The sequence below is a fragment of the Coregonus clupeaformis genome, chromosome 1, assembly GCF_020615455.1.
Source record: "Coregonus clupeaformis isolate EN_2021a chromosome 1, ASM2061545v1, whole genome shotgun sequence".
Taxonomy (NCBI): Eukaryota; Metazoa; Chordata; class Actinopteri; order Salmoniformes; family Salmonidae; genus Coregonus; species Coregonus clupeaformis.
Window position 1 is genome coordinate 67,741,987 of NC_059192.1, and position 144,179 is coordinate 67,886,165.

Below are 144,179 nucleotides of genomic sequence, written 5' to 3' on the forward strand. Positions count from 1 at the left end.
TTTAGAAAGCAAATGGCTGTTGCTTAAAAGAGAAGACAAAGAAAAGACTCTAATGTGTCTCTAGTTATCAAAATTCTCATCTCCCAATTGAGCGAACAGTAGCCTATCTTATTGGCACCAGCGAAGCGCATTGGCCATATCCGTGGTGAGTGTGAGCATATTCACTGTCTTTATCATTGGATCAGTACTGTGGTCCTCTGTAGCTCAGCTGGTAGAGCACGGCGCTTGTAACGCCAAGGTAGTGGGTTCGATCCCCGGGACCACCCATACACAAAAAAAAATGTATGCACGCATGACTGTAAGTCGCTTTGGATAAAAGCGTCTGCTAAATGGCATATTATTATTACTGGAAAAAAATTGGGTGGGACAATAATTTCCTCCTCCAGGCTAGATTGACATCATATTGTACAATTTGTGTCTCCCCTTTTCGTAGGCCTAGATTAGATGGTTGAATTGAAGGTCATTTGTACTAATCTGTTATTTCAGTGTCAGCAGAGTAGGCTACTAATTTCTGTCGTATAAAAAAATATGTTGCTTATGTCTTCAGTCATATAAAGCATAGTAGAATTGCATGAAATGTGTGTATAAAAGGCCACATGTTTTCCAAATAGCATTTTAGAATTTTTAAATTGTGTAGAAATGCAGTAAATGAGCTTGAACATTTAAAGAAATTCCTTCGACCCCATCCCACACCATACTTTGCCATACCCTAGGTTTAGCTGAACTGACACCACTCCCTGGAAATACGATGACATTGCTAAAGTAGGCAAATATTAGTAGGAAACAAATACTAAAGTTCCTCAAATATAGCTATCAACTAAAGTCTGGTGATCTCCCCTCAATCTTAGCTAGCTAGCTAATGTTATACTGCATCTAAAGTCAATTTGGCTACATCAAAATGATGACAAAAGGTTTTTCCTATAAATTATTTTCCAAGGCACTGTAATGCAAATCTTTATCAGCACTCATTGACAATGCATTGAGTAGAATGCTCAGTCGGGCATCAATCCTAAAACGAATGTTCAAAACAATATTGTGACTAAACATGCAACCCATGATTACCGAGATGCTTTAAGTGAAGTGTTACCCATACGTTCTCAGTGCTAGTCATTGCTGTGTGGTGTAGTAGGCTGTGAATGTGGGTGTAGGTCAGGAATATTCTCTCCCTGTTTAAGTGATTCTCATTAATATCAAATTCTATTTTTTTATGTTGTTTGCTCTACAGGAAGATATACAGTAGGTTCCCCCCCGTTGTGTAAGTCCGGCCCAACATGGTTCAAGGCTGGAGTGATAACAATGAATGTAAATTGTACCAATTATTGAGTGACGGAGATGCATGTTTTTGCAAAAACCTCCAGATTCGGGTCCTTTTTTAATAAGATGCTCATTGACTTCCCCTCCCCAGCAACAACCACTGCCCCTAACATCAACACAGGAAATGCATCCCCCAGCTCCCTCTCTCTTTTGGTCTTCTTTTCTTTTTTTCTCCCCATTTTTCTTCATGTTTTTGCTGTCAATCTCAAGAAACTTTATTAATGCACTTAAAGTGAACAAGGTTATGTAGTGTGAAACGTGAAAATATAACTTTACGCACCACAACCAGGATAATGAAACGTATTGTTTACATTTGTAGTACCAAACAAACAAACTGTATCAATTTGATAAAAGCGTGAATAATTTTTTTATGGTACTTTTGACCCCTTTTTCGTGATAGCCAATTGGTAGTGACAGTCTTGTCCCATCGCTTCCCTATGGACTCTGTAGAGGCGAAGGTCAAGAGCCATGCGTCGTCCGAAACAAAACCCTGCCAAGCCGCACTGCTCGCTTAACCCGGAAGCCAGCCACACCAATGTGTTGGACAAAACACCGTCCAGCTGGCGACCAAAGTCAGCTTGCAGGCGCACGGCCAGCCACAAGGAGTCATTACAACGCGATGGGAAAGGAAATCCCGGCCGGCCAAACCCTCCCCTAACAGGGACGACGCTGGGCCAATTGTGCACCGTCTAATGGGTCTCCTGGTCACGGCCAGCTGTGACACAGCCTGGGATCGAACCCGGGGCTGTAGTGACATCTCAAGCACTGCGATGCAGTGCCTTAGACCGCTGCGCCACTCGGGAGAAGAATAATCATTCTATGAAACTAATGAAGATAACATTCTATGAATCAGTAATACATTGTTAGCACTAATTGGTTGAAACTGTGATGTGAAATAATCGTTTTCAAACAATTAACTGTTTATATAATACCTTTCTATTTCTAAACTACCTATTAACCTTAAGTACAGTGCATTCAGAAAGTATTCAGACCCTTTGACTTTTTCCACGTTTTTACGTTACAGCCTTATTCTAAAATTGACAAAGCAAAAACAGGTTATTAGACATTTTTGCAAATTTATAAAAAAACGAAAACAGAAATACCTTAGTATTCAGACCCTTTGCTATGAGACTCAAAATTGAGCTCAAGTGAATCCTGTTATCATTGATCATCCTTCACTTGTTTCTACAACTTGATTGGAATCCATCTGTGGTAAGTTCAATTGATTGGACATGATTTGGAAAGGCAAACACCTGTCTATATAAGGACCACAGTTGACAGTGCATGTCAGAGCAAAAACCAAGCCATGAGGTCGAAGGAATTGTCCATAGAGCTCTGAGACCGGATTGTGTCGAGGCACAGATCTGGGGAAGTGTACCAAAACATTTCTGCAGCATTGAAGGTCCCGAAGAACACAGTGGCCTCCATCATTGTTAAATGGAAGAAGTTTGGAAACACCAAGATTCATCCTAGAGCTGGCTGCCTGGCCAAACTGAGCAATCGGGGGAGAAGGGCCTTGGTCAGGGAGGTGACCAAGAACCCGATGGTCACTCTGACAGAGCTCCAGAGATCCTCTGTGGAGATGGGAGAACATTCTAGAAGGACAACCATCTCTCCAGCACTCCACCAATCAGGCCTTTATGGTAGAGAGGCCAGATGGAAGCCACTCCTCAGTAAAAGGCACATGACAGCCTGCTTGGAGTTTTCCGAAAGGCACCTAAAGGACCCTCAGACCATGAGAAACACGATTCTCTGGTCTGATAAAACCAAGATTGAACTCTTTGGCCTGAATGCCAAGCGTCACGTCTGGAGGAAACCTGGCACCATCCCTACGGTGAAGCATGTTGGTGGCAGTATCACGCTGTGGGGATGTTTTTCAGTGGCAGGGACTGGGAGACTAGTCAGGATCAAGGGAAAGATGAATGGAGCAAAGTACAGAGAGAGATCCTTGATGAAGACCTGCTCCAAAGCGCTCAGGACCTCAGACTGGGGCAACGACTTTAAGCACACAGCCAAGACAATACAGGAGTGGCTTCAGGACAAGTCTCTGAATGTGCTTGAGTGGCCCAGCCAGAGCCCGGACTTGAACCAGATCGAACATCTCTGGAGAGACCTGAAAATAGCTGTGCAGTGACGCTACCCATCCAACCTGACAGAGCTTGAGAGGATCTGCAGAGAAGAATGGGAGAAACTCCCCAAATACAGGTGTGCCAAGCTTGTAGCGTCATACCTAAGAAGACTCAAGGCTGTAATCACTACCAAAGGTGTTTCAACAAAGTACTGAGTAAAGGGTCTGAATACTTATGTAAATGTGATATTTGCGTTTTTTATTTTTAATACATTTGCAAAACTTTCTAAAAACCTGTTTTTGCTTTGTCATGATGGGGTATTGTGTGCAGATTGATGAGGGTAAAAAACGATTTGTGTGGAATAAGTCAAGGGATCTGAATACTTTCCGAATGCACTGTATACTTAGAATGAATGAAGCCATGTTTAACATCAGTTCTATGGCTGTAAAGTACACAACCAAAATAAGCTACCATACATTATATTCTTTAACTGATGTTGTCTGTTAAATATAATAGTTGTATATTGTTAAATCAACCTAAATGTGAAAATAATTATTTATCATAAATGCAAGAATATAAAGATGTTTAGCTTTTTTTTGGGTAGTTCGTTTATTTTGTTGAAATAGTTACATTTATATTCAGGTTTGGTATGTTTCAATAAACTAAACTAACTTATTACATTTACTGTAAGCTATTTTAAGCTCTAAGCTATTGCAAATTCATCCCCTATCTTTGTGCTACTTGGAAACCAATGATCATGTTCATAATTCCCTACAAAAATGAATGAATCCAATCTTCCAACTGGCAAGATATCTAGCAAGCTATCTAGTTACTGTGTCTATTAATTGTGAAGAACAGTAAAACAAGCATTTACTATGTAGCACAATGTTTGTGCCATACAACTACCAGACGGGTTCATAAGAAATGTTCAAATTAAATGAAAGCTGCAAGATTGCTGATTTAAAGCTGCAATATGTAACTTTTTGGGCAACCTGACCAAATTCACATAGAAATGTAAGTTATAGATCTGTCATTCTCATTGAAAGCAAGTGTAAGAAGCGGTAGATCTGTTCTATGTGCGCTATTTCTATGCGTCCCGTTCTTAAGTGTCATTTTTTGCATCTTTTACTATCAGTTTTGTACACCAGCTTCAAACAGCTGAAATTACAATATTTTTGGTTGTGGAAAATATATTTCATAGTGGTTTAGATGATACAATGATTATCTACAGTATACATGCTTGTTTTGTCACATAAACTGAAATTAGGCAAACTATTAGAAGTTTAGCGAATGCTGGAGCGATTTCTGCATAGTGCGGCTTTAAAAAACAATTCTAATGGGTTATTTCACTGTACAGTCAATTATGGTTGCATTACAAATACAGAAAATATACAACAACTTAATATTTTTACAGCTGAATTAAGATGTTATTGCTGTAAAATGACATTTGGGATTCAACCTCCCCTGGGATTTGAATTTACAACGTTCTGGGTGCCAGTGACCTGAAGTTTTCTGCTTTTTGGCAATGACAAAGATTGGCCACATTGGGAAGAATACATTTCTGCACTTTGCTAAAGGTTTCCCAGACTGTTATAAATTAAATTATTATAAACTATAATTATTATCTATTACAGTAAATTACTGGCTACTGAGAAGCAGTAAAAATACAGTAAATATACAATTTAGTGTAAGTTTACAGTCAAAGTAGGGTGTTATTGCCCTAAAATGACTATGGTATGCTGCTGTATTCTGATTACAGTAAACTATTGTAAATAATGATATTTACTGTATTTTTACTGCAACCTCTTGGTTGCCAGCAACCTGAATTTCCTGCTACGCCACCAGGTCTCTGGGCATGACATTGGGGGTGGGCAAAGTCAGATTATCTGACGACACCAACATAAAAATAGCAGGGCTCCGGGACACTTGATCTAAAGTGTGAATATATGCTCTGGGGATTTGAACTTGCAACCTCTTGGTCAGAGATGTGTTGATGTTTCTGCATTGCCACCAGGTACATATTTATTACCAAGAACATAATCCATACACTTTCAAAAATAAGGGTACGGTTAGGGTCCAGTGTTGTTCCCTGGGGTACATGAAGGCCAAAGATACACATAAGGTACCTTCAGAGGTACTCATATGATCTCACATGGTACTGTTTTGTACCTTTTAGGGGTAATCTAGTGTAATGGTTAAATAAAATCCCTATATTTTGAATACAAGGTACAATCAATCATCTCTGTGCTTTGAAATGTAGGTGGGGGTAATGTACTGGCAGGGGGCCCACCATTAGCATATTTGGGGCGTGGTCTAAAATATTTATTTGTGCCAACCGTTGGTTAGTGGAAGTGTTGTACCAGTTTAAGTGGTCTATGGTTACGTTAATGGAGGTTGAGCACCTCTTTTGTCCACTACCAATTCTGCAGTCTTTGTAAGAGCATTTGACAATAGAGAGCTACGCTGTAAAGCGGTTACTGAGCATTTTACAGTAACTTATTGGCAGCTAGTTGCCAGGAAGTTCATTTTTTATAATAACTTACTGGGTCGAGCAATATGCTTTCCTGCATTTTGACCTCTTTTGATTTGAAATAATCTTTCCATACATGTTTGCCCATGGTAGAAGTGGTCAGAAAGTGACTTTTTGGACCTGAATGCTAAAACATTCAGGAGATAAAGGTGTTCAAAGTTGACCCATTTTGCATACCCCACTCTACCATGAGACATCCATATATTCATCACTGAAAAAGATAAGCGGTTGAGTTGGATAGCATTACAAAGCTTACAAACTGTTTAATTATTTCCCCCCCAAAATATCATTTTTTTTTTAACCTTAAACGTCAATTATATAATACAAATTTCACATACAGTATGTTGTGGCTTAGACCCCATTGTACATCATCTGAGTTGTTTGTGTTGTTCCCGCCTTTAGTTGAGACACAGCATACTCTTGAATACAGGGTGGGTGTCATGGTTTGTCTGATAACTTTACTAAAATGTGAATACAATTAAAATTGTATCTTTCAAATGGTACCACAAAGATGGTTTTAGGTCCACCCATCAGAGAATGTTGACTTGAATGGGAATATCCATTGTTCTAAATTCTGTGGTCAATCTTCCATAGGAAACCTATTGAAATCACAGAAATATAGATAATAGAATAGCCATTCCCATTCAAGTTAACATTCAACAGGGGGTGGACCGGTGGCCATCTTTGTGGTAATAATGTGAAGTTAAAATGTTAATTCAATTAAAATGTCAATGGTGTACCAGCTAAAATGCAGTGGTCTAAAGGCATAGGCCCATTCTATGAATACTATTTATATGATTGAAATGAAACCTACACTGTATTCAACAGTATGCTGTCTCTCAACCGATGGTGGGCACAACTTAAACACCTCAGATGATGATTGATGTACAATAGGTTCTAAGCTGCAAATTACGTGAGAAAAACATTTTAGTTTAAGGATCTAAAAAAAAATAGTTGACATAAAAAATTACATCATTTTAATTAAAAACACTTGTTTTATAACCCTGTTTGTATGCTTCCAAATTATATCAAACTCAACCGTTTATATTTTTCAGTGATGAAGATAAGGATGTCTCATTGTAGGGTGGGGTATGAAAAATGTGGCAACTTTAAGCATCTCCAGAATGTTTTTAGATTCAGGTCCAAAATGTAGTTTCTGACCACTTCTACGATGGGCAAACATGTATGGAACGATTTGTTCAAATCAAAAGGGGTGCAGTCAAATAGTGACTGAATTCATATGGGTCGACCCTACTGTCAGCTGGTTGAAAGTAATTTATTATTAAATTCACAGTAACTTAGTGTGGCCAATCTCTGTCATGCCTACTGACCTGATGCTGTAGCAGTAAGGTCAGGTCGCTGCCAACCAAGAGACTGGGAGTTCAAATCCCCGGTGAGACTGAGTCCCAAGCGTGCTCACAGCAGATAATGTTTTTTTTCTCAGTAAGATACCCATAAAGTATGTTGTCATCAGAAAGATTTTGTGAACCTACAGTAACCTAAAAACACACACTGCAAACTTCAGCTAACTTTAGCCACTGTTAGCTAACAATCAATGGAAGTGATAGGGGCAATCGTGCAAATGATTTACAATGTCCAAATCACTTCAAATGGCCTAAACTAAACAAATATAGAACAATGTTATTTAACAGTATGTTGCCATATGGAAACACTGTGCGACAACGGTAATACTCTGCAACTACTAATATCATGAAAAATTGGGTTTTGTAAAACAAATGAGGTGTTTGAAATATAATTGTATTATTTTATTCCTTCACACTTTCTGAAAATATGTTTTCTTGAAATAATTATTCATTCCAGCCCTATTATATATTTAGGTAATGGATATTATAAATATTATAATATTACACATATAGAAAATAATTGTATTAACCATGCATATGTAAATAAAGTTGTATGTTATCTTGGCCATATGTTATCTTTTTTTTTGTGAAGGAGAAATGTAAAGATTATTGTTTTATGAGAATAATTTGTGGAGCAAATGAATAACTAGGTCTTAACTAGTTATGTGCATGGGAAAGGGAGCCACACAGAGGAGGTGCATTGTCATTTTTGGCCGATAAAATTTTTGAATTGCACGATTGAATCTATCACTACCATTGTTTTTTTGCTAGCAGTGGCTCAAGTTAGCTGAAGTAGTAGATTTAAAGAAAACCGAACCATGGATTACAGTTTCTCCTGACCCATAGACTACTTTTTCGGTGACATGAAGTTGTAAAATCCTGAACTTCCCCTTTAATATTTGTACGCATTCAGTGAGCAAGTCCAATTGTTTGTTGTTATTCAGGCAAGGCAGCTTCTCCATCATCCCCTGGTTCATCTTTTGATGCATCCTCCATCATCTGCTTGTACTGGCTGTTGAAAAACCCAGCCTGAGAGAAAGAGACAGGTGTAGAGAGAGATGTAGACAAAACCAATATTCAATTGCGATATTTAACAGTTTGCTGAGTTTGTTGGCAAATGTATTACATAGTAAGGGTATAAGAATGTGTACTATATATTTGATTCCTGTATCGGGCCGGGTAACCACGATTCCCTGCAGTTGACCCAAAAAAAATCAGCTGGCAGTGAAATTAAAACATTCCTTGAACCCGTGGGTCGACTCTCAATACAACAAGATGCTTGTTAGAAACGTTGTAAATCATGCTACTACATTAAATTTTTTTACAAAACCAAGCATCTTGTTGTATTGTGTTGCACATTTCATTCTGTGAGTGGTGAGGCAGACAGACCAAGCCACGCAGTGAGACAATGTGGAGTAGGGAACTGTCCTATATTGGTGCTGAAACATTCTAATTTGTACACGTGCAGAGGCTTTCGCAACTGAAACTTTCATTCACCATACGCTAGCCATCTTTCTTTAAGTTTCAATTAAATTATTTGATCATCAAAACAATATTGCATGCAAAGGTTTTGCGTTGTTATAGACTGAATAACTTTATTTTCCCCACAAGTGAACGGCTTTTTAGAATTGTTCAGAAAATAAATAAATAAATAACATAAATATAGTAGGTTAGTAGACCTAGCTACTAGGCTGAACTTGGTAACACAACTAACAGAGGACAGGACGACGATAACGCAACATAAAAACAAAAACAGTGACGCTCTTCGTGTTGCTGGCTGGCCGGTGTCTCTGATATTTGATGAGGAGGAGATATGCTGGATAGAGCAGCTAAGCCTTTCACTATATAAGAGGCTATTTTTCAAAGCGATTTGAGTTATCAATGTGCCACATTGTGAAAATAAAAATATATCATTCATGGCATGGTTTCCTTTATCCAACTGTTAATTAGACATGCAGACAAATTAGGAAAATAAATAGGCCTACTGTCTGGACTCCAAAAAAATATTAAATAAATTGATGCAATTTGGCGGGTTCACAGATCAGCTCTCGGGAACGATTTAATGCAGGTGGGTCGGTTCGTGGAGAACAATCTGTTCTGGTGTCGGGTGGGTATTGCAATTGATGTGGCAAGCGTGGGGCGGGTGCGGCTCCAAAGAACTGACTTGTGCAGGACTCTACTATATACTGTGCCTTCAGAAAGTATTCACACCCATTGACTTTTTCCACATTTTGTTGTGTTACAGCCTGAATAAAACATGTATTACATTGTCACTGGCCTACACACAATACCCCATAATGTAAAAGTGGAATTATGTTTTTCAATTTTTTAAACAAATTAATAAAAAATGAAAAGCTGAAATGTCTTGAGTCAATACGTATTCAACCCCTTTGTTATGGCAAGCTAAATACGTTCAGGAGTAAAAATGTGCTTCACAAGTCACATAATAAGTTGCATGGACTCACTCTGTGTGCAATACCATTGTTTAACATGATTTTTGAGGTAGTCTTGACTACCTCATCTCTGTACCCCACATATACAATTATCTGTAAGGTCCCTCAGTCAAACATTGAATTTCAAGCACAGATTCAACCACAAAGACAAGGGAGGTGTTCCAATGCCTCACAAAGAAGGGCACCTATTGGTAGATGGGTGAACATAAAAAAGCAGACATTGAATATCCCTTTGAGCATGGTGAAGTTATTAATTACACTTTGGATGGTGTATCAATGCACCCAGGAATGAAGAAGACCACTCAGGGATTTCACCATGAGGCCAATGGTGACTTTAAAACAGTTACAGAGTTTAATGGCTGTGATAGGAGAAAACTGAGGATGGGTCAACAACATTGTAGTTACTCCACAATACTAGCCTAAATGACAGAGTGAAAAGAAGAAAGCCTGTACATGCATTTGGCAAAGCAATTAACTTGTTGTCCTGAATACAAAGTGTTATGTTTAGGGCAAATCCAATACAACACATTACTGAGTACCACTCCAGATATTTTCATGCATAGTGGTGGCTGCATCATGTTATGGGTATGCTTGTAATCATTAAGGACTGGGGATTTTTTCAGGATAAAAAATAAACGGAATGGAGCTAAGCACAGGCAAAGTCCTAGAGGAAATCTGGTTCAGGCTGCTTTCCACCAGACACTGGGAGATAATTTCACCTTTCAGCAGGACAATAACCTAAAACACAAGGCCAAATCTACACGAGTTGCTTAGTAAGAAGACAGTAAATGTTCCTGAGTGGCCGAGTTTCAGTTTTGACTTAAATCTACTTGTAAATCTATGGCAAGACCTATAAATGGTTGTCTAGCAATGATCAACAACCAATTTGACAGAGCTTGAAAAATAATAATGGGCAAAGGTTGCACAATCCAGGTGTGGAAAACTCTTAGAGACGTACCCAGAAAGACACAGCTGTAATCGCTGCCAAAGGTGCTTCTACAAAGTATTGAAAGTAGTGAATACTTAAGTAAATTATATATTTCTGTATTTCATTTTCATTACATTTGCAAAAAAATCTAAAAACATGTTTGCACTTATGGGGTATTGTGTGTAGATGGGTGAGATTTTTATTTATTTAATCCATTTTGAATTCAGGCTGTAACACAACAAAATGTGGAATAAGTCAAGGGGTATGAATACTTTCTGAAGGCACTGTATGCTGTACATGGTACATTACATGGATATGAAAACTACCCTGGTTTTAGAACTACTTAATAAAAAATGGTGCTGTTAATTAAAACCTTTGAGTATAGATATTCAACATAAGTAAGTGAAATTGATTATACCAAATATGTAATTAATATTACCTTATAAAGCCCAGCTGTGATCAAAGCTAACAGCAGCAGACCTCCCACAACACCCCCAATGATCCCCTTTGTGAAGTCAACCTCAGAATACACCTCCACCTGAGTTTCAATCTGCGGATGACAAATGCATGCAATTTCAACTGAAGCTAAATTAAGTTATCAATCTTACTGGGCATAAGGGTTGGAGTCAATTCGAATAGAAGGCAGTCATTTCAGGAAGTAAACTGAAATTCCAATTCAATAAATAAAACATTTTAATACAATTTTTCATTAATTTGCAATAAGCTGAAAAGGAGAAGCTATTTATGCCAAACGTTTTTCCATGTTTGGATTTTAAATTCAATTGACTGATTTCAATTCGAATTGACCCCAACCCTGATGGGAGGTATGGGGAGATAACATCTAAAAGGCTACCTTTTGTACAGGTGGGTTATTTTTGGAGTCCGAAGAATAATAGATGTATTGGTTTCTGTCGTAATCTAGAGTGGCACTGCTGACCAAGATGAACTGGGCAGACTCAAGACCAATCTGAGAGCAGAGAGAAAGAGTGAGGAAGATTAGTAGAGAGATATGTACTGTAAATTAGCACTGTTAGCAGTGTGTGTGTGTGTGTGTGTGTGGGGGGGTAAAATACTGTATACAATTATCCATACCCCCATCCTTTCATTTATTACCTGTTCTATCCATCCAGAGCTGAGGTTACCAGTGATGTTGTAAGAGTTACGATACAAATTTCTGATGAAGCTCTTGCACATGAACACCCCACAATTTGCGACAGAGCAGTCCTGTGGGATGGGGAAGATAAATTGATTGTGATCACTTTTGAACTAATAACAATCTAACACATTAATATAATAGAATACATTATTTACTGTTAACCCATGAATAAGCATTACAACTATTTATATATGCATTATAGTTCTTAAGCATTTATAACATCCATTGTCATTTATAAAGCATTCATACTCATTTATGAACATAATGGGATATTCATGAAAGTTATAAAGTGTAAACCAAATTATACATTTTAAAAGCCACAAAAACATAATTATAAGGAGGTGTGAATACCTTTTCTTACGTTTGCCTTTATACAGAATCAGGCAACTACCTAAATGTAATTCTGTTTACATTTAACAGCATTTCTAGACACAGCGAATCTGTAACAACACCCGTAACAACACTTGGCTTCAACATGTAAAGAATTCTAGAATACATATTTTCACATTAGATTATGTGTTGAGACATGTAATTAAATAAACAATCTATTAGCAGAAAACCTGTCATTACTACTGTTCGTGACACTCAAGGCAAGTTGGTGTAACTGCAATACCAGGAAGTTGTTGAGAAATATTATTTCAAAGGAAATAGAAGTGGATGGCATTATAAAACAGAAATGGGCTAGCAGTATTCACCACAACAGGATTTTTCTGCAGCTTGTCCACAAACTCTGTGGCAGTGGGTTCCTCATCCTTGACTCTTTGACAACCTTGAATCTGTAACACAAAAGTTTCCTGTCAATTCCGAACAACACAAAACTAAAATAAAACCTGCAATATCCACTTTATTTCTTCGGATTGAACATGTTGCTTACTTTACTTTATATTTGTGCTATTTGTGCATTTATCATTTCTAATGTATGTATACACTGAACAAAAATATAAACACAACATGTGAAGTGTGCTCATGTTTCATGAGCTGAAATAAAAGATCCCAGAAATGTTACATATGCAAAAAAAGCAAAAAGTGTGCTCTTCATGGATGAATCCCGGTTTCAACTGTAGCGGGCAGATGGCAGACAGCATGTATTGCGTCGTGTGGGCGAGCGGTTTGCTGATGTCAATGTTGTGAACAGAGTGCCCGATGGTGGCAGTGGGGTTAAGGTATGGGCAGGCATAAGCTACAGACAACGAACACAACTGCATTTTATCGATGTCAATTTTAATGCAGATATACTGTGACGAGATCCTAAGACCCATTGTCGTGCCATTCATCCGTCGCCATTACCTCATGTTTTAGTATGATAATGCACGGCCCCATGTTGCAAGAATCTGTACACAATTCCTGGAAGCTGAATATTTCCCAGTTCTTCCATGGCTGCATCCTCACCAGAAATGTCACTCATTGAGCATGTTAGGGATGCTCTGGATCGACGTGTACGACAGAGTGTTCCAGTTCCCGCCAATATCCAGCAACTTCGCACAGCCATTGAAGAGGAGTGGGACAACATTCCACAGGCAACAATCAACAGCCTGATCACCTCTATGTGAAGGAGATCTGTCGCTCTGCATGAGGCTAATGGTGGTCATACCAGATACTGACTGGTTTTCTGATCCACGCACCTACATTAAAAAATATATATCTGTGACCAACAGATGCATATCTGTATTCCCATTCATGTGAAATCCATAGATTAGGGCCTAATGAATTGATTTCAATTGACTGATTTCCTTATATGAGCTGTAAATCCGTAAAATCTTAGAAATTGTTGCATATTGCGTTTATATTTTTGTTCAATGTATATTTTAATTCTGCGTCATTAAGACACAGGATGCCCAACTTCCATCAACACGTCTCTTTCGCCACTAGGGGCGATAAAGTCCTAGATTCACTGTTCCTCTACTCACAAGCAAGCATACAAGGCCCTCCCTCATTCCCCATTCGGCAAATCAGATCATGACTCCGTACTCCTGCTTCCTGTTTACAAACAGAAGCTCAAACAGGAAGTACTTGTGACTCACTCCGTTGAGCAATGGTCATCAGAATCAGAGATTATGCTACAGAACTGCTTTGTTAGCACTGATTGGAAAATGTTCAGAGACTCCGCTGATAACGTCGACGAGCTAACCACCTCCGTCACCGGCTTCATTGGGAAATACATCAGCGAAGTTCTCCCAACAGTGAAGGTTCGCTGCATCCCCAATCAAAAGCCCTGGATTAACACAGAGGTTTTTCGCTAAAATAAAGGACAGAGCTACCGCACACAGGGCTATCACAGACAAACCTGAGGCTACGCCTGAGGACAGGAACAAGTAAAATATGTCCCACTACGACCTCCGCAGAGTCATCAAACGAGCAAAATGACAATATAGGAAAAAGGTGGAATCATATTACACAGGCTCAGATGCCCAACACATGTGGCAGCTGCTACAGTCCATTATGGAATACAAAGACCCAGCCGTGATCTGCCCAACGAAGCCTCTCTACCAGACGAACTCAATGCATTTTATGCACGTTTCGACAGTAACAACACCATGCCGTGCATGAGGGCCCCCACCAACCAAGAGGACTGGGTGATCTGGTACTCTAAGGCCGCCGTGAGTAAGGTATTTAATCAGGTCATGACTCACAAGGCTGGATGGTATTCCAGGGCACCTTTGTAGAGCATGTGCAGAACAGCTGGCAGGCATATTCATGGTCATCTTCAAACTATCCAGTTTGTAATCGCCACACGTCTTAAGCTGATGTGATGAGGTGTGAAAGAAGGTGCGCAGGAGGTAAAATACCAAAGTCCAGAGTTTAAGCCATTTGCATAAATCAAACGCCCCAAGCTTCAAACGACACTGTACAAGGGAAAACATCCACCTTGGCAAATAACACAGTGAAATGTAGCTCAACCGAGCTACACGCTCTCACAACAAAACAATCACTCACAAAGACAAGGGGAAAAGAGGGAACACTTATACACATACTAATTAGGGGAATGAGCACCAGGTGTGTATGATTGACAAGACATGACAAGTGGAGTGATGAGAATGGGATCGGCAGTAGCTAGTACTCCGGTGACGACGAACGCCGAAGCCTGCCCGAACCAGCAGGGGGGGCAGCCTCGGTGGAAGTCGTGACAGTTGACCACCATCATTGCTGCTCCCAAGAACTCTAAGGCTTCATGTCACAATGACTATCGCCCTGTAGCACTTACATCTGTAATCATGAAGTATTTTGAGAGACTGGTTATGGCACATATAAACTCCATCAGCCCAGACACCCTAGAGCACGCCCCCATCTACATCGACGGGGCTGCAGTAAAGCTGGTCGAGAGCTACAAGTTCCTCGGCGTCCAAATCACAATGGGACCGATCCCGAGTTAGGAATTTATGCCTTTCCTATGCAATTCTCAGTATTTGGTATTCAGACTTACAGTTGAAGTCGGAAGTTTACATACACCTTAGCCAAATACATTTAAACTCAGTTTTTCACAATTCCCGACATTTAATCCTAGTAAAAATTCCCTGTCTTAGGTCAGTTAGGATCACCACTTTATTTTAAGAATGTGAAATGTCAGAATAATAGTAGAGAGAATGATTTATTTCAGATGTTATTTCTTTCATCACATTCCCAGTGGGTCAGAAGTTTACATACACTCAATTAGTATTTCGTAGCATTGCTTTTAAATTGTTTAACTTGGGTCAAACGTTTCGGGGAGCCTTCCACAAGCTTCCCACAATAAGTTGGGTGAATTTTGGCTCATCCTCCTGACAGAGCTGATGTAACTGAGTCAGGTTTGTAGGCCTCCTTGCTCGCACACGCATTTTCAGTTCTGCCGACAGATTTTCTATAGGATTGAGGTCAGGGCTTTGTGATGGCCACTCCAATACCTTGACTTTGTTTTCCTTAAGACATTTTGCCACAACATTGGAAGTATGCTTGGGGTCAGTGTCCATTTGGAAGACCCATTTGCGACCAAGCTTTAACTTCCTGACTGATGTCTTGAGATGTTGCTTCAATATATCCACATCATTTTCCTTCCTCATGATGCCATCTATTTTGTGAGGTGCACCAGTCCCTCCTGCAGCAAAGCACCCCCACAGCGTGATGCTACCACCCCCATGCTTCACGATTAGGATGGTTCTTCGGCATGCAAGCGACCCCCTTTATCCTCAAAACATAACGATGGTCATTATTGCCAAACAGTTCTATTTTTGTTTCATCAGACCAGAGGACATTTCTCCAAAAAGTATGGTCTTTGTCCCCATGTGCAGTTGCAAACCGTAGTCTGGTTTTTTTATGGCGGTTTTGGATTAGTGGCTTCTTCCTTGCTGAGCGGCCATTCAGGTTATGTCGATATAGGACTCGTTTTACTGTGGATATAGATACTTTTGTACCTATTTCCTCCAGCATCTTCACAAGGTCCTTTGCTGTTGTTCTGGGATTTATTTGTATTTTTCACACCAAAGTACGTTCATCTCTAGGAGACAGAACACTTCTCCTTCCTGAGCAGTATGACGGCTGCATGGTCCCATGGTGTTTATACTTGCATACTATTGTTTGTACAGATGAACGTGGTACCTTCAGGTGTTTGGAAATTGCTCCCAAGGATGAACCAGACTTGTGGAGGTCTGCAATTTTTTTCCGAGGTCTTGGCTGATTTATTTTGATTTTCCCATGATGTCAAGCAAAGACGCACTGAGTTTGAAGGTAGGCCTTGAAATACATCCACAGGTACACCTCCAATTGACTCAAATTATGTCAATTAGCCTATCAGAAGCTTCTAAAGCCATGACATCCTTTTCTGGAATTTTCCAAGCTGTTTAAAGGCACAGTCAACTTAGTGTATGTAAACTTCTGACCCACTGGAATTGTGATACAGTGAATTATAAGTGAAATAATCTGTCTATAAACAATTGTTGGAAAAATTACTTGTGTCATGCAGACAGTAGATGTCCTAACAGACATGCCAAAAGTATAGTTTGTTAACAAGAAATTTGTGGAGTGGTTGAAAAACTGGTTTTAATGACTCCAACCTAAGTGTATGTAAACTTCCGACTTCAACTGTACCTTATTTAGTCGCGTAATGCGCTCTGCAGGTGTGGCTACCTTGCTCGCTCTGAATAAATGTCATTAAATGGCTGAAAACCCTCCCACTTGCTGGCCAACAGATTTTCTCGTGGTGTTTTCATTCAATTGGGTTTTCAGTACATTTATCTTAAGCCATTCCTTTAAATACGGTGACTTTATTTAGAATTGTATCGACAGACTCAATAGAATACAGAGAGAACTGGTTCAGAATATAGGGATCAATGAATGGAAGCCATCTATGCATATTCACCTCCATTTCAGCACCAACTGGTGGATTTAAAAATACTCTAATCTAGTAGATTATTAAGGCACATTTTATGGTTAGGAAAGTATGTACGAATAATTTAAAAAAAAAATGGTTTGGAGAGCCTTTACACACGTAATACTGTATATTGATGAATAAAAAATACAATGATTTGATTCGTCCTGCAAGTTGTCATATTCACGTTCAATCCATGAAATATTGGAAGGTGGAAAAAAGTGTACAATAGGGGTTGAACAAGGATTTAAAAAATCTACCCTAATTCTCACTAATCATGGAACTGTATGACAACGGTCCAGTTGTCGTGAACCGTGCGCCAGGCTCCAGGTTTAACCTGGTACGCTGAACTCGGGTCGGAATATAGGCCTAAGGACTTAAAATGGTCCACGCTCACAGTCGTGAGAATGGGGCGACAGCACATCTTCCCCCTCAGGAGGTTGAAAAGGTTTCGCATGGGCCCTCAAATCCTCAAAAGGTTCTACAGCTGCAACATTGAGAGCATCTTGACTGTCTGCATCACTGCTTGGTATTGCAACAGCACCGCCACAGATCGCATGTCGCTACAGAGGGTGACTCCAGCCACCCAAGCCATAGACTGTTCTCTCTGCCTCCGCATGGCAAACGGTACCGGTACATCAAGTCTGACACCAACAGGCTCCTTTAAGCCATAAGACTGCTTAAAAGTTGACAAAATGGCTACATGGGCTATCTGAGTTGACCCTTGTATTTTATTTTTTATTTTTGTAAGCTCACAGGACTCTACACATTCACGCACACACACACACACACACACACACACACACACACACACACACACACACACACACACACACACACACACACACACACACACACATACACACACACACACACACACACACTCTACACACATGCACACAAACTCACATACAATCGTCATATATGCTGCTGCTACTCTGTTTATCACATATCCTGACGCCTAGTCACCTTACCCCTATACATATCTAGCTCTATCACTCCAGTATCCCTGCATATTGTAAATACAGTAGCTTCTTACTTTCTCGTGTTCTTCTTATTTCTATTTCTTGTGTGTTTTTGTTTTAACTTATGTTATTTTTTGTACTACATTGATATTGATTACTGCATTGTTGGTTTTAGAGCTTGCAAGAAAGGCATTTCACTGTACCTGTGACATTAAAACTTGAAACTTGATATCCTGTCCTTGAAGTTTAGTTCCAAAACACTATACTACCAAATGTTCACATTTGCATCAGAAATGATTGCTTGTTCTTTATTAAAAATGTAATTATTAAATACATTTGATGTGTAAAACCTAGCAATACTACTTTTTTCGCTGAAAGTGAGGCGGATATATAGCATTTTGCAACAAAACATGATTATTTGTCTCTCTGAAATGAAACTATCTGGTGATAGATTTCAAACAAATACATGTCTATCATTTAATAACCCCATGCCATGATTAGGTTGGGGGAAAAAAGACCAATCTCTTTCATAAATTCTTTAAACAATAAAAGCTAATTCACCAACATTTCTGAAAATGAATGTATAGTGTTTTGTAATGAAACTCTTCATATATTTATCCATCTATCCCAGGCATTTTCAAAGTTTGAGACAGTGAATATCAAGACAACCTAGAGCCAGTTAGCACACTGGGCAGCTAAACCAAATATATATATTTTTCTAACTAAGCTACAAAAACTATTGCTTGCGCAATGTAATTTGCTAAATGAAGGACTGCAAATGTCTCATCAATATCACTGTTCACAGCTTACTCCCATTTTATCAGGGTGTAGTTTGCTTAATATTGGGAGATTAGACTAAGTTTACAATACCAGAAAGCTTCAATTATCCTCTTTTCGATCAGTAGCATAGGGTGGAAGGTGTTGTGATTCAAAAAATAGTTTCCACTTTTCTCACCTGTATACCGTTTGGATCAGCCCAGATGTCTTTGTCACCAAGCTTCATTGGCACCTTGATTATCACAGTAAGATTGAAGCTTCTTTCATAATTTTCAACCTGAGAAAGAAGGGGGTATTTTTAACTTAAGCTACACAATTCAGACATATGAAGTCAATGACACATAAATAATGTATATTATCCTTACCTCAAAGGATTGTTTCACATGTTTCTCCAAATCATTTTTCCCGGCAGTGAAATTAATGTACCTGGTTGAATCCTCATTTCTAAATAAATGGGGGGAGATTTAGTGGAGACAAATATTCTGAATAGCTGGGCTAGGTTAACCCTGAGTCATATATGAGCCATATACAGTGCATTCGGAAAGTATTCAGAACCCGTCCCTTTTTCCATATTTTGTTACGTTACAGCCTTTGACTCATCAATCTAGACACAATACTCCATAAAGACAAAGCAAAAACAGGTTTTTAGAACATTTTGCATAAGTATTGCTATGAGACTCGAAATTGAGCTCAGGAGCATCCTGTTTCCATTGATCATCCAAGAGATGTTTCCACAACTTGATTGGAGTCCACCTGTGGTTAATTCAATTGATTGGGAATGATTTGGAAAGGCACACACCTGTCTATATAAGGTCGCACAGTTGACAGTGCATGTCTGAGCAAAAACCAACCAATGAGGTCGAAGGAATTGTCTGTAGAGCTCCGAGACAGGATTGTGTCGAGGCACAGATCTGGGGAAGGGTACCATAAAATCGCTGCAGCATTGAAGGTCCCCAAGAACATAGTGGCCTCCATTATTCTTAAATGGAAGAAGTTTGGAAACACCAAGATTCATCCTATAGCTGGCCGCCCGGCCAAACTGAGCAATCGTGGGAGAAGGGCCTTGGTCAGGGAGGTGATCAAGACCCCAATGGTCACTGAAAGAGCTCCAGAGTTCCTCTGTGGAGATGGGAGAACCTTCCAGAAGGACAACCATCTCTGCAGCACTCCACCAATCAGGCCTTTATGGTAGAGTGGCCAGACGGAAGCCACTCCTCAGTAAAAGGCACATGACAGCCCACCTGGAGTTTGCCAAAAGGCACCTAAAGGACTCTCAGAAAAACAAGATTCTCTGGTCTGATTAGGACTGTTGCGATGACCGTATTACCGCCACACCGGCAGTCACAAATCATGAAGGCAGTCAAATTCCACCGTTTAGTCACGGTAATTAGGCTTCTCCAAGCTCTGATGCTGCTGATGGTCATTAGTAGCCTACCAAACTTGCTAACTGCCTGGTACTCAGCACTCTATTGTCCCTCTAATCACTCTGACATCAAAGCAAATGTAATCGGAAATCTAATTAAACACTTCATGAGAGCCCATGAGCTCAAGTTGTGCAATATTTACTGTATATAGGCTATGCAATTGCGCGAGAAAACAGAATGATGGCCTCTATTAAAAAGAGGAGGATCCCATCAGCTTTCTATAGGCTAGGCCTACTATATTTATTTCTTAACGTTCCTAATATTAAGCACATTGCTTATCGTTACAACAGGAGTATAGCCTACCTGCCTGGCATGAAAATGAACCACGGGAAAAGCGTCCTCCATTCGCTATTTCAGTGCATAGATGACATTTATTTTTTCATGATAATGGTCCATTCTAAATAAAAAAACGTCACAGATGTATTATTTAGTATATGTAAAGACAAGATTAAATCAAGAATAGTCTGATGGGTGACTATATTAGCCTACCATTTGTGAATGATATACACTGCTCAAAAAAATAAAGGGAACACTTAAACAACACATCCTAGAGCTGAATGAATGAAATAATCTTATTAAATACTTTTTTCTTTACATAGTTGAATGTGCTGACAACAAAATCACACAAAAATTATCAATGGAAATCAAATTTATCAACCCATGGAGGTCTGGATTTGGAGTCACCCTCAAAATTAAAGTGGAAAACCACACTACAGGCTGATCCAACTTTGATGTAATGTCCTTAAAACAAGTCAAAATGAGGCTCAGTAGTGTGTGTGGCCTCCACGTGCCTGTATGACCTCCCTACAACGCCTGGGCATGCTCCTGATGAGGTGGCGGATGGTCTCCTGAGGGATCTCCCCCCAGACCTGGACTAAAGCATCCACCAACTCCTGGACAGTCTGTGGTGCAACGTGGCGTTGGTGGATGGAGCGAGACATGATGTCCCAGATGTGCTCAATTGGATTCAGGTCTGGGGAACGGGCGGGCCAGTCCATAGCATCAATGCCTTCCTCTTGCAGGAACTGCTGACACACTCCAGCCACATGAGGTCTAGCATTGTCTTGCATTAGGAGGAACCCAGGGCCAACCGCACTAGCAAATGGTCTCACAAGGGGTCTGAGGATCTCATCTCGGTACCTAATGGCAGTCAGGCTACCTCTGGCGAGCACATGGAGGGCTGTGCGGCCCCCCAAATAAATGCCACCCCACACCATGACTGACCCACCGCCAAACCGGTCATGCTGGAGGATGTTGCAGGCAGCAGAACGTTCTCCACGGCGTCTCCAGACTCTGTCACGTCTGTCACATGTGCTCAGTGTGAACCTGCTTTCATCTGTGAAGAGCACAGGGCGCCAGTGGCGAATTTGCCAATCTTGGTGTTCTCTGGCAAATGCCAAACGTTCTGCACGGTGTTGGGCTGTAAGCACAACCCCCACCTGTGGACGTCGGGTCCTCATACCACCCTCATGGAGTCTGTTTCTGACCGTTTGAGCAGACACATGCACATTTGTGGCCTGCTGGAGGTCATTTTGCAGGGCTCTGGCAGTGCTCCCCCTGCTCCTCCTTGCACAAAGGCGGAGGTAGCGGTCCTGCTGCTGGGTTGTTGCCCTCCTACGGCCTCCTCCACGTCTCCTGATGTACTGGCCTGTCTCCTGGTAGTGCCTCCATGCTCTGGACACTACGCTGACAGACACAGCAAACCTTCTTGCCACAGCTCGCATTGATGTGCCATCCTGGATGAGCTGCACTACCTGAGCCACTTGTGTGGGTTGTAGACTCCGTCTCATGCTACCACTAGAGTGAAAGCACCGCCAGCATTCAAAAGTGACCAAAACATCAGCCAGGAAGCATAGGAACTGAGAAGTGGTCTGTGGTCACCACCTGTAGAACCACTTCTTTATTGGGGGTGTCTTGCTAATTGCCTATATTTTCCACCTGTTGTCTATTCCATTTGCACAACAGCATGTGACATTTATTGTCAATCAGTGTTGCTTCCTAAGTGGACAGTTTGATTTCACAGAAGTGTGATTGACTTGGAGTTACATTGTGTTGTTTAAGTGTTCCCTTTATTTTTTTGAGCAGTGTATTATCACTGGGCACCGGTGGGACTGGGCACTGGTGGAGCGGACTGCTCTGGCTCCGGAGTGGAGCCGCTGACCGGAGCTGGACTAGACACCGGTGGAGTGGACTGCTCTGGCTCCGGAGTGGAGCAGCTGACCGGAGCTGGATCAGGCACTGGTGGAGCGGATTGCTACAGAGCCAGAGCAGTCCGCTCCACCGGTGCCCAGTCCAGCTCCGGTCAGCGACTCCATTCCGGAGTCAGAGCAGTCTTCTCCACCGGTGCCCAGTCCAGCTCAGGTCAGCGGCTCCATTCCGGAGACAGAATAGTCCGCTCCACCGGTGCCCAGTCCAGCTCCGGTCAGCGGCTCCATTCCGGAGCCAGAGCAGTCCGCTCCACCAGTGCCCAGTCCCGCTCCAGTCAGCGGCTCCACTCCAGAGCCAGAGAAGTCCGCTCCACCGGTTCCCAGTCCAGCTCCGGTCAGCGGCTCCACTCCGGAGCCAGAGTAGTCCGCTCCACCGGTGCCCAGTCCAGCTCCGGTCAGCGGCTCCACTCCGGAGCCAGAGAAGTCCGCTCCACCGGTGCCCAGTCCAGCTCCGGTCAGCGGCTCCACTCTGGAGCCAGAGTAGTCCACTCCACCGTGGTCCAGTTCAGCTCCGGTCAGCGGCTCCACTCCGGAGCCAGATTAGTCCTCTCCACCGGGGTCCAGTTCAGCTCCGGTCAGCGGCTCTACTCCAGGCCCAGACGTCAGCCCTTCTCCAGGGTCGGGGCCTCCCACACCAGGGTCCAGACAGGGCTTGTTGCATCGTGGGAGGATTGCCGATCCAGGCCCAGACGTCAGCCCCTCTCCAGGTTCGGGGTCTCCCACACCCGGGTCCAGACAGGACTTGGTGCATTGTGGGAGGAAGGAGAGGGGAAGCATCGCGCCGAGGTCCAGACCAGACCAGGGGCGCAACGGGGAGGCAGAGAGGGAGAGGTCGTCACGCCCGGAGCCGGATCCGCCTCCGAGGACGAAGGCCCACCCGGACCCTCCCCTAATGAGTCAGGTTGGTCCGGCCGGGGGGAGGGTACTGTCATGCCCTGATCGAGAGAACTCTCGTTGGTTGGGTAAGGGTGTGAGTTTTCTGTTGAGATCTATGTTAGTGTATTTCTAGGTGATAGAATTAGGTTGTGTTTCTATGTTTGGCCGGGTGTGATTCCCAATCAGAGACAGCTGTCCCTCGTTGTCTCTGATTGGGGCTCATACTTAGGTAGCCTGGTTGCCTACCTTAGTTGTGGGATCTTGTTCCGTTTAGGCTTGTATGTGTATAGCCGGAGGACTTCACGTTACGTTGTTTCTTGTTTTGTTGTATATTTATTTAATTAATAAACATGTACACTTTTCACGCTGCACCTTGGTCTGACCCGTCTCTCAACGATCGTGACACCATAAAAATGCACCTTTATAATAAAAGCCTTACATGCATAATCGCATTTGTGGTCACTTTTGATAATGTTAGTGTTTTCCCGCTAATGGAACATTCGAGCTTGTAGCCTTCTGCCATGTGCGCATCGCTGTGCTTATAATGTGAAAAAATAGCCTAATAGTTTATCAACATTTTAAGCTAAACGGTTCTGATATGTTGCGTCAGCCACATTGTGTAAAAAAGGTTTTTTGATGCTAGTGGTTGTATTAATTTGGGATCTATTGCATCCCACAACTGTCCCAGACTATGTTTGGAATATTTATTTACTGCACAGAATAGAATGTCAACTTTTGTTCTATGGGGGATAGTAGATTGACATAGGCTAGTGCTTTTGCTGTTCGTTAGGCCTACTCATCTTGTTCGCTGACGAAAAGTAAATGTGGATAGTTCTTCCAATATCTTCAATATGCACCTCGGAATTGGATAAGGACGTGCACAGTTGCGTCCCCGATGTGTCTGTCTTCACTTGCAGCCTGTGAGAAAGACCCGATCACATGATGGAGAGCCATGTGAGTGAGACGTGCTTCGGAGCACGCAGCACTCAGGGAGAAGGGCACAACGCAGCACTCCGGGCCAAGGGCTCAACTGGCCGTAAAAAGGCATGGATTTTCTTAGGGTACATTATGGCCCCAAAAAGGGGGTGCCACTGGGAAATTCGAGGCATTATCAAGTGCTTGTTAAATTGTGAATGAGAGACTGATGAAGTGTACACAGCCTTTGCAAAAAGAAAGAAGGAGCTCATGCCTTTTCAAGCGACTTTTTTCAAATCATCATTAGAGTTGTATCATGCAGCCTTACAATGTATAAAAAATCAAAACAGAAATCCCAACGTTTGTAGAACAACTAAAGTTACATGAATAACTCTAAATTAAGCATATAGGAGTACCTATTTCTTTGTTAACCTCTTCATCACGAGGTTCCACATATCCGGGGTACTCCTCCCGCAATCGCAAACAATGACGTAGTACGGTTTTTAAACATGTGTGAATACCTGAATGTTATACACTACTGGAACGAGAAGCGTCTCAACTGTGAAACTAGCTAAACTGTTGTTGCCCAAATGAAATAATATTCAGACTCCAAGCAAATATATAAGCATATAGCAAAACCAGTACTGTATTTTGAAACCGTGCATGCCCGTGTATTCGTAGACAGATAACGTATCTTACCTTTGTTGTTTTGTTACCAAAAGTAGTGTCTGATCGAATAAAACCACTTGAAAAGATACTCTAGTGTCGCTCTCTCATTCCGAGTCGATTTCAATGAGTTTCCATTGTTTTACATGGCCAACAATGTGTTTGAAGATGAAGTCAGTAGTTTGTTTCAATCACAACAGGCACTGTTTTGTTGCCATCTTCTGGATATATGATGCAATCCCAGTGGCTGTGGCCCATTTAATTCTACTGATCCAGAGTTTTCGATAGAGGGGTCACATGTCAAAATCGACCAACCGGTTGTTGAAATATCCAAGTGCGCACCTCATTGTATCATATTAGTTGACTTGCTGCATTACGGACGGTTACGCAGAGCTCACAACAGCACTTGAATTTCGGAGGTAAAACGCAAAGTTTATAAAAATATGTCAGGCTCTAGTATCAAATATACAGTTACAGAGGCGTTATTAATTGTAACAGATGAAAGTTGGACTCCATGTATCCCCATTGACTCTGAATCGGACGATGAGGACCTGCTTAGACCGGACGAAAGAGTCCGGACGAACCATGTGCTCTACTGTACATGAACGACGAGAACAAAGGTTATTGTGTCCAGGGCCCTACTCAAGCATCAGAAGAGTATGTAATCCCATTGTTATTTATTACTTCTAATACTACTACTACTAATTTATTGTATGAGTACAAAACATACATTCTAAAATATATATTTTAGTAACTGAAGCTCAACGTAAGTTAGCGCTAGCTTAGCTTAGAGGCCCACACGCAACTTTACTTACAATAGAATGATATGTGTATTATTTCTTGTCACTGAATTATCACTTTAGTCAACATTCTCATAGTTCTAACTATTTATTTTATATATCTGACTGTTTTGAGTCAGATTTGTCAATGAATTAATACAAGTGTGTTTTAGTCATGATTTTATTTTCTCTTTTGTCTTGTTTGCACAGTGAGGATTATAGGGGTGATGAGCCACAGCCAGAGCATCTGCCTCCTCAGCCACAGCTTCCCCTTCCTCAGGCAGATCCTCCTCTTCCTCAGCCTAGCCGCTTGTCTAGACAACGCACTTCTGCTCCCCTCCCTCGGCCACGGTCTTCATCGGACACTGAGTCCCCTGTAAAGAGCCCTCAACCCAAAAGAAAAGGGAAAGTCAGCGCATCCAACTAAGCGTGGTGGAGGTAGGCCTGCCACTCCAAGAGTCGGGGAGGAAGAAGAGGAAGAAGAAGATAGGTGGCATAATAGAGAAGAGAATGATGAACGACCAGACCCAATCCGGTTTATGCCCACCAGAGTCCCAGGCCCCACAATCGACACCACTGTGTCATGGTCTCCCCTTTCACTCTTTAAACTGTTTTTTAGCACTTTGGTTGTCCGCACAATAATTTGCAACACTAATGCAAATGCTGCCAAAAGACTGCAGTCCGGACTGAAATTCGCTTGGATACCAATAACGATGAGAGATTTTTACATTTTCCTGGCAATTCTGCTATACTCAGGGCTTGTCTCTGTACACGAGAGGGGCACCTACTGGAGGAAGGAATGGCCATATAATTTCCGCTTCCCTGGAGACACTATGACACGAGACCGTTTTGAAGCAATCATGTGGTCACTGCACTTGAGCAAACCAGAAGACGATGAAGCCAACAACACTAAAAAAGGCACTGCAGAATATGATAGACTTTTCAAGATCAAGCCCCTGTACACTGAGCTTAACAATGCCTGCAAATCACATTTCCAGCCATACCAAAACATCTCCATAGACGAAAGGATGGTGGCATCCAAGGCGAGAATAAGTATGCGGCAATATATGAAAGCAAAGCCCACTAAGTGGGGGTATAAATTATTTGTACTGGCTGACTCTCATACTGCTTATACGTGGAATTATTTTGTTTATGAAGGCAAGAGTGTGTTCACACCAGGCCAGGGACTAAGCTACACTTCAGTTATGGACTTGATGCCATTCCCTCTACTTGGTGGGGGCTATACACTTTTGGTAGACAATTTATATTCTAGCCCTGCCCTTTTTGAGGAACTACGTAGAAGAAACACTGGTGCCTGTGGGACAATAAGAACGAACAGGATTGGTTTCCCACAAAAAAAGCAGAAAGGGGAGATTTGCGGTGGATATGCAAAGGAAATGTATTATTTGTAAAATGGATGGACACACGTGAGGTAACCATGTGCTCTACTGTACATGAAACATTTAGTGGACAAACTGTCAAAAGGAAGGTAAAAGAGGGTGGTGTATGGCAGACTAAAACTGTGCCCATCCCAGATGCGGTAGCCGACTACAACCGGAGCATGGGTGGAGTGGATTTATCCGACGCATTCATTGGATACTACAGTGTTCACCACAAGACGACGAAATGGTATAAGACTTTTCTTTTTCATTTTGTTGATATTGCTGTTGTAAATAGTTTCCTACTTCACAAAGAACTCCATAAGAACAACCCCACTAAGCCGTACACACAGAAGAAGTTCAGGGAAAAGCTACTCACAGAAATGGTGAGCTTTGCTAAACAGTCTGAACCACAACCTCCACCATGACCACCACCAACATCCTGCATGCCAGAATACTATGGTGATGATGCCAGCAAAGACAGGAAGAACTGTAGGAAATGTCTGGATGTTGGCATCCCCAAAGTGAAAACACCTGTGTACTGCAGGAAGTGCCAAGTCCCTTTGTGCCTTACATCAAAGCGTAACTGTTTCAAGGATTGGCACGACAGCAAGTTTTAGGGTAAAAAGGGTCTACATTTTGTGTGACAACCCACCCAAGGACTCCATATCATTGTTTATAGTTTTGGGATGTGTGGACTTTTTGTTTTTTAATTTGTTGTTTATAGTTTCTAATAAATCTGCTCAGTTTGGAGTCAAACCTTTCCATGAATGGTTTATTTTAATGGGAACACGTATAGAGGTCTGGGAAAACATTGGAAACAACTTCAAAACAGTTGTATGTTGATGGAATGTACACATATAGTGATATGTTATTGAAATTAAATGACTTTTGCTGTCTGGTACCTGATAAAAGTCAAATGGCACTGATGGTGCCCAAATCTACCCAAGAATCTCCATTTGGTAATCCGCCTAAACATACTTCAACTAAAACCCTTACAACTTTGGTTTACCTTACTTTATTGGCATCAAATTTCACATAAGTACTCATCAGATATCGGGCTATAGTCCCATAGTGTTTAGGGCTGCAGATGCATAAGTCCAATAAAGCATTCCCTATAAAACCTGAAGTTACTTTCAGGCGGAATCAAAACCTCCCAATTTATGCTGTGTTCTAGCTTCATGTACTCTGACACAGTAATACCCACATTAATTATTTCACTTCAAGATACATCTCACATGTGTTACCTTTGTTTTGCTACCAAGATTATGTTTATAGCCCTTGTTTTGGAGATATACTCTATTCAATTTGGGCATGGATTTTCGAGGCAGGCACTTTAGCCAGGTGCCTAGTGATGAAGAGGTTAACCGCTCAACACAGGATTGCTGCATGTGCGCAATCCCTCAAATTGTTTGGAGAAAATATCCTTTTTATTTTATTCAGCTTTGTTCAATTGTATTATTTACACTACAAAATAATGTAAAATAATGCCACGGAATTCTAAGCAAATCTTGTCTGCTGAATGAACTAGTGAAGCCCACAGCCATTTGGAATAGCAAGATCAGGACCTAACATAATGACAACTCAAGAGTAGACCTGTCTAAAATAAATAATGGATTTATTGTGAAGGTGTAGGCTATATTACATGGATTTATTAGACTTTTTCAAATGTAGACGTTCCAAAGGTCTGCATCAGTGGCTTGTAGGCTATGTGTCAGGAGATGCTAAATGTGTTTATGTTAATTCACTCTCAATTACCGTGAGACTGACAGTTATTTGCTTGACAATCACCCGCTGAAGACATTTCGGGACCGCCATAGCCTAAGGTCTGATGAAACCAAGATTGAACTCTTTGGCCTGAATGACAAGCATCACGTCTGGAGGAAACCTGGCACCATCCCTACGGTGAAGCATGGTGGTGGCAACATCATGCTGTGGGGATGTTTTTCAATGGCAGGGACTGGGAGACTAGTCAGGATAGAGGGAAAGATGAATGGAGCAAAGTACAGAGAGATCCTTGATGAAAACCTGCTCCAGAGCGCTCAAGACCTCAGACTGGGGAGAAGGTTCACCTTCCAACAGGACAACGACCCTAAGCACACAGCCAAGACAACGCAGGAGTGGCTTCGGGACAAGTTTCTGAATGTCCTTAAGTGGCCCAGCCAGAGCCCGGACTTGAACCCGATCGAACATCTCTGGAGAGACCTGAAAATAGCTGTGCAGCGACGCTCCCCATCCAACCTGACAGAGCATGAAAGGATCTGCAGAGAATAATGGGAGAAACTTCCCAAATACATGTGAATACTTATGTAAATGTAATATTTACGTTTTTTAAAAATACATTTGCAAAGAAGTCTAAAAAACCTGTTTTTGCTTCGTCATTATGGGGTATTGTGTGTAGATTGATATACAATACAAGTCAAAAGTTTGGACACACCTACACGTTCAAGAGGTTTTCTTTATTTTTACTATTCTTTACATTGTAGAATAATAGTGAAGACATCAAAACTATGAAATAACACATATGGAATCATGTAGTAACCAAAAAAGTGTTAAACAAATCTAAATACAGTGAGGGAAAAAAGTATTTGATCCCCTGCTGATTTTGTACGTTTGCCCCCTGACAAAGACATGATCAGTCTATAATTTTAATGGTAGGTTTATTTGAACAGTGAGAGACAGAATAACAACAAAAAAATCCAGAAAAACGCATGTCAAAAATGTTATAAATTGATTTGCATTTTAATGAGGGAAATAAGTATTTGACCCCTCTGCAAAAACATGACTTAGTACTTGGTGGCAAAACCTTTGTTGGCAATCACAGAGGTCAGACGTTTCTTGTAGTTGGCCACCAGGTTTGCGCACATCTCAGGAGGGATTTTGTTCCACTCCTCTTTGCAGATCTTCTCCAAGTCATTAAGGTTTCGAGGCTGACGTTTGGCAACTCGAACCTTCAGCTCCCTCCACAGATTTTCTATGGGATTAAGGTCTGGAGACTGGCTAGGCCACTCCAGGACCTTAATGTACTTATTCTTGAGCCACTCCTTTGTTGCCTTGGCCGTGTGTTTTGGGTCATTGTCATGCTGGAATACCCATCCACGACCCATTTTCAATGCCCTGGCTGAGGGAAGGAGGTTCTCACCCAAGATTTGACGGTACATGGCCCCGTCCATCGTCCCTTTGATGCAGTGAAGTTGTCCTGTCCCCTTAGCAGAAAAACACCCCCAAGCAAAATGTTTCCACCTCCATGTTTGACGGTAGGGATGGTGTTCTTGGGGTCATAGGCAGCATTCCTCCTCCTCCAAACACGGTGAGTTGAGTTGTTGGCAAAGAGCTCGATTTTGGTCTCATCTGACCACAACACTTTCACCCAGTTCTCCTCTGAATCATTCAGATGTTCATTGGCAAACTTCAGACGGGCCTGTATATGTGTTTTCTTGAGCAGGGGGACCTTGCGGGCAGTGCAGGATTTCAGTCCTTCACGGCGTAGTGTGTTACCAAATGTTTTTTGGTGACTATGGTCCCAGCTGCCTTGAGATCATTGACAAGATCCTCCTGTGTAGTTCTGGGCTGATTCCTCACCGTTCTTATGATCATTGCAACTCCACGAGGTGAGAACTTGCATGGAGCCCCAGGGCGAGGGAGATTGACAGTTCTTTTGTGTTTCTTCCATTTGCGAATAATCGCACCAACTGTTGTCACCTTCTCACCAAGCTGCTTGGCGATGGTCTTGTAGCCCATTCCAGCCTTGTGTAGGTCTACAATCTTGTCCCTGACATCCTTGGAGAGCTCTTTGGTCTTGGCCATGGTGGAGAGTTTGGAATCTGATTGATTGATTGCTTCTGTGGACAGGTGTCTTTTATACAGGTAACAAGCTGAGATTAGGAGCACTCCCTTTAAGAGTGTGCTCCTAATCTCAGCTCGTTACCTGTATAAAAGACACCTGGGAGCCAGAAATCTTTATGATTGAGAGGGGATCAAATACTTATTTCCCTCATTCAAATGCAAATCAATTTATAACATTTTTGACATGCGTTTTTCTCGATTTTTTTGTTGTTATTCTGTCTCTCACTGTTAAAATAAACCTTCCATTAAAATTATAGACTGATAATTTATTTGTCAGTGGGCAAACATACAAAATCAGCAGGGGATCAAATACTTTTTTCCCTCACTGTATATTTTATATTTGAGATTGAAATTCCACAAATTAACTTTTAAGAAGGCACACCTGTTAATTGAAATGCATTCCAGGTGACTACCTCATGAAGCTTGTTGAGAGAATGCCAAGAGTGTGCAAAGTTGTCATCAAGGCCAAAGGGTGGCTATTTGAAGAATCTCAAATATAAAATATATTTAGATTTGTTTAACACTTTTTTGGTTACTACATGATTCCATATGTGTTATTTCATAGTTTTGATGTCTTCACTATTATTCTACAATGTAAAAAATAGTACAAATGAAGAAAAACCCTTGAAAGAGTAGGTGTGTTCAAACTTTTGACTGGTAGTGCATATATACACTGCTCAAAAATATAAAGGGAACACTTAAACAACACAATGTAACTCCAAGTCAATCACACTTCTGTGAAATCAAACTGTCCACTTAGGAAGCAACACTGATTGACAATCAATGTCACATGCTGTTGTGCAAATGGAATAGACAGCAGGTGGAAATTATAGGCAATTAGCAAGACAACCCCAATAAAGGACTGGTTTTGCAGGTGGTGACCACAGACCACTTCTCAGTTCCTATGCTTCCTGGTTGATGTTTTGGTCACTTTTGAATGCTGGCGGTGCTTTCACTCTAGTGGTAGCATGAGACGGAGTCTACAACCCACACAAGTGGCTCAGGTAGTGCAGCTCATCCAGGATGGCACATCAATGCGAGCTGTGGCAAGAAGGTTTGCTGTGTCTGTCAGCGTAGTGTCCAGAGCATGGAGGCGCTACCAGGAGACAGGCCAGTACATCAGGAGACGTGGAGGAGGCCGTAGGAGGACAACAACCCAGCAGCAGGACTGCTACCTCTGCCTTTGTGCAAGGAGGAGCAGGCGGAGCACTGCCAGAGCCCTGCAAAATGACCTCCAGCAGGCCACAAATGTGCATGTGTCTGCTCAAACGGTCAGAAACAGACTCCATGAGGGTGGTATGAGGGCCCGACGTCCACAGGTGGGGGTTGTGCTTACAGCCCATCACCGTGCAGGACGTTTGGCATTTGCCAGAGAACACCAAGATTGGCAAATTCGCCACTGGCGCCCTGTGCTCTTCACAGATGAAAGCAGGTTCACACTGAGCACGTGACAGACATGACAGAGTCTGGAGACGCCGTGGAGAACGTTCTGCTGCTAATGCAAGACAATGCTAGACCTCATTTGGCTGGAGTGTGTCAGCAGTTCCTACAAGAGGAAGGCATTGATGCTATGGACCGCCCGTTCCAAAGACCTGAATCCAATTGAGCACATCTGGGACATCATGTCTCGCTCCATCCACCAACGCCACGTTGCACCACAGACTGTCCAGGAGTTGGCGGATGCTTTAGTCCAGGTCTGGGAGGAGATCCCTCAGGAGACCATCCGCCACCTCATCAGGAGCATGCCCAGGCGTTGTAGGGAGGTCATACAGGCACGTGGAGGCCACACACACTACTGAGCCTCATTTTGACTTGTTTTAAGGACATTACATCAAAGTTGGATCAGCCTGTAGTGTGGTTTTCCACTTTAATTTTGAGGGTGACTCCAAATCCAGACCTCCATGGGTTGATAAATTTGATTTCCATTGATAATTTTTGTGTGATTTTGTTGTCAGCACATTCAACTATGTAAAGAAAAAAGTATTTAATAAGATTATTTCATTCATTCAGATCTAGGATGTGTTATTTTAGTGTTCCCTTTATTTTTTTGAAGAGTGTATATATTTGTAATCAATTTTAGAATAAGGCTTTAACGTAACAAAATGTGAAAAAAGTCAAGGGGTCTGAATACTTTCCGAATGCACTGTACACTTTAAAATGACTAAACCCAAATTGAAACTGTGTAGAAATGCATTTATACCTGTGGAGGCTGCTGAGGGGAGGACGGCTCATAATATTGGCTGGAATGGAGTGAATGGAATAGCATCAAACACATAGAAACCATGGGTTTGATACCATTCCACTCATTCTGCTCCAGTCATTACCACGAGCCCGTCCTCCCCAATTAATGTGCCACCAACCTCCTTTGATTTATACAGTTTATTGACTGTGTCCATCTCACTAATAATCCTTGAAATTATAGCTAGACAGTCAGGGCGTATTGAAAATTCCAAAAAACGATGGATAGAAGACTATCTTTTACAAATTTTGACAGTGAGGAAATATAACACATTTTCAGTGCGGTCCTCCAGACCTCATGCAGCTCCCAGAGTTTGACAAACTTGAGTTAGCGCATTGATGTATGTGATCCAACTGCTAAATTTTGTGTTTTATAAAAATGTACATACATAATGTCTGAGGGACATAAAAGGCACTCTATTTGTGGAACGAGAACGACCTACATATAGGAAAATATGGAAGTATGAAAAATATATAGCACATACCTTTTAATCACAACAAAAATGCTGTATTTCACACCAATCTCTTTCATTTTGAAAAGTTCACTGTCTGGTGAGTGTACATTTCCACTAAACAGGATAAGACGGGGTTATGTAGTTACAACAAATATTGCTAGAAAAAACATCATAACACATGATAACTTTATCTGAGTGTGTACCGCACATACCTTGAGGCATTTGCAGTGAAGGCCATCATTTGGCCATATTGAGTGTTTCTATCTATCCCATAGGAAATTACTAAGAGAGCCTGAGATGAAGGGAAGGAGAATACAATGTTTATTTAAAAGATTACTTTAGACTCCTGTGGAAGCCCAGCAAACAATGGATGTTTTGGTGACCACTAGGGAGCTTTACAAATAGGTTCCTATTTGGTTCTGAAAGGACGTTATCCTTGGGGCATTAAATGATCGCAAGGAGATGTTTCAGGCAGGTCCTGCAAACAATAGTTAGTTGTTAGGAAGTCCCCATAATGTCACAAAATGGAGAAAAGGATGTTGTGTCATGGTCCTGTGGAGGTTTTGTCTAGTTCCCAGTTTGTTCTGGGGACGTCCCCAAGGACGATTTTAGGACGTTCTTAAAACGTTCTGTCATGGTCCCATGGATATTTTTGTCTAATACATGGTTTGTTCCGGGGACTTCCCCAAGGATGGTTAAAGGACGCTCTTAGAATGTACTGTCATGGTTCCCTGGAGGTTTTTGTCTAGTTCCCGGCTTATTCTGGGAACTAGAACAAGCCTAAAGACGTTTTTAGTACAATCCCAATACATACGTTGTGTGATTGTCACAAGGTAACATTCTCTAGGATACTTTTGTCTAGTTCCCTCTGGGATGTCATTGAGGACCATGTCAGTACTCCTTTTAGGACGTTCTCAGGATGTTTATTTTACTAGTCATTAGGACATTGTTTGATGGTCCCAAAGGAATGTTCTCTGGGGGACCTTTGTCTAGTTCCCTGTAAGGTACCAGTACGTCACTGAGGACTATATCAGGATTTTATTTTTTACATTCTCAGGACATACATTTTACTAGTCATTAGGACTTTGTGTGATGGTCCCAAGGGAACGTTCTCTGGGGGACCTTTGTCTAGTTCCCTGTAAGTTACCAGGACATTGTTGAGGACAATGTAAGAATATCTTCAAGACATTCTCAGGACATTTGTTTTATAAGTAAAGTAATGAAATGGGAGAGGTGTTTTGAGCTAAGTGGGACTCTGTTCAGATAAAATAATGTAAAAAATGTTTTATCAATGACAATAAGATTACATGACCACTTTTACAGTACTTACATTTCAATATGACCCCATCTGGGATTTGAACTCACAACCTCTGGATTTTGAATATACTGATCTTTCTGCTGCCCCACAAGGTCTGTAGCATTCTCAGAAGTTCCCTAACATTTATTACCTATATCACATCTCTGCACTTAGCAAAAGAGTGCCATTGGCACTGGTATTTCAGTTATCAGTTAATCTGACTATTCTCTCATCGATTTGATTGACCTATTTTTGCAATTTGTGGCTTTTCTGTATAGTTGTCTAATGTTAGTGGGGCATATTACTCTGTTTTAATATAACTCCTGAACCACTATGATAAATCAAATAGTTTTTCTTGAGTGTATTTTTAACAAAGCTTAGATTTACTTTGAAGTGCAAACTGTAGTGATACAGGTGAAATCAGGCATTGACACAGACATGGTGGCGTAGCAGGACAATCAGAATGCCGTGAACCAAGAGGTTGTGAGTTAAAATCCCAGGTGAGGACATGTTGAATAATACTTACTGTATAAATGAACATGCACAATGTATTCATGTATGTCAAAGTGTGTCAAATATGTTGAAAACACTGTATGTTAAAAGCACTGTTTGTGTGTAGGTGTCCCTAAACTTACCAACAGACAAAGAGCTGTGAATAGATCAGTAGTTCACCTATCAGGGCCTTGATGGCCTCGGCAACAGTAACAAGGGGTGATGTGTAATGAAACGAGTGTGTGAATCCCCAGGTAGGTGGGTATAAAGTTTCTTTTTTGGGGACTATCATGCGACGTCCTGATGACTGATAACACTGAATGTCCTGAGAACATTCTTAAAACATCCTGACCTGATCTTCAATGACATCCCAGGAACATGGAGGGAACTAGATAAAAGTCTCCTAGAGAACATTCCTTTGTGACCATCACACAACGTCCTTATGACAGGAACAAATTATGTCTTGAGAATGTCCTAAAAACTTATTTAGGGACATCCTCGGAACAAGCCGGGAACTAGACAATAACCTCCAGGGGACCATCACAGATCGTTCAAAGAACGTCCTATAAATGTCCTTGGGAATGTCCCCGGAACAAGCCGGGAACTAGACAAAACCTCCACAGGACCATGACACAACTTCCTGACATCTTTAGGCAACCATTTCCTGACTTTCCGTGGACATCCTAATGACACATTTATGTTTGCAGGGAGACAGATAGCTTATACAGTTCAATAGGATTTTTTATTTAATAATTAATAGGGATGTTATTACAATACAGTCTCGTATTACTGTTATTGTAATGATGAACATATGTTGTAAGTGAGACAGACCTTAGAATTGCTTTTGAAGATTGGCTTGTCAATGGTGCAGTCACTTTGTCCCCACTTTACATTGTCCACACTGTCTGATGAGTTACACTCCACTCTTCCCTGGAGAGCAATGATAGGACACTGACAATTTACCTCAACTTCAGGCAGTCGTTAACTGAAATTACCAATGAAAGGCTGGAAATGTACATACTGGACCTACAGAAATGACTGAACTATCACTTAAATAATCTAAATCCTTCCTGCCCCTCAAACACTGAGTCTATAGCTACTCACTCCCTCTCCTTCCTTGTATGTACTCTTACCTGGAGTATGGTGAACCTCCTGAATGAAAGTCCTGCAGGGTATGTGAGAATGACGTGGCTGTTGTAAGAGTTCTCTCCCCTGCTCTCGACTGACACTGTCACATTTAGCACATCATCTATGCCAACCCTCACCTCTGAACACCTGAGAGAAGTGAGAAAGAGAGAGCGAAAGTAATACAACAAATATTCTCATTGTCATTACCATCATGCTTGTTTTCCTCAACCTTTAACTACCATTGACATTATCATCCTATCCATCTTCATCATCATTTTCATCTTCATCAATTTTACTCGTCAGCTGCTGTAACGCTCTAATCAACATTCTAATCCTCCTGCTTAAATAGTTTTTTGATGTGGGCCCCGTGTAGCTCAGTTGGTAGAGCATGGCGCTTGCAACGCCAGGGTTGTGGGTTAGATTCCCACGGGGGGCCAGTATGAAAAAAATAATGTATGCACTCACTAACTGTAAAGTCGCTCTGGATAAGAGCGTCTGCTAAATGACTAAAATGTAAATGTCATCTTACCTAGTAGAAAAACAGAAAGGTTCTGAGCCAGTGCTAGTGATCTTACCTGGTGAAATTAAAATCCACTTTGAGGTTGTCAATGCAGTTGTTATCAGCACCACAGTTGATCTCAAAACCAATCTGTGGGATTAAGAAAGGTGTTCACTTTATATGTTTCCTTCTTAATAATGACTAGAATATAAATGTATCTTGACCCCCCCCTCCACACACACTCAAAGGCCTTTTTTAGGGGATTTCAAACTAATATTGACACAGTTTTTATTGTCAAAAGTTAAGAGAAGAAACATACGGGATGATACGTTGTAGTCGGAGACTGCGGGGAAAGGCTAGAGCTGAGGCCACCAGAAGATGTCGTTGGCAACCCTTCAAATGTGAAGTCAAGTTCATTGGACAGTTCATTGAGGGCGTCCTCTGGGCAAGCCTATAAAAAGTATAATCTTCAGAGACATTTTTCATCATTCAAACTCCTCTAAAAAGTGGTTTACTGTGATATTGTTAACTTTGAAATGTAAAGGCTGTATGGCTGTATCCTTTAGAGTGTATAGTAAAAACAGAGGGGAGAAACCAATGAGCATACACTTCTGACGTTGTCGACATATGACAGCCATAAAGCCCAGACTAAAGGCTGATACAATTTGATGTGTTCTCCACATAATAGGTGCAGTAAGTCATTCCAAAGTTTCAGCTGCTATTCTCTCATTGGACCCCGAAAAATACTTTTTACTGCTTAGAGCATTAAAACTCCGCCTGAAAAACGCACATCATTCACCTTTTATGGTGACAATAACACCCTTGTTTGCTGTATACTTTGGAAGAATTGGAATTAGGACAAGGTAGTTGGTGAACAAGGAAATACACTGGGGGAAAAAAGTATTTAGTCAGCCACCAATTGTGCAAGTTCTCCCACTTAAAAAGATGAGAGAGGCCTGTAATTGTCATCATAGGTACACGTCAACTAGGACAGACAAAATGAGGAAAAATCCAGAAAATCACATTGTAGGATTTTTTATGAATTTATTTGCAAATTATGGTGGAAAATAAGTATTTGGTCAATAACAAAAGTTTCTCAATACTTTGTTATATACCCTTTGTTGGCACTGACACAGGTCAAACGTTTTCTGTAAGTCTTCACAAGGTTTTCACACACTGTTGCTGGTATTTTGGCCCATTCCTCCATGCAGATCTCCTCTAGAGCAGTGATGTTTTGGGGCTGTCGCTGGGCAACACAGACTTTCAACTACCTCCAAAGATTTTCTATGGGGTTGAGATCTGGAGACTGGCTAGGCCACTCCAGGACCTTGAAATGCTTCTTACGAAGCCACTCCTTCGTTGCCAGGGCAGTGTGTTTGGGATCATTGTCATGCTGAAAGACCCAGCCACGTTTCATCTTCAATGCCCTTGCTGATGGAGGTTTTCACTCAAAATCTCACGATACATGGCCCCATTCATTCTTTCCTTTACACGGATCAGTCGTCCTGGTCCCTTTGCAGAAAAACAGCCCCAAAGCATGATGTTTCCACCCCCATGCTTCACAGTAGGTATGGTGTTCTTTGGATGCAACTCAGCATTCTTTGTCCTCCAAACACGACGAGTTGAGTTTTTACCAAAAAGTTCTATTTTGGTTTCATCTGACCATATGACATTCTCCCAATCCTCTTCTGGATCATCCAAATGCACTCTAGCAAACTTCAGACGGGCCTGGACATGTACTGACTTAAGCAGGGGGACACGTCTGGCACTGCAGGATTTGAGTCCCTGGCGGCGTAGTGTGTTACTGATGGTAGGCTTTGTTACTTTGGTCCCAGCTCTCTGCACGTCATTCACTAGGTCCCCCCGTGTGGTTCTGGGATTTTTGCTCACCGTTCTTGTGATCATTTTGACCCCACAGGGTGAGATCTTGCGTGGAGCCCCAGATCGAGGGAGATTATCAGTGGTCTTGTATGTCTTCCATTTCCTAATAATTGCTCCCACAGTTGATTTCTTCAAACCAAGCTGCTTACCTATTGCAGATTCAGTCTTCCCAGCCTGGTGCAGGTCTACAATTTTGTTTCTGGTGTCCTTTGACAGCTCTTTGGTCTTGGCCATAGTGGAGTTTGGAGTGTGACTGTTTGAGGTTGTGGACAGGTGTCTTTTATACTGATAACAAGTTCAAACAGGTGCCATTAATACAGGTAACGAGTGGAGGACAGAGGAGTGTCAGGGCGTGCTGTAGGTGCAATGGTGGAATCAAACGCAGGACTCAGAACGATATTCCAAAGGCTTGTATTACTGCCCAAACTAAGGCAAAAGGACAACTTTGCCCGAAGGCGAAAAATACGCACGAAGGCGAAAAGTAACAGCGCACAAACAGGTGCGACAATGGTAACTGCGCACAAACAGGTGCGAAAATGCTCCAGCGTAGTGGAGAGAAGCTCAACCGAGCAATACACACAACTGACGGAAAATAATTACACACAACACTAGACAAACACAACGAGAAACTTATAGGACACTAATTACGCCAAAACAGAAACAGGTGTGGAAACAAACAGACAAAAGCAAACGAACATGAAACATACAGCGGTGGCAGCTAGAATTCCGGAGACGACGAACGCCGAAACCTGCCCGAACAAGGGAGAGAGGCAGCCTCGGCCGAAACCGTGACAAGGAGCCTCTTAAAGAAGAAGTTACAGGTCTGTGAGAGCCAGAAATCTTGCTTGTTTGTAGGTGACCAAATACTTATTTTCCACCATAATTTGCAAATAAATTCATTAGAAATCCTACAATGTGATTTTCTGGAGAAAAACAATTCTCAATTTGTCTGTCATAGTTGACGTGTACCTATGATGAAAATTACAGGCCTCTCTCATCTTTTTAAGTGGGAGATCTTGCACAATTGGTGGCTGACCATATACTTTTTTTAACGTTTACAGTAACATTTGCTGTGTCTGACAGTTTCTGGAATAAAAAAAACTATTGCAAACATATCATTTGAATTCAATAATGTTTTGCATTAACTTTTTCCCCAACCGAAATATGCTGCACTGCCCGTGAATTTTGAAACATTGTCTAGTTTACTCAAACATTTTGTTTAACTACAGTGGTAGCCTACACACTTCAAAAAAAATGTATACTGTATATTATAAACCGTGCTCCCTTTCGGATGCATTGAACAAAATACTTGAAATTATAGCCTATCTAATAGTCCCAATTAAATTTGTTGTAGGCTAAAGCTTCTTCGGGCATATGAACCCATCATGGACAGAAAAGGTGGCCAGGAATTTATTCTGCAGTGGTTATAAAACTATGTATTATGTATATAAATTAAATATTGTTTACTTGAGACGTTTTAAATTACAGTAGGCTATTCAGACATATACACAGTAGCCTAAAAAACGTAAATGGAAAAAGTGAACCGTCTGTTCTACCGTTAAACTGTGCTCTGGATAGTTTATCTATTTACTACTGTAAAGTGGGTCCAATTAAATAAGAGATCGGGCGTTGTAGGCCTATAGGTACTTCGCGAGTATGAAACCATTTTGCCTACTCTTAATTCTTCAAAGTTCAAATCGGAGGTGCGTACACTGTATATTTGTCCTGTTTCACTACATGTACAAGTGTGAGGTAGAAATTCATTTTTTTTGCATATCCCAACTCCCCCTGAGATTGGGATCACGGGCAGGGATCAGACATTATTGATAGCAATCCTGAAGTAATTAGGGTTAAGTACCTTGCTCAAGGGCAGATCAATAGATTTTTCACCTTGTCGGCTCTTCGAACTAGCAACCTTTTGGTTACTGGCGGAACGCTCTAACCACTATGCTACCTGCTGCCCAATATGCCTAATATGTTGGCATGCATAACCTTTTTTAACAAATTCTGATATTTTAAATAATGTGATCGGCATATTGCACTGAATCATACAGTTGTACTAAGCGGAATTGCAGTGGTGTAAAGATAAAAAATAAACGGAATGGAGCTAAGCACAGGCAAAATCCTAGAGGAAACCTGGTTCAGGCTGCTTTCCACCAGACACTGACCTCAGCAGGACAATAACCTAAAACACAAATCTACACGAGTTGGTTGCTATGAATGTTCCTGAGTGGCTGAGTTACAGTTTTGACTAACACTACCATTCAAAAGTTTGGACACACCTACTTATTCAAGGGTTTTTCTTATTTATTTTTATTTTTATTTACATTGTAGAATAATAGTGAAGACATCAAAACTATGAAATAACACATATGGAATCATATAGTAACCAAAAAAGTGTTAAACAAATCAAAATATATTTTATATTTGAGAATCTTCAAATAGCCACCATTTGCACACTCTTGGCATTCTCTCAACCAGTTTCATGAGGTAGTCACCTGGAATGCATTTCGATTAACAGGTGTGTCTTGTTAAAAGTTTATTTGTGGAATGTATTTCCTTCTTAATGTGTTTGAGCCAATCTGTTGTGTTGTGACAAGGTAGGGGGGGTATACAGAAGATAGCCCGATTTGGTAAAAGTCCATATCATGGCAAGAACAGTTCAAATAAGCAAAGAGAAGCAACAGGCCATCATTACTTTAAGACATGAAGGTCAGTCAATTTGGAACATTTCAAGAACTTTGAAAGTTTCTTCAAGTGCAGTCGTAAAAACCATCAAGCGCTATGATGAAACTGGCTCACATGAGGACCGCCACAGGAATGAAAGACCCAGAGTTACCTCTGCTGCAGAGGATAAATTCATTAGAGTTACCAGCCTCAGAAATTGCAGCCCAAATAAATGCTTCACAGAGTTCAAGTCACAGACACATCTCAACATCAACTGTTCAGAGGGGACTGTGTGAATCAGGCCTTCATGGTTGAATTGCTGCAAAGAAAGCACTACTAAAGGACACAAATAATGAGAAGAGACCTGCTTGGGCCAAGAAACACGAGCAATGGACATTAGACCAGTGGAAATGTGTCCTTTGGTCTGGAGTCTAAATTGAAGATTTTTGGTTCCAATCGCTGTGTCTTTGTGAGACGCGGTGTGGGTGAATGGATTATCTCCGCAAGTGTAGTTCCCACCGTAAAGCATGGAGGAGGAGGAGGTGTTATGGTGTGGGGGTGCTTTGCTGGTGACACTGTCTGTGATTTATTTAGAATTCAAGGCACACTTAACCAGCATGGCTACCACAGCATTCTGCAATGATACGCCATCCCATCTGGTTTGGGCTTAGTGGGACTATCATTTGTTTTTCGACAGGACAATGACCCAACACCTCCAGGCAGTGTAAGGGCTATTTTACCAAGAAGGAGAGTGATGGAGTGCTGCATCAGATGACCTGGCCTCCACAATCCCCTAACCTCAACCCAATTGAGGTGGTTTGGGATGAGTCGGACAACAGAGTGAAGGAAAAGCAGCCAACAAGTGCTCAGCATATGTGGGAACTCCTTCAAGACTGTTGGAAAAGCATTCCAGGTGATGCTGGTAGAGAGAATCCCAAGTGTATGCAAAGCTGTCATAAAGGGAAAGGGTGGCTATTTTATGAATCTCTAATATACACGTTTTGGTTACTATATAATTCCATATGTGTTTTTTCATAGTTTTGATGTCTTCACTATTATTCTACAATGTAGAAAATAGTAAAAAATAAAGAAAAACCCTTGAAAGAGTAGGTGTGTCCAAACTTTTGACTGGTACTGTAAATCTACTTGACAATCTATGTTAAGACCTGAAAATGGATGTCTAGCAATGATCAACAACCAATTTGACAGAGCTTGAAGAAATTTAAAAATAATAATGGGCAAATGTTGTCCAACACCTGGAGAGGAGAGGACCTGATCTGTCGGGACCAGCTGGGCGACCGGATCCAGCCACCCACACCCCAGCACCCAGAGGGATCCATATATCCCTACCACGGGATTTCGACGGGACAGCTGCTCTCTGCCAGGGATTCCTCCTCCAACTGGAGCTATACTATTCCAAAATCAGCCCAGCCCCATCGGAGCGGGAGAAGGTGTCCGCCCTCGTCTGAGGGAGGGGACCAGGACCGCACAGGACTTCGCCCTGGAGTTCCGGACTCTAGCAGCTGGGTCCGGGTGGAACGAACGGGACCTCATCGACCACTTCCGGTGCCATCTACGGGAGGACATCCGAAGGGAGCTAGCCTGCCGGGACACCATTTTGTCTTTCACTCAACTGGTGGACATGGCCATTCGGGTTGGACAACCTGCTGGCGGCCAGAGGACATCAAGGAGGGGGCCTGCCCGTTCCACCCCCCAACCCGGATCACGAGCTGATGGAGCAGCGATCCGGGAGAGCGGAGGACGACAGCGCCAGTGTCACTCTGGTGGCACGAGAAAATATTCCACTGCACGCTGTCGTCAGCGTTCTTTTGGGTCTGGAGGCGACAGGCAGGGCACTCTCGCGTCACCCCAGGTATCGAACACCCACACTCATTCAGAGCCCTCTGATGCGCACTGTACCCTACCCATCTACTTTCCTGATTACACTGTAGGTCCCCAGTGTAAGGCGCTGGTCGATTCAGGCGCAGCTGGGAACTTTATGGACAGGTCATCTTCACATAGTCTAGGCATTACATTGGTTCCCCTATCCATTCCACTCCCCATCAGAGCACTTGACAGTCAACCATAAGGGTATGGGTTCGTTAGGGAGGTTACAGTACCAGTCAGTATGGTTACGCACAAGACTCATCAAGAGCAAGTCACTTTTGTTATTATTGAGTCTCCTGAATTCCCTGTTGTGTTAGGGCTTCCCTGGTTAGCTCTCCACAACCCCACCTATTCATGGCTGCAGAGTGTTCTCACGGGGTGGTCGAGAGATTGTCAGGGTAGGTGTCTAGGTGTTTCCGTTGGTGCAACCACGGTGGAAAGACAGTCGGTCCAGACGGTACATCCACCGTGCGCATTCCCCCCGAATACCTCGATTTGGCGCATACGTTTTCTAAAATGCAAGCGACCAAATTACCACCTCATCGGGCAGGGGATTGCGCGATAAACCTCCGGGTAGACGCTGTGCCTCCCAGGAGTCATGTCTATCCCCTGTCGCAGGCTGAAACGGAGGCTATGGAGACATACAGTTGAAGTCGGAAGTTTACATACACTTAGGTTGGAGTCATTAAAACTTGTTTTTCAACCACTCCACAAATTCCTTGTTAACAAACTATAGTTTTGGCAAGTCGGTTAGGACATCTACTTTGTGCATGACACAAGTAATTTTTCCAACAATTGTTTATAGACAGATTATTTCACTTATATTTCACTGTATCACAATTCCAGTGGGTCAGAAGTTTACATACACTAAGTTGACTATGCCTTTAAACAGCTTGGAAAATTCCAGAAAATGATGTCATGGCTTTAGAAGCTTCTGATAGGCTAATTGACATAATTTGAGTCAATTGGCGGTGTACCTGTGGGTGTATTTCAAGGCCTACCTTCAAACAGTGCCTCTTTGCTTGACATCATGTGAAAATCAAAAGAAATCAGCCAAGACCTCAGAAAAATAATTGTAGACCTCCACAAGTCTGGTTCATCCTTGGGAGCAATTTCTAAACGCCTAAAGGTACCACGTTCATCTGTACGAACAATAGTTCGCAAGTATAAACACCATTGGACCACGCAGTCGTCATACTGCTCAGGAAGGAGATACGTTCTAAATCAATCCCAGAACAACAGCAAAGGACCCTGTGAAGATGTTGGAGGAAACAGGTACAAAAGTATCTATATCCACAGTAAAACGAGTCCTTTATCGACATAACCTGAAAGGCCGCTCAGCAAGGAAGTAGCCACTGCTCCAAAACCGCCATAAAAAAGCCAGACTACGGTTTGCAACTGCACATTGGGACAAAGATCGTACTCTTTGGAGACATGTCCTCTGTAGCTCAGTTGGTAGAGCATGGTGCTTGCAACGCCAGGGTTGTGGGTTCGTTTCCCACGGGGGCCCAGTATGAAAATGTACGCACTCACTAACTATAAGTCGCTCTGGGTAAGAGCCTCTGCTAAATGACTAAAATGTAAATGGTCTGATGAAACAAAAATAGAACTTTTTGGCCATAATGACCATCGTTATGTTTGGAGGAAAAAGGGGGTTGCTTGCAAGCCGAAGAACACCATCCAAACCGTGAAGCACGGGGGTGGCAGCATCATGCTGTGGGGGTGCTTTGCTGAAGGAGGGACTGGTGCACTTCACAAAATCGATGGCATCATGAGGAAGGAAAATTATGTGGATATATTGAAGCAACATCTCAAGACATCAGTCAGGAAGTTAAAGCTTGGTCGCAAATGGGTCTTCCAAATAGACAATGACCCCAAGCATACTTCCAAAGTTGTGGCAAAATGGCTTAAGGACAACAAAGTCAAGGTATTGGAGTTGCCATCACAAAGACCTGACCTCAATCCTATAGAACATTTGTGGGCAGAACTGAAAAAGCGTGTGCGAGCAAGGAGGCCTACAAACCTGACTCAGTTACACCAGCTCTGTCAGGAGGAATGGGCCAAATTTCACCCAACTTATTGTGGGAAGCTTGTGGAAGGCTACCCGAAACGTTTGACCCAAGTTAAACAATTTAAAGGAAATGCTACCAAATAGTAATTGAGTGTATGTAAACTTCTGACCCACTGGGAATGTGATGAAATAAATAAAAGCTGAAATAAATCATTCTCTCTACTATTATTCTGACATTTCACATTCTTAAAATAAAGTGGTGATCCTAACTGACCTAAGACCAGCGCTTTATTGGCTTTGCCAACTACTATCGGAGGTTTACCCGGGGCTTTGGCAAGGTCGCAGCTCAAATCACATCTCTGTTGAAGGGTGGGCCGTCCCGGCTCTGCTGGTCTGTTGAGGCTAACAGGGCCTTCAGCAACCTGAGGGGTCTGTTCACCTCAGACCCGGTACTGGCCCACCCCGATCCATCACTACCGTTCGTAGTGGAGGTGGATGCGTCCGAGGTAGAGACAGGCGCGGTCCTATCTCAACGCTCGGGCACGCTACCCAAGCTCCGCCCCTGTGCCTTCTTCTCCATGAAGCTCAGCCCGGCGGAGCAGAACTACGACGTTGGTGATCGGGAGCTGTTGGCTGTTTTCCGAGCCCTGACCGAGTGGAGGCACTGGCTCGAGGGGTGAAACACCCTTTCCTCATCTGGATGGACCACCGTAACCTGGAGTACATCCGGCCAGGTGGGCCCTATTCTTCACCCGGTTTGATTTTACACTATCATACATCCCGGGTATAAAGAACGTGAAGGCAGACATATTGTCACGGCTGTACGACACAGAGGAGATGCCCAGAGACAACACCCCCATACTCCCGGCCTCCTGCATTGTGGCGCCGGTAGTATGGGTGATGGACGCGGATATAGAGCAGGTGTTACGCACAGAAACATCTCCACCACAGTGTCCAGCTGGGCTGCAGTACGTGCCTGCTCTTGTCTGTGACCGTCTGATCTATTGGGCATACACGTCCCCCTCCTCTGGTCACCCAGATATCGGTCATACAGTGCGCTGCCTGACCGGAAAGCACGGGTGTTGGCCTACCTTGGCTAAGGACATGAGGGTTTATGTCTCCTCCTGCTCGGAGTAAGGCACCTAGGCACCTCGCAGCGGGTAAGTTACAACCCTTACCAGTTCCACAACGGCCATGCTCCCACTTGAGTATTGATTTCCTTACTGATCTTCCCCTCTCTCAAGGTAACACCACCATCCTGGTCGTTGTGGACCGCTTTTCCAATGCCTGCCGCCTTCTTCCTCTGCCCGGTCTCCCCACGGCCCTGCAGACTGCGGAGGCCCTGTTTACACACATCTTCCGGCACTACGGGGTACCAGAGGACATAGTGTCTGACCGGGGTCCCCAGTTCACATCCAAGGTCTGGAAGGCATTCATGGAACGTCTGGGGGTCTCGGTCAGCCTGACCTCTGGTTTTCACCCCGACTCTAATGGGCACGTGGAACGGGTGAATCAGGATGTGGGTAGGTTCCTGGGGTCCCACTGCCAGGACCGGCCGGGGGAGTGGTCGGTGTTCTTGCCATGGGCCGAATATGCCCAGAACTCTCTCCGTCATTCCTCCAATAACCTAATGCCATTTCAATGTGTTTTAGGTTATCAACCGGTTCTGGCACCGTGGCATCAGAGTCAGACCAAGGCTCCTACGGTGGATGACTGGAATAGCCTTAATTTCTCAGAACAAGAATAGACCGACGAGTTTCAGAAGAATGTTCTTTGTTTCTGGCCATTTTGTGCCTGTAATCGAACCCACAATTGCTGATGCTCCAGATACTCAACTTGTCTCAAGAAGGCCAGTTTTATTGGTTCTTTAATTAGCACATCAGTTTTCAGCTGTGCTAACATCATTGCAAAAGGGTTTTCCAATTATCAATTAGCCTTTTAAAATGATAAACTTGGATTAGCAAACACAACGTGCCATTGGAACACAGGACTGATGGTTGCTGATAATGGGCCTCTGTACGCCTATGTAGATATTCCATTAAAAATCAGCCGTTTCCAGCTACAATAGTCATTTACAACATTAACAATGTCTACACTGTATTTCTGATAAATTTGATGTTATTTTAATGGACAAAAAAATTGCTTTTCTTTCGAAAACAAGGACATTTCTAAGTGACCCCAAACTTTTTAACGGTAGTGTATGTAAATGAGATAATTCTGTATTTCATTTTCAAGAAATGTGCAAATATTTCTAAAAACATGTTTTCACTTTGTCATTATGTGGTATTGTGTGTAGATGGGTGATTTTTTGTTGTTGAATTCAGGCTGTAACACAATAAAATGTCGAATAGGTCAAGGGGTATCAATACTTTCTGAAGGCACTGTACATGCTCACCTGCCCCTGTGGCTTTGGTTATGTTTGGAAAACCAGCAGTCCCCTGAAGACTAGAATCAGTGAGCACAAGAGTACCATCAGGAGAATGGTGGCTGAATCACCTGTTGCAAGACACTTTGTGGCACACTTTCAACCTGTCTCATCCCTACCATGCACAGGCATTGAACATGTCAAACTGGGGCGAAAAGATTGAGACAAGTGCTCAACTAATGATGAGAGAAATGTCCCCAAAGGGCTAAATTGAGATTTTGAGATATTCCCATTCCTGTGAACATAAACATAGAGATTTTCCCTATAAAGTGCTATGCCCCTCATAGCCGTGTTATGCCCCTCATAGCCCACTAGATATCATCAGAATGAGAAAATTTTTTATAATCTGTCGATTTTCCTGCCTATGCATTTCTTTCTGATTCAGAGCCAAGCTCAAATAATGACAAATGAAAATACTTTACTAACTAAGTTCACTCACATGACGTTGGTGTACCAAGTTTATGAGCACTGTGTCCTTGGGGATGAGATTATACTAATACTGTCTATTTGGGTCATTGAGAACTTTTTGGCAAACCCAAATGGACGGCGAAGTTTCAGACCTACCTCAATGAAGAAGTTATGATTGAAGCATTGCTCTTGAAGTCTCAATGTAACAGTTTTCGTTTCCTCCCGTATCTTTGGACTGATATAAGCACGATAGTTAGGAGCTTGGCGGGTCACGTCCAGTGTTAAAGTATAGTTAATCTTTGCTTCAAGATCTGGAGCAAAAGAGATTGCATTTAATGAAAAGGATACGCTACTCGCATGCATATGTAGATAAGAACAATGTTGAGTTCAAGAAACCTTTTGTGTCTGTTGTCTGTCTGGTCATGGTGAAACAGACTTTAGCAATGTTTATCAGGGGTGTATTGCAGTCTGACTGGTTGGTGGGGATTTTGGATGGGTTGAAGGAAACTTGTGCCGTCAATGTTACTATAGGCCTGGACCTGGAAAAGAAATACATTAACAGTGTATCAGTATGATGCTCAAAGTATACGAATATTCCACAATGAAGGGTGAGTTATCGGCCTCTAAAGCCCAATTTCCATTGACACCTAAATTAGGGCCAAATTCGAGCTGGCTCGATTTAGAATGTTCAAATTTGAGCTGGGTCAGGGAGGCCCGGGCCAACGCAGCCCAGATTCACAACTGGTGCTGGCTGGATTAGGTTCAGGCCGATGACGCCGTTACAATGCAACCACCAGCTAGCTGATCACTTGCTAATACGTTTGGCTTTGAATTTGTTGCTGCTAGCTAGCTAATTAGCTGAGCTACTGCAATAGTCAGACATGACACTCCACTTAGTATGATATGTTATGTTTGTATGGTATGTATTCATTTGTGGATTCCCATCATCCATTTCGTATTATATGTTACAAATTACAATTCGTATGATGTTCCAATTTTTTGTTGCTAATTTTAACTAGGTGGCTAACGTTAGCTAGACTAGGGGTTAGGGTTAAGGATAGGAGTTAGGTTAAAGGATTAAGGTCAGGGTTAGCTAAAAGGGTTAAGGTTAGGGTTAAGGTTAGCTGAATGGGTTATGGTTAGGGTTAGCTAAAATGCTAAGTAATTGCAAAGTAGCTAAAAAGTTGTAAGTAGTTGAAATGTTGCTAATTAGCTAAAATGCTAAAGTTGTCCATGATGAGATTTGAACACGCAACCTTTGGGTTGATACACGTTCGTCTTATATGCCCACCCTCCTTTAATTTTTGCCTTACGCAACCTTCTATCTTATGCAACCATACCAAATGTAACATACATACTAATTTGAGTGTCCTGGATTTACATTTACTATATTACATCCAGTCTATGAGACCAGGCTGCTGAACAATAACCTTTTGTTAGAACAGAGTCAGGCATGTTGTTTTTGGTTAGCAGCCCTCGAATGCTAGCTAGCTAATGTTAGCTTGCAAATCAGAGTTGAAACGACCCTGCAAACAAAAATGAGTCATTAGGACATCCCTCGAATGTCATGAAATGCTCCCTAAAGTAATCAGGACATTGTGTCGTGGTCCTGTGGAGGTTTTGACTAGTTCCCAGCTTTTTCCGGGGACGTACCCAAGGATGATTTTAGGACGTTCCCAAGATGTTGTGTCTTGGTCCCATGGAGGTTTTGTTTAGTTCCTGGTTTGTTCCGGGGACGTCGCCAAAGATGATTTGAGGACGTTGTGTCATGGTCCTGTGTCGGTTTTTGTCTAGTTCCCGGTTTGTTCGGTGGACATCCCGAAGTATGTTTATAGGACCCTCTTAGAATGTTCTGTCATGGTTCCCTGGAGGTTTTTGTCTAGTACCCAGTTTGTTCAGGGGACGTCCCCCAAGGACATGTATAGGGCCTTCTTAGCACTTTCTGTCATGGTCCCCTGGAGGTTTTTGTCTAGTTCCCAGATTGTTCTGGGGATGTCCCTAAAGATGTTTTTAGGACGTTCCCAATATATTATTTTTTCCTGTCATCGGGATGTCATGCGATGGTCACAAGGAACGTTTTCTGGGAGACTTTTGTCTAGTTCCCTCTATGTTCCATGGACATCATTGAGGAACAGGTCAGGATGTTTTTAGAACGTTCTCAGGACATACTGTGTCAATTGCAACCAACAGTGAGCACTGCCACACCACGAGGTTATCTCTCAGTAAACCATCAATATGAGCTAAGATCACCCGCACAGCTGATCTCAATTGCAACCATTATTATTTTTAGGCTCTAATGGCATTGGAAGTTTTTTGGGGGGCATTTAACAAGCAACAGGCTCATATTTAGAGTCTGTGATCTAGCTATTGATTTGCCCATTGGGGTACACAATGCAGATGAGCAACCCCATGCTTCAGCCATGCACCAGACTATAGGTGATAATGCTTATTGCTAAAATAGCACACCTGCCTGCAAAATGGTTCATGTACAGGCCCTAAAGATATTACTTTAATATGTTTTTGGGATCATTTCTGGAGGGGAATATAACATTTGAAACAGTTTCATATGTTAAAGCTATATGTCATCATTGAGAGGGGAGATGGTTTTACACTGAACAAAGATATAAATGCAACATGCAACAATTTCAAAGATTTTACAGATTTTTTTTTACAGTTCATATAAGGAAATCAGTCAATTGAAATTAATTCATTAGGCCCTAATCTATGGATTTCACATGACTGGGAATACAAATATGCATCTGTTGGTCACAGATACCTTAAAAAAAAATAGGGCCGTGGATCAGAAAACCAGTCAGTATCTGGTGTGACCACCATTTGCCTCATGCAGTGCGACACATCTCCTTCGCATAGAGTTGATCAGGCTGTTGATTGTGGCCTGTGGAATGTTTTCCCACTCCTCTTCAATGTCTGTGCGAAGTTGCTGGATATTGGCGGGAACTGGAACACACTGTTGTACACGTCAACCCAGAGCATCCTAAACATGCTCAATGGGTGACATGTCTGGTGAATATGCAGGCCATGGAAGAACTGGGACATTTTCAGCTTCCATGACTTGTGTACAGATCCTTGCAACATGGGGCCGTGCATTATCATGCTGAAACATAAGGTGATGGTGGCAGATGAATGGCAAGACAATGGGCCTCCGGATCTCGTCACAGTATCTCTGTGCATTCAAATTGCCATTGATAAAATGCAATTGTGTTCGTTGTCCGTAACTTATGCCTGCCCATACCATAACCACACCACCACCATGGGGCACTCTGTTCACAACGTTGACATCAGCAAACCGCTCGCCCACAAGACGCTGTCTGCCATCTGCCCGGTACAGCTGAAACTTCTCCAGCATTCCAGTGGCCATTGAAGGTGAGCATTTGCCCACTGAAGTCAGTTACAACACCGAACTGCAGTCAGGTCAAGACCCTGGTGAGGACGACGAGCACGCAGATGAGCTTCCGAAATTATTCGGTTGTGCAAACCCACAGTTTCATCAGCTGTCTGGGTGGTTGGTCTCAGACGATCCCGCAGGTGAAAAAGCTGGATGTAGAGGTCCTGGGCTGGCATGGTTACACACGGTCTGCAGTTGTGAGGCCAGTTGGACGTACTACCAAATTCTCTAAAACGACGTTGGAGGCAGCTTATGGTAGAGAAATGAACATTAAATTATCTATCAACAGCTCTGGTGGACCTACCTGCAGTCAGCATGCCAATTGCATGCTCCCTCAAAACTTGAGACATCTGTGGCATTGTGTTGTGTGACAAAACTGCACATTTTAGAGTGGCCTTTTATTGTCCCCAGCACAAGGTGCACCTGTGTAATTATCATGCTGTTTAATCAGCTTCTTGATATGCCACACCTGTCAGGTGGATGGATTATCTTGTCAAAGGAGAAATGCTCACTAACAGGGATGTAAACACATTTGTGCACAAAATATGAGAGAAATAAGCTTTTGGTGTGTATGGAACATTTCTGGGATCTTTTATTTCAGCTCATGACCAACACTTTACATGTTGCGTTTATATTTTTGTTCAGTGTAGTTGAATCTGTGCTTGAAATTCAACACTTGACTGAGGGACCTTTCATATGTTGTATGTATGGGGGACAGAGGAAGAGTTAGTAATAAAAAAATCATGTCAACCACTATTATTTCACACAGAGTCCATGTAACATACTCAGTGATTTGTTAAGCCACATTTTACTCATAAACTAATTTAGGCTTGACTAAACAAAGGGACTGAACACTTATGCAACGACTATATTTTAGTTGGTGGTCCTCTGTAGCTCAGCTGGTAGAGCACGGCGCTTATAACGCCAAGGTAGTGGGTTCGATCCCCGGGACCACCCATACACAAAAAAAAAAATGTATGCACGCATGACTGTAAGTCGCTTTGGATAAAAGCGTCTGCTAAATGGCATATTATATTATTATTATTATAGTTATCAATTTTTTCTTCCACTTTGACATTACAGAGTATTTTGAGTTCATTGTGGACAACAAATGACAATTCAATACATTTTAATCCCACTTTGTAACACATTAACATTTGAAGAAATACAAGGGGTATGAATACTTTTGCAAGGCACTGTATACTTATAGTGTAGTTGATCACTCACAAGCTGTTTCATAAAAAGAATCAATGCTTCAACTTAAAAACAACTCCACATATATTTTGAAACAATTAAAGCGTTTGAAATTGAAGTACACTTTTAATAAGTGTATTGAAGTGTAATGATCTCATATTTGAAGTACATTATTAGATTTTTTTGTATATTTAACTATATTTTAGTATACTTGTAATATATATTTTTTTTAATCGCTTGGGAAGTCCTGATTACTGGCAACATTGTTCAAGACTATTTATCTTCAGAATAAATTAAACCTAAGCACAGATTTAACTATTTGACAATCATTCTGTACAACTGAAATTAGGTATTTCCCACAGAGAATCTACTGTGGCAATTTACAATACACATTTTATGAATGTAAAGCTTGTGTTGGTTTACTTACTTTTCATTCCCAATTCAGGTAATCCATTAATAAAAACTTGGCTTAATACAGTATGGTCATTTCTTATCAAAAGGGGAAAATGAAGTATTCCTGAACTGCCCACATATAAAATTGGTAACTTAATCAAGCCAATCATGATTGAGTTAATATAATCTGTTTTCATTAAATTGTCTAATCAAGGTATGTTAAATGACAAATTATATTATAATGTGGCCCAAACATAGACATCTATAATGTACTGTATTGTACTTTACTTACTGTTCTCTACTGTACAATACACTTAAGTAGAGTATAGTTCAGTACAGTACAGGAAAGTAGAGTGTAGTTCTGTGCTGTACTGTACTCTACTGTACTGAACTATACTGTACTGAACTATACTATACTTTCCTGTACTGTATTGAACTGTACTTTACTCGAGTTTACTGTACTCGAGTTTCTTACAATTCACTGGGTCTATATTCTTACAATAAATATGTTTTATTAGTTACCAGTCTTGCTATTTTCAATATTCCCAATAGGTTGATATTTCATTGGGGCCAGGGGTAGAGATCCTAGACAAATCTGTCTGGAATCTAATTCGTTTGACACAGAAACAACGGGAGATCAACTGATCTGCTGGTTTATTCTTGTGGGTTTTTGGTTGCAAGCAAGTTTGTTTTAACACTCTGGTGCATGCAATCTCCCGTTAGTAGCATTTTAAGAAATCCAGCGCTAACCTGGTTGGTTGCATTTTACCCTCAGTGTATCAATCGTCAGGACAGAAACATTATACAAAAATCAGTTTCATTACACATCACACCTTTTTCCTATTGAAGAGCCCATTAAGGCCCTGATTGGTGAACCACTGATCCAGTCAAAGGTCTTTGACTGTTGACAAGGTGAGGGACACCCACATACACAAACCAGTGCTTTTAACATACAGTGTTTTTAACATACATGATTACATTGTGCATGTGCATGTTCATTTTTACATTATGTCCTCAACAAAAACATTATTTCCTGGGATTTGAACACACCACCTCTTCGTTCACAGCATTCCAATCATCCTGCTAAGCCACCATGTCTTTGTCAATGACTGATTTCACCTATATTCCTACACTTTGGACTTTGATGTAAACCTCAGTTCTGTAAAATATACACTCAAGAAAAACTATTGTATTTAATCATAGTGATTTCAGGAGTAACATTAAAACGAGTAATATGCACCCATCATCATTAGACACTATACAGAAAACCCTCATTGCTGAATTAAGTAAATCAAATCAATGACGAGAGAATAGTCAGTTTAATGAATATGGTGAAATTGTGGCGCTGCAGAAAGATCAGGGTACTGTAAATCAGAGGTTGTGAGTTCAAATCCCAGGTGAGGTCATATTGAAAAGTCAGTGCTATGAAATTGATCATGTCTGCTGTTGATAAAAGTTTTTTTTTAACTTTAGCTGAACAGGGTCCCACTTACCTTAAAATTCTCATCACATTTTATGACTTTACTTATAATGTTTTGGGACACCTGGGACCATAATGCAACGTCCTGACGACTGGTAAACAAATGTCCTGAAAACATCTTAAAAATGTCCTGACATGGTCCTGGAAACTGACAGGGAACTAGACAAAGGTCCCTGAGAGAATGTTCCCAGAGGACCATCATGTGACGTCCTAATCACTAATAAAATGATGGATCCTTAAGACGTCCCCTGTTTGCTGGGGAGCTAGTTAGACAACGTTAGCTATCATGGATTTTAGCTAGCCAGGTCATATTGATAGATTGAAAGCTAGCTAGATACATCTTATTAAATGTGTCTTTAAAATATGTATACAGGGGAGAGAACAAGTATTTGATACACTGCCGATTTTGCAGTTTTTCCTACTTACAAAGCATGTAGAGGTCTGTATTTTTTTTATCATAGGTACACTTCAACTGCGAGAGACGGAATCTAAAACAAAAATCCAGAAAATCACATTGTATGATTTTTAAGTAATTAATTTGCATTTTATTGCATGACATAAGTATTTAATACATCAGAAAAGCAGAATTTAATATTTGGTACAGAAACCTTTGTTTGAAATTACAGAGATCATACGTTTCCTGTAGGTCTTGACCAGGTTTGCACACACTGCAGCAGGGATTTTGGCCCACTCCTCCATACAGACCTTCTCCAGATCCTTCAGGTTTTGGGGCTGTCGCTGGGCAATACAGACTTTCAGCTCCCTCCAAAGATTTTCTATTGGGTTCAGGTCTGGAGACTGGCTAGTCCACTCCAGGACCTTGAGATGCTTCTTACGGAGCTACTCCTTAGTTGCTGTGGCTGTGTGTTTCGGTTCGTTGTCATGCTGAAAGACCCAGCCACGACCCATCTTCAATGCTCTTACTGAGGGAAGGAGGTTGTTGGCCAAGATCTCGGGATACATGGCCCCATCCATCCTCCCCTCAATACGGTGCAGTTGTCCTGTCCCCAAAGAATGATGTTTCCACCTCCATGCTTCACGGTTGGGATGGTGTTCTTGGGGTTGTACTCATCCTTCTTCTTCCTCCAAACACGGCGAGTGGAGTTTAGACCAAAAAGCTCTATTTTTGTCTCATCAGACCACATGACCTTCTCCCATTCTTCCTCTGGATCATCCAGATGGTCATTGGCAAACTTCAGATGTGCCTGGACATGTGCTGGCTTGAGCAGGGGGACCTTGCGTGCGCTGCAGGATTTTAATCCATGACGGCGTAATGTGTTACTAATGGTTTTCTTTGAGACTGTGGTCCCAGCTCTCTTCAGGTCATTGACCAGGTTCTGCCGTGTAGTTCTGGGCTGATCCCTCACCTTCCTCATGATCATTGATGCCCCACGAGGTGAGATCTTGCATGGAGCCCCAGACCGAGGGGGATTGACCGTCATCTTGAACTTCTTCCATTTTCAAATAATTGCGCCAACAGTTGTTGCCTGGTCTACAATTTTATCCCTGATGTCCTTACACAGCTCTCTGGTCTTGGCCATTGTGGAGAGGTTGAGTCTGTTTGATTGAGTGTGTGGACAGGTGTCTTTTATACAGGTAACGAGTTCAAACAGGTGCAGTTAATACAGGTAATGAGTGGAGAACAGGAGGGTTTCTTAAAGAAAAACTAACAAGTCTGTGAGAGCCGGAATTCTTACTGGTTGGTAGGTGATCAAATACTTATGTCATGCAATAAAATTCCGTCTCTCACAGTTGAAGTGTACCTATGATAAAAATTACAGACCTCTACATGCTTTGTAAGTAGGAAAACCTGCAAAATCGGCAGTGTATCAAATACTTGTTCTCCCCACTGTATATATATTAGCTAGCTAGCTAGTAGCCGATGCCATGGTAAGCAAGGTACGAATTTAGCTAGCTAGCTTGCCTATTCATTGAGTTAACGAATTATGATGGTAACCGTTTAGCTAGGTAACAAGCTAAAAACTTGGCTAGCTAACTAGCAAGCGAAAATAATTGGCAAGCTGGCACTATCACTATGGGGTAATGGAAAGTGAATTAAAATCGTTCTTCATCATTTTGTTAGCTAGTTATCTAGTTGTGATCATGTAGTCATCAGCAAGGACTTCTACAAATTCTAGTTAGCTAGCAACATTAGTCCAGCTAGCTGTGTTAGCTACTTTGGCTAATTCATAAGCAACAACATGTCATCCTTTCTAAATTCTAGAGGCAATGGATATGCAATTAGAGCTGTGCCCATCAAGGCCAGCCCGACCTGGCTTGAATTTAAATGCCAATGGAAACAAGGCTTAAAATATTATTTGGAGATACCTGAGTAAGAGAACAGTCCCCTTAGATCCCACGGCCAAGTCTGGTAGAGAGTCCGAACTCATGTCCAGAGAAGTCTGGCTGATGGACAGTCCAAAATACTTTAATCCAGACTGTACATCCGAGCCTGAAATTCTCTATCAAGAGATGGAAAGGAAGAGGAAAAGATACAGGTATCTTGATAGAATTTTTGATTACACCTTCAATCATCTCTCCTGTGTTTCTCTAGTGAATTTACACTTTAGTTTAAAGAATGGAAACAATATCTTTCTCTCTTTATGCTCATATCCTCCACCCTCATTCGATTTCCTTCTTTCTCCCACATACCTGCGATTTGATTTTGCTGATTCCACTACTTGTCCCATAGAATATGTAGACACTTCCTTGACCATCGTTCTCTAGAGGTGCTCCGACAGCTAAATCGTTAAATCCATCCACATTCAGGTCAGGCAGTGGGGCAAGAGAAGTTCCAAACCTGCCCATCTGTCCTGCATCCCCCTCCAGTGTCATCTCAGCAACTAATTGACAGGCCACCCCAGACTGGGAGAAAAACAGGCAATCAATAAAAGCGATCAGGCTGAAACATGTTTTAATCACATTTGTGGTCCGATTAGTCAATTATGAGGTGAGTCAAAAATATCTACCAATTACCCTTTCGTTGATGGTACAGACATATACCCTGCCCTCTCTGTCTCTGTCTGTGAACATCGGAGCAGATATGAGGACTAGGTCGCTATATGAGTCTTTATTCACGTCCATCGCACAGACCTCTGCCCCAAAATAAGCGCCAATCTGAAAGAATGAGAGAATCACAATTACAATTATTTCTCAATTAATTAAATCATGCACTGACATACATGCCCATATTATTGGTGCTTTTCTAATGTCAGGCTTTGCAGCAGTGTTTGGTCAAAAAGTCAAAACATCCTGGGCCATGAACCTACCCAGACTTGGGGGATAGTGGAATTTTTCTGAGATACATTAATAAAACAATGGTTAACTGTGAACTTAATAATACACTGAACAAAAATATTAACGATACATGCAACAATTTCAACATTTTTACTGAGTTACAGTTCATATAAGGAAATCAGTCAATTGATATAAATTCATTAGGGCCTAATCTATGGATTTCACATGACTGGGCAAGGGTGCAGCCATGGGTGGGCCTAATACGCCCACCCACTTGGAAGCCAGGCCCAACCACAATTACTTTTTCCCAACAAAAGCGCTTTATTACAGACAGAAATATTCCTCAGCACCCGCACCCTTCCCCCTCAGACGATCCTGCAGGTGAAGAAGCCGGATGTGGAGGTCCTGGGCTGGTGTGGTTACACGTGGTCTGCGGTTGTGAGGCCGGTTGGACGTACTGCCAAATTCTCTAAAATGACATTGGAGGCTTATGGTAGAGAAAGTAACATTCTATTCCTTGGCAACAGCTCTGGTGGACATTTCTGCAGTCAGCATGCCAATTCCACGCTCCCTCAAAACGTAAGACATCTGTGGCAAAAGTGCACATTTTAGAGTGGCCTTTTATTGTCCCCAGCACAAGGTTCACCTGTGTAATGTTCATGTTGTTTAATCATTGCTTCTTGGCAAAGGAGAAATGCTCACTAACAGGGATGTAAACACATGTGTGCACAGAATTAGAGAGAAATAAGCTTTTTGTGGGTATGGAACATTCCTGGGATATTTTATTTCAGCTCATGAATCATGTGACCAACACTTTGCATGTTGCATTTATATTTTTGTTCAGTATAATAATAATATTAATAATAATAATAATAATAATAATAATAATAATAATAATACTTTGGGGATGCTTACATTTGTCCTGTTACACAGAAGTGTGTAATGCAAATGTGTTTTTTAAGACCTTCCATGGTTAACACCTTCTCACAAAGCAACTGTTTTGACTATGCAAAATGTGTTGACACTTGTTTCAAGTTTTAATGTCACATGCACAAGTACAGTGAAATGCCTTTCTTGCAAACTCAAAACCCAACAATGCAATAATCAATAACAATGTATTAACTCCCGAGTGGCACAGTGGTCTAAGGCACTGCATCGCTGTGCCACTAGAGATCCTGGTTTGAATCCAGGCTCTGTCGTAGCCGGCCAAGACTGGGAAACCCATGGGGCGGCACACAATTGGTCCAGGGTAGGGGAGGGAATGTCCGGCAGGGATGTAGCTCAGTTGGTAGAGCATGGTGTTTGCAATGACAGGGTTGTGGGTTCGATTCCCACAAGGAGCCAGTATATATAAATAATAATGTATGCACTCGCTAACTGTAAGTCGCTCTAGATAAGAGCGTCTGCTAAAATGTAAATGTATTACTTAAACACACATAAGAAAAGGAAACATGACGAAGATGGTGGCCTTGCGCCTAGCTCTTAGGAATCTTTGCAATATTTTGTTTTTTTTGTGTATAATTTTTTTACATTATTAGCTCAGAAATTGTTTTGCATCTTTACATACAGCCGGGAAAAACTATTGGATATCAAAGCGACGGTAACTCACCAGCATTACGACCAGGAATACGACTTTCCCGAAGTAGATCCTTTGTTTGCTCTCCCCAGGGCAACTGAACTGATTCCAGCGGCTGACCCAAAACATCGCCGGCGGAGGAGAGGCACTTGGAGCGGCCTGCTGGTCCGACTTAGGAGTCGCGCAGACCACCCACCGCTTCCAAGTATTCTACTCGCTAAAGTTCAATCTTTGATTAAATAAGTGGATAAAGATGGGTTCTCAGTTCATCGCGCGGAAAGGAATAAATATAAATAAATAAGCAGGGCGGAGGTGTGTTTTTCATGATTAATGACTCGTGGTGTAATTGTAGTAACATAGAGGAACTCGAGTCCTTCACCCGACCTAGAATATCTCACAATTAAATGCCGACCGTATTATCTCCCAAGATAATTTTCTTCGGTTATAGTCACGGCCGTGTATATCCCCCTTCAAGCCGATACCACGACGGCCCTCAAAGAACTTCACTGGACCTTATGCAAACTGGAAACCACATATCCTGAGGCTGCATTTATTGTAGCTGGGGATTTTAACAAAGCAAATTTGAGGACTAGGTTGCCGAAGTTCTATCAACATATTGACTGTTGTACTTGCGCTGCTAAAATCCTCGACCATTGCTATTCAAACTTCCGGGATGGTTATAAGGCCCTCCCCAGCCCTCCTTTTGGCAAATCTGACCACAACTCCATTTTGCTTCTCCCTTCCTATAGGCAGAAACTCAAACAGGAAGTACCCGTTTTAAGGACTATTCAACGCTGGTCTTACCAATCGGAATCCACACTTCAAGATTGTTTTGATCACGCGGACTGGGATATGTTCCGGGTAGCTTCCGAAAATAATTTAGACATATACACTGAAACGGTGACTGAGTTTATCAGGAAGTGTATAGGTGATGTTGTGCCCACTGTGACTATTTCAACCTACCCTAACCAGAAACCGTGGATAGATGGCAGCATTCGCGCAAATCTGAAAGCGCGAACCACCGCATTCAACCATGTCAAGGTGACTGGGAATATGGCAAAATACAAACAGTGTAGCTACTCACTCCGCAAGGCAATTAAACTGGCAAAACATCAGTATAGAGACAAAGTGGTGTCGCAAATCAACGGCTCAGACACGAGACGTATGTGGCGGGGTCTACAGACAATCACGGACTACAAAAAGAAAACCAGACACGTCGCTGACACCGACGTCTCGCTTCCAGACAAGCTAAACACCTTCTTCACCCGCTTTGAGGATTACACAGTGCCACTGACGAGGCCCACTACCAAGGACTGTGGCCTCTCCTTCTCCGTGGCCGACATGATTAAGACATTTAAGCATGTTAACCCCCACAAGGCTGCCGGCCCAGACGGCATCCCTAGCCGCGTCCTCAGATCATGCGCAGACCAGCTGGCTGGTGTGTTCATGGACATATTCAATCTCTCCCTTTCCCAGTCTGTTGTTCCCACATGCTTAAAGGTGGCCACCATTGTTCCTGTACACAAGAAAGCAAAAGGTAACTGAACAAAATGACTATCGCCCTGTAGCACTCACCTCTGTCATCATGAAGTGCTTTGAGAGACTAGTCAAGGATCATATCACCTCTACTTTACCTGTCACCGTAGACCCACTTCAATTTGCTTACCGCCCCAATAGATCCACAGACGATGCAATTGCCATCATACTGCACACTGCCCTATCCCATCTGTACAAGAGGAATACCTATCTAAGAATGCTGTTCATACAGGGAGGAGGTGAGGGCTCTGGGAGTGTGGTGCCAGGAAAATAACCTCTCACTCAGCATCAACAAAACAAAGGAGATGATCGTGGACTTCAGGAAACAGCAGAGGGTGCACCCCACTATCCATATCGACGGGACCGCAGTGGAGAAGGTGGAAAGCTTCAAGTTCCTTGGCGTACACATCACTGACAAACTGAAATGGTCCACCCACGCAGACAGTGTGGTGAAGAATGCACCACAGAGCCTCTTCAACCTCAGGAGGCTGAAGAAATGTGTCTTATCACATAAAACCCTCACAAACTTTTGCAGATGGACAATTGAGAGCATCCTGTCGGGCTGTATCACCGCCTGGTACGGCAACTGCACTGCCCACAACCACAGGGCTCTCCAGAGGATGGTGCGGTCTGCCGAACGCATCACCGTGGGCGAACTACCCGCCCTTCAAGACACATACAGCACCCGATGTCACAGGAAGGCCAAAAAGATCATCAAGGACATCAACCACCCGAGCCACTGCCTGTTCACCCCGCTATCATCTAGAAGGCGAGGTCAGTACAGGTGCATCAAAGCTGGGACCGAGAGAATGAAAAACAGCTTCTATCTCAAGGCCATCAGACTGTTAAATAGCCATCACTAGCACATTAGAGGCTGACACTAGTCACTTTAATAATGTTTACATATCTTGCACTACTCATCTCATATGTATATACTTGTCACGAGTTGCTAAGCCAGAACCCAGAAGCAGACCAGGACAAGGTAAGTGAAATGAAGGTGAGTGTTTATTTACAAGTTCAATAGTGATGCTGAATAATCCAGGGAACAGAGCGGGCGGCGTTGATTAGTTGTTGGGGGTGCAGTGGTTGATCCCATCCTGGGTCGGCAGCCGCCGACCACCAGGCAGAGGTTGGATGAAGGTTCCGGACGGGTGACTGCAGATGGAACAAAACGGGGTGAGTAAGCAACAAACCAACAAGGTGCAAAAACAACAAAACTAACGCTAGGCTCTAAGACTGATACTCTGGTAAACCTACTGTTCATGGCTAACGATCCGGCAGGAACTGGATGTTAGGCCAGAGCCTAAGAAGGGTGATGATCAGGACCAGGTGTGCAGATTGCTGATGGGATACAGGTGCGGAAATCAAAAGAGCTCCCCGGAGCGTTCCCGAACCCTCGGGAAACTGGAGATCACGAACAGAAAAACTAGTCACCAGACCGGACCCGACTCAGACTGCCGGGATCGTTACAGTACCCCCCCTCCGACGAACGCCACCGGGCGGACTCCCCGGAGCGCCAGGATGGAGGCGGTAGAAGTCACTGATGAGGTCAGCATCTAGGACCTGTCGCCGCGGAATCCAACTCCTCTCTTCAGGACCATACCCCTCCCAGTCCACGAGATACTGGAAACCCCGGCCCCGCCGTCTGGAATCCATGATGCGACGCACCGTGTAGGCAGGACCACCTCCGATCATCCGAGGAGGAGGAGGAGGAGGCGGAGGAGGCAACAGAGGACTGAGGAAAACAGGCTTGAGGCAGGAGACATGAAAGGTGGGATGGACTCTGAGCGTCCTCGGGAGTTTGAGTCGAACTGCCACCGGATTGATCACCTTCTCCACCACAAACGGACCAATGAACTCCGGTAACAACTTCCTAGACTCAGTCCGTAAAGGAAGATCCCGTGTGGCCAACCAGACCCTATCTCCGATGGTGTAGGTGGGAGCGGGGATCCGGCGACGATTCGCCTGGAGCTGATACCGGTCCGAAACTCTAAGGAGTGCTTTTCTGGCCCGATGCCAGGTCCGGTGGCAACGACGAATATGGACCTGAACAGAAGGCACTGAGAGCTCCTTCTCCTGAGAAGGGAACAAGGGAGGTTGGTAGCCATACAGGCACTGGAAGGGGAGACATCCCAGTGGCAGATGTAGGGGAGAGTATTGTGGGCATACTCAACCCAAGGCAACTGAGAGACCCAGGAGGTGGGGTTGGAAGAGGCCAGACAGCGTAGCGTGGATTCCATCTTCTGGTTGGCTCTCTCCGCCTGACCATTAGATTGGGGGTGAAAACCAGATGTGAGACTGACTGTAGCTCCAATGGCCAAACAGAAGGACTTCCAGACAGCAGAGGTAAACTGAGGGCCACGGTCGGGAAACGATATCACTGGGCAACCCGTGGACCCTGAAAACCTCCCCTAACCAGGATCTCGGACGTCTCCGAGGCAGAGGGAAGCTTGGCAATAGGCACAAAGTGGGCGAACTTGCTGAATCTGTCCACGATAGTCAGAACGACCGTGTTCCCCTCAGAAGCGGGCAACCCAGTGACAAAGTCCAGGGCCAGATGCGACCATGGTCGCCGGGGAATAGGAAGGGGGTGAAGTAGTCCAGAGCTGGGCCGATTGGTACTCTTATTCTGCGCACACACTGGACAGGCCGCAACATAACCCCGAGTATCCTCGGCCATGGCAGGCCACCAAAAACGTCTGCGAAGAAACGCCATTGTCCGAGCCACGCCAGGGTGACAAGCCATCTTGCTGGCGTGGGACCATTTGAGGACAGCAGGACGAACCGACTCAGGCACAAACAACCGACCGGGTGGACCGTTACCGGGACCGGGCTGAGTCCGAAGGGCCGCCAGCACCTCCTCCTCAATCTTCCACGTAACTGCTCCCACGACGCAGTTCCGGGGGAGAATTGTCTCGGTCTTGGACCCACTCTCCTCCGTCTTGGAGAACATCCGGGACAAGGCGTCCGCCTTGCCGTTCTTAGATCCAGGTCGGAACGTCAGGGAAAACTTGAATCGTCCGAAAAACAACGCCCACCTGGCCTGGCGGGGAGTTGAGACGTTTAGCCGATTGCACGTAAGCAAGATTCTTGTGGTCAGTCCAGACAATAAACGGTTGCTCCGCCCCCTCCAACCAGTGGCGCCACTCCTCCAAGGCAAGTTTCACCGCGAGAAGCTCCCGGTTACCCACATCGTAATTCCTCTCCGCAGGCGAAAGGCGACGAGAGTAGTAGGCGCAGGGATGGAGTTTACTGTCCGTGGAGCATCGCTGCGACAGGATGGCGCCAACTCCCACATCAGACGCGTCCACTTCAACGACGAACTGACGGGCCGTGTCCGGTTGAGAGAGAATCGGTGCGTTGGTGAATCGCCTCTTCAAATCCAGAAACGCTCGATCCGCCTCCGGATTCCACTTGAAGGTCCTGATACTGGAAGTCAAGGCAGTTAACGGAGCGGCCACACGGCTGTAATCCCGGATGAATCTGCGGTAGAAATTCGCAAACCCCAAAAATCTCTGGAGCTGCAATCTCGTACCGGGCTGGGCCCATTCCAGAACCGCTCTAACCTTCTCCTGGTCCATCCTAATCTCTCCCCTGGAGATGATGTACCCGAGAAAGGATGTCGTGTGGGCGTGAAACTCGCACTTCTCGGCCTTCACGAACAGGCGATTCTCCAACAATCGCTGCAGAACCTGCCGGACATGCTGGACGTGGTCGGAAGGTTCCTTCGAGAAGATCAGAATGTCATCCAGGTAAACAAACACAAAGAGACCGATCATATCTCTCAGGACGTCGTTCACCATACTCTGGAATACCGCTGGAGCATTGGTCAGTCCAAACGGCATCACCTGATACTCGAAGTGACCCATCGGTGTATTGAAACCCGTCAACCACTCGTCCCCCTCTCTGATCCGGACCATGTGATACGCATTGCGTAGGTCTAGCTTGGTGAACACCGTAGCACCCTGTAAGGAGTCGAAGGCAGAACTCATCAAGGGCAGGGGATACTTGTTCTTGACCGTGATGTCATTCAACCCCCCGATAATCAATACACGGTCGAAGAGAGCCATCCTTCTTACCCACAAAGAAGAATCCTGCCCCCAGGGGGTGATGACGAGGGACGAACGAGACCAGCAGCTAGGGACTCCTTGATGTAGGTCTCCAAAGCCTCACGTTCAGGTCGGGAGATACTGTATAACCTTCCCTTGGGGTAGACAGCTCCAGGGAACAGGTTGATGGCACAATCATATGGTCGGGTGGGGAGGGGAGTGACAGAGCCTTCTGCTTACTGAAAACTTTCCCCAAATCGTGATATGTCTCGGGAACCAGGGACAAATCTGGGGGTTTGGCCTCAATCACCTGACTGGGAACCGAATGGGGGCAGGCAGTCTTGAGACAGTTAGCATGACAATCAAGGCTCCAACTCGTTACCTTGCCCGTCACCCAATCGAACGTGGGATTGTGTTCCTTCAGCCAGGGGTATCCAAGGACCAGAGGAACCTGGGAAGACGGCAGAATGAAGAATGAAATCATCTCAGAATGATTCCCCGACAACCGCATCTTAACCGGTTCAGTCCTCATCGTGATACGTGCCAGACTACTGCCGTCCAGAGTGGTAGCTTCAATGGCTTCCGGCAATTGCTCCTTGGAAAGCCCCAGCTGTTCCACCAACTCGGCATCTAGAAAGCTTCCATCGGCACCTGAATCGATAAAAGCGTTAATCGCTAAGCTCTGATTCCTGTTCATAAGGGTAGCCGGGAAACGGGGTCTGACAGAGGTATTGAGAGGTCGAAACTGGCTCGCTAAAAGTCCTCCCAACTTTAGCGAGCCGCGCAGTTTGACGACCCGACTGGAACCTGAGAAGCTGATCGGTTGGACGGAGCCCATTGCTTCTCCCTCCTTCGCTCTCGGACTCGATTATCCACCCGAATAGACAAGGCTACCAAGCTGTCCAGGTCACTAGACTCCGGATAGGAGATCAACTCATCCTTGAGCTGCTCCGACAGACCCTGGTAAAAGGCCGCTTGCAGAGCCTCCTCATTCCACCCACTCTCCACAGCCAACGTCTTGAACTCGATCACGAAGTCGGCCACGCTGCGAGTTCCTTGGCGAAGCGAAAACAGGCGCCTAGCTGCGTCCCTCCCTCGGACGGAATGGTCGAAGAGCTTCCTCATCTCGGCCGTGAACCCCTGGTATGAAGCCATGCAGGGATCCTGTCGTTCCCAAACGGCTGAAGCCCACTCCAGCGCTCGACCACGCAGCAACTCAATCACAAAGGCTATCCTAGCCTTGTCTGTGGCATAAGAGTAGGGCTGTAGATCGAACACTAATCCACACTGCATAAGGAAGGAACGGCATCTTCCCAGCTCCCCCTCATATTTATCCGGTGTCGGAACCTTGGGCTCACGGAAGGACACAGCTTCAGAAGCGGCAGGCGAGATGGGTGAAACCGGTAGTGGATCTTCCACCGGACACTTGCGTTGGTTCTGGACCTCCGTCAGACCGGTAGAAAGGTTCCGAACTGACAACGCGATCTCCTGTAGTACCGTGCTATGATGGCCCAACATCTTCTCCTGCTGGGTAATGGCATGGCGAACAGAGTCCAGGTCCGCTGGGTTCATTTCTGGCCGGATCGTTCTGTCACGAGTTGCTAAGCCAGAACCCAGAAGCAGACCAGGACAAGGTAAGTGAAACGAAGGTGAGTGTTTATTTACAAGTTCAATAGTGATGCTGAATAATCCAGGGAACAGAGCGGGGCGGCGTTGATTAGTTGTTGGGGGTGCAGTGGTTGATCCCATCCTGGGTCGGCAGCCGCCGACCACCAGGCAGAGGTTGGATGAAGGTTCCGGACGGGTGACTGCAGATGGAACAAAACGGGGGTGAGTAAGCAACAAACCAACAAGGTGCAAAAACAACAAAACTAACGCTAGGCTCTAAGACTGATACTCTGGTAAACCTACTGTTCATGGCTAACGATCCGGCAGGAACTGGATGTTAGGCCAGAGCCTAAGAAGGGTGATGATCAGGACCAGGTGTGCAGATTGCTGATGGGATACAGGTGCGGAAATCAAAAGAGCTCCCCGGAGCGTTCCCGAACCCTCGGGAAACTGGAGATCACGAACAGAAAAACTAGTCACCAGACCGGACCCGACTCAGACTGCCGGGATCGTTACAATACTGCATTCTATTCTATAATATTATTCTGTATCTTAGTCCATGCCGCTATGTCATTGCTTGTCCATATATGTATATATTCTTAAATCCCATTCCATACTAGTTTTGTGTGTATTGGGTATATGTTGTGAAATTGTTAGATTTTACTGCACTGTCGGAGCTAGAAGCACAAGCATTTCGCTACACCCGCTATAACATCTGCTAAACACGGGTATGTGACAAATAAAGTTTGATTGTGTGGTCCTCTGTAGCTCAATTGGTAGAGCATGGCGCTTGTAACGCCAGGGTAGTTGGTTCGATCCCCAGGACCACCCATACGTGAAAATGTATGCACACATGACTGTAAGTCGCTTTGGATAAAAGCGTCTCCTAAATGGCATAATATATTATTATTTTATTTGATGAAAAACACAATAAAGTAATACAGTTCCTTGCAAAAGTATTCACCCCCCTTGACATTTTTCATATTTTGTTGCATTACAACCTGTAATTTAGATTGATTTATATTTGGATTTTATGTAATGGACATACACAAAATAGTCCAAATTCGTGAATTGAAATGAAAAACATAACTTATTTCAAAAAATTATACAAATAAATAATGGAAAAGTGGTGTGTACAGTGAGGGAAAAAAAGTATTTGATCCCCTGCTGATTTTGTACATTTGCCCACTGACAAAGAAATGATCAGTCTATAATTTTAATGGTAGGTTTATTTGAACCGTGAGAGACAGAATAACAACAAAAAAATGCAGAAAAACGCATGCCAAAAATGTTATAAATTGATTTGCATTTTAATGAGGGAAATAACTATTTGACCACCTCTCAATCAGAAAGATTTCTGGCTCCCAGGTGTCTTTTATACAGGTAACGAGCTGAGATTAGGAGCACACTCTTAAAGGGAGTGCTCCTAATCTCAGCTTGTTACCTGTATAAAAGACACCTGTCCGCAGTAGCAATCAATCAATCAGATTCCAAACTCTCCACCATGGCCAAGACCAAAGAGCTCTCCAAGGATGTCAGGGACAATATTGTAGACCTACACAAGGCTGGAATGGGCTACAAGACCCTCGCCAAGCAGCTTGTTGAGAAGGTGACAACAGTTGGTGTGATTATTCGCTAATGGAAGAAACACAAAATAACTGTCAATCTCCCTCGGCCTGGGGCTCCATGCAAGATCTCACCACGTGGAGTTGCAATGATCATGAGAACAATGAGGAATCAGCCCAGAACTACACGGGAGGATCTTGTCAATGATCTCAAGACAGCTGGGACCATAGTCACCAAAAAAACAATTGGTAACACACTACGCCGTGAAGGACTGAAATCCTGCAGCGCCCGCAAGGTCTCCTTGCTCAAGAAAGCACATATACATGCCCGTCTGAAGTTTGCCAATCAACATCTGAATGATTCAGAGGTGAACTGGGTGAAAGTGTTGTTGTCAGATGAGACCAAAATCGAGCTCTTTGCCATCAACTCAACTCGCCGTGTTTGGAGGAGGAGGAATGCTGCCTATGACCCCAAGAACATCATCCCCACCGTCAAACATGGAGGTGGAAACATTATGCTTTGGGGGTGTTTTTCTGCTAAGGGGACAGGACAACTTCACCGCATCACAGGGACGATGGACGGGGCCATGTACCGTCAAATCTTGGGTCAGAACCTCCTTCCCTCAGCCAGGGCATTGAAAATGGGTAGTGGATGGGTATTCCAGCATGACAAAGACCCAAAACACACGGCCAAGACAACAAAGGAGTGGCTCAAGAAGAAGCACATTAAGGTCCTGGAGTGGCCTAGCCAATCTCTGGACCTTAATCCCATAGAAAATCTGTGGAGGGAGCTGAAGGTTCGAGTTGCCAAACGTCAGCCTCGAAACCTGAATGACTTGGAAAAGATCTGCAAAGAGGAGTGGGACAAAATCCCTCCTGAGATGTGTGCAAACCTGGTGGACAACTACAAGAAACGCCTGAACTCTGTAATTGCCAACAATGGTTTTGCCACCAAGTACTAAGTAATGTTTTGCAGAGGGGTGAAATACTTATATCCCTCATTAAAATGCAAATCAATTTATAACATTTTTGGCATGCGTTTTTCTTGATTTTTTTGTTGTTATTCTGTCTCTCACTGTTCAAATAAACCTACCATTAAAATTATAGACTGAACATTTCTTTGTCAGTGGGCAAACGTACAAAATCAGCAGGGGATCAAATACTTTTTTCCCTCACTGTATGTATTCACCCCTTTTGCTATGAAGCCCCTAAATAAGATCTTGTGCAACCAATTACCTTCAGAAGTCACATAATTAGATACATAAAGTCTACCTGTCTGCAATCTAGGTGTCACATGATCTGTCACATGATCTCAGTACATATATACCTGTTCTGAAAGGCCCCAGAGTCTGCAACACCACTAAGCAAGGGGTACCACCAAGCAAGCGGCACCATGAAGACCAAGGAGCTCTCCAAACAGTTGTGGAGAAGTACAGATCAGGGTTGCGTTATAAAAAAATATCAGAAACTTTGAACATCCCACGGAGCACCATTAAATCCATTATTAAAAAATAGAAAGAATATGGAACCACAACAAACCTGCCAAGAGAGGGCCGCCCACCAAAACTCATGGACCAGGCAAGGAGGGCATTAATCAGAGAGGCAACAAAGAGACCAAAGATAACCCTGAAGGAGCTGCAAAGCTCCACAGCGGATATTGGAGTATCTGTACATATGACCACTTTAAGACGTACACTCCACAGAGCTGGGCTTTACGGAAGAGTGGCCAGAAAAAAAGCAATTGCTTAAAGAAAAAAATAAGCAAACACGTTTGGTGTCCGCCTAAATGCATGTGGGAGACTCCCCAAACAAACACTAAAATTGAGCTTTTTGGCCATCAAGGAAAACGTATATCTGGCGCAAACCCAACACCTCTCATCACCCCGAGAATACCATCGGTAGGGATTGGGAAATTGAAGGAATGATGGATGGTGCTAAATACTGGGAAATTCTTGAGGGAAACCTGTTTCAGCCTTCCAGACATTTGAGACTGGGACGGAGGTTCACCTTCCAGCAGGACAATGACCCTAGGCATACTGCTAAAGCAACACTCGAGTGGTTTAAGGGCAAACATTTAAATGTCTTGGAATGGCCTAGTCAAAGCCCAGATCTCAATCCAATTGAGAATCTGTGGTATGACTTAAAGATTGTTGTACACTGGAGCAGTTTTGGGGCAAAAATCCCAATGGCTAGATGTGGCAAGCTTATAGAGACATACACCAAGAGACTTGCAGCTGTAATTGCTGCAAAAGGAGGCTCTACAAAGTATTGACGTTGGGGGGGTTAATAGTTATGCACGCTCAAGTTTTCTGTTTTTTTGTCTTATTTTTGTCTATTTTTTTATTTGTTTCACAATAAAAAATATTTTGCATCTTCAAAGTGGTAGGCATGTTGTGTAAATCAAATGATACAACCCCCCAAAAATCTATTTTAATTCCATGTTGTAAGGCAACAAAATAGGAAAAATGCCAAGGGGGGTGAATACTTTCGCAAGCCACTGTAAGCAAGCATACTTTATACAGGAAATATTAAAAAAGTCAGATCCAATACCATATTCACGTGTGCAGGGATACATGACTGAGCTACACTACCAGTCAAAAGTTTGGACACACCTACTCAAGGATTTTTCTTTATTTTTACTATTTTTTACATTGTAAAATAATAGTGAAGACATCAAAACTATGAAATAACACATATGGAATCATGTAGTAACCAAAAAAGTGTTAAACAAATCAAAATATATTTTATATTTGAGATTCTTCAAATAGCCACCTTGATTGCTGCCTTGATGACAGGTTTGCACTCTTGGCATTCTCTCAACCAGCTTCACCTGGATTGCTTTTCCAACAGTCTTGAAGGATTTCCAACATATGCTGAGCACTTGTTGGCTGCTTTTCCTTCACTCTGCGGTCCAACTCATCCCAAACCATCTCAATAGGTTAGAGGTTGGGTGATTGTGGTGGCCAGGTCATCTGATGCAGCACTCCATCACTTTCCTTCTTGGTAAAATAGCCCTTACACAGCCTGGCGGTGTGTTGGGTCATTGTCCTGTTGACAAACAAATGATAGTCCCACTAAGCGCAAAGCAGATGGGATGGCATATCGCTGCAGAATGCTGTGGTAGCCATGCTGGTTAAGTGTACCTTGAATTATAAATAGATCACAGACAGTGTAACCAGCAAAGCACCCCCACACCATCACACCTCCTCCTCCATGCTTCACTGTGGGAACTACACATGCAGAGATCATCCGTTCACCTACACTGCGTCTCACAAAGACACGGCGGTTGAAACCACAAATCTCCAATTTGGACTCCAGACCAAAGAACAGATTTCCACCGGTGTAATGTCCATTGCTCATATTTCTTGGACCAAGCGGGTCTCTTCTTATTATTGGTGTCCTTTAGTAGTGGTTTCTTTGCAGCAATTCAACCATGAAGGCCTGATTCACGCAGTCTCCTCTGAACAGTTGATGTTGAGATGTGTCTGTTACTTGAACTCTGTGAAGCATTTATTTGGGCTGCAATTTCTGAGGCTGGTAACTCTAATGAACTTATCCTCTGCAGCAGAGGTAACTCTGGGTTTTCCATTCCTGTGGCGGTCCTCATGAGAGCCAGTTTCATCATAGCGCTTGATGGTTTTTGCGACTGCACTTGAAGAAACGTTCAAAGTTCTTGAAATGTTCCTACTTTGTCACAACTGATTGGCTCAACGCATTAAAAAGGAAAGAAATTCCACAAATTAACTTTTAAGAAGGCACACCTATTAATTGAAATGCATTCCAGGTGACTACCTCATGAATCTGGTTGAGAGAATGTGAAGAGTGTGCAACGCCGTCATCAAGGCAAACGGTGTCTACATCAAGAAATTCAAAAATAAAATATTTTTTGATTTGTTTATCACTTTGTTGGTTACTACATGATTCCATATGTGTTATTTAATAGTTTTGATGTTTCACTACTATTCTACAATGTAGAAAATAGTAGAAATTAAGAAAACCCCTTAAATGAGTAGGTGTGGCCAAACTTTTGACTGGTACTGCATTCGGAAAGTATTCAGACCCCTTGACTTTTTCCTCATTTTGTTATATTATAGCACTACTCTAGCGTGGATTAAATAGTTTTTTCCCCCTCAAAAACAGTTTTTTAAAGAAATGTTTGCAAATGTATTAAAAAGAAAAAACAGAATAATTAATTTACATAAGATTTCAGACCCTTTTCTCAGTACTTTGTTGAAGCAACTTTGGCAGCGATTACAGCCTCAAGTCTTCTTGGGTATGACGCTACAAGCTTGGTACACCTGTATTTGGGGAGTTTCTCCCATTCTTCTCTGCAGATCCTCTCAAGCTCTGTCAGGTTGGATGGGGAGAGTTGCTGCACAGCTATTTCCAGGTCTCTCCAGAGATGTTCGATCAGGTTCAAGTCCGGGGTCTGGCCATGGTCATTCATTCAGAGACTTGTCCCGAAGCCACTCCTGCGTCGTCTTCGCTGTGTCCTTAGGGTCGTTGTCCTGTTGGAAGATGAACCTTCACTCCAGTCTGAGGTCCTGAGCTCTCTGGAGCAGGTTTTCATCAAGGATCTCTCTGTACTTTGCTCCGTTCATCTTTCCCTCAACCCTGACTAGTCTCCCAGTCCCTGCCGCTGAAAAACATTCCAACAGCATGATGCTGCCACCACCATCCTTCACCTTAGGGATGGTGCCATGTTTCCTCCAGACGTTCAATCTTTGTTTCATCAGACCAGAAAATCTTGTTTCTCATGGTCTGAGAGTCTTTAGGTGAATTGTGGCAAACTCCAAGCGGGCTGTTATGTGCCTTTTACTGAGGAGTGGCTTCCTTCTGGCCACTCTACCTTAAAGGCCTGAATGATGGAGTGCTGCAGAGATGGTTGACCTTCTGGAAGGTTCTCCCATCTCCACAGAGGAAGTCTGGATTTCTGTCAGTGTGACCATCAAGTTTTAGAAACATCTCAAGGATGATCAATGGAAACAGGATGCACCTTCGCTCAATTTCGAGTCTCATAGCAAAGGGTCTGAATACTAATGTAAATAAGATTTTTTTGTTTTACAAATTTCTAAAAACCTGTTTTTGCTTTGTCATTATGGTGTAGTGTGTAGATTGATGAGTAATAAAATGTATTTAATCCATTTTAGAATAAGGCTGTAAGGTAACAAAATGTGGAAAAAGGGAAGGGGTCTGAATAGTTTCCGAATGCACTGTATGTCTGAACTCAGAATCAAATAGGTTTCTCCACAATAACATGGTCGCTGTGGTAGTTAAAACATTTTTTTTTTTAACTTTTATTCTGATTGACGATTTTGTGCATTTATCAAAATCCCATCAGGTAGCCTGATTTCAGATTATTAATTAAATTGTTCGTCTTCCACAGCATGTAAACGTTTAAATCAAACTATTATATTAATCTGACTGCATGTTCAGTGCCGGTTGTGTTACTATTGGTTAGTCACCAGGATCGGCTCATAACACTAGCCACAATAAAAGGCAAAAGAAATCTGACACGAGCAGAACTTTTTCTTCGGAGCCTATGACCGCACCTAGTGGTACTTAATCGGCAGTCCTATACCCTGTCACACTGAACTGTCTCTTGATATGGTTTAGGCATTGTTGTAGACATACAGTGGGGAGAACAAGTATTTGATACACTGCCGATTTTGCAGGTTTTCCTACTTACAAAGCATGTAGAGGTCTGTAATTTTTATCATAGGTACACTTCAACTGTGAGAGACGGAATCTAGAACAAAAATCCAGAAAATCACATTGTATGATTTTTAAGTAATTAATTTGCATTTTATTGCATGACATAAGTATTTGATACATCAGAAAAGCAGAACTTAATATTTGGTACAAAAACCTTTGTTTGCAATTACAGAGATCATACGTTTCCTGTAGGTCTTGACCAGGTTTGCACACACTGCAGCAGGGATTTTGGCCCACTCTTCCATACAGACCTTCTCCAGATCCTTCAGGTTTCGGGGCTGTCGCTGGGCAATACAGACTTTCAGCTCCCTCCAAAGATTTTCTATTGGGTTCAGGTCTGGAGACTGGCTAGGCCACTCCAGGACCTTGAGATGCTTCTTACGGAGCCACTCCTTAGTTGCCCTGGCTGTGTGTTTCGGGTCGTTGTCATGCTGGAAGACCCAGCCACGACCCATCTTTAATGCTCTTACTGAGGGAAGGAGGTTGTTGGCCAAGATCTCGCGATACATGGCCCCATCCATCCTCCCCTCAATACGGTGCAGTCGTCCTGTCCCCTTTCCACCTCCATGCTTCACGGTTGGGATGGTGTTCTTGGGGTTGTACTCATCCTTCTTCTTCCTCCAAACACGGCGAGTGGAGTTTAGGCCAAAAAGCTCTATTTTTGTCTCATCAGAACACATGACCTTCTCCCATTCCTCCTCTGGATCATCCAGATGGTCATTGGCAAACTTCAGACGGGCCTGGACATGCGCTGGCTTGAGCAGGGGCACGTTGCGTGCGCTGCAGGATTTTAATGTATGGCGGCGTAGTGTGTTACTAATGGTTTTCTTTGAGACTGTGGTCCCAGCTCTCTTCAGGTCATTGACCAGGTCCTGCCATGTAGTTCTGGGCTGATCCCTCACCTTCCTCATGATCATTGATGCCCCACGAGGTGAGATCTTGCATGGAGCCCCAGACCGAGGTTGATTGACCGTCATCTTGAACTTCCTCCATTTTCAAAAAATTGCGCCAACAGTTGTTGCCTTCTCACCAAGCTGCTTGCCTATTGTTCTGTAGCCCATCCCAGCCTTTTGCAGGTCTACAATTTTATCCCTGATGTCCTTACACAGCTCTCTGGTCTTGGCCATTGTGGAGAGGTTGGAGTCTGTTTGATTGAGTGTGTGGACAGGTGTCTTTATACAGGTAACGAGTTCAAACAGGTTCAGTTAATACAGGTAATGAGTGGAGAACAGGAGGGCTTCTTAAAGAAAAACTAACAGGTCTGTGAGAGCCGGAATTCTTACTGGTTGGTAGGTGATCAAATACTTATGTCATGCAATAAAATGCAAATTAATTACTTAAAAATCATACAATGTGATTTTCTGGATTTTTGTTTTAGATTCCGTCTCTCACAGTTGAAGTGTACCTATGATAAAAATTACAGACCTCTACATGCTTTGTAAGTAGGAAAACCTGCAAAATCGGCAGTGTATCAAATACTTGTTCTCCCCACTGTAGAACATCATATTGTTGTCGTTTTTCTATAAAAAGGTGTGATTTTGAGGGTGAAAATCTGAAAAAAATACATGAAAACATAGCAATTTTCACACAGGGCACCTTTCCTTCTCCAGAAGGGCCATTTGGGCATTTCTTTTGCAAAATTAGAGTACACCCAGTTCTCCAGGCACCACTACACCACTGCCCATGGGAAAATGTCTCAACCATTTACCGTGGCTTGTGGCAATAGGCTAGGTTGCTCATTCTCACCACTATTAGGTCATCGAGTCCAATTGTTTGTTTTTTGGTCATTTGGGCCAGTTAGCTTTCACATTACCAAATCTCAAACAAACTAAAATGTTGTTCAAAATGTGTTCATGCAAAGTATGAATTTATTGGACAACAATTCTCAGGTTGAATCCATAATCTATAATAATCATGTAGCATCACTCTGTGTTGTAATTTTCATTTTCATGTTGCTATCTGGTTCAGGATTCACCCATAGATGTGCTGCTACCCACATAATGTTTTGGAGAAGGAAAGTTATGATATTCAACATTATTCAACATTATTTTCAGTCAACAACAATCTCATTGTTTCAGTTGTGTACAAACCTGTCCCGAAAATTCTATCGGCTTGCCTGTGTCTCTGGACGAAAACACCACCACTCGTCCAGTGTGTTTAAATCTCGGAGCACCTAAAATGGTAAACTGGCGAGTGTGTGTCCGAGCAACTGCCATGGAGTACCCTAAGGTGGGAAATTCACAGGGTCAGAGCCAATAATAAGAGTGTATGTTTAGGTGTTTTTTCTGAAGATTTTCTCACCCATATAACTATCTGGTTCCATGTTCTGACTCTGTTGTGGTGTAGGGTTTAAAGTGCTCCCTGTGTATTCCTGGTAAGCCCCCCTCCATTGGAAGGCTCCAACAGATCCCATCTGGAATCCTCCCTGGCAACGATGGGCAAATGTACTACTCATTGAAGACTATAATATTATTTTACTTATATTACATGCAATTATTTTTGAATTAGTGACCAGAAAACAGGATTAGTGCCTGGCATGCAAGTCAAGCCAGCCAATAAGAAAGCATGCATGACTTAAGCCATTTGTGGACAAGGGAGTATTTCCTACCCCAGGCATGTATGCTGCACTGAATCCCTCCTGGGCCATTTCCATCTTAATAGATTCCCCAGTAGTCTGAGATCCTGCAATACCAAAGAAAGACAGAGAAACTAGTCAACAAACATGGCAGTCTGAGATATCACATTCACGTAAGTGGTTTAACAGTGTGAGATGCACTGATTCCTATCAACATTCCCATGCGTTAGTATTATACAGTATGTCCTGTAGGTTACATATTATGTTATTGAAAACAATCAACTAAGGAAGAGGTAGACTCATACAAGCTTTAGCAGGACAGATATTCTAGATGGGTAAACACCTCATTCACACTAGAGTGGGTTCACAGACAAATCAAGAAAAGTAACCATACCTTCAATAGGAAAAATGTTGCTCTGTAATGTATCCTTGATTTGGTCAAGTGCTTTGAAGCTGCCCACTTGAAACATGTGGTTGCTTGGTGGAGAGGAGGCAATTTTTATTAACTCCCTTCTTGCTGTGTCCACAGAAAAGGCTGTGCCCACCTGAGGAAATCCAGAAATAGACACTGGTACTTAAAGTCCCTGTGCATTCAAAATCATAGTTTCTGAGTAGTGGCATTATATAAGAATGAACAAAAAATCCAAATACTGTGATTTTAAGTCTATGAAGTCTATTTCAATGTAATAAAAAGGTGACTGCACAGGACAACTAAGTTGTCATGTAAAACTATGTTATCGTGACCTGTGACACAAAAACTCAAATTCAAAAGAGACTTTGTTCAATTCATAATTTCAATTTTTTTAAAGAATATAATAATAAGTGATGAAAAATAATATATTATTTTGCATAATATGGTGTACAAAAAAAACACAGTGACGCAAACATCGTACCCCAATGGCAAATCGAATAATGTTTTTGGTTTCAGCCTCAGAGGCTGCTTTCTCCAGCTGCGCACTGTCATGTGATTGTCCGTCTGTAATGACTATCAAGATCTTCTTCGCATTTGGTCTGGATCCTCCACTCGTTGAAAAGACATCTTGGCTTTTTGATCAAAAAAGGTTGTAGATTAGCTTTTTAACATGTTTTATGGTAATATACTGTATGATGACTCTATGAGGAACTTTACTGTACTATGTCCATATGAATATTATGCACTTACACAACTTTTTGTATGGCTTCTGCCGTGTAAGTCCTTCCACCTAGTTGATTAATACTATTAACTTGCTTTTCCCAAATGTTGACATTAAATTGATTTAAGTCAAAATGTATAGTGCAATCGTCTGAATACTGGGCAACTGCAAACTGTAAAAAGAAAGAGAACAGGGTCTTAATTCACAAACATACAGTCATTACCAAATTATTGACATCCTTGATAAAGATGAGCAAAAAATACTGTATGAAATAAATAATACAAAAACGGAGCTATATTGTATGCTCAGAGAAATAAATAAAACATATTATGTTATACTAATACAATTGCTCAGAGAAAAATATTTTGTTAAACAAGTAATCTTTTTTTCTCTCAAAAAGATAGAGGTCAAGATTATTGCCACCCCTGTTTTCAATACTCCGGCACCCTCCCCTTGCGAGGATAATGGCACTGAGCATTGTTCGAAAATATTTTATGAGATTTCAGAACATATTGGGAGGGATCTTAAATCATTCTTCCGTACAGAATATTTCCAGATCCTTGTGAAATCCTTTGTCTACGCTTATGGACTTCCCTCTTCAATTCAAACCACAGGTTTTCATTGGGGTTCAAGTCTGGAGACTGAGATGGCCATTGTAAAATTTAGATTTTGTGGTCAATTAACCATTTCTTTGTGGATTTTGATATGTGCTTGGGGTTAAGATCCTATTGTGGCCAAGTTACAGCCTCCTGGAAGAGGCAACCAGGTTTTTGGCTATAATGTCCTGGTACTGGGTAAAGTTCAATTGTATTAGTATAATATAATTTACCTTTTTGTTTTGGCATTCAATATAGCTCACTCTTTGTATTATTTATTTTAGAGTCTTTTTTGCTCATCTTTATCAAGGGTGCCAATTTTGGTCGTGACTGTATCTATCAGTATAATGGAGACACTCAAAATACCAACAAGAAGCTTAGTCATATGAATATTTCAGTGACATTTTTATTGTTGATCTCGTCTACATAAACTAATAACTACATGTTGCATATTTGAGTAAATATTGTCATGTTGAGCAATATCAGGGTTGGGGTCAATTCTAATTGAAGCCACTCAATTCAGAGTGATTTGAATAAAACAAAAGGATGATAAATAGCTCCTCCTTTTCAGTTTATTGAGAAATCATTGAAAATATATGATTTTTTTCCCGACCTCAACCCTGATCACCAATGATATTTTGAGTAATCACCAAAGAATGCAATTAAAACAGTGCAGCTTTTAGCTCTTCTTTCTATAATAACATGTAAAAGTAATTCTTACCTTAGTATCCCTTCCCAGAAATTCCCTGATCAGATCTTTCACGAAGGCTTTCATTTGGTTAAATTCCGTTCCGGTAACACTTCCTGATCCATCCAATATAAAGGCTATGTCTGTTTGTCCAGGGCATTCTGGTCAAAATGTACAGAAAAGAAGCAAAAGAGAGCAAAAATAATGTGAAGTGAAATGGTAGAGACCCCCACCGTAAGTGCTTAATGTAAATGCTTAAATGCAATGTAATATTAAGGCATTGCGTTTGTCATTGTCACATTGCAATTGAGCATTTAAGCATTGTATTTATCATTTTTGCATTCCAATTGAGCATTTAAGCATTGCATTTGAAGAATTGGCGCTGATAACCCACCATAATTATGTGGCATGCTGTGGCGGGACGCACACAAAAAAGACAGCATCTGTACCACAATAGGTCTATTTTATTTTTATATATTTAAGATTTGAAAGTCTGTTTATGAAAGCTATGTTTACTCAACCAACCCTACTACCTTATTACAACCTTGGATTACCTTCCAGAAATGAAGGCACAGGTTGTCTCACATTAAGACTTGGGTCAATTTCAAAGCACATCCCATTGTAGGTGGTGATGGTTTTACACTCTCTTGGGATGGTTGGCCCGCATACCTATAAGGAACATAAGGTGGGAAGATGATGAACAATATGATAATAATCATGAAAAGCAATGCACCAATGTTATTATTTCCTTGTGGTTTTTCATCAATATGGCTAAGAAGTGAACACACATTCCACTCACCATTGTCTTTAGTGACACTGGATCCATTGTCATTGACAAACCAAGAGACATATTGGTCCCATGACTGGGAACTTTAAAACACAACAGGGGAGAATTTGAGGTATAAACATCTGGATTACTGAAATATAGTATTTTAGATTTGTATTTGTATTATTAGACCCCAAAAACAAAACAATATTATTCGATTTTCTTGTTAGAGATTAGTCAAGTATCATCTCTCAACTCATCTCTTATTCTACAGAAGTCTATCGTCGTTGTCAGATGAAAATCTCATATCTCCAAAAGAGAAACTCTTCAGGAAATGGAAAAAAAACGGCCATATTTTACTGTTAACGAACATACAATTATGAAACTTCAAAAGCTATTGTGATTACACTTTCTTGGTCCTAGAGTCATATAATGTTTATAGTACATTGAGGGAAGTGACTCCTTTCAATACATGGAAAGAAAATTAGGAAAATTTGCAACAATAGAATTACAAGGTTTTCATCCGACAGCACAGGTAGGCTCAACAGTAATCAAGAAATGTCCCATTGCTAATGAACATGCATATTTGAGTAGTATATTCTACCATAGATACCTTGTATTACCAATGGTGTGCAAGATGATTTTCCGACCAGACATTGGTAAACTTGTCCCCTCTGATTTTTCTGATGCTGCTCCAGGGGGGCACTTATGAGCAAGCTTGTGAGAGAGGTCAGAGGTATGTTTATGTTATATTAATTTACCAACATTTATGAAATGTCTGTAGTAGAAAAAATACAACACCAAAAACTATAAAACCAAGTTCAGATACATAAGACACGACGAGACATTTTTATGCAGATTTAGAACTAAGTTTACTTGATCTGAACGGTCTAGTTTTAGAACGTCTCAGGTCGGCTGCTGGAATTTCCAAGATTCAACATGCCAAATCTTGAGCTAAAGTTTTGCGATGAGACTGATCCATTTAGCCAATCAGAGAACAATGTGCCAACATTCTGTTTTAGCCAAGCAGCTGGCTAACTAGCCAAGCAGATGGCTAGCTAGCTATTTTGCTGCAGCTATAGCTAGCCTTGCTTAGCCTTGCTAATATTTCTCTGACAAGTCACACATTTTGGCCTGTTTCTGGTGCATGTATTTCATGATACTCGTTTGCTACAACACCTTGCTACAACAAGTGGCAACTTTGTTTCAAAGTTTCATCACGTCATTGTAAAGAGGCACCGTTACCATGGAAACGGTCTCAACTACGCGTCTCATCTGTTTGATCTGAATGCCCGGTCTTCAGTCAGCTGTTCTACAACACAACATAGATGCGGTAAAGAGGTCAATGGAACTCGACCAAAACAATGGAAATGCCATGGAAACGAGTGGGGGAAAGATGCCGTGGGGGAAAGATCCCGAATCTCCTCATTGCCACCCAGCAAAATGTGTCTACATTTAGGCTATTACTTATATGTGTATTTCACACTATGTTGAGGTAAAAATCAGGGTATAATGCTTGTATGGATGTCAACCCCAATACATGTCGAGATGTCCAAGTTGTTGATGAATATCACAAGTGGCCAGCGTAGGGTTCTTCTTTTGCAGCTGTAGCCAGTCACCAGCTTGTCTAAATTGTCCACCCCTCCTTTTGTGGCATTGTAATCCATTATGATGTCTTGTTTTTGATGTTCCTGGCCACAGATTCTCCCATCCCTATGCAGCATACTCATGAGTACCACATTTTTGCCTTTCTTTGGCACGTAGGACACTAGGGACGTGTTGGCCGTGAACACAAACTTAGAGGAATTGATAGGCCTGTTCCGTGTATTCAACAGCTGAGGTGGGAGCTCTGGTTTTGTTTTTTCATACTGTTCCTACCATCGTCAGCTTCCTCTTGAGGAGCTCCTGTCCCAGCTTGTGCGAAGTAAAAAAGTTATTGCATGTGATGTTGTGGCCACGGAGTCCCTGTGTCATGTCTAGGACAACCCATCTCAGGGGCTCCTCCATCTGGCTTCCCAGTATACACTTGCAAGTTCCCCGCATATGATGTAGCAGCATCACAGGCAGCCCAGATCTTGATTCCATTATTTGTGGGTTTAGACGGTATGTACTGCCTGAAGGGGCAGCGGCCCCTAAATGGCATAAGCTGCTCATCAACAGTAACGTTGGGCCCAGGGTTGTGAAACAAGGCAAGGCGGTCCAGAGACATGATCCTCATATTCTGAAAATTCTTCATCTTCCAAAGTGGAAGACGCTTCTTCCACACTAGCTTCTCTCTCTGCAAAAAAAATGTCTAAGGCCCTCTGAGCAGAGATTTTTTTTGCCAAACTGATTGATTGTGGTAAAGAGCCACACATGCAAAGCTATTTATTTGTTGTGTCCCTCCCCCAATTTGCACCTGGCTGGGGTAGAGTGTGGGAAAATACTGCATTTTTACACTATATCGAAATAATGTATTGAAATAATGTATTGTAATAACATTGTGCAGGTTCCCGCAAGACATTGTGTAGTTTCACACACTACAAAGGGTAAAGAGTGCGAGAAAAGTGGGAGACAGGCAGGGAGACAGACAGGTTCTTGGTGCTATGTTGAAACAGCAGGCCTAGGGAGGAGGAAGACAGAGTGAAGGCACACAGCAAACCTTTTTGTTTCATTTTTACTTGTTTTCACCTACACACTTTCCCACACTTTTATTACCCTTGGGTCCAGTGGACCCGAACACCACATATGTAATATAAATGTGTAGGAGGGTGCACAGTGTGCACTCAATGAAAATATGTTATTTTACACGTTATTCACAGAAAATGAGCCAAGGCCAATGAGTCTCAGGTTGAAAAAAGTATTAATTGTATAATTTTTATTTTAGTAAACATTGAAAATGGGTCCCACAGACCCGAACACCACACAAGAGTTAAGTGACCACATTGTGGGCCTGTTACAATAAATTAATCATGGCGGAATATCCACTTTGTTAGATAAGATTTGTTGAATGTGCGCCAATCCGGAGTCCTTTTTCTATCCCCCACGGTCTGCATTCCATTGCATCTATTTTAAAACTGACTAGTTTTGTCTTATCTTGTCTTATGTTGGCTGTTGTATCTGAACTGGGCTTGGTAGTTTGATTTATCAGAAGGGTTCATATTTACATTTGAAATTAAGACAAAAGCTTAACTATTACTTTTATATGTTACTAGTTTGGTTCATCAGAAGGGTTCTTTTTTATGTACGTTTGAAATTAAGAAAAAAAGCATAACTATTACTTTTGTATCTTACAATTAAAAAAAGTATTCAAATACCTTTGTACTAAAAAGCCCAAGCAAACATGTGAAAGTTCCAATCCAGACATTTTCTTCCCTCAATATCAAATAATTTCTGGGTAACATTTAAGTACCTTACTGTGATTGTTTTCAAGAATAATATTTTTGAAAAAAAAGCTTCTTAGCCAAAAGCAATTTCTCAAGCCAAAATTTTGCTAGGACTGTCTGGGAGTGGTCTGAGTTAGAAGGGGAAAACTGAAAACTAGCTGTTATTAGCAGAGAGGTTTGGAATGCTTTCTTATTGGTCTTTTACCCAAAAATCCATCCCACCAAAACAGGCTGAAATTTCAGACAGCCTTTTCAAACAGCTCTTACACTAAAAGGGCATCATAATTTTCACAATTTCACAGTATTATTCCAATATCATAGTGTAGAAATATACACTCACAGACAGTTTATTAGGTACACCCATCTAGATCCGGGTCGGACTCCCCTTTGCCTTCAGAACAGCCTGATTTCTTCGGGCATGGAAACGTTCAATAGGTATCAAGGGACCTAACGTGTGCCAAGAAAACATTCCCCACACCATTACACCACTGTGGCGATAGACTCATTCTGCTTACGCCAAAATCCTGACTCTGCCATCAACATGACGCAACAGGAACTGGGATTCGTCGGACCAGGCAATGTTTTTCCACTCCTCAATTGTCCAGTGTTGGTGATCGCGTGCCCACTAGCTCCACTTCTTGTTTTTAGCTATGTGGTCATCTGCTGCAATAGCCCATCCATGACAAGGACCGACAAGTTGTGAGTTCTGAGATGCAGTTCTGCACACCACTGTTGTACTGCGCTGTTATTTGCCTGTTTGTGGCCCTCCTGTTAGCTTGCGTGATTCTTGCCATTCTCCTTCAACCTCTCATCAATTAGCTGTTTTTTCCCACAGGACTGCCGCTGACTGGATGTTTTTTTGTTTGTCACACCGTTCTCGCTAAATCCTAGACACTGTTGTGCGTGAAAAGCACAGGAGGCTGGACGTTTCTGAGATACTTGAACCGGTACGCCTGGCATCGACGATCATACCATGCTCAAAGTCGCTTAGGTCACTTGATTTGCCCATTCTATCGTTCAATCGAACAGTAACTGAGTACCTCGATGCCTGTCTGCCTGCTTTATATAGCAAGCCTCTACAAACCTAATAAACTGTCCACTGAGGAAAAATCACATAATAAAAATTTAAAAAGTCTAACCAAGTCACTAGGCTTACCTCCATGAGTTCTATGCTTTCTCTTACCTTGTTTGGCTCTTCTGTACCACCTTGTACCCAAACCCAGCAGCAGCAGGTTTGCTGACGTACATCCAAGCAACAGGGTCAATGTTAAAAGCCAAAGCACCTTGAGGCACTAAGCGGAGGAGAAAATATACCAGAAACAGCATTACCACAACCCAAACATTCCACTTTTTCTTTCAAAACATGCATGAGAATGTATTGAAGAGTGTAAGATATTGAAACAGTTTTGATGTTTTGTGAGTGTGATGACAGGTCTCGATTAAATGTAAATCCTCAACTTATGTCCTCATGCTGTCTGACTCAGTGTTACATGCAAAATGTAAGAGACAAAAATAGTAACATTCCATTTGTGCATGTATGTCTCACAGTGTTGTAGTACGAGTCTGGTCTCAAGACCACATATCGAGTGTCTTGGTCATGTCTTGGTGTCGGATACATTTTTACTCAGTCTTAACTCGGTCTTGGACAGTGAGGACCAATGTTCCCTCAAATTTTTTGGGGCACTGAGCAAATTTCAGGTCTGCTGAGCGCAAACTTGAACGTTATGAAAATTCTGTGCAATTTCTGGCATGTGTTTATTGTGAACAATGAGGCTATACCCACTTTAAGTTACAGTTATAACAGTGGCCAAGTAGTCTACTGTGGCTTTCTGATCATAATGTAGGCCTATCAGAATGGTCTACCATCAAAATCAATGGAGAAAATGCATCCAGTAACATTTTATCATGGAAATAGCTGTTCTATCATTCAGCCTACAGTAGCAGCCAATGTGTGGTGTTCATTGTAGGCCTACATTCCGTGAGACTGTTTATCCACTTGTCCTTCAGACAAGGAGGTGACTGAAAAGGTGTTGTTTGATGCAAGAAACCACTTTACAAAATAAAGTTCATTATTATTCCCATCCCATTATTACAGAGAATCAGACAAATTATGCTACCCTCTGCCTATTGGCTACTTAGCTTATTCAAGCCTTTCTCAAAATACAACACTGCCTCTTTAAGACAGAAAAAAATGCTCTTTACCTTTTCAAAGATGGCTAGAAATGCATACGTTTTGTGCTCTTATAATAAGCAACCACTCCCCCATTGCTGACTAGAAATTAGCTATAACTGGGCTAATAACTGACTTACTAGCAAAAAATATTAATAAATGTGCACAAGTGGCTACATGCAGCTCTCGCTTTGATCTCAAAACAAGCGCATCTATTCGCAACCACTCATGCTGGAAACACAATCCAGTTCAAAGGAATGGCACAGATCCATATATGGCAATGGTCTACTTGCATATAGGGATACTGCAGCTCTGATTGGTTATGCCGTACCGGTCTTTAGAGTAGGTGTCAATGCAACAGAATCCTACTCCTGTGTGTTCTACCTACAAGAAAATCTCTTGCATAGTTCGTTTTGTTTCGGTATGTTGCATTGAAAGTGGCTAATGTTCGCAATTCCCACAGTAGAGGGAAATGTTGATAGTGTTAACTAAAGGTGAAAACTAGAAAGTTGAGTGAAGTTCAATTTCGTGCTTCTCTGCGTGGGCTGATATTTATTCTGCAGAGCAGTCCAAGCGGAGCTGCGTGCCCGTGCACACATGCAGCTAAGAGGAAACATTGGTGAAGACTCCTAATTTCTTCCTGAGACCAGCGGAGTAAAAAACCCATAATTATCAGCTTAATTCAGTCAGCGTATAAAACCGCTTCACCAGGCCAAATATATACACTCCTTACTAGAAACATTAATATCTTATCGCCTATTGAAACCTGGGATTCCTACTTTACTCATAACATTACTGTCCTTTACTTTCATTGAAAGATATCCTAAAACTTTGTCAGAATTTCCTTGACTCCCTGGTAGGGAAGAGTGGGGGAAATTGTTGGAAAGTTGTGCGCTCACTATTAGTAAGGGGAGCCAGGGGAAAATTGTAAAAGTCTTTATATCTATTATAGACATGTTTGAGCAGTGGCAAACCTATTGGACCTTCAGTGTGTGACAGGCTCGTGATGCTGAAAGGACAGCAACCATAATACCAGCGCACTCATGTAGGAGAGTGCACTTTTTGTAAAACACAAAGGGCCAGTGGTGTAGTGGAGGCAGTGGAGGCTCCTCAGAGGAGGAAAGGGAGGACCATTCTCCTCAGTGAATTTTATAAAAATTAAAAGTAAAACATTAAAAAAGTTTTCCTTTTTAGATAAACTATACTAAATATATTCACGTCACCAAATAATTGAATAAAACACACTGTTTTGCAATGAAGGTCTACAGTAGCCTCAACAGCACTCTGTAGGGTAGCACCATGTTGTAGCCGGAGGACAGCTACAGTGAGGGGAGAAAAGTATTTGATCCCCTGCTGATTTTGTACGTTTGCCCACTGACAAAGACATGATCAGTCTATAATTTTAATGGTAGGTTTATTTGAACAGTGAGAGACAGAATTACAACAAAAAAATCCAGAAAAACGCATGTCAAAAGTGTAATAAATTGATTTGCATTTTAATGAGGGAAATTTTTTTCTGTCCCCTTAGCAGAAAAACACCCCCAAAGCATAATGTTTCCACCTCCATGTTTGACGGTGGGATGGTGTTCTTGGGGTCATAGGCAGCATTCCTCCTCCTCCAAACACGGCAAGTTGAGTTGATGCCAAAGAGCTCGATTTTGGTCTCATCTGACCACAACACTTTCACCCAGTTCTCCTCTGAATCATTCAGATGTTCATTGGCAAACTTCAGACGGGCATGTATATGTGCTTTCTTGAGCAGGGGGACCTTGCGGGCGCTGCAGGATTTCAGTCCTTCACGGCGTAGTGTGTTACCAATTGTTTTCTTGGTGACTATGGTCCCAGCTGCCTTGAGATCAGTGACAAGATCCTCCTGTGTAGTTCTGGGCTGATTCCTCACCGTTCTCATGATCATTGCAACTTCACGAGGTGAGATCTAGCATGGAGCCCCAGGCCGAGGGAGATTGACAGTTATTTTGTGTTTTTTCCATTTGCGATTAATCGCACCAACTGTTGTCACCTTCTCACCAAGCTGCTTGGCGATGGTCTTGTAGCCCATTCCAGCCTTGTGTAGGTCTACAATCTTGTCCCTGGCATCCTTGGAGAGCTCTTTGGTCTTGGCCATGGTGGAGAGTTTGGAATCTGATTGATTGATTGCTTCTGTGGACAGGTGTCTTTTATACAGGTAACAAACTGAGATTAGGAGCACTCCCTTTAAGAGTGTGTTCCTAATCTCAGCTCGTTACCTGTATAAAAGACACCTGGGAGCCAGGAACTTTTCTGATTGAGAGGGGGTCAAATACTTATTTCCCTCATTAAAATGCAAATCAATTTATAACATTTTTTGACATGCGTTTTTCTGGATTATTTTGTTGTTATTCTGTCTCTCACTGTTCAAATAAACCTAGCATTAAAATTATGGACTGATTTTCTTTGTAAGTGGGCAAATGTACAAAATCAGCAGGGGATCAAATACTTTTTCCCTCACTGTAGTTCCCATCCTCCTCTGGGTACTTTGACTTCAATACAAAACCTAGGAGGCTCCTGGTTCTCACCCGTTCCATAGACTTACACAGCCATTATGACAACTTCCGGAAGACGTCCTCCAACCTATCAGAGCTCTTGCATTATGAACTGACATGTTGTCCACCCAATCAAAAGATCAGAGAATGAATCTAGTACTGAAAGCATAAGCAACAGCTAGCTAGCTAGCACTGCAGTGCATCAAATGTGGCGAGTAGTTGACTCAAAGTGAGAGCAAGAAAATAGTTGAACAGTTTTGAAGAAATTCATTTATTCTTTAAAAAAATGTTTACTTTCACTATCACTTACTTAGCTAGCCAATGCAGCTAGCTAGTTTGGCCTACTCAAACACCCGGCTCAAACAGAGGGGGATGCTATGTTCGCTAGCTGGCTATGGCTATCCAACACTGGAACTCTTCCAAGTCAAGGTAAGCTTTTGGTTTTATTAATTTATTGCCACCGGGGCTCGCCAGTGTAACTGCTAAACTGCTTCCTGACTAACTGTACTGCATGATTGTAATGTTAGCGGGTTTACTAACGCGTTAGTTCAAGTAGCTATGTTGTCTTGCGAAAATAATGATGTGATTAGATTTAATGTAGATTCAACGAGCTGTGGCTCAAAACAGCCTCATAAACATTTTCAATCAGACATTCAAACTTGCCATACAGAGTTGAAATATCTAGCCACGATTTTGAATTGAATAACATTGCTGGTGAACTTCAGAGCTGTAAAGATTTGAAACTTTGGCTCTTGTTAAAGGCAAATGCAGACGCATACTATTTCACGTAAATAGCGTCCGAGAATAGCCAACTTTGCTCTGGTATTAGTCATTGCTCCTGCTCGAGAGTCTACACATTCTGGGTGATGCAAAACAATGTCATCTCACTGGCTTCTTCTCTGGCCAGCTCTCACTGGCTATTGCTGATCACCGTTCTCAAAATCATGCACAAAGTAGCCTACACAATCACAAAGCACATGAAATATTATTAAATAATATTTAATATTATCTTTCATAATATTAAATATTATTATGAAATATTCACGTGTGCAGCAGACATAGCCTAGTTTCAGCGGAATACCATCTGTAGGCAGCAAGAGCGCGCAGCTCTCAACTGGTTGTTGCATGGAGCAGCTCACAGAAGAATGACATCGGGAGCTGGTAGGTGGAAAGACGTTTCAACTTCTGGTATCGACCAGTAAATGCTAACTAAGGCAACAACCAGTTGAGAGCTGACCAGGTCTTGAAAAAGTTTTGTCCGTAGTCTTGGTTAGTAGGCTATTTGCGATGCACAATTCAGTCGTCATGAACATTTCTAAAGGCTTTCCCAAAAAACCTTCCCAAATACATTTTGACTGCAATGTAGGCCTACCTGACAGAATTATATAATGCTGATTTGTATCAATGGGGAGGGCATTTGTTTTGCTCAAATGAAATAAAGGGCAACTACACCCTCCAAAAATATATTTGTTAGATTTTTCCCAGACCACAAAAATTGTCTCCTGATGTGGTTTAAACATGGTTGTGGACTTAGAACATCAATAATTTTTTACACAGGGCACATTTTCTTCACACAGGACCCACTTCTCCAGGCACCACTACACCACTGCACCACTGCATATGGCAGATGGAAAGACAGCAGTCACACACAGCATGATGTTAAAGGATAAGCAGTCCATTCACTCGGACATAATAAGCCATTAGGTCCCAATCATAAGAATACAAAAACACAACCATTAGGCTAAGCATTTCCCAATCGAAATGTACAACTATTACTTCCCATTGCAAAAAAAAACATTTCACGATTAGCACACAAAGTAACAGGTGATCTAAAGTTTAAATGCAACATATGTTTCACTCACAAGTTATTTTCAAAGAGATGGCTAACAACAGCATGCCAGCTGCAATAACAAATCGCAGTTCCACTCACCAGATGATGATAATTTTTAACTTAACTTCTTGTTGAAAGTTATTCTTGAAAAGGGAGAAGCTAACAAATTAGCAACATCATCCTCTTCGATAATACCTCCTGCAGCCGCTGCAAACTAGCCTACAACAAAAGCTAGCTAGCAATTGCACAGTGACCTGTTGGCCTTCCATATGTTTTCCCATGGTCTAGCTAGCTAGCTTTTGTTAATGTGAAGTTAATGTGATTGGTTGATTCCACTGTCACTCCAACATTTTGCCCTAATACATTTGAATGGTAGATGCCTTCTATCAAGCTTCTGAAGGCCTAGCCAATGGCTTACTTAGCTAGCTAGATTTATCTCTCCATAGAACACTAAATAAAAATTCTGATTGGATCTTTTTTTCTCTTCTCTTTCCTTTCTAACAAAAAACTGAAGAGATTAAATCAGAACATAATTGAAAAGAATAATATAATAATTATTAATGTTATTATTTTATAAATCCTTAGCCTTTCTCTGAAAGCGTAGAAGGCCCACATTGTTCCCCACTGTGTTTGGGTTAGTAATATTTTGTAGAGTGGCTCTATTTGCCCTGAGCATGCATTATTTCACCATTCTGAATTTCTAAAGAATCTATATGTTCTTCTGAAATATGATCACAGAAATACTGGACATTTTGAACTCTTATTATGTTGGTGATTTGACAAAATTACAATGAAGGTCTCGGACCCCTTGACCCCCTCCCGGTCTTGGTCTTGAATCGGTAAATGAGATCTGGTGCAACCAATTACCTTCAGAAGTCACATAATTAGTTAAATAAAGTCCACCTGGGTGCAATCTAAGTGTCACATGATCTCAGTATATATACACCTGTTCTGAAAGGCCTCAGAGTCTGCAACACCACTAAGCAAGAGCCACCACCAAGAGTCCCAAACAGGTCAGGGACAAAGTTGTGGAGAAGTACAGATCAGGGTTGAGTAATAAAAAAGTATCAGAAACTTTGAACATCCCACGGAGCACCATTAAATCCATTATTAAAAAATTTAAAGAATATGGCACCCCAACAAACCTGCCAAGAGAGGGCCGCCTACCAAAACTCACGGACCAGGCAAGGAGGGCATTAATCAGAGGCAACAAAGAGACCAAAGATAACCCTGAAGGAGCTGCAAAGCTCCACAGCGGAGATTGGAGTATCTGTCCATAGGACCACTTTAAGCCGTACACTCCACAGAGCTGGGCTATACGGAAGAGTGGCGAGAAAAAAGCCATTGCTTAAAGAAAAACAGAAGCAAACACGTTTGGTGTTCGCCAAAAGGCATGGGGGAGACTCCCCAAACAAACACTAAAATTGAGCATATGGAAGAAGGTACTCTGGTCAGATGAGACTAAAAGTGAGCTTTTTGGCCATCAAGGAAAACGTATGTCTGAAGCAAACCCAACACCTCTTATCCCCCCGAGAATACCATCCCCACAGTGAAGCATGGTGGTGGCAGCATCATGCTGTGGGGATGTTTTTCTTCGTCAGGGACTGGGAAACTGGTCAGAATTGAAGGAATGATGGATGGCGCTAAATACAGGGAAATTCTTGAGGGAAACCTGTTTCAGTCTTCCAGAGATTTGAGACTGGGACGGAGGTTCACCTTCCAGCAGGACAATGACCCTAAGCATACTGCTAAAGCAACACTCGAGTGGTTTAAGGGGAAACATTTAAATGTCTTGGAATGGCCTAGTCAAAGCCCAGACCTCAATCCAATTGAGAATCTGTGGTATGACTTAAAGATTGCTGTACATCAGCGGAACCCATCCATCTTGAAGGAGCTGGAGCAGTTTTGCCTTGAAGAATGGGCAGAAATCCCAGTGGCTAGAAGTGCCAAGCTTATAGAGACATACCCCAAGAGACTTGCAGCTGTAATTGCTGCAAAAGGTGGCTCTACAAAAGTATTGACTTTAGGGGGGTGAATTGTTATGCACGCTCAAGTTTTCTGTTTTTTTTCTTGTTTGTTTCACAAAAAAAATATATTTTGCATCTTCAAAGTGGTAGGCATGTTGGGTAAATCAAATGATACAAACTCCCCAAATATATTTTAATTCCAGGTTGTAAGGCGACAAAATAGTTAAAATGCCAAAGAAGGGTGAATACTTTCTCAAGCCACTGTACGTGCATGAATTGATGACCTCTTGATGACATGTTGCAACACAGTACGCACACACACTAAACCATTTGGCAAAATATACTGAACAAAAATATAAACGCAACATGCCACAATTTCAAAGATTTTACTGAGTTACAGTTTATAAAAAGAAATCAGTCAATTGAAATAAATTCATTAGGCCTTCAACTGGATTTCACATGACTGGGAATACAGAAATGCATCTGTTGGTCACAGATACCTTAAAAAAGGGTAGGGGCGTGGATCAGAAAACCAGTCAGCATTTGGTGTGACCACCATTTGCCTCATGCAGTGTGACACATCTCGTTGTCCATAGCTTATGCCTGCCGACACCATAACCCCACCTCCACCACGGGGCACTCTGTTTACAATGTTGACATCAGCAAACTGCTCGCCCACACAATGCGGTTGTGAGGCCGGTTGCACATACTGCCAAATTCTCTACAACGACGTTGGAGGCGGCTTATGGTAGATAAATTAACATTTACTGTAATTCTCTGGCAACAGCTCTGGTGGACATTCCTGCAGTCAGCATGCCAAATGCACGCTCCCTCAAAACTTAAGACATCTGTGGCATTGTGTTGTGTGAGAGAACTGCACATTTTAGAGTGGCCTTTTATTGTCCCCAGCACAATGTACACCTGTGTAATGATCATGCTGTTTAATCAGCTTCTTGATATGCCACACCTGTCAGGTGGATGGATTATCTTGGCAAAGAATAAATGCTCATTAACAGGGATGTAAATAAATTTGAGAGAAATAGGCTTTTTGTGCATATGGAAACTTTCAGGGATCTTTTATTTCAGCTCATGAAACATGGGACCAATACTTTTGTGTTTATATTGTTGTTCAGTGTATATAACAAGCACTTATAGTGTTATTAATGCTTATACTGTAGCAAGTCTTGTAATACATTATGAGTGTGAATAAAGGGGCTGATGTTTATGCATCATGGACAGGTTCATAATTACACTAAGTAAGTTTCATGTGTAAAAGCTTAGAAACATTTTCATAGCTGTAAGCATGCTACACTTTCAATAATACTGGTATGGCCCTCTATTAAAGAACTAGAGAACCCAACATGGTCAGAGGAAGGCAATAACCTGTGGCTTCATAATGTTTCCTACCACAAGGTTTCAACATAAAACGTAAGCTTGCATTTACTCACACCCTCACATTATATGGAGATAGATTTCTATGGAAACAGGGCTTTAGTAATAGTGTAGCAAGCCCAAAGTCACTACTGTAGTAGTAGTACTAGTAGTACTAGTAGTAGCAGTAATAGTAGTTTTGTACGAGGAGGAAGAATGACAAGTGAGAACTGAGGATGTCTAAAATGTATCAATGGATCTGCAAAAACGGATCCATAAAAGTCACAAATGTAGTCTGTGGAGATGCAAAATCAAGACTGTAAATATATAAATAATAAGTTCTGTGTAAATGTATAAAAGTCTCTATCAAGCATTTATGTATGGGAAGACAATCAATCATCTGGGATTAGCAACCAATTGCTATGCATTTGCACTTAAAGAAGCTTCCCTGATTTATTTTCCCAACTTCTTTCCAAATGTGCATGTGTTATGTCATTGGATGATACACAAAATGACTAGAAAAGTAAAATATTGGCAGACTATGGACAAGTAAAACTGAACGTTATTTTTTCCAGCAATGTTACAGTAAATATATTTTGCCTACCTGATAAGTAGAATGAAAGGGGTATTATCCAATCCATTGTCATGCTCCCATGGACCGCGAATGGAAGGAGAGGTCTGAGTTCTGAGGTCTTATAGTTGTGTCAGTTTGAGAAGAGGAACTTGAAAAAGAGGAAATGGCTTCGGTTACACATTTCCAAGTAGCAGCTGAACTGATGGAGTGAAAGGCCTCCAATATTTAATCCAATGTTTTCCACTCTCTCGCCATTTGGCTTTCCATCTTTCTCTTGCCATATAACACGATTCCCCAATAGGCGGCCCGCGGGCCAAATTCGGCTTGCAGGTGATTTTATTTGGGGAAAAAACAATAACAAATATATATATATTTTTTTTTTTACATAAAATACTGTAAAATCACCAAGAAACCAAGAAAAAGTATTCCCACGCATAAATAGAGAGGCATATGTGATCGTATCTCACTGTAATCAAGGTTTGAAATTATTCTGTTTTGCCAAATAATATATATTTTTGGGTCAATTTGCAGTGTACAACTATCCGCTCAAGGAAAATTTGGGCGACGGCTGAAAGTAATTGGGGACCCCTGCCATTTAACATCCCTCTCTTTCTCTCACTTTCTGTCTGACTTTGTCTCTCTTTGTCAACACCCCCTCGCTAATGATGGCAATGTTGTAATCTACTATAGCTCAATTGGCCTTCTTGTTTTGTCAATATATCTGTTTTGCTACTCTTTATCTGTTGTGGTAAAGGTTTACAAGTTTGAGGATCATGATGATGATGATTATTATTATGAAGATGATTATGATTAAGCACTTTTATTTGGATACTTTTGTATGCACATTCTTGCCCAATGAATGTATGTAATCAACAGAATATACAACCTTCTTTTTACAGACTCACTTGTGCTTTCATAACAGCCCTATGTTGAGCTCAACTGCTGTGCCATCTATTTGCTGTTAACTGCTCGTATCACCCGGTGGATATACTTGATAATATTTACCTTAATTTCTATTATTACTATTATAATTTCTTACAAATGCCTTATTCTTATTAATTGTCTCAAAGAGAGGTGTGTCTCCACTATGCCTCTTTGTTACTGATGTGCCTTCTTGTTTGCTAAAGTGCATTGTCCAGTGAGACTGGTGTTGAGAAAAGCCTTTGAGCTGGAATGTCGACATTAAACAGTCTCCACTCTTCTTGTTTTTTTTTTCTATGGTAATACTTACTGGCGTATAACAGTACATTCTAAATAAATAGGAAGTAGTCATTGCGCCAAGCAGGCTGTTCAATTATGTTGTGTAAATTGTCAGTTAATATGAAATAAAATAAGGAAGGCAAAGCAACATATTGTTTATTCCGTGGCTCCAGTACAAACATTATACTGAGTTAGGTGTCACAGACCCAGGAGTAATATTACATGTTGTGTAAAAACATGACGATGGGAATCTCTTCACCTAAAAAATTTGTAAAATGGTAGGGAGAGGGTATGGAGGCAGAACAATTTTTTTTGTAATCTTCTCTCTGAAGCAAGAGCCCAAAGAAAGGTTTCCGTTTCTCTCTCTTTCTCCGTACTGAGGTACCGAATGAGTGATGTTGCAAAGGGTCTTGTAGAGACGGCTTCTTAGGAGGTGCCGGATAAGACATGGCACTCCCCATGTGGGGGAGGGTGGAGGGGACAGGGAGGTGGGTGGAGGGGACAGGGAGGTGGGGGGAGGGTTAGGAGAGGGATACTGGTGAGTGTCCATGCTTAATAAGCGTGGTTGGCCACGAACAGTGATTCTCCAGCGGCGGCGCTGTCTCCGGAAGCGACGTACTTGCCTTGGCAGGCCAGGCTGTTGGCCTGTGGAAGGAAAGAAGAACAACATAAGAACAACATAAACTTGTTTTCTGCTGATATTTTCTAAGTGTGGAATTTACATTGTGGCTTCCTATATGTCCATAATATAAACATGTGACCTCTGTCCAGCCATAAATAATCGCATATGAAATATGAGCAAAATATATGAAATATATGATTTTTTTTATATATAATGCCAAATATATGACAATCATATATGAAATATATGCCAAATCTATTCAAATAAATTTGAAAAATATATTTGGTTATTTGTACCAGAGCTCTCTTGATGAATTCCTCCTGTGCAGCCTTGCCGTTCGCAGGCTTTCCACCCCATGCCTTCAGGGCGGATGCCTGGAGGGCACGGCCATAGGAAAAAGTTAATGCCCATGGCCTGTGCAGGGGACACTGGTTCATGACGTTCAGGTTGATGGATGCCTCCTCCTCAGACTGGCCACCGGACAGGAAGGTGATGCCTGTGGGTGAAGAGGGGAAGAAGAGAGGTTATTTTATTGTAAAAACCTACTTAAAGAATATACAACAACACATTGTATACTTCACATACAACACAATTGTATGTGAAATATACACTATAATAAAACATATAATAATGTAACTACATACTGCATGTGAAAGTGCCATTTTCATGGAGAGTGTGTTTGTGTTTGTGAAAACGTGTCATAACATCGAGTGTGAGAGGGTGAAGGTGGATGTTTAGAAATGTATATGTGTATCGTGCTGTATATTGTGCTGTATTCAGTGTGTTGTTGGCCGCTCACCAGGAACTGCTGGGGGCACGGTGCGGCGCAGGGCGGTGACTGTGGCCATGGCGATCTCCTGGTGGGTGTACTTGTGTGAGCAGGAGTGTCCGGCAGTGACCATGTTGGGCTTCAGGAGGGTACCCTCCAGGTAGACGTGGTGGTCGGACAGAGCCTTGTACATTGCGGCCAGGACCTTCTCAGTCACATACTGGGTGCGCTTCAGGTCATGGTCACCGTCGGGGAGGATCTCGGGCTCAACAATCGGGACAATGCCGTGCTAGAAGAGAGGAGAGGTCATGAGTACTAAAAGACACTTTTAGCCAATGGAGCATGTTGTTGACCATGACAGTTAACAGTCCGAACTGTGAAACGTTAGTGGTGGGTGGCTCTCTTCCTATCTTTCCTCTCTATCCCTCTACAGCAGGGTTGGGCAACTTTGATGGGGGTGGGTGGCCCCCCTCTTGACAATGGAGAGACATTTATTTAGTTTTAGTTTTAAAGTTTGCTGCAATTCTACACATTTAGCCATGGAGCAGAGAGAAGATTTTGCCATTTTTAATATGATATATGAGTGAGACTGACTACCAAAATCAACAGGGCCCCCCCGGCCGGTAATTCAACCATGATAACAAGTTTAAATAGCTGGCCGCTAAATTAACTTAACAATCAAAAAAATAAATGCTGACATGGGCTAATTGACTATCGGTGACTGACGTAACAAGAGAAAAACTGCTGATTCACAACCAAATACACTTAGTGTATTTTACTATTCTAACTCGCAAGAGTAAGTTGAAACCCTGACTGCCGGGGGCCGCCAGTTGCCCATCCCTGCTCTACACTTATCTAAAAAATAAATAAATAAAGTGTTTTCTGATACTGTGATTTAAAAAAAAGTTTAATAATTTCTGAGGAATTTATAAGCATTTAATAGATTTATAATTGCTTATTTCATGAAAGTTTATATAAAGTGTAACCCATTTGTTTCAAGAGAGTCAATGATTCTAAGGTAACTTGAGGGCCATAGGATAATTGAACCCACAACTTTGCCATTGTTGGCACTGTGCTTTAACTACCTGAGCTAATGAACTAACAAGACCACTGAGGCCTTAAGAAAGGGTATTTGTTGTGTGATTCTTACCATCTGGCAGATACTGGCATAACGAGCCAAGACATTACAATTCTCCATGATGGCCAGGCGGGAGGGGGTGGTGGAGGTGATCTTCAGCACACAACGCCACTTGGCAAAGTCACAACCGTCCTTCTTGTACTGGGCGCAACGCTCATACAGGCCATCCAGACCTGACAAAGAAATGTATTGAGGCAGGGAGAGAAAATTGGTTCTGGCTCACACAAGCCAAGGCTACTAAGTATTTAATCTAGGTTGGAATAATATAAAAACCATTTTTGAACTTATATACAAATGATTGTATGTTGTTGTACTGTATGTCTGTATGCCCATTAGTTGGGAATGCCATTGATTCTTCCTATTCTTCCTCCTTACCCTGGGTGGTGGTCTCTCCGTTGGTTCCGGCGAGGGGGACGACACCTTTGTCAACCTTGATGCCTACAACCCAGCCTCTGGACTTGACGTGCTCGGGGAAGGTCTTGCCGGCATCGGTCTTCTGGTACAGGGTCTCGTGGAAGAAGATGACGCCACCAATGCAAGGACCGGCGCGCTCGTCGGCGGTGAAGAGGAGCTGACGGTACAGCCTCCTGTTTTCCTCAGTGTTCTCAGCATTGATGCTCTGGAAGCGCTTGGCAACGCTGCCTGTTGGGGGGAAAGAGTGATAGGGAGTGAGGGTTAGACTCACAGAATGAAATAGAACAAATATTATGTTATATCTCTATGGTTAAACTGAATTCCGAATTTACACAATTCAGTAGTTCAATTGTCCTTAGCCATCTGAATGAAATAAAATGAACTTGAACTGAACTATGAAATGGTGGCTTATTGGAAGTAGCATTTCAAGCTGAAGTGTGGTATTCCTTATTGGTTCTCATAAGGTGTTTTGGAGAAGTTATAATAAGGTGAAAAAACACTCATTGTATACATTGTGACAATGTAGTTGTTCTGATTATGAGTATGTCTTTGCATGTCATACAATATTTGTGCCTTTTCTTTCCATAGGTGTGTGTCTGTGTGTGTGTGTTAACATTGTGTGTGCAACCAGTTTGTGTTGGCCAGCTTTGCGTACCGGTAGACTCGTCAGCGGCGAGGATTCCCTTGCCCTTGGCGACGATCTTGAGAGCGATGTCACTGAGCTCCTTCTTCTGGTCAGGAGTGAGGAAGGGGAATGCGTGAGGCATTTTGACTCTGACCAGTGAGGAAGAGAAAGAGGGGGGAGACACTGGTTAACATTCTGAGTGGAGAGAGAGGGCTTGAGATACACAGAACGCATACAGAAATAGATAAGTAGCAAATAAACAAAGGTAGACTTAAACAAAGGTATATTTCATGAAAAGCAGTCAGTGACGTGAAAAGAGTGTAGACTACTTTCACCGTAAAATTACAGTATGTGAAAAGGTTCAAAGAAAAGGGAAGTAAGCTATGGATGCAGGAAGTGGCAAGTATTTGCGTCTGTCTATATGGGTGATTGTCTGTGTGTCATTCGAATGTTACTCTTTTTGTCTGTCTTCCTCTCTTGTAATATATAGGCTTAACATGCCCCATAATCTGTTTCTGTTTCTCTGTCTGTCAGTTTGAGAGAGCTATATGACTGTTGTTTTCTTACTGTAGGTCTGTTTGAGGGTGCTGTGTAGCTATGGTTGTCTGTCTGTCTGTCCATTTGAGATTGCTGTGTGACTGTTGTTGTCTGTCTTTCTGTCTATAAGCTGCATGCCTGCCTACTGCATGTTAAGCTCTGGAATCTGTTGCAGCAGCCACCCCCACAGCCATGATAGGCATGTGAATGACCGTTTCCATTTTCTAGTCTCTCTTAACCCTGACCTTTCTGTTGGCTGCTCCCCCCTCCTCTCCCCTCCACTACTCACACTACACCTCCTTTATCCAACCCCGTCTTGTCACAGTACCACTCAATCCAATAGGTCAAACTAAATATAAACATCGGAACATGGCAGCTGTTACCAAAGCACCTCGTGTTTCTCTCAGAGTGGTTATGTAGAAGGGTACTGTGTGTGCATGTGTGCAGCCTCTTTCAGTCGCTAACTCAGTGTGGTGGTATGCCTCTGTTGAGAACATTATGTGCAGTAGCTGTAGTATAGTACAGTTAAGTACAGTATAGGCCAAGTTAAAAGTGTGCAGCATGAGTAAAAGCAATAAGTGAGTTATTTCCACTTTTTGGTCTAAGGAGGCTAGCGTAAAGCAAAGAAACAATGATACCTAATGTAGCAAAGCAACATTGTGGTATGCTAGCTTGAGTGAGCATTTAAGAGATTAATCTTGTATTAATGTTTTTAGCATAGAGATGTATCTAATGCATGCATAACATTTTGATTAGCATTGATGCACCATTGATCGTATAATAACAACATTGCTTCTGAAAATTGTACTCATGCATTTGCTCTTGCAGTCTCATAGAAGTTTTGTAATGCCAGCATACAATGTTTGCAGTGCTCTTTCAATTCTATATCACACACATACTACATGAGCAATATACAAATATATAAAGTACAAGCAACCAGAGCCTTACTAACATTTGCTATCCTAGATTTAAAAAAATAAATACAGATTTTTTTAAAATTAAGATATGATAAATATATTAGCTCGATATAAGTGTTGGAAAATAAATAATTAATTTCCCTCTTATTAAGATATGATTTGATTAATTTACCTTGGAGGGTTGGAGGAGAGCTGGGAGAAGAGAGGGGAGAAGATTCGATTAAAGTTCTCGACAACCTCCTGGCCCGAATGGGACACTTTTTATCCTCCCATTGTGACCCCTCACATTTCAGTCGCCGGCTAAAAAAAGAATGGCAAGCAACCGGAGAAGGGCGGTGACATTAAAGAAAACGTGCTGGAGTAACGCAGCTAGGCGTCCCATGCTATTGGGGAAAGGGCAAAGAGTGAATCGATGGGCGATGAGCAGGAGATGGTGAGAGGGAGAGAAGGATGGTGAGGAGAACAAATAAGTGGGTGCACATTAAATAATATGATATGCCATTTAGCAGACAGTTTTATCTAAAGCAACTTACAGTAGTGCGAGCACGCATTTCCATATGGTGATCATCATTACATTGCAAAAGCCATGCTCTACCTACTGAGCCACACAGGACCATATAGGAGTAAAAAGAGGGGAATATGAAGCAAAATCTGTAAGGTTCTGTATTCATTTTCTTAGTTCACCTTGTGTTCTTGAACGTAGCCCTGTTTCTTTGTGTTTTTGAACGTAGCCCTGTCTTTCATTTTTGTTCATTGATTTCACCTGTGTTAGTTACTCACGTGGTCTCATTAGCTTCTTATTTAGTTCAGTTCATTCTGTTTGTGCCTTGTGAGGTATTGTTCGTTTTTACTCTACTAAGCCTTTTCCTAGCTCGTTTGTGAGAACTAGTTATAGCCTTCAGTCCTAGTTTTGATTCACTTGCCTGTTTGCCTACATGTGTATGACCATTGCCTGCCTGTGACCACGTTTCCTGCCTTCTGCGAAGGCGAAATAAACACCTGCCACGTTCTGCGCGTGAATCTACACCTTTTTCTCCATGAGTTTCCTTACAAAATCAATGGAAGAGAGGGGAAAAGAGCTGAGAGGCCATGGGATGAGAGGGTTGGGGAATAAATGTAGACAAATATTCAGGTTGGAATAAAACTACATCAGGGATAGGGAATCAAGGGCCTTGAGTGAAAAGGTTTTATGTCTGCCTATATAGCAAGTTTTCAACGGACATACTTGTGACAAGACGTACAAGGTATAAAAACCACATCGTAATGCATTATACCTGTTGACTTTAAGTAAAGTGTTACCAAGGTTTCTTTTTTTGCATCTTTTCTAAAGATGGAAACCGCATGTAGGAATTCTCCTACTACAGTTTGAATCGGGAGTGATTCTACTTTAGTACTGTCTATTCAAATGAGATTCCTTTTCCTACATCTGAAATCCTGAGTCAACTCTCACAATCAGCCTGCTTTATTTTGCATGTATACACTATGAGTAAATAAGTATTTCATTATTTGTAAACATTTATCAGCATTACAATTCATAAGCATGTATAACATTTATAATGAATGAAGAAGCATTTAAACATTAATAAATATTCATAAACATGTATAATTCCTAATTAATGAAAGTTATTATAAACTGTAACTGGTTAAGCTATTATAAAGTGTAACCAGCTAAATTAATATAAAGTGTAACCAGCTAACCAGCTGTGAGTTCATAGAGTTCCACCAGTGAGAACGTTCTGAAAGAGCAATCCAGGAAGTTAACCCCGGCTAACCTGCTCTTAGAAATCCAATCCAGACATGGCAACACTGTGTGATGATCCTTGACCTTTTCTTGACCTTCTATGGCCTTTGCTTGGCAGGGCGGGATCAGGTGGTTGTCTTGGCAAATGTTGTACATGCATGAAAACATTGTACTTGTCTCACCTCGAGTTTGTTTCAATTTCTGATCCAATATATATGTTGATTGTGAGGTTTACTCACGGTTTGGTTTTGACACATCTCATCTCCTTTAGATGGTGTGTGGTGTATGAAGGAAATCTGAAGGCCTTGTGTGTTCACTGTGAGAGTAAAAGTGGGCTGCAGCTGTCAAATGCCAAATGTTGGCCAAATGCTGGGGCAAGTCATAATGTGATATGACAGCTCATGTCACACATCTTTAGGGCTGTACGTCGTTTAGCATGTAAACCTGCAGTGCGTTTGCTGAGGTGTAACCAACAATTACACACGGCCAATGTGTCGGAGACTGAGGCACTGCAATAGACTGTTGACTTCCTGAAAAGAGGCAACACGGAGTTGAGAATCAGACCTACTCAAAGTTCTGCTGATTGCAGCATGAGCTTTCTCATTTTTGTCCTTTTATATCTCATGCAATTTCAACATGTGCCTCACAATGTGGTATTTAGGACTTAACAAGTTAATCAGTTATATATGCGTTTTAACTTGCATGATTAGTCATATAAAGACCATATCAATTAAACACTGTAAATAAGAGCATGTAACTTCAACGCAACATGAGAGCAAAGTGTAGTTATCATGTCAAAACTGGGTGAGACATTTCTCATGTGTTAATGATAGGGATGTAATGATTCACCAATGCATTGGTCCCCGGCACAGGACCCCAAACCAATCCAAATGCATGCATCGGTCAGAAAATAAATTTGAATGTTAAGAATTACCTCTAATCTTTTCGGACAACTGCGTCCTCTCCTTCAGTGTCGAACTAACCGAACTAAGTCGAACTAAGCAGGGGGCCAGCGGTATCTTCGCGATTAGAGAAGTGGCCAGCAATCGGAGTTTTGCCGGATCGAATCCCAGTGCTGACAGGGGAAAAATTCTGTCAGGGATGGTTGCTGGCGTCAATATCTCAGGTGCCACCTACTGCCGATGTTCCCTTGAGCAAGGAACTTAACCCCCTAAACTGCTCATTGGGTAATGTGCTCTGCTCCAACCTCTCTAACCTAATGTGTGTGTATATTGGGAGTTGGATAAAAGCAGAAGACACATTTCTATCTCGCGTGGACTTATAAATTATATCTTAATTATGTTGGGAGTCATTGATCTACAAGTAATTTTGAATGCCGAACAACCCAAAGCAATGTCAGTAGCATTGTCAAATTGTGCGCTGCTTCGCATGCTGACCGATGAGAGGTAGGCCTATTCCTGATCTGTCACATCTGCGTGTGTCACGTTCGTTGAAGGACGGGTCAGACCAAGGCGCAGCGTGATATGCGTACATGTTTATTGAACTGATAAACACACGACGAAAACAACAAAGGAAACTAAACGTGAAGTCCAAGGTAGCACACACAACATACCTTACACGGAACAAGATCCCACAACTAGACAGTGCCAATAGGCTGCCTAAGTATGGTCCCCAATCAGAGACAACGAGCGACAGCTGCCTCTGATTGGGAACCACACCGGCCAACATAGAACAGGGGTGTCAAACTCATTTTAGCTCAGGGGCCACATGGAGGAAAATATATTCCCAAGTGGGCCGGACCGGAAAAATCATGGTATATATAACTTAAAAACAACAACTTCAGATTGTTTTCTTTGTTTTAATACGATCAACATAAAACATAAAGCTGGAGCCTGAGGACAGTGTGTCCAAAATAGTACAAGCACAACATCACTATTAATCATAAAACACGTCAAGTTTATTTGAAAATTCTAAAGAAAAAGAACACACAAACACACAATGCCTCAGTGATTAACAGAACTGTTTCACAGATCACAGAACTATATCAGGGTGTCATTTCTCAGGAAGAAATGTAGATAAAAATAATGACATCCTGTTCCCCAAACAAGTGCAAGAACCACAGAGACAAGAATAGGTTAAATATACAAATAAAATAAATTAAAAACAATAGCACATCAACATAAAAACATATAAACATAAAGCTGGAGCCTGAGGACTGTGTTTCCAAAAGCACAATATCACTATTAATCATAAAACACCTCAAGTTATTTGAATGTTCTGAGGACAAAGAACACACAAAAACACAATGCCTCAGTGATTCACAGAAGTTTATCACAGATCACAGAACTATATCAGGGTGTCATTTCTCAGGCAGAAATGTAGATAAAAATAATGACATCCTGTTCCCCAAACAAGTGCAAGAACCACAGAGTCAAGAATAGGTTAAATATACAAATAAAATAAAATCAATTAAAAACAATAGCACATCAACATAAAAACATATAAACATAAAGCTGGAGCCTGAGGACAGTGTGTCCAAAAGCACAACATCACTATTAATCATAAAACACCTCAAGTTATTTGAAAGTTCTGAGGACAAAGAACACACAAACACACAATGCCTCAGTGATTCACAGAAGTATATCACAGATCACAGAACTATATCAGGGTGTCTCATGCAGCACTTTAAGTGGGGTTGCATAGTTTATTTGACTCCTGATACCTGGCATCTTTTAGCTTTCACCAGCGCATCAATATCAGGCGTCACATCCTGAGTGGCAGCCAACTTCAGGATGTGATTCAAGTGCTTGTGCGTGAGTCTTGAGCGCAGCTTTGTTTTATTTATGCTCATTACAGAGAAAACTTGCTCACAAAGATATGTGGTTCCAAACATGCACAACAGTTTTGCAGCGAGGGTTGTCAAGTTGGGGTAACCTGGCAAGAGATTCTGATAAAATGTGTCCAAGCCAGCTGCGGCAAATTTGCCCTTCAAATCCGAGTCACACTGCAAGTCTATTATTTCAAGTTGGATGCTGACGGGCAGAAAAGAGGGATTCACGGTGAATGGCGAGCAAAAAACATTGAAGTCTTTCTCCAGTTCACCAAAAATCTGAAAGCGTTGCTCAAACTCCCGTAACAGTCCCGTTATTTTATCTTTGAACCGCTTCATGTCTGCCACATGTTGGGTTGCGCACACATTTTTCAGACAGGGGAAGTGAGCTGCATCACCACCGGCGAGTTGCGTCTCCCACAATGACAGCTTCAACTTGAAAGAACGTATGCTGTCATAATACTGCGTGACAACTTTGTTGCGCCCTTGCAGCTGTTTGTTCAAGTTATTCAGGTGCTCTGTAACATCCACCATAAATGCAAGGTCCTGCATCCTTCTGCGGAATGAAATTCTAACACTGGTTTGCCCTTTTCTTCCATGAACTGTTCAATTTCGTCTCGTAAATCAAAGAAACGCCTCAGCACAGCACCTCGGCTTAACCATCTTACCTCAGTGTGGTATGGCAGGCCATAGATGTGGTCTTTCTCTCTGAGAAGGCTGTCAAACTGACGGTGATTCAGGCTTCTGGATCGGATGAAATTAACAGTTTGGATGACCACCTTCATGACATTATCCATCTTTAATGACTTGCAACACAAAGCCTCCTGGTGCAAAATACAGTGAAAAGTCAAAAAATCACGTCCTCCATTTGCAGATTGCACTTTCTCTCTGAACTTTGTCACAACGCCTGCTTTTTTCCCGATCATTGAGGGCGCACCATCTGTAGCCAGGCTGACAGCGCGGGACCAGTCCACTCCGACCCTGTCCAGCGCGCCGACGAGTGCGGTAAAAATATTAGTTGCTGTCGTTGTATGTGTCATCGGCACCAACTCCACAAACTCCTCAGTGACGGTCAATGTGTCATCAACTCCGCGGATGAAAATGGCCAGTTGTGCAACATCTGTAATGTCCGTGCTTTCATCAATTGCAACTGAAAACGCAATAAATGACTTTACTTTTTGCTTCAACTGGCTGTCCAAATCCACTGAAAGATCGGAAATCCTGTCTGCAACTGTGTTTCTTGTCAGACTGATATTTACAAAAGCCTGACGCTTTTCAGGGCACACAATCTCCGCTGCCTTCATTATGCATGTTTTTACAAATTCACCCTCACTAAATGGTTTTGAAGCCACTGCGATTTCATTAGCAATGAGGTAGCTAGCTTGCACTGCAGTGTCACTGATGTCTCGGCTGTGAGTAAACACAGACTGCTGTTTCTTCAGACCCGCCAACAGTTCATTCACCTTCTCTCTTCTCCGCTGTCCTTGAAAGTTGTCATATTTGTCGGCATGAAGACTCACATAGTGGCGACGAAGGTTATATTCTTTCAGCACTGCAACATGCTGTGAACACACCAAACATACAGCTTTCCCATTCAATTCCGTGAATAAATTGGAGGATGACCATTTTTCTTGGAACACTCTCCACTCTGCGTCCACTTTTCTCTTTTTTGACAGAGACATATTGGGGCAATGAGGATGCCAAAGCACATAATGTTAAAAGTAGAAGCCGTAATAAATATCGCAGGCAAAACAAAGTAGCTCATCCGGACTGGCTGCACGCGCTTGACCTACTTGCTCTGCCCCGGTATAAACAGTTTGCTTGCTTAACACAATTGCTATTGCGCCATCCAGTGGATGCAATTGGAACAACAGTTTATTTTATTGAAATATTGCAGCGCATTTTTATACTTTACAAAATCATTTCGCGGGCCGGATTAAACCCGTTTGCGGGCCTGATCCGGCCCGCGGGCCGGACGTTTGACACCCCTGGGCTAAGGTGTATATAAACTTCCGACTTCAACTGTAGCTAAGTAACTGTCTTTTCCTTTTCTTCTTATTTCAGAGAAAGCATGTACACCATCTAAAGAAGTATGACACACTGAAGAGAAAACATGCCCCTAAGACTCCCTCCACCATCAAGCAGAGCACATTACTGAAGATCGTGTCTCAAAAATCCATCGACAAAGCTGTGGTGAAGTATGTGGTCCAAGGGCTCCAACCATTCGATGTTGTAGAACAAGAGCCATTCAGAGAGTTTGTCCAGGATCTGCAGCCTAACTCAAAGATCTTATCAAGGCCCACACTGTGCTCCAGGATTGATGTAGCCTCCACGGAAATGAAGAAGAAGGTGACTGAGTCCATAAGAGGAGTTGACCACATTGCCGCCACCACCACCGACTGCTGGTCTGCAAGAAGACAGAGCTTCCTTGGTGTTACAGACCACTGGATAGACCCTGACAGTCTCAACAGATGCTGTGCAGCCCTGGCCTGTAAACGATTGAGAGGATCGCATACCTTTGATGTGTTGGCAGGCGCCCTAAATGACATCCATTCTGAGTTTGAAATCAGAGGTAAGATTGTGAGAACAACAGACAACGGCTCTAACTTCTTGAAAGCTTTCGAAGTTTTTGGAGAAAATTAAAACAACGAGGCAGTGGGTGGTGAAGCAGCTCAGCCAGGACAAGAAGATGGTGAAGAGGAACAAGAGGAGAGTGAAGAAGTGGAGTTTGTTGATGTGGCAACGATGAATGAAGATGATGGTTTTGAGTACCAGCTGCCGAAGCACCAGCGTTGTGCTTGCCACCTACTCAACTTAGTATCTACAGTCGATGCCCTGAAAGCAACATCCAGTGAGGCTTACAAATAAGTGTCCCGTTTGGAACAAATGCTGAAGATCCACACTTGCAGCCGAAACGGTTGAAGATGCTTGCAACCTCCAGCTGCTGCGCCCGAATGCTACAAGGTGGATCTCCTGGTTCATGGCTGTAGAAAGACTCCTGAGGATTGTTAAAGACAAAGGAGAGGCGGCCGTCAGAGTTCTCTGCACAGACTTCGTGGTTCCAATGTAAGTAAGGATTATGAATGTTGTTTAAATCTGTTGCAGTGTTTCCTGACCCTTTGCTTGGGGACTAATAACTGTTGTAGCCATACACTATCATTGATCCATTTAGTCAACTACTTATCCAGCCATTGATTACTGTAGTTAAATCAGGTGAAATGATTAGTGGTCTCCTTTGTGTAGGGTTAAGAAACAGTATTATTTAATTTTTTTTCATAGGTTCAATCCAGCTGAACTCGCCTTCCTCACAGAGTATGCTGCCACCATGAGCCCAGTTGCAAAGGCCGTCAACATGGCTACTTCCAACTATCAACCTCCTGAAACACGAAACTTGACCGAATCAAGTTGTCCCTGAAGTGGTGTAAGCCTCTGGTGGATGCGCTACAACTGAGACTGAAGAAGCTCTTCAGCCACATGTTTCACGACCCTGAGCAGATCGCAGCTGCGAATCCTTCTCCCCAAATTCAAAACAACGTGGACAAAGGATGACGCCACCATCAGAATGGGTAAGACAACGTGGCTAATTAACAGTATTTTATTATTCATAAACAACTGTGTACAGTGTACATTTTGGTACTTCATAGATTTGAGAACCACCCATTTAAACTACAATCCTGACTTTGTGGTTCAGTCAAATGGGTAGCCTAATTAGCCCTGTTGCTTGGTTTATATAGATGGGGGATGGGGTTGGATTAATGTAGGCTCATAACGGTATGATTTCTATTGTCATCTTTATTGTATTTCAGGAATGGACTACATCAAGGACCACCTGGAAGAACCCTTGCTGCAGCTAGGTGATGGCACCAGTTCATCAGATGAGGAGGACTTCTACTCTGCCATGAAGACGTATCAAGCACAAGAAAGCTCCAAACAGCTGGACGGATACCTGGCCTGTTCATCTGATCATATGGAGTTGCTCAAGTCCTTCCCGGCAGTCTGTAAGCTGTCTCTGAGGCTAAACACACCCTTACCTGCATCAGCTGCATGTGAAAGGCTGTTCAGCATTGCAGGATTTGTTTTCAGCCCCAGGAGAGCAAGGCTGGATTCCAGAAATGTTGAAAACCAGCTTTTACTGTAGATGAACCGTAAATTCTTCAACTTCAAGTAATGACAGCTTAATGCTAGCAAGCCCAAGGACACGGGTGCCTTATCCGTTTTGTTGATTTATGTTTAAAATTCACAAGTTATAGGTGTCCTTGTTACAAAGGCATGACCTGACACACTGATTTCTAATGCAGTTCTATCAGTGGTGATGTCCTCATATTCCTACAGTGAGGTTGTGTGCAGTTCATGTACTTTTGATAAGCTCATAAAAAAAAATATATTTTTATGTATATGGTTCTATTATAGGATGTTTTTTCTAAAGCAAATTGACTGTGATTGTAAGTGATTACGTTTACTGGCTATATTCCTTCATTATTAAGGCATAATTCTATTTTGTCTGTAAGAGATGTATTTTGAAGTGTTGCTTATTTGAGAATCCACGTTCTTTAAAAACAAATCTGAGCTCTTCTTGTATCCGTAAGACTATTACCTTTCAGAAAAGCTCAAACCAAATAAAAGGTCTGGCTGTTTTGCTTTTTGGATTTACGGCTCTTACATTTCATACTTTTACTTTTGATACTTAAGTACATTTTCCTTACGGCTATTTAATATCAGGTACTTTAAGACTCAAGTAGTATTCTAATGGGTGACTTTCACTTTTACTTGAGTCATTTTCCAGTAAGGTATATTTACTTTTACTCAAGCATGGCTTTTGGGTACTTTTTCCACCACTGCTTAATATAAGGAATTTGATGTATAACCTTTACTTTTTACTTTTACTCAAGCATGATGATTGAGTACTTTTTCCACCACTGTACTTAAGTACATTTAAAAACAGATACTTTTAGACTTTTACTCAACTAGTATTTTACTTGGTGACTTTCACTTTTACTTGAGTAATTTTCTATTAAGGTATCTTTACTTTTACTCAAGTATGACAATTGAGTACTTTTTCCAACACTGTACATTACTAGCTCTAACACTATTTATCTTAAAAAATGACAAATTAATTAGTGGGTGATGGTGAAAAAGCAAACATTCTATACAGGCTTCGTTCTGTTCATTCTGTCATTTCTGTTACTATTGTGGCGTAACTATAATGTTGTAGATCCTTCCTCAGTTATCTCCTATCACAGCAGTTAAACTCTGTAACTGTTATAAAATCACCATTGGCCTCATGGTGAAATCCAAGAGCGGTTTCCTTCCTTTCCGGCAACTGACTTAGAAAGAGCGCCTGTATTTTTGTAGTGCCTGGGTGTATTGATAAACCATCCAAAGTGTAATTAATCACTCCACTCAAGAAATTTCAGCATTTCATTGTTAATTAATTTGTAAACATTTCTAAAAACATAATTCCACTTTGACATTATTGGGTATTGTCTGTAGCTCAGTGACATGAAATCGCAATTTAATCAATTTAAATTTCTTGCTGTAACACAACACAATGTGGAAAGAGTCAAGAGTAGTGAATCAAAATACATGATCAACTAATAGAAACGAATAGACATTATAAACTAATACTTGTGTTTTCTCAGACATACTTTAAAAAAAGGAAGGACTATTAGGCAGAAAAATAATCAAATGGACCTACAGTATAGGGGAAGTGAAAGAAATAGGAGAAATGGTCTGTTTATCTTGGACAGACTTTGCTAAACTAAAGCAAGATCAGTATCTAGAGGCAACTTCCCTATACACCCCTATGGGTCTGGCTTAAACTGGACCATGTGGCCTGAATGAAGACTAGAGACCCCTAGAGCCAGCGAGAGTGAAGTGCCCTCAATCACTGTGGGCCAAAACTATAGAATATATCTCTAACTATTGTTTAGAACCTAATAATCCTTCACATTACATGTGGCACAAATTCCCTTATAGCATTTTACTTGCTCTGAAAAGGTATGCGACAACAACTCTGTATGCATGTGTTATGAGGTGATTACCACTCATTCTATTTATATTATTACCACTTCTCTTTTTTATGTATCACGAGCATGGCCTTGGACAGTTTCATTAGTTACTCATAGCTTGCAGACACAACCATGTGAGTGGCAATGACTGCATACTCAACATGGAAATTATGTGCACTCACATATGAATGACTCAATTAATTTTATTTGACATATTTAAGGTACATATAGAGCTGTCAAAATGAGCCAAATATATACAATATTAGCCAACAATACATATAGTTATCGAACAATACATCTTTACAGAATGGTTTTGTTGGTGAGCATTAAGTTTATACCTAGCAAACAGGGGCGGTCCTAAGGACATTAGGTGATGTTCCCATTAGGTCCCTTTAAGAACGTTCAGTACAGGTCCCATAACGGGACGTTCAGTACAGGTCCCGGTTTGGTCGCAGTATAACACTATAATAAGGTATTTTGATGTCCATTAGGGAACATTACGAAAAGTTTCCTGTTTGGTTCTGATAAGACGGTATCCATGGGACATTCAATGACCACAAGGGGACGTCTCATGATGGTCAAAGGGACGTCGCGTGATGGTCCCAAGGGAACGTTCTCTGGGGGACCTTTGTCTAGTTCCCTGTAAGTTACCAGGATGTCACTGAGGACCATGTCAGGACTTTTTTAGGACCTTCTCAGGACTTTCATTTTACTAGTCAATAGGCTTGTAAACAAAAATGTGTCATTAGGACATCCCCAGAACGTCACAAAATGGTTGCCTAAAGTGCTCTGAGAGTGAGGCGTATATAGCTTGTTTTGCGACAAAATGTGATAGTTTCATTTCAGGGAGACAAACAATGTTGTCAAATAAATACATGTATGTCATTTATCACTCGAACCGCTGTGTCTCGATAGACCCCCCTTCAATCTAAAGAGCAGTTATTCTGATTCCAACATTCTAACAATGTAATTAATATATGTCAGATATGCTATCTCAAAAATAATCATTTGGTTGTGTTTATGAAGGCCTTGGCGACAATAGAATACGATTTGTATTTGATTTCAAATAACACAATATAATTTTCATTAGTTTATGTTACAATAGGCTATATGTAAAAAAAAAAGTGTGAAATCCATTTTATTCATGGAGTGCCTTTGTTACAACTACAGTTGAAGTCGGAAGTTTACATACACTTAGGTTGGAGTCATTAACACTTGTTTTTCAACCACTCCACAAATTTCTTGTTAACTAACTATAGTTTTGGCAAGTCGGTTAGGACATCTACTTTGTGCATGACACAAGTAATTTTTCCAACAATTGTTTACAGACAGATTATTTCACTTATAATTCACTGTATCACAATTCCAGTGGGTCAGAAGTTTACATACACAGTTGACTGTGCCTTTAAACAGCTTGGAAAATTCCAGGAAATTATGTCATGGCTTTAGAAGCTTCTGATAGGCTAATTGACATAATTTGAGTCAATTGGAGGTGTACCTGTGGATGTATTTCAAGGCCTACCTTCAAACTCAGTGCCTCTTTGCTTGACATCATGGGAAAGTCAAAAGAAATCATCCAAGACCTCAGAAAAATCCTTGGGAGCAATTTCCAAATGCCTGAAGGTACCACGTTAATCTGTACAAACAATAGTATGCAACTATAAACACCATGGGACCACGCAGCCGTCATATCGCTTAGGAAGGAGACGCTTTCTGTCTCCTAGAGATGAACGTACTTTGGTGTGAAAAGTGCAAATCAATCCCAGAACAACAGCAAAGGACCTTGTGAAGATACTGGAGGAAACAGGTACAAAAGTATCTTTATCCACAGTAAAACGAGTCCTACGGTTTGCAACTGCACATGGGGACAAAGATCGTACTTTTTGGAGAAATGTCCTCTGGTCTGATGAAACAAAAATAGAACTGTTTGGCCAAAATGACCATCGTTATGTTCGGAGGAAAAAGGGGGTGCCTTGCAAGCCGAAGAACATCATCCCAACCGTGAAGCACAGGGGTGGCAGCATCATGCTGTTGGGGTGCTTTGCTGCAGGAGGGACTGGTGCACCTCACAAAATAGATGGCATCATGAGGAAGGAAATTATGTGGATGTATTGAAGCAACAATAGTTGTTCAGTAGAAGCTAAAGCTTGGTCGCAAATGGGTCTTCCAAATGGACAATGACCCCAAGCATACTTCCAAAGTTGTGGCAAAATGGCTTAAGGACATCACAAAGCCCTGACCTCAATCCTATTGAAAATGCGTGGGCAGAACTGAAAAAGCGTATGCGAGCAAGGAGGCCTACAAACCTTACTCAGTTACACCAGCTCTGTCAGGAGGAATGGGACAAAATTCACCCAACTTATTGTAGGAAGCTTGTGGAAGGCTACCCGAAACGTTTGACCCAAGTTAAACAATTTAAAGGCAATGCTACCAAATACTAATTGAGTGTATGTAAACTTCTGACCCACTGGGAATGTGATGAAAGAAATAAAAGCTGAAATAAATCATTCTCTCTACTATTATTCTGACATTTCACATTCTTAAAATAAAGTGGTGATCCTAACTGACCTAAGACAGGGAATTGTTATTAAGATTAAATGTCAGGAATTGTGAAAAACTGAGTTTAAATGTATTTGGCTAAGGTGTATGTAAACTTCCGACTTCAACTGTATGTAAGAATGCTGTTCATTGACTATAGCTCATCATTCAACACCATAGTACCCTCCAAGCTCATCATCAAGCTTGAGGCCCTGGGTCTCAACCCCGCCCTGCGCAATTGGGTCCTGGACTTCCTGACTTCCAAGTGATGAAGGTAGGAAACAACATGTCCACTTCGCTGATCCTCAACACTGGGGCCCCACAAGGGTGTGTGCTCAGCCCCCTCCTGTACTCCATGTTCACCCATGACTGTGTAGCCATGCACGCCTCCATCTCAATCATCAAGTTTGCAGACGACACAACAGTAGTAGGCTTGATTACCAACGATGAGACAGCCTACAGGGAGGAGGGCTCTCGGAGTGTGGTGTTACTGACAAACTGACATGGTCCACCCACACAGACAGTGCGTGGACAAACCTTTACAGATGCACAATTGAGAGCATCCTGGCGTGCTGAATCACCGCCTGGTATGGCAACTGCACCGCCCACAACCGCAAGTCTCTCCAGAGGGTGGTGCGGTCTGCACAACGCATCACCGGGGGTAAACTTCCTGCCCTTCAGGACACCTACAGCACAGGAAGGCCAAAAAAAGAATCAAGGACAACTACCACCCAAGCCACTTCCTGTTCACCCCGCTATCATCCAGAAGGCGAGGACAGTACAGGTGCATGAAAGCAGCTTCTATCTCAAGGCCATCAGACTGTTAAACAGCCATCACTAGCACAGCTGCCTACATACAGACTTGAAAATCACTGGCCACTTTAATAAAGGGAACATTAGTCACTTTAATAATTCCACTTTAATCATGTTTACGTATCTTGCATTTCCCATCTCATATGTATATACTGTATTATATACTATCTACTGCATCTTAGCCTATGGCACTTTGATAATGACATTGCTCATCCATATATCATATATTCTTATTCCATTCCTTTACTTAGATTTGTATGTATTACATTTTTGCTTGTGGAACTGTTAGATATTACTTGCTAGATATTGCTGCACTGTCGGAACTAGAAGCACAAGCATTTAGCTACGCTCGCAATAATATCTGCTAACCATGTGTATGTGACCAATACATTTGATTCGATTTTTATTGCCAACTACTTTAATGATTTTTTCATTTGCAAAATTAGCAAACTTAGGCATGACAGCAACAAATGCTGACACTACACATCCAAGAACAGTTGAAGTTGGAAGTTTACATACACCTTAGCCAAATACATTTAAACTCAGCTTTTCACAATTCCTGATATTTAATCCTAGTAAATATTCCCTGTCTTAGGTCTGTTAGGATCACAACTTTATTTTAAGAATGTGAAATGTCAGAATAATAGTAGAGAGAATAATTTATTCCCAGTGGGTCAGAAGTTTACATACACTCAATTAGTATTTGGTAGCATTGGCTTTAAATTGTTTAACTCGGGTCAAACGTTTCGGGTAGCCTTCCACAAGCTTCCCACAATAAGTTGGGTGAATTTTGTCCCATTCCTCCTGACAGAGCTGGTGTAACTGAGTAAGGTTTGTAGGCCTCCTTGCTCGCATACGCTTTTTCAGTTCTGCCCACAACTTTTCTATAGGGTTGAGGTCAGAGCTTTGTGATGGCCACTCCAATACCTTGACTTTGTTGTCCTTACGCCATTTTGCCACAACTTTGGAAGTATGCTTGGGGTCATTGTCCATTTGGAAGACCCATTTGCGACCAAGCTTTAACTTCCTGACTGATGTCTTGAGATGTTGCTTCAATACATCCACATAATTTTCCTTCCTCATGATGCCATCTATTTTGTGAAGTGCACCAGTCCTTCCTGCAGCAAAGCACCCCCACAGCATGATGCTGCCACTCCTGTGCTTCACGGTTGGGATGGTGTTCTTCGGCTTGCAAGCCAACTCATTTTTCCTCCAAACATAATGATGGTCATTATTGCCAAACAGTTCTATTTTTGTTTTATCAGACCAGAGGACATTTCTCCAAAAAGTACGATCTTTGTGCAGTTGCAAACCATAGTCTGGCTTTTTTATGCCGGTTTTGGAGCAGTGGCTTCTTCCTTGCTGAGCGGCCTTTCAGGTTATGTCGATATAGGACTCGTTTTACTGTGGACATAGATACTTTTGTACCTGTTTCCTCCAGCATCTTCACAAGGTCCTTTGCTGTTGTTCTGGGATGATTTGCACTTTTCACACCAAAGTACGTTCATCTCTAGGAGACAGAACGCATCTCCTTCCTGAGCGGTATGACGGCTCCGTGGTCCCATGGTGTTTATACTTGCGTATTATTGATTGTACAGATGAACGTGGTACTTTCAGGCGTTTGGAAATTGCTCCCAAGGATGAACCAGACTTGTGGAGGTCTACAAAAAAATGTCTGAGGTCTTGGCTGATTTATTTTGATTTTCCCATGATGTCAAGCAAAGCGTCACTGAGTTTGAAGGTAGGCCTTGAAATACATCCACAGGTACACCTCCAAATGACTCAAATGATGTCAATTAGCCTATCAGAACTTCTAAAGCCATGACATAATTTTCTGGAATTTTCCAAGCTGTTTAAAGGCGCAGTCAACTTAGTGTATCTAAACCTCTGACCCACTGGAATTGTGATACAGTGAATTAATCTGTCTGTAAACAATTGTTGGAAAATTACTTGTGTCATGCACAAAGTAGATGTCCTAACCGACTTGACAAAACTATAGTTTGTTTATAAGAAATTTGTGGAGTGGTTGAAAAACTAGTTTTAATGACTCCAACCTAAGTGTATGTAAACTTCCGACTTCAACTGTACATATTACCCCAATTACCTCGACTAACCGGTGCCCCTGCACATTGACTCGGTACCGGTACCCCCTGTATATAGCCTCGCTATTGTTATTTTTACTGCTGCTCTTTAATTATTTGTTACTTTTATTTCGTATTATTTTATATTGTATTTCTTTGTGATTTTTTGGGGTATTCTTTCTTAAAACTGCATTGTTGATTAAGGGCTTGTAAGTAAGCATTTCACTGTAAGGTATTCGGTGCATGTGACAAATACAATTTGATTTCATTTGATTTAATTTGATAAATCACTTGCCAGTGATAATGATGTCCAACCCCAGGCTTCCAAGCAGAACAAGAGGACATCTGTTCCACCCCAAAAATTAGGAGAAAGGTCAGACGACTCAACTGACATAGATAACCCGACCCCCTTGCAGCCAAAGGTAAGGCTCATTTACTCATGTAGGTTTTATTACTGCTACAAAATTGTCCCTCTTGTGTTCAATGAACAGTGATTGTCAGCATTTGTCATTCACCCGTACTGTCATTCATATGATACCCAGAAGTCAAAGGTGACGAAGAAGACATCAGCTGAAGAGTTCCTTAAACAGTACCGGTCATCAGACAGCATTAAGCTCATGAACAGAGTGGATGAATTGGAGCAGGAGATCTCCAAACGTAAACAGGAGAACTTCGAACTGAATGACACATGGAAGGAGATGGTTCTTCAAGGTAATACTGAGCAATAGTCTATAGTCTTATCTGCTAGGCAAAAAACAGCTATCTGGGTTTTTTGCAATAGGCTGCCCCCCCCTTATTCAGTATTGAAAGCTAGGTGATACCATGGCTACTAATAATGTTTTACCCCTAGGTAACCCCACCCCGAACACCTTGTTCCTCACGCACATGTGTTGTTTGTATGGACCTGCTTGATGTCTGTGTGATGCTACAAACCAGTCAGTCGTTTCATTTTGAACATCAATGACCAGCCATATTTCACTATTTTAGTAATGCTTGTGTGAGGCCTGTTTGCAGTGTCTGTAAATGAGCTGACCCAGGTTGGCTGTTTCGTCTTATATTCACAGAAACTATAAGGTTTTCACTTCTGCTGTAGCACACCTCTGAAATATGTTATTTCTCTATTACACTTATCTTCAATCTAATCAATGTGTTATAGATGTGCCTGGGCTCCTCAAAGATGAGAGGAAACTGGCGAAAATGGCTTCTCCTGCACTACCTAGCTCCGCCCTCTCCAGCCCTGCGACTTCCCCTGAACAACCCAGCTCTACCCTCTCCAGCCCTGCGTCTGGCTCTGCACAGCCCAGCTCCGCCCTCTCCAGCGCTGCATCTTGGCCCTGCACAACCCACCTCTACAATCTCCAGTCCTGCATCTGCCACCCCCCTTTCTCTCCGGTTCCTGTGACTGATTCAGATCAGGTAATGGGCTTTAAAAGGACATTCATCTATTTTCAGACATTCAAACAATTAATGTATGTTCTATTTGCATATTTTGTTTGATGAAAATGTGTTAAAAAAAACTCCCTGTGGGCCTCCCGAGTGGCGCAGCGGTCTGAGGCACTGCATCGCAGTGCTCGAGGCGTCACTACAGACCCGGATTCGATCCCAGGCTGTGTCACAAACGGCCGTGACCAGGAGTCCCATTGGGTGGCGCACAATTGGTCCAGCGTCGTCCAGGTTAGGGGAGGGTTTAGCCTGGGGGGGCTTTACTTGGCTCACCGCGCTCTAGCGACTCCTTGTGGCAGGCCGGCCGCCTGCAGATTGACTTTGGTCGTCAGTTGAACAGTGTTTCCTCCGACACATTGGTGCAGCTGGCTTCCAGGTTAAGCGGGCTGGTGTTAAGGAATGCGGTTTGGCGGGTCATGTTTCGGAGGACGCATGACTCGACCTTAGTCTATCTCGAGCCCGCTGGCTTGGTGCGGGGAGCAGGAACGGGCCGGACCGGGCTGGCGACGCGCACAACTGGCTTGGTGCAGGGAGCAGGAACGGGCCGGACCGGGCTGACGACGCGCACCACTGGCTTGGTGCGGGGAGCAGGCACAGGCCGGACCGGGCTGGCGACGCGCACCACTGGCTTGGTGCGGGGAGCAGGAACAGGCCGGACTGGGCTGGCGACGCGCACCACTGGCTTGGTGCGGGGAGCAGGAACAGGCCGGACCAGGCTGGCGTCGCGCACCACTGGCTTGGTGCGGGGAGCAGGAACGGGTCGGGCCGTACTGGGAACACGGACCACTAACTTAGTGCGGGGAGCAGCAACGGGTTGGGCCATACTGGGAACACGCACCACTAACTTAGTGCGGGGAGTAGGAACGGGTTGGGCCGTACTGGGAACACGCACCACTAACTTAGTGCGGGGAGCAGGAACGGGCCGGGCCGGACTGGGAACACGCACCACTAACTTAGTGCGGGGAGCAGGAACGGGCCGGGCCGGACTGGGAACACGCACCACTAACTTAGTGCGGGGAGCAGGCATGGGCCGGGCCGGACTGGGAACACGCACCACTAACTTAGTGCGGGGAGCAGGAACGGGTTGGGCCATACTGGGAACACGCACCACTAACTTAGTGCGGGGAGCAGGAACGGGCCTGACTGTACTGGGAACACACACCACTGGCCTTGTGCGGGAATCAGGAACGGGCCGGACCGGACTGGTGACACACACCACTTGCTTGGTGCGAGGAGCGGGACTGGGTTTCCTCATAAACCTCCGCTCCCTCTGCTGCCTACTCAGTTCCTCTCGCCGTGCCTCCACACTCTCCTTCTCCCTCCTGACCAATAACCTGGTGGCCTCCTCTCCTAGTCCACAAACTCGCCCTGTAGCTGCCTCCAGCAGCCCCGTCGTCCATGCCGTGTGCCCCCCCCCAAAAAAATATTGGGGTTGCCTCTCGCCTGTCCGACGACGGCCCGGTTGGCGCCGCTTCTCCTCTCCTGCCTGGACATCCTCCCTCATCGCCCTCCGGTAGCGGACGGCCTCCTCCTCGGTGATCTTCCCCCAACCGAGGAGGACATCCACTAGCGTTACCTCCAGCGTTTGCTCCTGGACACGCTGCTTGGTCCTTAATTGGTGATCTCTGTCACGATCGTCGTAAGCAACGGACCAAGGCGCAGCGTGATATGCGTACATCGTTTAATGCGTACATTACAATGAACAACAAAACAACAAAACGAAACGTGAAGTCTAAAGGTTCACCAACACAAACCTATACAGAACAATATCCCACAAATGACAAGTGCAAACAGGCTGCCTAAGTATGGGTCCCAATCAGAGACAACAAGCCACAGCTGCCTCTGATTGGGAACCACCCCGGCCAACATAGAAACACATGAACTAGAACAAGAACATAGAACAAACAACATAGACACTACACACCCTGGCTCAACTTTCAAGAGTCCCCAGAGCCAGGGCGTGACAGTTGGGGAGTTGCAGCGATGAGACAAGATTGTAATTTAAATTGGGAGAAAAAAGGGGGTAAAAAAAAAGATGTTTCCATGTTTAAATAGGTTGAAACCCATCCAGGGACGGGTGTTTGATGACAAGCTGGCTGGGCCTATACTGTAAATGCCAACTCTGCCTCATCCTTTGTATGGACATTGATCACGGGAGTCTATCCCGTGGAGGTCTTGCTGGTGAGCAACCTCTGGGGGATGTCAAAGGGGAGTTGACCACACCGTCAGCCGCTAGAGAAAATAAAGCTGGATGCCATTTACAATAAGCAAAAAAAAAAATGCAAACAGGAACACAGACCTTTGTACATTTACAGTGAGGAAAAAAGTATTTGATCCCCTGCTGATTTTGTACGTTTGCCCACTGACAAAGAAATGATCAGTCTATAATTTTAATGGTAGGTTTATTTGAACAGTGAGAGACAGAATAACAACAACAAAAAATCCAGGAAAATGCATGTCAAAAATGTTATAAATTGATTTGCATTTTAATGAGGGAAATAAGTATTTGACCCCTCTGCAAAACATTACTTAGTACTTGGTGGCAAAACCCTTGTTGGCAATCACAGAGGTCAGACGTTTCTTGTAGTTGGCCACCAGGTTTGCACACATCTCAGGAGGGATTTTGTCCCACTCCTCTTTGCAGATCTTCTCCAAGTCATTAAGGTTTCGAGCCTGACGTTTGGCAACTCGAACCTTCAGCTCCCTCCACAGATTTTCTATGGGATTAAGGTCTGGAGACTGGCTAGGCCATTCCAGGACCTTAATGAGCTTCTTCTGAGCCACTCCTTTGTTGCCTTGGCCGTGTGTTTTGGGTCATTGTCATGCTGGAATACCCATCCACGACCCATTTTCAATGCCCTGGCTGAGGGAAGGAGGTTCTCACCCAAGATTTGACGGTACATGGCCCCGTCCATTGTCCCTTTGATGCGGTGAAGTTGTCCTATCCCCTTAGCAGAAAAATACCCTGTTATGTGAATTATTTAACAAACTATTTCAGTGTCTCCCGAAATCAAGGTAATGCATAGTAAGAGATTTATTCATTGAGAATTCTGCCATCACAATTTCAGAGTCCATCTTTTATACTCACATGTCATACAAAACTCCCTCCCCTCTTTAGGCGGGCTGTAGTTTTCCACTTTAAAACTGCTCTCCTGACCATCAGTACACACACACACACACACACACACACACACACACACACACACACACACATACACACACACCCACATGCATTCCTTAGTTATCGCCGTCCTCACAATATCCTGCATACTCCTTAAAAAGCCTAGCAGTTTCTCTCCTCCCTAAATTGGGAGGCCCCTTTATCTTGGTTTCTCAGTTGTCTGTAGACAGTTCTCCTTGTCCTTTGTTGTCTGGTCTAACTCTTACTCACATTGCTAAATAGTAGCTCAATGTCATAGTCTTTACTGGTCCTACACTCACACATTCTAACACATTTCACACCGTTTCAGGGTGTAATAATTAGTCATTAATAATTAATCTATCACACCTCCATGTTTGACGGTGGGGATGGTGTTCTTGGGGTCATAGGCAGCATTCCTCCTCCAAACACGGCGAGTTGAGTTGATGCCAAAGAGCTCGATTCTGGTTCCATCTGACCACAACACTTTCACCCAGTTCTCCTCTGAATCATTCAGATGTTCATTGGTAAACTTCAGACGGGCCTGTAGATGTGCTTTCTTGAGCAGGGGGACCTTGCGGGCGCTGCAGGATTTCAGTCCTTCACGGCGTAGTGTTACCAATTGTTTTCTTGGTGACTATGGTCCCAGCTGCCTTGAGATCATTGACAAGATCCTCCCGTGTAGTTCTGGGCTGATTCCTCACCGTTCTCATGATCATTGAAACTCCACGAGGTGAGATCTTGCATGGAGCTCCAGGCCGAGGGAGATTGACAGTTATTTTGTGTTTCTTCCATTTGCGAATAATTGCACCAACTGTTGTCATCTTCTCACCATGCTGCTTGGCGATGGTCTTGTAGCCCATTCCAGCCTTGTGTAGGTCTACAATCTTGTCCCTGACATCCTTGGAGAGCTCTTTGGTCTTGGCCATGGTGGAGAGTTTGGAATCTGATTGATTGATTGCTTCTGTGGACAGGTGTCTTTTATACAGGTAACAAGCTGAGATTAGGAGCACTCCATTTAAGAGTGTGCTCCTAATCTCAGCTTGTTACCCATATAAAAGGCACCTGGGAGCCAGAAATCTTTCTGATTGAGAGGGGGTCAAATACTTATTTCCCTCATTAAAATGCAAATCAATTTATAACATTTTTGACATGCATCTTTCTGGATTATTGTGTCTCTCGCTGTTCAAATAAACATACCATTAATATTATAGACTGATCATTTCTTTGTCTGTGGGCAAACGTACAAAATCAGCAGGGGATCAAATACTTTTTTTCATCACTGTACTTACTTTCATCCTTTATTTCATTTTCCTATTTTATACACTATATATACACACAAAAGTATGAGGACACCCCTTTAAAATTAGTGGATTTGGCTATTTCAGCCAAACCCGTTTTGTATACAATCGAGCACACAGCCATGCAATCTCCATAGACAAACATTGGCAGTAGAATGGCCTTACTGAAGAGCTCAGTGACTTTCAACGTGACCAGTCATAGGATGCCACCTTTCCAACAAGTCAGTTCATTAAATTCCTGCCCTGCTAGAGCTGCCCCGGTCAACTGTAAGAGCTGTTATTGTGAAGTGGAAACGTCTAGGAGCAACAATGGCTCAGCCACGAAGTGGTAGGCCACACAAGTGCACAGAACGGGACCGTCGAGTGCTGAAGCGCGTAAAAATTGTCTGTCTTCGGTTGCAACACTCACTACTGAGTTCCAAACTGCCTCTGGGAGCATCGTCAGCACAATAACTTTTCATCGGGAGCTTTTATTAAACAACAAGCAAGCATGTAGACACCATTGCGCTGGGGAGGGTTCTCTTGCAATGAGGAAGTACAAGATATTGCTGGAGCACATGGACTGAAGAGATTGTAAGATTTACCATCGTATTACACGCTGACGATTAATTCTAATAAAATTTTAATAAAAGACAGAATAACTTGGAGATGCAAATGAGAGCATCAAACAGCTAAATCCAGGAAAACCTAGCTAAAATGCTCACCAAAACAAACAATCTGTTACAATTTGCTTGAAAGCAAAGTAAATTATATCGTGTCAAATATGCATATACAGGGCAGGCGCATGGACAAACAAGACAACAAAATTGGCCTTCTGGTAATAAAGCTGCCAACTGTCACGCCCTGGCTCTAGGGCAAGGGTGTCAAACTCATTTTAGCTCAGGGGCCACATGGAGGAAAATATATTCCCAAGTGGGCCGGACTGGAAAAATCATGGTATATATAACTTAAAAACAACAACTTCAGATTGTTTTCTTTGTTTTAATACGATCAACATAAAACATAAAGCTGGAGCCTGAGGACAGTGTGTCCAAAATAGTACAAGCACAACATCACTATTAATCATAAAACACGTCAAGTTTATTTGAAAATTCTAAAGAAAAAGAACACACAAACACACAATGCCTCAGTGATTAACAGAACTGTTTCACAGATCACAGAACTATATCAGGGTGTCATTTCTCAGGCAGAAATGTAGATAAAAAATAATGAAATCCTGTTCCCCAAACAAGTGCAAGAACCACAGAGTCAAGAATAGGTTAAATATACAAATAAAATAAAAACAATAGCACATCAACATAAAAACATATAAACATAAAGCTGGAGCCTGAGGACAGTGTGTCCAAAAGCACAACATCACTATTAATCATAAAACACCTCAAGTTATTTGAAAGTTCTGAGGACAAAGAACACACAAACACACAATGCCTCAGTGATTCACAAAAGTATATCACAGATCACAGAACTATATCATGGTGTCATTTCTCAGGCAGAAATGTAGATAAAAATAATGAAATCCTGTTCCCCAAACAAGTGCAAGAACCACAGAGTCAATAATAGGTTAGATATACAAATAAAATAAAATCAATTAAAAACAATAGCACATCAACATAAAAACATATAAACATAAAGCTGGAGCCTGAGGACAGTGTGTCCAAAAGCACAACATCACTATTAATCATAAAACACCTCAAGTTATTTGAAAGTTCTGAGGACAAAGAACACACAAACACACAATGCCTCAGTGATTCACAGAAGTATATCACAGATCACAGAACTATATCAGGGTGTCTCATGCAGCACTTTAAGTGGGGTTGCATAGATTATTTGACTCCTGATACCTGGCATCTTTTAGCTTTCACCAGCGCATCAATATCAGGCGTCACATCCTGAGTGGCAGCCAACTTCAGGATGTGATTCAAGTGCTTGTGCGTGAGCCTTGAGCGCAGCTTTGTTTTATTTATGCTCATTACAGAGAAAACTTGCTCACAAAGATATGTGGTTCCAAACATGCACAACAGTTTTGCAGCGAGGGCTGTCAAGTTGGGGTAACCTGGCAAGAGATTCTGATAAAATGTGTCCAAGCCAGCTGCGAGTCACACTGCAAGTCTATTATTTCAAGTTGGATGCTGACGGGCAGAAAAGAGGGATTCACGGTGAATGGCGAGCAAAAAACGTTGAAGTCTTTCTCCAGTTCACCAAAAATCTGAAAGCGTTGCTCAAACTCCCGTAACAGTCCCGTTATTTTATCTTTGAACCGCTTCATGTCTGCCACATGTTGGGTTGCGCACACATTTTTCAGACAGGGGAAGTGAGCTGCATCACCACCGGCGAGTTGCGTCTCCCACAATGACAGCTTCAACTTGAAAGAACGTATGCTGTCATAATACTGCGTGACAACTTTGTTGCGCCCTTGCAGCTGTTTGTTCAAGTTATTCAGGTGCTCTGTAACATCTACCATAAATGCAAGGTCCTGCATCCTTCTGCGGAATGAAATTCTAACACTGGTTTGCCCTTTTCTTCCATGAACTGTTCAATTTCGTCTCGTAAATCAAAAAAACGCCTCAGCACAGCACCTCGGCTTAACCATCTTACCTCAGTGTGGTATGGCAGGCCATAGATGTGGTCTTTCTCTCTGAGAAGGCTGTCAAACTGACGGTGATTCAGGCTTCTGGATCGGACGAAATTAACAGTTTGGATGACCACCTTCATGATGTTATCCATCTTTAATGACTTGCAACACAAAGCCTCCTGGTGCAAAATACAGTGAAAAGTCAAAAAATCACGTCCTCCATTTGCAGATTGCACTTTCTCTCTGAACTTTGTCACAACGCCTGCTTTTTTCCCGATCATTGAGGGCGCACCATCTGTAGCCAGGCTGACAGCGCGGGACCAGTCCACTCCGACCCTGTCCAGCGCGCCGACGAGTGCTGAAATATCAGTTGCTGTCGTTGTATGTGTCATCGGCACCAACTCCATAAACTCCTCGTGACGGTCAATGTGTCATCAACTCCGCGGATGAAAATGGCCAGTTGTGCAACATCTGTAATGTCCGTGCTTTCATCAATTGCAACTGAAAACACAATAAATGACTTTACTTTTAGCTTCAACTGGCTGCCCAAATCCACTGAAAGATCGGAAATACTGTCTTCAACTGTGTTTCTTGTCAGACTGATATTTACAAAAGCCTGATGCTTTTCAGGGCACACAATCTCCGCTGCCGTCATCATGCATGTTTTTACAAATTCACCCTGACTAAATGGTTTTGAAGCCACTGCGATTTCATTAGCAATGAGGTAGCTAGCTTGCACTACAGCGTCACTGATGTCTCGGCTGTGAGTAAACACAGACTGCTGTTTCTTCAGACCCGCCAACAGTTCATTCACCTTCTCTCTTCTCCGCTGTCCTTGAAAGTTGTCATATTTGTCGGCATGAAGACTCACATAGTGGCGACGAAGGTTATATTCTTTCAGCACTGCAACATGCTGTGAACACACCAAACATACAGCTTTCCCATTCAATTCCGTGAATAAATTGGAGGATGACCATTTTTCTTGGAACACTCTGCACTCTGCGTCCACTTTTCTCTTTTTTGACAGAGACATATTGGGGCAATGAGGGTGCCAAAGCACATAATGTTAAAAGTAGAAGCCGTAATAAATATTGCGGGCAAAACAAAGTAGCTCATCCGGACTGGCTGCACGTGCTTGACCTACTTGCTCTGCCCCGGTATAAACAGTTTGCTTGCTTAACACAATTGCTACTGCGCCATCCATTGGATGCAATTGGAACAACAGTTTATTTTATTGAAAAATTGCAGCGCATTTTTATACTTTACAAAATCATCTCGCGGGCCGGATTAAACCCGTTTGCGGGCCTGATCCGGCCCACGGGCCGGACGTTTGACACCCCTGCTCTAGGGACTCTTTTAAGTTGAGCCAGGGTGTGTAGAGTTTATGTTTTGTGCTCGTTGTGTCTAGTCTAGTTTTGTATATCTATGTTGGCCAGAGTGGTTCTCAATCAGAGGCAACGAGTATCAGCTTTTGCTGGTTGTCTCTGATTGGGAACCATATTTAGTCAGGTGGTTTTCCCACAGTGTTTGTGGGATCTTGTTCCGTGTTGGTTTGTGTTTTGCACCTGTGGACGTCACGTATCGATTTGTTGTTTTGTTCGTGTATCATTTAATAAATAAGTATGTTCACCTTCCATGCTGCGCCTTGGTCCTCTATATCCGACGATCGTGACAGAAGATCCCACCAATACAGGACCAAGCAGCGTGCCCAGGCAGGAGAGGAGAAGCGGCGCCAACCGGGCAGTCGTCGGACAGGCGAGGGGCACCCCCAATACATTTTTAGGGGGGGGCACATGGCAGGGACGACGGGGCCACTGGAGGCAGATAAGGGGCCAATGGTGCGCGTCGCCAGCCCGGCCCGGCCTGTTCCTGCTCCCCGCACCAAGCCAATGGTGCGCGTCGCCAGCCTGGTCCGGCCTGTTCCTGCTCCCCGCACCAAACCTGTGGTGCGCATCGCCAGCCCGTGCCCGTTTCACCGGTGCCTGGTCAGGTACCGGTCAGCTGCTCCACACCGGAGCCTGAGCAATCCGCTCCACCGAAGTCCAGTCCAGCTCCAGCCAGTGGGGCTAGACCAGACCAGGGGCACTACGGGGGGGTTAGTAGAGGGTGGTGGTCAAGCCCGGAGTCGGAACCGCCTCCGAGGAGGAATGCCCACCCAGCCCTCCCCTGTTTGGTGATGTTTAGGCGCGGGTCGCAGTCCGCGCCTTTAGGGGGGGGGTACTGTCACGCCCTGGCTCTAGGGACTCTTTTAAGTTGAGCCAGGGTGTGTAGAGTTTATGTTTTGTGCTCGTTGTGTCTAGTCTAGTTTTGTATATCTATGTTGGCCAGAGTGGTTCTCAATCAGAGGCAACGAGTATCAGCTGTTGCTGGTTGTCTCTGATTGGGAACCATATTTAGTCAGGTGGTTTTCCCACAGTGTTTGTGGGATCTCTTTCCATGTTGGTTTGTGTTTTGCACCTGTGGACGTCACGTATCGATTTGTTGTTTTGTTCGTGTATCATTTAATAAATAAGTATGTTCACCTTCCACGCTGCGCCTTGGTCCTCTATATCCGACGATCGTGACACCAACTTTAGAAGATTAAATGGATCAGCTAGAAAACAGATAGAGACAAAATAATATGACAATATTGTCCTTACCGGAAGACGAGGAAAAAGCTGATATCGGAGGTGATTGGCGTGGATATATCACCGGCGGATCTGGAGCGATGCCATTGGCTTGTAGCAGAATAACGCTAAATACCCTTGCATGGTAATCTTTAAGCTGTGGAACAATCAGACCAAAGTCAACATTCTGAGGGCACAGGGGAGAAAGGAGGTCCAGGGCCAGTCCATTCGATTCGTCCAGGCCATGTCTGCTGGACTGAGGAAAAAACGTCAGCAATTCATTCCGATCAGACAGTCACTGGAGGAAAAAGGAATCAAGTCTTAACTCTGATTCCCGGCCTACCCGCTCTATATATGTAATGTATACAATAACTATGTATTTATACTATGATCCTCCCATTCTTTGGAATGCCCACCACCCTCATATGTTATGTCTGCTAAAAAGTTTTACTTGGTTATTCAGTGATAGATGGAACAGATGAGAGTGTGCAAAGCTGTCATCAAGGCAAAGGGTGGCTATTTGAAGAATCTCAAATATAAAATATATTTTGATTTGTTTAACACTTTTTTGGTTACTACATGATTCCATATGTGTTATTTCATAGTTTTGATGTCTTCACTATTATTCTACAATGTAGAAAATATAAAACATAAAGCAAAACCATTTTATGAGTAGGTGTGTCCAAACTTTTGACTGGTAGTGTAGGTTCAGCAGATCCCCTTATTGTACCGGACACTTTCAAATGTGCATTTAGAGAACATGCAATTCAATACTCATCTTTAAAACAAAAACAATTTAGGTCAAAAGAGTTCATATTAACAAAGGAAATGGAGGAACTAACAGTACAGGTAGACACCAATAAAAACTGTACCGTAGGAAAAAAAGAGAAAAAAATGCATAGACTTAAAAAAGTATTGTTGGATATTATTCATCCTAATCAGACAATACCCCATAATGACAAAGCAAAAACAGGTTTTTGCAATTTTTTGCAATTGTATTAAAAACATATAATAGAAATACCTTATTTACCTAAGTATACAGCCCGTTTGCTGTGAGACTAGAAATTGAGCTCAGGTGCATCCTGTTTCCATTTATCATCCTTGATGTTTCTACAACTTGATTGGAGTCCACCTGTGGTAAATTCAATTGATTGGACATGATTTGGAAAGGCACACACCTGTCTATATGAGGTTCCACAGTTGACAGTGCATGTCAGAGCAAAAACAAAGCCATGAGGTGGAAGGAATTGTCAGTAGAGCTCCAAGACATGATTGTGTCAAAGCACAGATCTGGGGAATGGTAAAAACACATTTCTGCAGCATTGAAGGTCCCCAAGAACACAGTGGCCTCCATCATTCTTAAATGGAAGAAGTTTGGAACCACCAAGACTCTTCCTAGAGCTGGCAGCCCGGCAAAACTGAGCAATCGGGGGAGAAGGGCCTTGGTCAGGGAGGTGACTAAGAACCCGATGGTCACTCTGATAGAGCTCTACAGTTCCTCTGTGGAGATGGGAGAACCTTCCAGAAGAACAACCATCTCTGCAGCACTCCACCAATTAGGCCTTTATGACAGAGTGGCCAGACGGAAGCCACTCCTCAGTAAAAGGCACATGACAGCCCGCTATGTGTTTGTCAAAAGGCACCTAAAGACTCTCAGACCATGAGAAAAAAGATTCTCTGGGATGATGAAACCAAGATTGAACTCTTTGGCCTGAATGCCAAGCGTCACGTATGGAGGAAACCTGGCACCATCCCTATGTTGAAGCATGGTTGTGGCAGCATCATGCTGTGGGGATGTTTTTCAGCGGCAGGGACTGGGAGACTTGTCAGGATCGAGGGAAAGATGAACGGAGCAAAGTACAGAGAGATCCTTGATGAAAACCTGCTCCAGAGCGCTCTGGACCTCAGACTGGGGTGAAGATTCACCTTCCAACAGGACAACAACCCTAAGCACACAGCCAAGACAATACAGGAGTGGCTTCTTGACAAGTCGCTGAATGTCCGTGAGTGGCCCAGCCAGAGCCCGGACTTGAACCCGATCGAACATCTCTGGAGAGACCTGAAAATAGCTGTGCAGCAACGCACCCCATCCAACCTGACAAAGCTTGAGAAGATCTGCAGAGAAGAATGGGAGAAACTCCCAAAATACAGTTGTGCCAAGCTTGTAGCGTCATAGTCAAGAAGACTCGAGGCTGTAATCGCTGCCAAAGGTGTTTCAACAAAGTACTGAGTAAATGGTCTGAATACTTATGTAAATGTGATATTCCCGTTTTTTTAATTGTATACATTTGCAAAAATTTATAAAAACCAGTTTTTGCTTTGTCATTATGGGGTATTGTGTGTAGATTGATGAGGGGGGAAAAAACAATTTAACCTCTTAATGATCGGACCCTTTGTTTCAATTTACTCCTAAAATGACATACCCAAATCTGTAGCTCAGGATCTGAAGGATATGTATTTTCTTAATACCATTTGAAAGGAAACACTTAGAAGTTTTTGGAAATGTGAAATTAATGTAGGAGAATAACACATTAGATCTGGTAAAAGATAATACAACCAAAAAACACGTGCTTTCCTTTTTATTTTTTATTTTGTTATTTTTTTTACATTATCTTTGAAATTCAAGTGAAAGGCCACAATATAATATTGCAGTTTAGGCGCAATTTAGATTTTGGCCACTAGATGGCAACAGTGTGTGTGCAAAGTTTCAGATTGATCCAGTGAAGCATTGCAATACTGGACTATTTTGTATCAAGTCTGCCCAAATGGGCCGAATTGGTCAATTGATACATTTTCAAGTACTAAACTATAGAGAACATACAAAAATGATATGGTAATACAAAATGTAAGTTCACACACTCCCAGGAATGTCATATATGATGGATCATTAGCTTATACACTAACTTTCACACATCTTGGTGGCCGGGCGGGGTCGGTCTGGAGTCAGGGACAGCAGGGGTTCAAACTGTAGAACCCAGTTCCTACATTTGAATATAACAATTTATTTTATTAAATACAACTATGCTACATTTTATCTCTGGGACCTCTGGGATGACAAATCAGAGCAAGATTACTGAATGTAAGTACATTATTTACCTTCAGAGGTGAATGTATCAAACCAGTTGCCGTGATAAGTTTTTTGTTGTTGTGCACTCTCCTCAAACAACAGCATGTAATTTTTTCACTGTGATAGCTACTGTAAATTGGACAGTGCAGTTAGATTAACAAGAATTTAAGCTTTCTGCCCATATAAGACATGTCTATGTTGTCATGTCTCCTCCCGTTGCTCCCCTCCGGCTCTCTGATTCGCAGGTCTACTGAGCCACCGGTCTGAGCGCTCCACCTTGGCAACACCGGAATGGAAACCCAACCCATTTAGGCCTGGACTGTTCAGTATTGTGTTGTGTGTGATTGTTAAGCGTTGTGTCGTTTACGCTCTCTTTGTTATTCTCTTTATCATTATTAAGTCAACCTTGACCTTGTTAATTCCTGCGTCTGCGTCCTGCCTCTTCGTATATCAGTACTCGTCACATATGTCCTGGAAAGTTTGCTGTTACTTACAACAGTCATGCTAATCACATTAGCGCACGTTAGCTCAACCGTCCCGTATACGGGACACCGATCCCGTAGAGGTTAATCAATTTTAGAATATGGCTGTAAGGTAACAAAATGTGGAAAAAGTCAAGGGGTCTATAAGAAGTCAAGGGGTCTATAAAAAGTCAAGGAGATAATATAAGACAAGTACTGGACACAATAGAGGACTATGAACAATCTGGGAAACCAGGCCTAGTATTCATAGCTGATTTTGAAAAGGCCTTTGATAAAATACGACTAGAATTTATGTATACATTCCTGGAGTATTTTAATTTTGGGAATGCTTTATACAATGGGTTAAAGTTGAAATAGAAACCCCAGTTGTAAAATAGTAAATAATAATAGTGTCGAGAGGAGTGAAACAAGGTTGTCCACTATCGGCATATGTATTTGTGACATGCCCTATCATGATAAGTCGCAATGGCTAATTTGCATATAAATGGTGTTTTTGTCCAAATTTAGATTTTGGGGGGTTTCATCTGGTTTTAACAAAACAATGTGTTTGCTTTCATAATCTGGATGTATTATTGCCAAATTCAGAGTATAAATATATTTTGTACTCATATAAACGTAGGATGAAACATAGCAACAGAGCACTTTCACATCGGTTTGGTGGATGCTAGCTTGTAACACATTACGTCAGCTAGCTATATATTTTGAATCAAGCTACAATAGGCTATTAAATTGGAGGATCTCCCTGTTTGCCCAATCAAAGTTACTGTAGCGTATCATCTGCAGAAAAAACTAAAAGTTTACCTCATCAAACCCATCAAACATAGTCACACTGTCACTACTGACTACACTTTAGCTAGTAGCTAGCTAGCTAGCTTAGCTTTCTACTGCATCGATCGATTCCCGGGACAAAGAAATCTCTAGATTTTTAAATAGTAATGATGTTGTTCTGGGACATTGTTCAGACGATCAGTGGCGTCAACTTATTGGCGACTACTTTTTGACCTGAGCCAGAGAGCATCGTCATCAGCGACTCCGCAAATGGCACAGACACCGACTCAGACGAGCTCACCGAAGTCGAGGCCGAGCCCCATGAGGAGGCAACCGAGGAAGACCACCCGTTAATGGTGGATCCGTCAATTACGGTGCTTCAGTCGGTCGAGGGGAAATATGTCAGTGATGCTGGGCAAGAAATTGAAAAGGCTTGCATGTTCAGGTGCACTTACAAGTCCAACGAAGGAGAGCCTGCTATTTGCTCTTTACCCCCGAGGAGATAAGAAACATGACCAGATGAATTAACTCATCAATGGTTAGTGCTTTCCATTCAACAATTAGTGAAGTTTAGTTGGCTGTGAGTGTGGTGGGTTCTTATATTTGTCCTAAAGACAGGTTACAAAATGTATTAGCTAGAATAGATTATGATGAAAAAAAAAATGTTAAAGATTTATATATTGTTATTTGTCTTATTTTCAGATGAAAAACATCTACTGCTCATTGGCAAGATCGCTTGTTCCATGCCCTATGTACGTAGACATAGAATCACTGGTCACTTTAATAATGGAACACTAGTCACTTTAATAATGTTTACATACTGCTTTACTCATTTCATATGTACTGTATTTACTGTATTCTACTGTATTTAAGTCAATGCCTCTCCGACACTGCTCGTCCTAATATTTTTATAATTCTTAATTCCGTTCTTTTACTTTTAGATTTGTGTGTATTGTTGTGAATTGTTAGATATTACTGCACTGTTGGAGCTAGGAACACAAGCATTTCGCTACACCCGCAATAACATCTGCTAAATATGTGTATGTGACCAATAAAATTTGATTTGATTTGACTTACACATGCGCACAAACACGTGCACACCGCATGTAGTCCTCGCACATATCATGGTGTGAACATGTGCAGCGTGAGAGTATTTCTCTGTCATAGATAAGTACAGTACCAGTTAAAAGTTTGGACACACCTGGTCATTTAAGGGTTTTTCTTTATTTGTACTATTTTCTACATTGTAGAATAATAGTAAAGACATCAAAATAATGAAATAGCACATATGGAATCTGTCACGATCGTCTAATGAGGGAGACCAAGGCGCAGCGTTGCGGGTGAACATATTTATATTTATTGTCTAGATCACACGATCAAAACAAAGAACGAAACGTGAAGTCCTTCGATACACAACCAAACGGAACAAGAAACCACCAAACACAAAGTGCAAGACAAACAGTTAAATATGGCTCCCAATCAGAGACACCCAGCTGACACTCGTTGCCTCTGATTGGGAGTCACTCAGACCAACATAGAAAATTAAACATAGACTTACACACCCTGGCTCAACATAACATAGTCCCCAGAGCCAGGGCGTGACAGTACCCCCCCCCAAAGGCGCGGACTCCGGCCGCGCCAAACAACCACAACAGGGGAGGGACCGGGTGGGCACTCCGCCTCGGCGGCGGATCCGGCTCCGGACATGACCCAGGCACGGGTTGTGCTGGACTGACGACGCACACCCCTGGCTTGCTGCGTGGAGGAGGAACAGGCCGGACCGGGCTGACGAAGCGCACCCCTGACTTGGTGCGGGGAGCAGGAATGAGCCGGACCGGGCTGACGACGCGCACCACTGACCCGGTGCGGGGAGCTTGGACGGGCCGGCGACCCGCACCACAGACTTGGTGCGGAGAGCAGGAACGGGCCGGACAGGGCTGACGAAACGCACCATAGACTTGGTGCGGAGAGCAGGCACGGGCCGTGCCGGACTGACGACGCACACCACTGGCTTGGTGCGGGAAGCTTGGATGGGCCGGACTGGGCTGGCGACGCGCACCACAGACTTGGTGCGGAGAGCAGGAACGGGCCGGGCTGGGCTGTCGACGCACACCGTAGGTTTGGTGCGGGGAGCAGGAATAGACCGGGCTGGGCTGGCGACGCACACCGTAGCCTTTGTGCGTGGAGCAGGGACAGGCCGGGCTGGGCTGTCGACGCACACCACTGACTTGGTGGGAATGGCAGGAACAGGCCGGGCTGGGCTGACGACGCGCACCACTGACTTGGTGGGAATGGCAGGAACAGGCCGGGCCGGGCTGACGACGTGCACCACTGACTTGGTGGGAATGGCAGGAACAGGCCGGGCTGGGCTGACGACGCGCACCACTGACTTGGTGGGAATGGCAGGAACAGGCCGGACCGTACTGGGGACACACACCACTGGCCCCACGCAGGGATCAGGAACGGGCCGGACCGGACTGGTAACACACCCCAGTACCTCTCGCCGTGCCTCAACACTTTCCCTCTCCTCTGTGCCCAGTGGCCCCCCTAACCTGGCGGCCTTCTCTGCCAACGCTTTGCACCGCTCTAACCCGTACACCTGCTGCCCCGACGTCGTGAGCCCCCCCCTAAAAATGTCCTGGGGGTCTCTCCTCCCTCTTGCCAGACTCGCAATCATCTCCTCCCACGTCCATCCTCTCTCCTCGTCACACTGCTTGATCCAGTCGAGGTTGCCACGGAGATCTGCCAGCGATGGCTCCTGAACACGCTGCTTGGTCTGGTTAAGGTGGTTTCTTCTGTCACGATCGTCTAATGAGGGAGACCAAGGCGCAGCGTTGCGGGTGAACATATTTATATTTATTGTCTAGATCACACGATCAAAACAAAGAACGAAACGTGAAGTCCTTCGATACACAACCAAACGGAACAAAAAACCACCAAACACAAAGTGCAAGACAAACAGTTAAATATGGCTCCCAATCAGAGACACCCAGCTGACACTCGTTGCCTCTGATTGGGAGTCACTCAGACCAACATAGAAAATTAAACATAGACTTACACACCCTGGCTCAACATAACATAGTCCCCAGAGCCAGGGCGTGACAGAATCATGTAGTAACCAAAAAAGTGTTAAACAAATCAAAATATATTTTATATTTGAGATTCTTCAAATAGCCACCTTGATAGCTGCCTTGATGACAGCTTTGCACACTCTTGGCATTCTCTCAACCAGCTTCACCTGGAATGCTTTTCCAACAGTTTTGAAGGATTTCCAACATATGCTGAGCACTTGTTGGCTGCTTTTCCTTGACTCTGAGGTCCAACTCATCCCAAACCATCTCAATAGGTTAGAGGTTGGGTGATTGTGGTGGCCAGGTCATCTGATGCAGCACTCCATCACTTTCCTTCTTGGTAAAATAGCCCTTACACAGCCTGGAGGTGTGTTGGGTCATTGTCCTGTTGAAAAACAAATGATAGTCCCACTAAGCGCAAACCAGATGGGATGGCATATCGCTGCAGAATGCTGTGGTAGCCATGCTGGTTAAGTGTGCCTCCTCCTCCATGCTTCACGGTGGGAACCAGTTTACCTATTTACTTATGGCCCTGCCTACACTGAACAACTTGTTTTTTAAATTATATTGTCAAAAAATATTCCACTTTATTTAGAATGGCAAACCAGACACAATTAAATGGGCCTATTTATGTAATGAATATGAATTCGGAGGGCTGAAACGATTAAATGTTAAAGCATTGAACCTTTCACTAAAGGCTTCAGTCACACAAAAGTTGTACTTCAATCCAAACTGGTTTTCCAGCAGATTAATAAATTGTTGCTCAATATGCGATATTTGACTAGAATGGCGTAATTGTTGTAAACAACAGCCATCTTTCCGAGACATGTCTTCTATCGTCAGAAAGCTTAAATGATTGTTAATCTAACTGTGGTGTACAATTTACAGTAGCTATTATAGCGAAAAAAAATACCATGCTATTGTTTGAGGATAGTGCACAACAACAAAACACTTTTATCAAGGCAACTGGTTTGATACATTCACCTCTTACGGTAAATAATGTACTTACATTCAGTAATCTTGCTCTGATTTCTCATCCTGAGGGTCCCAGAGATAAAATGTAGCATAGTTTTGTTTGATAAAATCCATGTTTTACACAGCATTTTGCATGAATTCTGACTCTTTCAACAAAACAATTTATGAATCTAATCGGCAACACTTTGCTTACAGAACAGCGCCGGAGAAGATGGCTGCCGTTTTACAGCCCTCTAACCAATTGTACTATTATGTGTGTTTTTCCGCGTTATTTGTAATTTATTTTGTACATAATGTTTCTGCCATCGTCTCTTATTTTTTCTTCAACGAGGCGGCCGCGAAGGATATCATACAGACACCCGACAAGGCCCAAATCCCTGTCATTCGCATGAGGAAGAGACGGAGATATCGTGGACGTAGGTCGGGGTGCCTTGTAAGGATCCGACGGCGAGCGAGTAAACTGCCGCTCCCATCAATCCTATTAGCCAATCTTCAATCATTGGAGAACAAATTGGATGACCTAAGATTACGGTTATCCTACCAACGGGACATTCAAAACTGTAATATATTATGTTTCACCGAGTCGTGGCTGAACGACGACATGGATAACATACAGCTAGCAGGCTATACGCTACATCGGCAGGATAGAACGTCTGACTCCGGTAAGACAAGGGGTGGCGGTCTGTGTATATTTGTAAACAACAGCTGGTGCACAAAATCAAATACTAAGGAAGTCTCGAGGTTTTGCTCGCCTGAGGTAGAGTATCTTATGATAAGCTGTAGACCACACTATTTACCAAGAGAGTTTTCATCTATATTTTTCATAGCTGTCTATTTACCACCACAAACCAATGCTGGCATTGAGATTGCACTGAATGAGCTGTATAAGGCCATAAATCAACAGGAAAACGCTCATCCAGATGCAGCGCTCCTAGTGGCCGGGGACTTTAATGCAGGGAAACTTAAATCCGTTCTACCTAATTTCTACCAGCATGTTAAATGTGCAACCAGAGGGAAAAAAACTCTAGACCACCTTTACTCCACACACAGAGACGCATACAAAGCTCTCCCTCGCCCTCCATTTGGCAAATCTGACCAAAACTCTATCCTCCTGATTCCTGCTTATAAGCAAAAACTAAAGCAGCAAGCACCAGTGACTCGGTTAATAAAAAAGTGGTCAGATGACACAGATGCTAAGCTACAGGACTTTTTTGCTAGCACAGACTGGAACATGTTCGGGGATTCTTCAGATAGTATTGAGGAGTACACAACATCAGTCACTGGCTTCATCAATAAGTGCATCGATGATGTCGTCCCCACAGTGACCGTACATACATACCCCAACCAAAAGCCATGGATTACAGGAAACATCCGCACTGAGCTAAAGGGTAGAGCTGCCGCTTTCAAGGAGCGGGACTCTAACCCGGACGCTTATAAGAAATCCCGTTATGCCCTCCGACGAACCATCAAACAGGCAAAGAGTCAATACAGGACTAAGATTGAATCGTACTACACTGGCTCTGACGCTCGTCGGATGTGGCAGGGCTTGAAAACTATTACAGACTACAAAGGGAAGCACAGCCGCGAGCTGCCCAGTGACACAAGACTTCCAGACGAGCTAAACCACTTCTATGCTCGCTTCGAGGCAAGCAACACTGAAGCATGCATGAGAGCACCAGCTGTTCCGGATGACTATGTGATCACGCTCTCCGTAGCCGATGTGAGTAAGACTTTTAAGCAGGCCAACATTCACAAGGCCGCAGGGCCAGACGGATTACCAGGACGTGTACTCCGAGCATGTGCTGACCAACTGGCAAGTGTCTTCACTGACATTTTCAACATGTCCTTGACTGAGTCTGTAATACCAACATGTTTCAAGCAGACCACCATAGTCCCCGTGCCCAAGGACTCTAAGATAACCTGCCTAAATGACTACCGACCCGTAGCACTGACGTCTGTAGCCATGAAGTGCTTTGAAAGGCTGGTCATGGCTCACATCAACAGCATTATCCCAGAAACCCTAGACCCACTCCAATTTGCATACCGCCCCAACAGATCCACAGATGATGCAATCTCTATTGCACTCCACACTGCCCTTTCCCAGCTGGACAAGAGGAACACCTACGTGAGAATGCTATTCATTGACTACAGCTCAGCATTCAACACCATAGTGCCCTCAAAGCTCATCACTAAGCTAAGGATCCTGGGACTAAACACCTCCCTCTGCAACTGGATCCTGGACTTCCTGACGGGCTGCCCCCAGGTGGTAAGAGCAGGTAACAACACATCTGCCACACTGATCCTCAACACGGGGGCCCCTCAGGGGTGCATTCTCAGTTCCCTCCTGTACTCCCTGTTCACCCATGACTGCATGGCCAGGCACGACTCCAACACCATCATTAAGTTTGCCGACGACACAACAGTGGTAGGCCTGATCACCGAAAACGATGAGACAGCCTATAGGGAGGAGGTCAGAGACCTGGCCGTGTGGTGCCAGGACAACAACCTCTCCCTCAACGTGACCAAGACAAAGGAGATGATTGTGGACTACAGGAAAAAAAAGAGGACTGAGCACGCCCCCATTCTCATCGACGGGGCTGTAGTGGAACAGGTTGAGAGCTTCAAGTTCCTTGGTGTCCACATCACCAACGAACTATCATGGTCCAAACACACCAAGACAGTCGTGAAGAGGGCACGACAAAGCCTATTCCCCCTCAGGAGACTGAAAAGATTTGGCATGGGTCCTCAGATCCTCAAAAAATTATACAGCTGCACCATCAAGAGCATCCTGACTGGTTGCATCACCGCTTGGTATGGCAACTGCTTGGCCTCCGACTGCAAGGCACTACATAGGGTAGTGCGTACGGCCCAGTACATCACTGGGGCCAAGCTTCCTGCCATCCAGGACCTCTATACCAGGCGATGTCAGAGGAAGGCCCTCAACATTGTCAAAGACTCCAGCCACCCTAGTCATAGACTGTTCTCTCTGCTACCGCACGTCAAGCGGTACCGGAGTGCCAAGTCTAGGTCCAAAAGACTTCTCAACAGCTTCTACCCCCAAGCCATAAGACTCCTGAACAGCTAATCATGGCTATTTATGCACAGTCACTTTAACTCTATCCACATGTACATATTACTTCAACTACCTCACCTAGCCGGTGCCCCAGCACATTGACTCTGCACCGGTACACCCCTGTATATATAGCCTCCCTACTCCCTACTTTATTTTACTTCTGCTCTTTTTTTCTCAACACTTTTTTTGTTGTTGTTTTATTTTTACTTTTTTGTTAAAAATAAATGCACTGTTGGTTAAGGGCTGTATGTAAGCATTTCACTGTAATGTCTGCGCATGTGGCCAATAAAATTAGATTAGATTTGATTTGATTGAACCCAGTCAAGTTCGGTTTCTGTGCAATTCTCAGACACTCTAGAAGGCAACCTAACTTGTTTCATCATTCTACATTACGTATTGGCTACACAATACGTCAATTAGCCCATGAAGGTCAGCCATCATTACGCACCAATGACGCGAGCGGTGTTCACTTGATTGACAGTTTATTGGTCCAATGACCACCTATCGTTTTGAAACATAGCTAGCTAGATAGCCAATGAGCTGGCATTTACAGTAGTATGTGAACGCTCTTTGTACCACAAACAGCCATCATGCTAGAGCTGTGCGCAACAGTGTTAATTCTCAAGGGGAAAGCAACCAGGACACACAGTAGTTTACGTTATGCAGCGGTTCGTTCTCTTCTACAAACTTTTCACAAAACTGAAAAAGTAAAACATGGCTACTAAGAGTGGAAAAGCTTAATCGAAGTCCAAGTGTACAAATTTGGATGAGATTATTGCAGAAATTTACCGGAGAGTGACACAGAACGAATGGATGAGAACTCTGAGTGAGCACAGTTTTGATTCCAGAGCGGAATAAATGTTTTTGTAAGGAAAATATCCACTTTTAGATCAGTAAGTAAAATACGTTTTTGCTTCTCATGCTAATGCAGTTAGATATTGTTCATTGATTTCTATATATATATATATATATATAGTGCCTTCGGAAAGTATTCAGACCGCTTGACTTTTTCCACATTTTGTTAGGTTACAGCCTAATTCTAAAATTGATTTAAATGTTTTATTCACTCATCAATCTACACACAGTACCCCATAATGACAAAGCAAAAACTGTTTTTTAGAAATGTTTGCAATTTCATAAAATATATAAACTGAAATATCACATTTAAATACGTATTAAGAACATTTACTCAGTTGTAGCACCTTTGGCAGCAATTACAGCCTCGAGTCTTCTTGGGTATGACATTACAAGCTTGGTACACCTGTATTTGGGGAGTTTCGCCCATTCTTCTCTGCAGATCCTTTCAAGCTCTGTCAGGTTGAATGGTGAGCGTCGCTGCACAGCTATTTTCAGGTCTCTCCAGAGATATTCGATTGGGTTCAAGTACGGGCTGTGGCTGGGCCACTCAAGGTCATTCAGAGACTTGTCCCTAAGCCACTCCTGCATTGTCTTGGCTGTGTGTTTAGGATCGTTGTCCTGTTGGAAGGTGAACGTTCGCCCCAGTCTGAGGTCCGAAGCGCTCTGGAGCAGGTTTTCATCAAGGATCTCTCTGTACTTTGCTCCATTCATCTTTGCCTTGATCTTGACTAGTATCCCAGTCCCTGCCGCTGAAAAACACCCCCACAGCATGATGATGCCACCACCATGCTTCACCATAGGGATGGTGCCAGGTTTCCTCCAGATGTGACGCTTGGTATTCAGTCCAAAGAGTTCAATCTTGGTTTCATCAGACCAGAGAATCTTGTTTCTCATGGTCTGAGAGTCTTTAGGTGCCATTTGGCAAACTCCAAGCGGGCTGTAATGTGCCTTTTACAGAGGAGTGGCTTCCGTCTGACCACTCTACCATAAAGGCCTGATTGGTGGAGTGCTGCAGAGATGGTTGTCCTTCTGGAAGGTTCGCTCATCTCCACAAAGGAACTCTAGAGCTCTGTCAGAGTGACCATCAGGTTCTTGGTCACCTCCCTGACCAAGGCCCTTCTCCCCCGATTGCTCAGTTTGGCCAGGCGGCCAGCTCTAGGAAGAGTCTTGGTGGTTCCAAACTTCTTCCATTTAAGAATGATGGATGCCACTGTGTTCTTGGGGACCTTCAATGCTGCAGAGGATTTTTGGTACCCTTCCCCTGTTCTGTGCCTCTACACAATCCTGTCTTGGAGCTCTACGGACAATTCCTTCGACGTCATGGCTTCGTTTTTGCTCTGACATGCACTATCAACTGTGGGACCTTATATAGACAGGTGCGTGCCTTTCCAAATAATGTCCAATCAATTGAATTTACCACAGGTGGACTCCAATCAAGTTGTAGAAACATCTCAAGGATGATCAATGGAAACAGGATCCACCTGAGCTCAATTTTGAGTCTTATAGCAAAGGTCTGAATGCTTATGTAATTAAGGTATTTATGTTTATATTTTTTTTATAAATTTGCAAACAATTCTCAAACTGTTTTTGCTTTGTTATAATGGGGTATTATGTGTAGATTTCTGAGGATTTTTATTTATTTAATCCATTTTAGAATAAAGCTGTAACGTAGCAAAATTTGGAAAAAGTAAAGGGATCTGAATACTTTCCGAAGACACTGTATATAGACCTGAGGCATACAATGTATTAGCATAGCCTATGTGTATGATATGTTGGCTATGACATGCTGTGGCTGTGGTGTTTGAGTGTCTTATTGCCTATTGGTCCAAATATTTCATTATAGTGATTGTGTACCCCATACTCTGTATAATGTATATGTTTATAGATATGTGTTGTGTATTATTATTTTTTTATTGATGCGGGGCTCATCCGTAAAAGTATTGATGCAGGGCTCACCCCCTGCTAAAATAAAGGTTAAATAAAATAAGTAATAGTAAACTTGAGTTCTAACTGATAAAAAAAAAATCCTCAATAGTGGTAAAGACTCAGATGACCTCTGGGAGCCAACTCCAAAGAGACCACATTCAAGTCCTCCATCCCCCTCATTCAAACGTAGGAACTGGTTCCTCCAGTCTGACCCCTGCTGCAGTCTCTGGCTCCACACTCACCCCCGCCCGGCCAAAATACATAACTGCATACCTGAATGTGCCTCAGGCCAAAAGAGCACAGTAGGGAGGCGTCATTGTACTCTGTGCCACAAGAAATCTCCCATCACCTGCACTACTTGTATTTTTATTTTTATTTATTAAGGATACCCATTAGCTGCTGCCAAGGCAGCAGCTACTCTTCCTGGGGTCCTGCAACATTAAGGCAGTTATATACAATTAAAAATATTTCATGACATTATATTTCATAACACTTTACCCTATACATTTAGTGTGTTCACTCATGCCACTACTCCACTATCACATATTTACAATACAACATGTGTACGTGTGTGTAGAGTGAGTGTCTATATATGGGGAAAAAATGTATTTAGTCAGCCACCAATTGTGCAAGTTCTCCCACTTAAAAAGATGAGAGAGGCCTGTAATTTTCATCATAGGTACACGTCAACTATGACAAACAAATTGAGAAAAAAAAATCTAGAAAATCACATTGTAGGATTTTTAATGAATTTATTTGCAAATTATGGTGGAAAATAAGTATTTGGTCACCTACAAACAAGCAAGATTTCTGGCTCTCACAGACCTGGAACTTCTTCTTTAAGAGGCTCCTCTGTCCTCCACTCGTTACCTGTATTAATGGCACCTGTTTGAACTTGTTATCATGATAGAAGACACCTGTCCACAACCTCAACCAGTCACACTCCAAACTCCACTATGGCCAAGACAAAAGAGCTGTCAAAGGACACCAGAAACAAAATTGTAGACCTGCACCAGGCTGGGAAGACTGAATCTGCAATAGGTAAGCAGCTTGGTTTGAAGAAATCAACTGTGGGAGCAATAATTAGGAAATGGAAGACATACAAGACCACTGATAATCTCCCTCGATCTGGGGCTCCACGCAAGATCTCACCCCGTGGGGTCAAAATGATCACAAGAACGGTGAGCAAAAATCCCAGAACCACACGGGGGGACCTAGTGAATGACCTGCAGAGAGCTGGGACCAAAGTAACAAAGCCTACCATCAGTAACACACTACGCCGCCAGGGACTCAAATCCTGCAGTGCAAGACGTGTCCCCCTGCTTAAACCAGTACATGTCCAGGCCCGCCTGAAGTTTGCTAGAGTGCATTTGGATGATCCAGAAGAGGATTGGGAGAATGTCATATGGTCAGATGAAACCAAAATAGAACTTTTTGGTAAAAACTCAACTCGTCGTGTTTGGAGGACAAAGAATGCTGAGTTGCATCCAAAGAACACCATACCTACTGTGAAGCATGGGGGTGGAAACATCATGCTTTGGGGCTGTTTTTCTGCAAAGGGACCAGGATGACTGATCCGTGTAAAGGAAAGAATGAATGGGGCCATGTATCGTGAGATTTTTCGTGAAAACCTCCTTCCATCAGCAAGGGCATTGAAGATGAAACGTGGCTGGGTCTTTCAGCATGACAATGATCCCAAACACACCGCCCGGGCAACGAAGGAGTGGCTTCGTAAGAAGCATTTCAAGGTCCTGGAGTGGCCTAGCCAGTCTCCAGATCTCAACCCCATAGAAAATCTTTGGAGGGAGTTGAAAGTCCGTGTTGCCCAGCGACAGCCCCAAAACATCACTGCTCTAGAGGAGATCTGCATGGAGGAATGGGCCAAAATACCAGCAACAGTGTGTGAAAACCTTGTGAAGACTTACAGAAAACGTTTGACCTGTGTCATTGCCAACAAAGGGTATATAACAAAGTATTGAGAAACTTTTGTTATTGACCAAATACTTATTTTCCACTATAATTTGCAAATAAATTCATTAAAAATCCTACAATGTGATTTTCTGGATATTTTTTCTCATTTTGTCTGTCATAGTTGACGTGTACCTATGATGAAAATTACAGGCCTCTCTCATCTTTTTAAGTGGGAGAACTTGCACAATTGTTGGCTGACTAAATACTTTTTTCCCCCACTGTATATGTGTGTATGTACCTGTGTGTGTCTCTGCACAGTCCCCGCTGTTCCACAAGGTGTATTTTTACCTGTTTTTTAATCTGATTCTTGCATAAGTTACCTGATGTGGAATAGAGTTCCATGTAGTCATGGCTCTATGTAGTACTGTGCACATCCCATAGTCCGTTCTGGACTTGGGGACTGTGAAGATTCCTCTGGTGGCATGTCTTGTGGGGTATGCATGGGTGTCCGAGCTGCGTGCCAGTATTCTAAACAGACAGCTCGGTACATTCAGCTCGTTGACACCTTTCACAAAAACAAGCAGTGATGAAGTCAATCTCTCTTCCACTCTGAGCCAGGAGAGACTGACATGCATGTCATCAATGTTAGCTCTCCGTGTACTTTTAAGGGCCAGCCGTGCTGCCCTGTTCTGAGCCAACCGCAATTTTCCCAAGTCCCTCTTTGTGGCACCTGACCACACTACTGAACAGTAGTCTAGGTGCGACAAAACTAGGGCCTGTAGGACCTGCCTTGTTGATAGTGTTGTTAAGAAGGCAGAGCAGCGCTTAATTATTAAAATATTTTTATCATCAATTTCTCTCAGCCAATCATCAGTCATTTGTGTAAGTGCTGTGCTTGTTGAATGTCCTTTTCTATAAGCATTCTGAAAGTTTGTTGTCAATTTGTTTACAGTAAAATAGCATTGTATCTGGTCAAACACAATATTTTCCAATAGTTTACTAAGGGTTGGTAACAGGCTAATTGGTTGGCTATTTGAGCAAGTAAAGGGGGCTTTACTATTCTTAGGTAGCGGAATGACTTTTGCTTCCATCCAAGCCTGGG

General features: G+C 42.7%; 2 protein-coding genes and 1 long non-coding RNA gene across 4 annotated transcripts; 1 reads left to right on the forward strand and 2 right to left on the reverse strand.

Annotated features, from left to right (window-relative positions):
• Positions 1 to 4,623: 4,623 nt before the first annotated feature.
• On the reverse strand, positions 4,624 to 94,108 carry LOC121572707 (integrin alpha-M). The gene is made up of 30 exons (XM_041884731.2): positions 93,722 to 94,108; positions 84,440 to 84,548; positions 80,505 to 80,608; positions 79,925 to 79,995; positions 79,680 to 79,794; positions 79,159 to 79,286; positions 77,871 to 78,013; positions 77,602 to 77,752; positions 77,103 to 77,253; positions 76,742 to 76,815; positions 76,435 to 76,558; positions 76,224 to 76,357; positions 57,824 to 57,964; positions 57,500 to 57,712; positions 57,176 to 57,309; positions 48,771 to 48,913; positions 48,531 to 48,685; positions 37,415 to 37,546; positions 37,172 to 37,245; positions 36,602 to 36,743; positions 36,300 to 36,398; positions 33,892 to 33,971; positions 33,710 to 33,793; positions 19,260 to 19,338; positions 19,073 to 19,171; positions 12,510 to 12,590; positions 11,772 to 11,882; positions 11,512 to 11,625; positions 11,098 to 11,208; positions 4,624 to 8,306 (listed from the first exon to the last, which is right to left on the reverse strand). The coding sequence occupies exons 1-30, from the start codon at positions 93,762 to 93,764 to the stop codon at positions 8,214 to 8,216; spliced, it is 3,432 nt and encodes a 1,143-aa protein (XP_041740665.2). The 5' UTR covers positions 93,765 to 94,108; the 3' UTR covers positions 4,624 to 8,213.
• Positions 94,109 to 95,030: 922 nt separating this feature from the next.
• LOC121572718 (fructose-bisphosphate aldolase A) lies at positions 95,031 to 100,167 on the reverse strand. Its single transcript, XM_041884742.2, has 7 exons — positions 100,086 to 100,167; positions 98,490 to 98,608; positions 97,796 to 98,062; positions 97,433 to 97,593; positions 96,313 to 96,571; positions 95,810 to 96,009; positions 95,031 to 95,536 (listed from the first exon to the last, which is right to left on the reverse strand). The coding sequence occupies exons 2-7, from the start codon at positions 98,599 to 98,601 to the stop codon at positions 95,444 to 95,446; spliced, it is 1,092 nt and encodes a 363-aa protein (XP_041740676.1). The 5' UTR covers positions 98,602 to 98,608; positions 100,086 to 100,167; the 3' UTR covers positions 95,031 to 95,443.
• Positions 100,168 to 100,272: 105 nt separating this feature from the next.
• On the forward strand, positions 100,273 to 109,169 carry LOC121572728. 2 transcript variants are annotated; one of them, XR_006001899.2, is made up of 4 exons: positions 100,273 to 100,571; positions 106,510 to 107,511; positions 107,725 to 108,011; positions 108,252 to 109,169. It is a non-coding gene; the product is annotated as an uncharacterized LOC121572728 (long non-coding RNA). The 2 variants fall into 2 exon arrangements; XR_006001900.2 differs by having other exon boundaries at positions 100,273 to 100,566.
• The last annotated feature ends 35,010 nt before the right edge of the window (positions 109,170 to 144,179 follow it).

What these genes read in the sequence shown, in the direction of transcription:
- LOC121572707 (XM_041884731.2), bottom strand. Translation starts at nt 93,764, where the DNA reads ATGACAATGGATTGGATAATACCCCTTTCATTCTACTTATCAG. An exon ending in TCTGTACCATCAACGAAAGG is followed by an intron (nt 57,713 to 57,823) that starts GTAATTGGTAGA and finishes TTTTTCTCCCAG; the next exon opens with TCTGGGGTGGCCTGTCAATT. An exon ending in GCTCTGGATGGATAGAACAG is followed by an intron (nt 11,626 to 11,771) that starts GTAATAAATGAA and finishes CTCTGCTCTCAG; the next exon opens with ATTGGTCTTGAGTCTGCCCA.
- LOC121572718 (XM_041884742.2), bottom strand. Translation starts at nt 98,601, where the DNA reads ATGCCTCACGCATTCCCCTTCCTCACTCCTGACCAGAAGAAGGAGCTC. An exon ending in CGCCGCTGACGAGTCTACCG is followed by an intron (nt 98,063 to 98,489) that starts GTACGCAAAGCT and finishes TCCCCCCAACAG; the next exon opens with GCAGCGTTGCCAAGCGCTTC. An exon ending in AATTCATCAAGAGAGCTCTG is followed by an intron (nt 95,537 to 95,809) that starts GTACAAATAACC and finishes TTCCTTCCACAG; the next exon opens with GCCAACAGCCTGGCCTGCCA.